Source organism: Jaculus jaculus, chromosome 6 (genome assembly GCF_020740685.1).
Source record: "Jaculus jaculus isolate mJacJac1 chromosome 6, mJacJac1.mat.Y.cur, whole genome shotgun sequence".
Taxonomy (NCBI): domain Eukaryota; kingdom Metazoa; phylum Chordata; class Mammalia; order Rodentia; family Dipodidae; genus Jaculus; species Jaculus jaculus.
The window spans coordinates 42,792,413-42,896,354 of NC_059107.1; the positions used below are offsets into that span (position 1 = coordinate 42,792,413).

Here is a 103,942-nt window from a genome sequence, read left to right on the forward strand (position 1 = left end):
GAGTTTGTTTATAGTTGCAAGAGTCCCTGGCATACCCATTCTCATTCTCTCTCTATCTGTGTCTCTCCTTTCTCTCTCTCTCTCTCTCTCTCTCTCTCTCTCTCTCTCTCTCTCTCGCCTATCTCTCCATCTCTTCTCTCTCTCCTTGCAAATAAACAAAAATTTCAAAAAATTATTGAGAATTAGATTCAGACTTGCTGTTCTAAAACATAGATTCTCCTTTAAACTCCCTAGCTATCCAATATGCATGACAAGAAAGGATATGAGAATTATTCTGTGATCAGTGAAGAAAATTTACAAAATAATTCCTGTTTATTTTCTCTGATGTTCTTAATAAAATTTCCCTTCAGATATGCTTTGACTGGGGCTGGAGAGGTGGCTTAGCAGTTAAGGTGCTTGCCTGCAAAGCCAAAGGACGCAGGATCAACTCCCCAGGACCCACATCAGCCAGATGCACAAGGGGGCACATGCATCTGGAATGCGTTTGCAGTGGCTGAAGGCCCTGGCGGGCCAATTCTATCTCTTTCTCTACCTGCCTATTTCTGTATCTCTCTCTCTCTCTAATAAATAAAAAATAAAATTTTAAAAAGAAATGCTTTGATTAATCAGATTATATATGTGTGTATACATGTATGTGTGTTGATATGTGTTACTACATATACATATGTGTATATGGACTTATTTCCATGCTTATAGGAATAACTATGACAAGATATTCATCAGGTTATAAAACCTAGTTATTGCTAATTTCAGATTCACTACCAAATGTAGATATTTTCTCATTTTCCTCTTGCCTCAACAGGGCTATTGAAATGATAGAGATTTTTCTGTCCTTGCAAAGTTTTTGTCTTGATTTATTTTATAAACTTTAACTCATCAGGTCCAGGAAAGTAATATTTCTAGTACTTGTTCTTAACTTTCTTATACTCCACCTGGATTCACTGATCAAGAAGCTCTTAGATAAGCTTCTTAGCCTATAAATGCAGAAACTCTGAAGATCAGTACTTGTACTTGGTAGTTAGTTCCCTCTGTTCTGCATCTGGAAGGATCCAAGCTACCTCTCTCACAGAGACTGACCAGCAGGCTATCTCCATGCCTTTGGTTCTCTAACCCTGTGTTGGGATGCAAGGTAATGTGCTACACAACCTCCCAACAGGTCCAGACTTTCATGGTGGCCTCATCTTGACTTTTGATGGCAGCATAGACTTAATTTATTTTCTTCCTAATATAGAGGACATTTTATATCAGTGGCTCACTCGATCGTCTTTCCACCTTTACCTTGGACTCTTTACACATTGCTTTACCCACTAGGCAATTTGTACATAGTTCTCTGTGGAGGCACGTATCTGCAAGTATCAGACAAAAGCTCTGCTCTCATCTTTCCTCCACTGTTCAGAGCTACAAAGTAAAACATCTTAGAATGAGGGTCCTTGCTTAGCTTCTTCAGATGTTAATGCTGTGGATCCCTATAAAGGACAGAGACATGGAAGTGAGTAAGCTCTTAAACCTTGCTGGGGACATTAGTGTTCTGTATACATAAGGCATTGCAGAATTTGTCCTATAGAATGGGCCTGGCGTATTGGATCTTTTAGACAAAGATTGCACAAGGAGAAAAGATCTAGGATCTGCTGAAGATTTTCACATACAAATTGTGAGATGATATAAGTAGACAAATTCTAGAAAGCCCTTATAACTTTCAAATCTTGGATCAGTTTTTAAAACTTTTTGTATTTTATTTATTTATTTATTTATTTGAGACAGAGGAAGAGGCAGATATAATGAGAATAGGCTGCCAGGGCCTTTAGCCACTGCAAACGAACTCCAGATACATGTGCCACCTTGTGCATCTGGCTTACATGGATACCGGGGAATAAAATCTGGGTCCTTGGGCTTCACAGGTTAGTGCCTTACCCTCCAAGCCATCTTTCCAGCCCTTGGATAATTTTTAAAATTGAATATTGTGGGTGTATCAATTAAAACCAATAAAAGCAACTTACATGAAATGTACAGAAATGAAATGGCTAGTAATGCTTCCACATGACATTGCAATTGACTCTCATTATTTTATGATCTTATGAACATAAACTCCATTATCTCTATCCCTTCTGGAGAGCCAGATTCTATCTCCAGCAGAGTCACTGCCTATATAAGGATGGAATCATCTATGTAAATTGGCTTGTACAAGGACAGTCTCCATGGCACATAATTTATAAACTTCCAAACAAGCAAATTTGTTTCCTGACAATTTCAGTGGAAATGGGTCAGGGACATATTTCACACTCAAAAAAAGCTGGCTGGAGGGTGAAAATATTGCCATTATTACTGTATGTTGGGTACACAAGCTCATCACCTCATATAACTATGAAAGGTCTTCCTGCTTTGAGTAGTCCAGCAGGCCAAGGAAGGGGTAGAAGACTATATGGCAAGAAAGCCTTCCATGATTGAGGTTTCTGAAGTTCTCCTACCTGAAGTGTTAGAGCAAATGGGAAATGAAAAAGAGCTGGGTGTGATGACATGTCTGTAAACCTAGCACTCAGGACAGAGGCAAGAGGATTGCAAGTTCAATGTCAGCCTGGGCAACATAGTGAGCTGTAAGGTCCAGGTCAGCCAAAGTTATATCTGAGGCCTCGTCTCAAAAATAAAAAGGAAAATGAGAAGAAAAGAAAGACAAAAGTGGTATGGCTATGAGATAGAAGAAGGGAAAAGTAACACATCTAAAATAAGGACTGACTTGGGGTGGACACTGATACAGACATCAGAATCAAAGCAGCAAAATAACAGCTGCACAGTCTTGCATTTCTCAGCGACGGAGGATGTTCCAAACACTCAAGGAAATAAAAGCCAAGATAATAAACCACTAGGGCTAGAATATGAGCCTATGTTTTAAAGATAAATAGCTAAAATCATAACTGCTCAGGGAGCAGCAGCCCCAGGAAGTTTTGTTTAGGCCTAGAGCACTATGGAGGAAGCTCCTTACTCTGCTGACAGTGATAACTTGCAGCACCATCGGCCTCCACACAATGGATGGTGAGGGTGAGCTCTTTCTCTGACCCACTGCCACCGAACCTGAAAGAAATCTCAGAGGCTAGAGTAGATGCATCATATACCAGGAGTTTGGGATGCTGTGCTGGTTTCTAATAATACCAGTGTTTAGAACTGGCAATGCCAAGAAATTTACTGACACTCTCGCTGGCCTTGCAGGAGATGCTGGCCTTCTCTCCTAGAGGCACAACCAAGGAAGAGGGAGACTGTGTCAACACAATGACCCCCGTGGAGCCTGGAATGATAAACATACATATTAGTGTCACAGATGTACTGCAACCAACCCAATGTAAGACCATTGCATGAGAAATTTGCAAAAACTGTCAAGGATGTCACTCTGAGAAACTACAAAATAAACAGCAGCTGGCAAGTTAAAACCAATTACACACATCTTACTTCCATTGACCAAGACCTCGGAGGCCTGGAAAATAGTTAGGACTATAATGAAGATCCCCAACACTTTTTTGTCCACTCTTACCTGGACCCCAGAGCAGCAGCACCCATAGCAGGAGAGCAGCTGACTCCATCTCTGAGAGCTGGACTAGAGGCCACTTCTTTTTTTTAATATTTTTTTGTTCATTTTTATTTATTTATTTGAGAGTGGCAGAGAGAGAGAGAGATAATGGGCACGCCAGAGCTTCTAGCCACTGTAAATGAACTCCAGACACGTGTGCCCCCTTGTGCATCTGGCTAACGTGTGTCCTGGGGAATCGAGCCTCAAACTGGGATCCTTAGGCTTCACAGGAAAGTGCTTAACCACTAAGCCATCTCTCCAGCCCTAGAGGCCACTTCTTAAGGCACTGACAAGCTGCCTTTAAAGATGCTTTGAGTAGCATAGACCACAAGCTCATGATTCATCATGCAAATAAGCTCAGAAAACTTGGTCAGTGACCAAAGGGACACCTGCTCTTATTTCACCCACTGGGAGTTGGGTTACCAAAGCATTTCCTACAGTAACAAGCATATCTCAAGAGATGTTGTGACATGCTCTATTGAATCTTCCCTTCATGGTCTTTTTGAGCTTCTATTTGAGGAGTGCACTGTGATTGCTATACTAAAAAAAAATGAATTATTCCTGGTACAACTGATTCCTTAACATCAAAACAACAATGAATTTTACATCGTAATTCTTGTCAAGAAGTGAACACAAACCAGTGTTGTAGAGGTGAAAGGAGGCCTAGTCTACATCAGTAGGAGTAGATGGCTTACAAAAGTGACCTTTAAGCCAAAAGCTACAATCTACCAGGAGCTATAAAGCTGAGAGACATACAAATGTAATGCTGATGAGGTCTGAGAGTGTAAACTAATGGTTGAACCTGTCTAACAATGAATAAGACAGAGAGAAATAAGCACAATGCCTCACGGCCTACTTGGGTTTTGATGGCTACCTGTTTCTCACTTTGGTATATTACTCCCACCCATATACCAAGTGACTTAGAAAACTACTCGTTTTCAGAGAAGCACATAAGAGACTAAGATTCTTCAAAGGTCTCAACAGATGTGCCGGCTGCTGTCTCATGGTCAATATGGTTCAGGAGGGCAGGAGAGATGCCTTAGTGGTTAAACACTTGCCTGTGAAGCCTAAGGACCCCAGTTCGAGGCTCGATTCCCCAGGACCCACATTAGCCAGATGCACAAGTGTCTGGAGTTCATTTGCAATGGCTTGAAGCCCTGGTGCACCCATTCTCTGTCTGTCTTTATCTGCTTCTTTCTCTCTGTGTCTGTCGCCCTCAAATAAATAAATAAAATTACCATATTCCCCATCATCCTGAAGAAGCTTCATTGCTACAGTGCTGGAATTGCCATTAAAGGAAACATTTATGCCAGGAAGCATTGTGGTGCATACCATTTATCACAGCATGCAGGGGGCAGAGGTAGGAGGATCACTGTGAGTTCAAGGTTAGCCTGGACTACATAATGAATTCCAGGTCAGCATGAGCTACAACAAAACCTTTGAAAGAAAGAAACAAACAAAAAAAGGAAGGAAGGAAGGAAGGAAGGAAGGAAGGAAGGAAGGAAGGAAGGAAGGAAGGAAGGAAGGAAGGGGGGAAAAGATTGATTTACAAGGGCATATCAATTTTCTGGAACCCCGTTGTCATCTCTTGGGCAAGAGCTCTGCATTCTTTCCTTAAATTCTAGGCACACCCCCATTGCTGAGAACCCCACTCATGCCATGAGCTATATTTCCCTTCTTTTAAGTTCTATCTATAATCTAATAAAACCTGTAAACTTTATGCTATGGACTGTGGATGTCAATTTTTTGAATTTATAATAAAATAATCCAGAGACCACTGACTGAATGGAAGTTTTATGTGACTATTTCATTTTTTGGCCCCCTAACTTCTGGGTTACAGACCAACTGAGAGCCAAGGAAGGCTCTGGCACACGGAAATACACCCCAAAATTCCCATATCGATGAAATCACAAGGAAACCCAGTTCTCATATCATATTGGTGCAGTGGGCAGTAAATCAGAGGGTAAGTATTCTTCTGCTCCCTGCCTTCCTCCAGGAAGGCATTATCTGTTCTGTTCCCTAGTTCTCCCTCCTCTGCAACTCTCTTCCACTTGGGAACTGGGCACATTTGCAGCTTGGTAGATGGTAGATTTGAAGATTTCTTGTTTCGTCTTTCTGATTACTTGTAGAGACACTAGTAAAATGTTAAGTGATATGTGAAGAACATTGAGTTTGTCAAGATATATTTTGTGTTTGCTCTGTAGAACACTGAGTTTTAAATTCTAATGACCAAAGCTAATCTGTAGGGGAAATGAAGATTCTGCCCTGGGATTGCTGTGCTGGGTTTGTGAGCAATGGAATGTTTGGGGACAAAGGTTCATGCCACATGCATGGGTGTCCTATGGGTCACCTGGACCTAAGGGCTGAAATCCACACTAGGTGGCATGTGGTTATAGAGGGACAAGGAACGACCCCACAGGCAAAAGTAGCACATGGTTCTGATCACTCAGTATCCAGACATAAGCAGCAGAAGCAAGTTCATAATTTGGTGGGAGGCTTAAGACTCTTGTTTGCCTAAAGTTTTCTGGTCTGCCATTTTAGATGTTTTTTCATCTGGGAGCTGAAAAAGCTTCTTCAATGTTTAAAGACTTTTACTAGTAAAGCCATCTGTCTGATGGTTTTCTGTTCTACCTTTTGGTTTTAAAGAGAATAGAATGTTGCACCTGTAGACACATTTGGGTTTCTATGTTGTATGTGGTAAACTACAGTATAGCTAGTTTATCCAAACAGCCAAGCATATTTGAGTGGGGAATTAATCCTGAGTACTGTTATGCTTAACATTCTATCTACACTAGAGATTTTTTTTCTTTTTGCCAATATTGCTTTATTGTGTGGCTAGACTACCAGGCAAAATGCAAGATCATAGGGTATTATTTAGAGTCGTATCAGTAAGAGACTAAATTCAAAGGCCATAGGCTTACTTAGGGTCACATCACTAAGGGACTAAATCCATAGACCCTAGGCCCATACAGAGTCCCTTCAGTAAAGAACTGAATGTATAGACTGTAGGCTTGTTTGAAATCTGAACAGTAAAAAACTAAACATGTAGAGTTGGTGCTTTCCCTAGAAGGTGCCTTATGTGCAAACTCTCCTTGCTCTAAGACGCTATGCCACCATGGCACTGTGGCTGCCATGGGACCACATATGCTGACCCCAGTCTGGCAGCATGATCCTGTGGTGCCCATGGACTAGATTTTCTAACTAGATAGAAGCACTACATATGAATATTGATAGTTTATATATTTTTTAATTTATAAACAGAGATAGAATGAGCACACCAGGGTCACTTGCTGATGCAAATGCACTTCAGATGCATGTGCCAGTTTGTGCATCTGGCTTTACATGGGTACTGGGAAAGTGAACCCAGACCAGCAAACTTTGCGAGCGCCTTAAACTGCTGAGCCATCTCTCCAATCCACATGTATTCTGGGTAATTCTGCTACTGTCTTCATTTTCATTAAAAGATCTCCAGAAACAGATTCAGGCCATGTCATTTAGTGAACAGCTTTTTAAATAGATTTCTGTATCTTTATGGTGAAAGAGAATTATGCATAATATTTCTGGTAATAGTAACTCTGCTAATTTTTGAACCTTGTGGGCTCAGCTATTTTTTTTTACTAATTAGAAATGTTGAGACTGGAACTACAGAGTAAGATCCAGGTCAGCCTGGATTACCTACCAAAAAAAGAAAAGGAAGATGTTTGATTTAAGCATTTGGGATTTGGGTATTTAGATTCACTTACTGAAAGAATGTTCTATTTCAATTTGTTTATAGTTACTTCATAGAAATGGTGCTTTTGCAATACCAACAAAATAAACAGGGTCTGCCTTATCAAGAGGCATGTCTCTAATCCATCTAATCCTTCCATGTCCTGGCTCCAGAGAACTTCTTCAAAATATTATTTTCAGGGCTGTAGAGATGGTTCAGCAGTTAAGTGCTTCTGTAACTTTGCTTAGTATGAATTTTTTCCATATCCATACATTTTCCTGAAATTTTTATTATTTCATTTTTCCTCAGCTACTGTTTGAACTTTATCTCCTCTCATTTACAATCAGACCACACTCAAATTGTCCTACTACAATATAATTCCATCCACCTGGGTTCCCTTGATTGCCTTCCAAGGCCTGAAAATCTACAAGAATGAGAACCTTAAAGAGCCCCAATTTACTCAGTGCTCACTTCTCCCAACTCTGCTTTTCTTCTTTCTTCCCATCACATTATCTAGGACTGTCTTCCCATATAATACCAATGCATTTTTGGGGTCCCTTAGATAGACCCAATGAAAACTAGATTGGTCATTACCTTTATTACCTTATGGTAACTAAAGTTACTTCTTCAAAGGAGAGAGATGAGGCATATAAAGGTAACAGAAGCTGAAATATAAAACAAGCAATGTCTTTGAGCTTGCCATTACAGTCTCCAGTTTATTAGATTTTGGAGAAGGATCTGGCTTCTTATCTTTTGCTGCCTACAGGAGTTCCTTGGGTATGTTTTTTGTTTGTTTGTTTGTTTCCTTAAACTCAACCTAAGTCCCTCCCTTGAAGGAAATTCCCTTTTCTTGGAGGATTAAGATTACTGGAAGGATTAAACCTGATCCCCATATAGAATCTGATATCAGGTCTGTTTAGTTCCATCCAGATTGAGAACCAAAATTTGGGTCTCTAGGTGAGCTTCCTCATTTTGTAGAAACACTCTTGCCATCTCTTGAGCAGGAACTCTACATTCCTTCCTTCTCTTAAGTTATATCTATACTCTAATAAGACCTGTAAACTTAGAAAAAGTAGAAAGAAAGAAAGAAAGAAAGAAAGAAAGAAAGAAAGAAAGAAAGAAAGAAAGAAAGAAAGGAAGGAAGGAAGGAAGGAAGGAAGGAAGGAAGGAAGGAAGGAAGGAAGGAAGGAAGGAAGAAAGAAAGAAAGAAAGAAAGAAAGAAAGAAAGAAAGAAAGAAAGAAAGAGAAGGAGGGAAGGAAAAAAAGACAGGCACAGTCACAGCATGAAGTAGTCACAGCCTAGAGGTCTGGGGCAAGTTTCTCCAGAAGCCTGTATATGCTCATAATCAAGGGGTAGACATTGAAATGATACAACTCACCATTACTTCAACTAATTCACTAGCCAATCTTTTGCTTCCTGTTCACACAACTTTCTGCTAAGCTAGCCTAGAAGTCTTGGTTCCAAAGCGGAAGTACTTCTATCAAGAGGCATAGAAAACATTCCATTGAGCTAGGAACTAAAACTATACCCTTTGGGCTCCTGATACCCTGGAGTAATCAGGCTAAGAAGAAAGATCCAGTGCTAGTAAATATGATTAATTCAGACTATCAGGCTGAAAGTGTACTAATCCTCCATAGTGAAGGTAAGGAAGAAGATGTGTAGAATCAGAAGATCCTTTCGGGAATCACTTAGTGTTACCATGACCCATGATCAAGGTCAATCAAAAACTACAACAACCTCTAAAATCTGTGGAATAGTATCCCAACTTTCCTCTCCCAGATCATTTTTCCACATCCAACTTTGTATCCTTCTATAAATATTCTACTCTGGAAATAATATAGAAGCCTCCACACATATTGAGATCCTACACTGAGGATATAACTTCTGAACTATATACTTAAGAATAAAACTAATAACTCAAACAGAAAATCCAAGCAATAACCAAGGATACAAAAATCCCAATGTGATAAAATACAAAACATCAAGACAATATAACTCCTCCAAAATTATGAATTACAATAATGACCTGCAGTGAAAGTAAATTTGGCAAAATGCCAGAGAATTTAAAAGAATAAATTTACATATGCTAGAAGAAAATAAACTCTTAAAGGAATCCCATGAGAACACAATCAGCTGAATTAAATAAGAAGGTGAATACAAAATATGAGTAAGGAGATAGACACACTGACCAAGAAATATCTGAAAACTGGAAATAAAAAATACCTTAAGTCAAATTTGAAAACCTTCACATACAGCCTCACCACTATAATATGTCAAGGAGAGAACAGAATATCTAAGCTTAAAGATAAGGAAAAAAAGTGGAACATGGTATCACAAGAAAAAATAAATCATGCTTGAATAATAGTAAATGTGAATGGAATAGAAAAACACCAAGCATAAGTCAGAAGAGATGAAGGTCACTTTATGTTGATTAAGGAAACAAGCCAATAAGAGGACATTATACTACCAAATATGTATGCACCCAGCACAAGTGCACCCAAATTCATTGAACAAACACTACTAGATGTAAAGCCACTGATTAACCCAGAACAACAATAGTAGGTGACTTAAATACCCCCCTCCAAAAAATTGACAGGTCATCCTGGAAAAAAAATAAAGAAAGAAAGAAGCATCTAAGCTCAATTATATCATAGAAAAATGGACCTAGCAGTTATCTATAAAATATTTCCTCCAAGTGTTGTAAAATACATATTCTTCTCAGTAGCACATGACACTTTTTCTAAACTAGATAATATATTAAGATGCAAAGCAACTTTTACAAATATTAGAAAATTGAAATAATTCTTTATAGTCTATCTGGCAACAACAGAAAAAAACTACTCAACATCAAAAGACAATATAGCATATATAAACTCATGGAAATTAAACCATACATTATGAAATGAAAAATGTATCATCGAAGAAACCAAGAAGGATTTTTTTAAAACTACTGTAATCAAATAATAATGAAAATACAGCATATCAAACCTATGGCATACAATGAAGGAAGTACTAAGAAAGAAGTTTATAGTCGCAAGTGCTTATATTAAGAAATCAGAGGGGAGGGGCTGGGGCTCATATACAGCCATATCTCATGATATCTTGTAGCTTCCATGTTTAGCATCAGGGCCTCTTTGGCCATGATATGCATGTTTTTACAAGTCCTTTGAAGACAGTTTTCCAAAACTGAGTCTTCAGAAATAAATCATCATGAAGCCAGGAAATTATCATTAGCTTCTCTCGTCCAGCTGTTTCTTCAGGTACTTATATTATTCATGAATAACTGAATGAGGTCATTAGACCTCTCCAAAACTGTGGCATTTCAGTTGCAAAGATTAATATGTCAAAGAAAAAATCATCAAGATACTGTGGAGAAGATTGTATGAAAGCATATTAATTCATAGGCAATATATTGCTCAGAGAATGCCAAGTGATACTTTGATGTGAATGTCATCATTGTTCATGTGATTTTTGCTATTCCCTATAATAAAATGAAATACATTGCCAACCTGGAATACCTTCAGAGCTTAGAAAATACTCAGACAGGAAAAGTAAATATGGTATTCTCAAACATAAGAGCCATTGGAACACCAAGGTCTTATGCAAGTAACAACAGCTGCTATCAGGTCTTGAATGAAATGGCCACTTCATTTATGAAAGACAGTATTCCATAGTACTTTTACCCATCCCCTGGCTCTTGCATTTTTTTCTGCCCTCTCTGTCATAATGTTCCCAGAGCCTTGGAGAAGGTGATACACATTTCACCATGCACTACACTCAAATCCAAATGGATCAAAGACCTCAACATAAGACCAGAAACTCGAAAACTACTGGAAGAAAATTTAGGAAGTAATTTCCATGATATAGGAATGGAAAAAGACTTACTGAACAAAACCCCAGTGGCTCAAGTTCTTAAACAATCACTCAACCATTGGGATTATATGAAGCTGAAGAGTTTCTTTACAGACAAGCATATAATAAGCAAAGCCAATAGAATACCCACAGAATGGGAGAAAATATTTGCAGGTTATCCAAAGATAGAGGTCTTATCTCTAGAATTTACAAAGAACTCAAAAGTCTAAACAATAAGAAGACAAATACCCCACTCACAAAATGGGGCACAGAGTTAAACAGGCAATTCACAGAGGAAGAGATACAAATGGCAAACACACACTTAAGAAAATGTTCATCATCCCTAATCATCAGAGAAATGCAAATTAAAACAACTATGAGATTCCACCTTACCCCAATAAGAATAGCCAACATCAAAAGGTCAAATGAAAATAAATGCTGGCGAGGATGTGGAGAAGCAGGGACACTCATTCATTGTTGGTGGGAATAAATGTGTAATTCAGCACTGAACACTACACAATCACATATTCTTAGCACTTTGATGAGTTTGGGGTCTCCCCAGTAGTCGCTGTCAACTCCAAAAAGAAGCTTATCTGACCAAAGGTGAAAGCAGCACTAATTTATGGGCATAAACGTAAATATGTAGATGAAAGTTTGATGTATGCTATATATACATTTAAGATGGGTATGGTGGCACACACCTTTAATCCCAGTTCTCAGAAGGCAAAGTAGGAGTATCACTGTAAGTTTCAAGACACACTGAGACTACAGAGTGAATTCCTGGTCAGCCTGGGCTAGAGTGAGACCTTACCTTGGAGAATAATTTTTTTAAAAAAAATTATATATACATATGTGTGTGTGTGTGTGTGTGTGTGTGTGTGTGTGATATGTGGTAGTTTGAATAGATTGCACCCAATATATTCAGTGTTTTATTAGTTTGTAGTTTGCATCTACAGCCACCTGGCTGGAGGAGGTGTGGTTCTTAAAGCATGGTGATGGGTTTCAGATTTCAATCTAAAGATATGCAAAGTGTGCCTAGCTAAAGTTCCTGAAGTGTGCTGTGTGTTTCTGGCTTTTGCCTTATGCTTCTCTCTCTCTGCTTGGTCCTGTGAAAACAGGTCCCCTTCTTCTACCATTATGGGGCTTCCCCTGGATCTGTATGCTTCAATAAATGTCCCTTCCTCCATAACTGTGCCTGGACTGGGAATTCATCTCAGCAAATCTGAAGCTGTCTGCTACTCTATACATACATATATATATATATATATATATATATATATATTTATTCTCCATTCAGCCAAACTACAGTAGTAGTTTCCCTTCCCTTCTAGGGTCTATTACTTTCCCAGACACAGTTGTTGTTTTCTTTTAAGTTTTTTTTCATCTTGTTGTTGTTTCTTTTTATTTATTTATTTGAGAGCAACAGAGAGAGAAAGAGCAAGAGAAAGAGAGAGAGGGAAAATGGGCGCGACAGGGCTTCCAGCCTCTGCAAATGAACTCCAGACGCGTGCGCCCCCTTGTGCATCTGGCTAACGTGGCTCCTAGGGAATCGAGCCTTGAATCAGGGTCCTTAGACTTCACAGGCAAGCGCTTAACTGCTAAGCCATCTCTTCAGCCCACAGTTTTTTTTTTTGGTTTTTTTTTTTTTTTTTTTTGGTTTTCTGAGGTAGGGTCTCACTCTAGCCCAGGCTGACCTGGAATTCACTATGGAGTCTCAGGGTGGCCTCAAACTCATGGCAATCCTCCTACCTCTGCCTCCCTAGTGCTGGGATTAAAGGCATGCGCCACCACACCTGGCCAGACACAGTTTTTGACTATATTTGCAGTATCAGGCATGAATTCCTTCCCATGAAATGGTACTCAAATTCAATCAGAGAGTAATTTGTTACCCCCATAACAATCATGCCACTGTTGCACCAGTAGGCATTCGTGCCTGGCTATTTATTTGTATAGATCACAGGGTTCACTGCTGGTGAAGATTTTTGGTGACTTTTCTCCCCCAGCAGACTACATAGCACCTCCCAACACTGGGACCAACTTACTGTTTGGAAAGAGATCTTCATTTCTGCTGGATGTTATAAGAGCCAGCCTGATGTTCTGTTTTGCTACTTGCCATTTGTTTTTTCCACTCTTCAGTGATACTACTCTAACCATTTCTGGTGGCCGTTGCTTAATACCTGCCTTACTGTTCAATTTGTTACTGCTGTTTGATTATTTCCTCTTTACTTTTGCTATAACTGTAAAAAAAAAAAAAAAAAAAAACACTAATTCATTCAACACCAAAACATTACATAAATCTCAAATAAATAGCTGAAGGATACACCTAAGGACCTTGAATAAAGAACAAAACAAACCAAAGATCATCAAACAGAAAAAAATAATCAGTATCAGGGCAGAAATTAAGGAAACAGACACAAAAAAAAAATCAATAAAACAATGAATTGATTCTTTTAAAAGACAAAGAAGATCAGTCAATCCTTAATGAAACTACCCAAACGAAATAGCAAAAAGACCTAAATTAGAGAAGGGGAGCCATTACAACAGATACCAAAAAAATTTAGGAAATCATAACAACATGGAAATATATATTTCACTAAACTAAAAAATCTAAAAGAAATTGATTTCTAGGTATAAATGACCTAAAAAAATTAAACAAAAGTAATTCAAACCATTTAAACAGACATAAAAATCTATGAAAATGAAGCAGTTACTTTTTTAAAAAATAGTCTCCTAACTAATTAAAATTTAGGCCTAGATATATATCCATCCACTGGTGAATTTTACAGCAGCTTTGAAGAACAACTAACACCAATGCTTCTTGAACTCTTCCATTAAATAGAAAAGGAAGGAACACGATCAAAATTCTTTTATGAAACCAGTGGCCAAGCAGTTAACTTGTCATTTTTAGAACAAATCACTGGATAAAAAGCAACTAATGGAAGCCAGGTGTGGTGGCACATACCTTTAATCCCAGAACTCAGAAGGCAGAGGTAGGAGGATTTCCATGAGTTTAGGCCACCCTGAGACTACGTAGTGAATTCCAGGTCAGCCTGGGCTACAGTGAGAGCCTACCTTGAAAAAAAAAATCAACTAATGGGAGTCCTAGAATTTCCAAAATATCAGGGTCTCTACTGCATGCAGCTCATGGTTCATCTTCATAGCTACACACAATGGCCTTATTGGCACTCCATACAGGGATTTCTGTATTACCCTGACTCACATTGCCACATTTCAGCACAAATACCAGATGAACAGTAGCCAAATTGGTAAATCCAGGGCAGAAAGCTTGACTTTGAGAAACAGGATTCTCCTTCAACCTTCCTCCTTCAAGCCATTGCCCCGCTTTCAAAATAATTTGCATTAGTATTAGCTTAAGCCTTCAATGGGTTAGGTTTCACCTTAAGGGCATCTTTTCCATTGTGCCAATGCAGAACTGTTGGCTCATTTCTAACGGTGGTAATCTTTTTAACTATAGAATAAGAGTCATTAAACTAGTCTCTGTGCCTGCCAATTCAGACTTGCCAAATTTTACATCGTTCATGACTTTTTGATGCGTATTTTCTTCCATAACACACAAGTCCATTACTTTTAAATTCAACCTTGCTTAAATTCCCAGGACACAGGCAAAATGCTGCCAGCTTTTCTGGTAGTAGTTCAATTCCATCAAAGGTCTTTCCTTTCCCTTTGAAATTTCATAAGCCAATCCTTCACAGTCAACAATTTTCTATGCATTTAACATTTTCAAACTCTCTGAAGAATATCCCATCAAGTTCTGCTTAGAGCACTGCAAGGATTGTCCAGTCCAAAGTATGAAATTCTTCAATATTCTTCTTGCAAACACATTCCAAATGACCAAAACCCTCACGATCAGATTCTTCACAGAAATGATCCCATTTCTTGGTACCAATTTTCTGCAGCAATTAGTTTCTCATTGCTGGGATATTTTGACTTACCGTTTCAAGAGGAAGCTTCATCATTATGGAGAAAAAATGGCAGACAACATTACATATTTGCAGCAGAGAAAGTTCAGCAAGCAAGACCTCACTCTGAACACAGTAGATTAGACTCCTCAGTGACAAGTTTGACCCCAACAATACACTGCCTACAGCAAGGGTCCACCTCCCAAACACTTCATCAATTGGGGACTAGATAGAAAGGTTAAGCAGGGGCTGGAGTGATGGCTTACTGGTTTAGGTGCATGCCTGAGAAGCCTAAGGACCCTGGTTCAATTCTCCAAGTCCCAGGTAAGCCAGATGCACATGGGGGAGCATGTGTCTGGAGTTTGTTTGCAGTGGCTAGCGGCCCTGGCATGCCAATTCTCTCTGTCTGTCTCTCTCTCTCTCATATGCAAATAAATAAAATAGTGTTTGATAAAATGAAGATCATATACCAAGTTGGTTTTATTGCAGGTATGTATGGATGAAAATATGCTTCAACCTATAGACCAATAAATACATTACAGTACATCAATACACCAACAAAGAAATCCCATGATCATCTCAGTACAGGCAAAAAAAAGCTTTGAAATTTTTCATTATCTCATCATTATAAAAGCTCAGGAGAAACTAGAACTAAAAGAAACATAACTCAACATAATAAAGGCTATAGATAAATGGTTATCCTATATTATATCAAATGGTAAAAACTTAAAAATATTTCTTCTATAATCAAGTAGACATGGGTTCCTACTATGACTGTTCTTCTTCAATACAGTGTTCAAAGTTTTAGCTAGAACAATAAGACAAGAAAAAGAAATAAAGGGGATACAAATAGAAAATGAAAGAATCAAGTTTTCTCTATGTGCCTGTGACATGATCCTATATTTACATGAGCAAAAACTTCACCAGAAAAAAATAAAAAATAAAATCATCACCAGGTGCTTCTTAAAATTGGTAAACCTCTTCAGCAAAGTACCAGGATACAAAGACAATATAAAAAGTAGCTTTTCTGTATATCAGCTATGAACTACATGATAATAAGAGGGAGATGGCTCAGTTAGCCCAGGTTCAATTCCCCAGCCACCCACTTAAAGCTGGACATGTATTGATTTGCAGCAGCAAAAGACCTGACATATGTGCACATGCATACACACATGTGCGCACATGCAAATAAATAAATGTTTTAAAGAAATTAATAAAAAATTCTAATCATAATATCTTCAAAAATAAAATACCTAGTAATTAATTTAGCAAAGAAAGTGAAAGAGCTGGCCAATGAAAATGTTAGGACACTAGAAAAAGGCATTGGAAGATGTAAATATTCCCCCGTGCAAACTAATGCTCACACTGGGGCTGGTCGTGCAGGTGACGGTGCATTTTTATAGCAGGAAGCAGCTGGGCCTGCTGAGCTGAAGGGGTTGTGTTCCAGTCTGTACACTATGGGTGGAGAATGCTCCCACTGTTGACAGTGATAACTCACAGCATCTCCAGGCCCCGTGTTGCTGATGAGAGGGAGGGAGATCCCAGACCCGCTGCCACTGAAGCGAGCTGCGACTCCAGAAGCCAGCTTTGATGCACCACAAACAGGAGCACAGGAGAGACTGCTGGCTTCTGTTGGTACCAGTGCGAGTAACTAGTACTCACGCTGGAGCTGGTCGTGCAGGTGGTGGTGACCCTGTCCTCTTGATAAGCAGCCATGTTTTCTGGAGACTGGGTGAGCACAATTTGTCATTAGATACTATAACCATGACAGATAAATTAAAAGAGACAAAAGGTTTTGGAAATAGACATCTAAGAATACCTTCATATCACAAACTATGCAGAAGGAGAAGAAAAAGAAGTGCCTTCTCTTAGACTCAAACTTCTATGGGGAAGAATCATTCTGAATTCTGATGTTTTGGGCTCTTCTTTCTAACCTGGGATACTGAGCAGAACGAAGTTGACAATTCGGGCCTTGAAATATGCCATTTTGTCTGATCTCTGCCTCGGGCTATACACTTATTTTCTCAAAATGGTTTTCATGTAAGAAATATGCAACACCCTACTTGGATTTATAAACCTAAGTGGTATTTTAACTTATTTGTAGAAATTTAGTTCATAAGGGAGAAAAGTTCTCTATGTTTGTTTCTCAGAGGTGATACCTTGCCCTACCCCAGAACACTACCCATGTTTTGTTTTGTTTTGTTTTGTTTTGTTTTGTTTTGTTTTGTTTTGTTTTGTGGGGGCAGGGCTGTATTTGATGTACTTGCTAAGATGTACTTGTTAAATTCTAACTCCTTTCAGGCTGGAGAGACTTCTCAGTGGTTAAATACACTTGCTTGCAAATCTTTCCAAGCTATGTTGGCCAATATTGTTTCCCCAGTACCCAAGTAAAGGCAGATGTATGAAGTATGATGTGCATCTGGAGTTTCTTTGCAGGGACCTACGACTTTGGTGTGCCCAAACACGCACACAGACACACACAGACACACACACACACACTGTCTCTCTCTTCTCAATCATTCTGTTCACAAATAAATAAATAAATAAATAAAAGTATATTTTTAAAAAGAAAATCCTTGCCCCCTCCCAGATCATTATTCTCATTTGTTGGTAACTGATTAAATGTGGCCTTGTTCATCCACTAAAGTTTTATTAAATCACAGCCCACAGAGCAGTGGGAAAACTAAAATCCCACAAAAGTCAGGCATGGTCACATTTATTTGCACAGTATCCAAGCACTGATTTCTCCCAAAAGTGAAATGGACAACTAAACCCTACATTATGAAACAAAGGACACATATCAATTGCTTTTGTCAAGTATCATTTTCAGTTTTTTCTCCCATGTTGATTTTAACTGGTCCCAGGGCCTTAAGGAACATAAAGAGACTCATATAAGCAACATTCACAGTACAAGAAAAGTTTCTTTTACTAAAGTGTTTAGCTTTAAGTCCTGTTAACATACAAGAATTTTAAATAATTATTCTTGAATAAGCTTATAGTGAAGATTAAGCTTGGTTATCAACTTCATAGGATCTGGAATCAGTGAGGAGCTATTTTCCTTTTTGTTGCTTTTTTCTGATATGAGATCACACTATATTACTCAAACTTGTCTGAAACTTACTAGATAGCCCAGTTTGGCCTTGAACTCGTGCCCCATCTGCCTCTTCATTCTGAGTGCTGGAATTACATATATGTGTCACCATGCCTAGCTTATTTTTTTAGTAGATATAACATTCATTGTACAGGACATTTTCTTTATTAAAATTTATGTAATTGTTGGCTGGAGAGATAGCTTAGCAGTTAAGGCCCTTGCCTGTGAAATGTAAGGACCCAGGTTCAATTCCCCAGTAGTACCCATGTAAGTCAGATGCACAAGGTGATGCATGCATCTGGAGTTCATTTGCAGTGGCTGGAGGCCCTGGTTTTCCCAATCTCTCTATCAGCCTCTTTCTCTCTTCTGCAAATAAATAAATAAAATATTTTCTAAAAAATTATTTAGGGGCTTATGAGATAGCTTAGCATTTAAGGTCTTTGCCTATTAAGCCTAACAACTTATGTTCAAATCTCCAGGTCCCATGCAGCCAGACACAGTGATATAAGCATGCAATATCACACATACACACAACAGGGTGCAAGTGTCTGGAATTCATTCACTGAAGGCTTATGGTCCTGGTGTCTATTCTCTCTCTCCCTCTCTCCTTCTCTCACACACACACACAATAAAAAATATTTTTTAATTGCATAGGGGGCAGGGTCTCTTGCCACTGCAAACAAATAACAATATTTGCTCAGCTTTTTGTGTTCAGCTTTTGTGGGTGGCCTGGGAACCGAACCCTGGTCAGAAGGTTTTGCAAGCCAGTGCCTTTAATTGCTGAGTCATCTTTCTAGTCCCATAGTTACCATAAAGACATTGGTATAAAGTTATATAATATAGTTGCTCATATTTATCTCCATGTTCCCCTCCTCTTCCCTTACCTTCCAGTTCCCCCTTCATTTCTCCACACAAATTCACTTCCACCTTCTTGTCCATGCATATATATATATGTATATATGTGATTTATGTATTTATATAAAATCATGATTTATGTATTTATATAAAATCATACATACATGATTTATGTACTTATATAAAATCTAGGATCTAAAAATGAAACAAAGCATACAATGTTTATCTGAGTCTGATTTAGTTCACTTAGTATGATAATCTTCAGTTATACCCATTTTCCCAAAGGCAAGATAAATTTATTCTTTACAGCTGAATAAAACTCCACTAAGTCTATATACCACATTTTCCTTATACATTCCTGTGTTGAGGAACACCTATACCAATTCCTTAAAGGAGCCATTGTGAATAATGCTTCAAATAAACATCAATATAGCATATTCAGTTAGTGTTTTTCTGATAAATACCCAAGAGTAGGAGAGCTTGGTCATATGGTAGATCTATTTGTCATTTTCCCAGTAACCTCCATACTGATTTCCATAGTGTCTGAACTAATTCACATCCCAACCATCAGTGCATAAGTGTGTTTATTGCCATCATTCATTATTAATTTGTTTTCTTGGTAATAGCCATTCTGACTGAGGTGACATGGAATCCAGTGTGGCTTCAATTCACATTTCTTTGATAACTATAAATACTGTGCATTTTTATGTGTTTATTGCTTATTTTACTTCATATTTTTAATCTTTATTTTTATTTGTAGCTGATGATTTCATACACATAAAATATTTTTATATAATATTCACCCTCCAACTATTACCTCTTCTATATTTGTGTCTTTTTTTAGTGAACTAATAAATTAGGTTGGCTTACATATATGTGGGTAGGAAATTATTTACTGAAGCACAGAGAACTTACCAGTGCCAACATCATTGAAGAAAATGTCTCCCTCTCCCCCAGCAATCATGAACTGCCATAGCTCCTTGTGGAGGATAGCGTGGTCAACATACCATGACCATCTTAATGGGTCCCATCTTGTACATGCCTCGTGTACCCATCCACAGCTGCTGTGAGTTCAGGAATACAACAGCCACGTCATGTCAAGACCAAAGCTCACACAACACTCCTCCCCTTCTTCCAGCTCTTACATTCTTTCTGCCCCTCTTCTGTGATGCTGCCTGAACCTTGGAGGGGAAATGATATAGATGTCCCCATTTTAGGGCTGAGCATTCAACAGTCACTTATTTTCAGCCCTTTGACCAGTATGCATCACAGCATTAACTGTCAGCTACCAAGAGAAACTTCTCTGACTAAAGCTGAAAGTAGCACCAATCTAGGAGAACAAACACAAATATTTAGAAGGTTGTGGACTCTATGAGCTACACAACAAGCCAGGCAAGCCAGATTTGCCTACTGGTGCAACAGTGGCATGATTGTTTATGGGGTAATCTACTGCACTCTGGTTGAATTTGAGACCTGCTCTACAGAAGGAAATCATGCTTGGTATGGAAAACCTAATCAAAAGGCCATGTCTGGGTGGCTGTGGGCCCAAGAGGGAAAGCTCCTACTATTGTTTGACTAAATGGATATGTTGTGCTCATAAAGTTGCCCTCTAAGTATCTATGCCCATAGATTAGTGCTGCTCTCACTTGTGGTTAGAGATTATATATTGCATATACTAGGGATGAGAGAGGAGACTTAAAACACATCAAAGTGCTGAGAAAAGGTGAATACTAAATGCTCATCCCTAAATATGTCATATTTATTATGCCCTCCAAGACTTGGGGAACATTTTAGAAGAGAGGGACAGAAAGATTTAAAAGTCAGAGGATGGAGAGGATTTTCAGACCTAAAATTTAAGCTTCTTGATAGTGTCACAGATAAGAGAGGAAGTTATACAATCAGGATTACATTCCCCATAGAAGTTTGACTATAACAAATTTTTAAAAATATTTTCTTTATTATTTATTTGCAAGGAAAGAGAATGAGAATAGGTGCACCAGGTGTCTTCCTTATGCAAACGGATCCAGACTCATGCATCACTTTGTGCATCTGGCCCCACTGGGGACTCAAACCCAGGCCATCAGGCTCTCAAACTTAAGTGCCCTTAGCCACTGAGCCATCTCTCCAGCCCAAGAAATATGTTTAATTTATTTTGCCTTTCATAGTAAACTGGCATCTTCATGGAATAAAGGCATTCTAGAATTGTACCTATTATACATAATCATTTATGTATTCTGAATAATCAGTTCAGGTGGTGAAGTTCCACAGTCTGCTGTCTACAAACTGGAGATGCAAGAAAGCCAGTCATATAACTTAGATTCAGTCCAAAGACTGTGACTCTGAGAACTCACGAGGTAAATCCAGTCTGAATACCAGAAAATGTGAGGTGAGATGTTCTAGATCATTTAGTGAGTTGAGTTGGAATAATAATAAATAAATCCCTCATTCCTTAAGCTTTTAAGTCTACTTAGGGGATTAAATGAGACCCAAGTATAATTGGAGACAATGAAGTACTTACACATGTTTATATGCCCATGTCACAGAACCTGCAAATAAAAAGCAAATATTAACAGACCTTAAGGGAAAGAGAAACAACAATACAGCAAGAGTAAGTCACTTTAATATCTCACTTTCAATGATCATTATAATATTCAGATAAGAGATTAATAAAAAATAGTGGACATGAAGAACACAGTTAAGACAATGGATTTAACTGACATGAATCTAGAACTTTTCACCCAGTAGCAGAAGAAATGTCATTCTTCTCAAGCACATGCAGAATATTCTTCAGGACAGATAATAACTGAGAAATTAGGAAATTTGGGGGCCAAAAAAGTCCTAATAAGCCTGAGAAGATTGAAACCAGATCAAGTAACTTTTCTGATGGCATCATTATGAAACTAGAAATCAATAAAACATGAAAATGTGAAAATTCAAAACTAAAAAAAGTTAACCCTGAAAAACAATGGATTAAGCAACACAAAAATCAAAAGACAAATTAAAAGTTCCTCAAGGAAATGAAAATGGAAATGCATCATACAAAAACTCATAGGACATAAGAAAAGCAGATCTAGGGAGAAATAGTGATATATACCCAAACTAAGAAAAATAGAGCTTACAAACAAAAAACTTAACTTTATGTCCCAAGTAATTAGAAAAACAAGAACAAACTAAATTCAAAAAGAGAAAGATGGGAAATTAGGATTGGAGTAGAAATAAAACAAATAAGTACCAGCACATGATGTGTCCATACAAAGTTTCTACTTAATAAAAAAGAAAAGAAATAAACAGAGAAAACAAGAATAATTTTTAAATCAACAAAAGTTAGAACTAAATGACTTTTGAAATGATTAACAAAGTCAACAAACTCTCAGGCAAACTAAGAAAAAAGAGAGAAGACAAATAAAATTAGAAATAAAATAGGAAACATAAACTGGGTGTGGTGGTGCACACCTTTAATCCCAGCACTCGGGAAGCAGAGGTATGAGGATCGCTGTGAGTTCAAGGCCACCCTGAGACTACATAGTGAATTCCAGGTCATCCTGGGATAGAGTAAAACCCTACCTCAAAAAAAAAAAAAAAAGAAAAGAAAAGAAAGAAATGAAATGAAATGAAAGAGAGAACTTTCAAATTTATTTCATGCGATCCATATCACCATTTCCTAAGCAAAGAAAGATACCAAGGAAAGAAAACTATATGCCAATATCTATGATAAACAAGATGTGAAAATCCTAACAAACTGAGTTCATTACATTCAGTCCATTAATAAGATTATACAACATGTACACAGTCCATTAATACGATTATATACCACGACCAAGTAAGAATTACTCCTGGGCTGTAAGGATGGCTCGCATATACAAATTAGTAAATGTGATGCACCACATTAACACAAGGAAAGCTCAGAAGCCACATGATTGTGTTGGCAGATGTAGAAAAGGCACTTGAAAAAATCCCACATCCATTAATAATTTTAAAATACAAATAGAAGGCACTTACCTAAAGACATCAAACATATATGAAACGCGTTTCCATATCTAAAGAGTCCACATCTAATATAATCAGTAAAGAAAAGCTCCCCTTAGACTGCATGAGAACTGTACTGTATGTTTCCAGAAGTGTAGTGTATAGGAGGGAGGGAGGCACTTTTTTAAGTTTTTGGGTTTTTTAGTTGTTGTTGTTGTTTCGTTTGGTTTTGTTTTTCAAGGTAGGGTCTCACTCTAGCCTAGTCACTATGTAGTCTCAGGGCGGCCTTGAACTCATGGTGATCCGCCTACCTCTGCCTCCCTAGTGCTGGGATCAAAGGCGTGTGCCACCACACCCAGCGAGGGATGCACTTTTAATTTTGATTTGAAGGACTAAAGCTTCACCCAGGTTGACTTGCTCTTCTGTGAGGTAAGAGTGGAATGAGGACCAGTAGGTAGATTCCTTGGAAAAAGGCAGCAAGTCCCAGCCCAGGGGAGGGAGGACATCTCCACACACTGGAGGATCTGAAGAAAGCAGAACCCAGACCAAAAAAAGATAGAGGCCCACCTGACCCATCATCAGTCGGCAGTCCACGGTAAACCCAGGACAGGGACAGTGCCCACAGCGTGCGCAGTAAGTGCCCTTCAGTTGGCTAACATTACCACCAGGGAGAGACTCAACTATGACAAGAAACATCCACGTAACATTACTTAAGAGTTACGAACAAAGATGTAGGATTTTTTTCCCCACGGTTTCACCTAATAAGATGAAGGTAAATTGAGAAAGATGAGTGAGCCTCTGTGTTTCCTGGATTGGCGCTTAGCACACGCTCACCAGGGCCAGGCAAAGACGGGAAGCTAACTGCGGAACAGCAGGGTCTGCCCTCCCCAGCCCTGCCTTGGGAGCTAGCGGCCTTGGGCCTTTTTCTCCAGGAACTGCGTGACATTTGAGTGGCAACCAAGGGCTATCTATGTCTTTAAAGAACTGTGAACTCTTGAGTGGCATGTCCCTGGGGACCAGACATCTGTTTGCCCTGGAGTGGGAGCGAGTGTGACCCTCTCACCGCAAGTCCTGGGGGCAGGGCACAGGGCAGGGGCAGGTGGCCCAAGGGTGGCAGCAGCCCGACAGGCAGCCCTCTGCCCCACCTGCCCAGGCCTCGCCCTCCCTGAGGATTGCCTTTAACATCCCGCGCCTGGCCCCGCCTTGTGATGGATGGAGGCTTATAAAAGGGCTTCTTACAGGGCCAGAGCATCCCGAGAGGCAAGAGAGGCCCAAGATGGTAGCAGCCGTGCTTCTGGGCCTCCTGCTGCTCGGAACTCGAGGTGAGGGACATCCCCAGGGGACAGTGCCCAGAGGAGGAGCGCGGAGGGGTGGAGGGAGGAGGGAAGGCGGGTCGCAGCGCAGGCTTGCGCGGACTGGACGCCGCAGTGTCCCTGTGTCCACCTTGTGTCTCCGGTCACAGGTCTCCGTGGGCAGATTGTGCTCACTCAGTCGGGTTCGCCCCTGCCGGCCTCCCCGGGGGAGACGGTGTCCATCACGCGCAGGGCCAGCCAGAGCCTCCTCTTCTCGGACGGGAAGCACTACTTGTCCTGGTACCAGCAAGGGCCCGGGCAGACCTTCCGCGCGCTCCTTTACCACGCTTCCACCCGCCGTGACGGGGTCCCCGCCCGCTTCAGTGGCAGCGGATCTGGGTCGGAATTCACCCTCACCATTGCTGACGTGGAGCCCCAGGACTTTCAGACTTACTACTGCCTTCAAACCCTGAAGAGCCCTCCCACAGTGGTTGGACCCTGAGCAATAACTCCTCGACCGGGCTCCGCTGCCGCACCCGCTCCCGACGCGGGGACGCTGCTGCTCTCAGCGGCCGAGGAAGTCAGCGTGTGGGCGGTGGGAAACAGCTCGGGGTCATTGAGCACGGGCTGCTGCATCTGTGGATTGAACCCACTTGATTGTGGTGCATGGTCTTCTTGATGTGTTCTTGAACCCAGTTTGCCAGTATTTTATTGAGAATTTTTGTGTCTATGGTCAACTGGGAGAATGGCCTAAATCATAACATCTGTAAAAAGAAATAGCATGACTTCTTCCTTTCCTATTTGTACCTCTTATTTCTTTGTCTTTTCTCATTGCTCTAGGGCTAAACCACCTGCATCATCTTGAATAGAGTGAAGAGAATGGATTTTACTGGAGATGGTTTAAGGTTTTCCCTATCAATATAATATTAGTTAGGGTTTTGGTTTTTGGTTTTGGGGGGGCTTGGGGTTTTTTGGTTTTTCAAGGTGGAGTTTCACTCTAGTTCAGGCTGACCTGTAATTCACTATGTAGTCTCAGGGTGGCCCCCAAACTCATGGTGAGCCTCCTACTGCCTGAATGCTGGGATTAAGGGCGTGCACTACCACACCCAGCCGTGGTTTTTATTATAAAGGAATGTTGGATTTAGGAGGGTCTAGAAAGAAGCAGAATAAGTATTTTCTCATTTATACTCCTTGTTTCTCCCATTTTTTTCTTTTACTATACTTTGGTAGTGTTTTTACTTTATTGTATATTTTAATGAGTTAAATTATTTAAATTTTTATTCACCGTTATATAATTTTATAAATACATTTTCGTCATTATTGGACTTTGTTTTTTGCCCTTTTTCTTCTGGTTTCATTTTGTCCTTCATATCCCCCTTTTCATACTATATTTCTAGTGCATTTTTAATGCATTTTTTCAATTTTTTTCTGACTTAAAAACAATTTGGGGGGCTTGAGAAGTGGATTAGCATTTAGACACTTACCTACAAAGCCTAAGGACCCAGGTTCAATTCTTCAGTACCCACATAAGCCAGATGCACAAGGTGGCTCATGTTGCTGGGGTTCGTTTGCACTGGGTGGAGGCCCTGGCATGCCCATATTCTCACCCTCTCCCTCTCTTTCTCCTCTCCCCCACCTTTCTCTCTCTCTCTCTCCCCCTCCCTCTCTCAAATAATCTGCTTCTCTTTTTCAGACATGCAGATCCTAAGGAGAAAACCACCCCATCGTACCTCAAAAGGGCCCCAACTGAAACTAAGAAGAACTGGGGAAACAAGCAAGGATGCTGTTTTCTTTGTGAACCTGGTGCCAGCACAAGGGTGAAGGAAATAGACACAGAGAACAATTAACTCCTACCGAACCAGATATCCAGAGACACAGAGGCGCCCAAGACCTCATCACTGAAGCAGACCTAAAACGAACCCAACATGGCTCAGGGAAATTTGCAGAAGAGGGGCAGAGAGAATGTCAGAGCCACACGTTTGGTTATACATACACAGAGACATTTCCTCCTGCCCATAACTGAGGGCTAACCCCACAATGCACGACCCATATACCCCAACAAGAAGGGTCCCTGTGGAGGAGGAGGCCAGGGAGGAAGTTAACAATGGTACCAACTTGACTGTATTCACTGAGTAAAAGACTAATAAAAATTTTTAAATCTGAAAAAAAAAATAAAAAAGGTTTGAAACAACTTTGCTTTTGTTCTTTGTTATTTCTTTTTTTCATTTTTAATAACTTTTTGCACCTTTCTTTCCTTCTCCTAACATTCTCCCTACTTTTTTCTTTAATCTATTTATTTTTTCATTTCCTTTTTCTTCCTGTTTCCTTTTTAGATTCTTTTTTCAAGCATTTTATTGATCACCTCCATGCATGTACACTTGATCATAATCCTCTCCTATTCCCTTACTTTGTCTCCTACATCCTCCTCTCCTAAATCCTTTTACTTTTTTTTAATATATTTCACTTATTTATTTATTTGAGACAGAGAAAGAGAAAGGGAGAGAGACAGAATGGGCACACGAAGGCCTCCAGCCACTGCAAACGAACTCCAGAAGCATGCGCCCCCTTGTGCATCTGGCTAACGTGGGTCCTAGAGAGTTGAGCCAGGATCCTTAGGCTTTGCAGGCAAATGCCTTAACTGCTAAGACATCTCTCCAGTGCCTAAATCCTTTTTCTTTCCAACTAGTACCTCTTCTATTTTGATGTCATCATTCTTTGCACTCATATTATGCAAATCTTGTATAAATAGTGTCAAGCACTGTAAGGTCATAACTGCAAATTTTGTATCTGGAATACATCATTCCACAGTACTCCACCCAATCCTTTGGCTCTTATATTCGTTCCAACACCTCTTCCTCAATGGTCTCTGAAACAGAGGGTGTTATAAAGCTGTCTTTCAGTGCTAAACACTCCATTGTCACTGCCTCTCAGCAGTATGATGAGTTTTGGGTATTCTCAGTAGTCACTGTGACCTTCTCTAACAAAAAGTCAGAGAGTAGAATTAATGTATGGGTGTAAACATAACTATTTAGAAGGTAATTTAAGGGGCATAATATACCTATTTAGCAAAACATTAGTAGCTTCCCCCTAGAGCTTATGACCTCCCCAGCCAGTGGATTTTTGACTAGGTTTTAAATTCAAAGCATGAATTCCCTCCTATGGAGTGTGTCTCAAATGCAATCAGAGAGTAGCTGGTTTCCCCCATATCAGATATGCCACTATTACAACATTTGGCACATTTGCCTGACTGGCCAGCTATAGTACCTTGAATGTTCTGTCCCCCAAAAGATTAGGGTGCTTTCTTAACATTTGAATATCAAGGCACCTGATTGGAAAAGTTGTCACTGGTGTTGGATGCTGGGGTCCAGCTCAAAGGTGTTACTGGAGGAAACTCTGTTTCTAGCCCAAAGGTATGCAGAGCTCTTGAGTTCTGTCTAAGTCTCTGCTGTTTACTGAGGTTGTGTGTTTGTTTGTGGTGCTGGCTGGCCTGTGGGGGGTGTCTTTCTCTGCTTGGACCTGTGAAAAGGATCCAGTTTCTTCTGCCATTATGGAAATTCCCCTGAATATGTAGTCCTGAAGTAAATCTCATTCCTCACATCAAATGTGTGTTTGGAAGTTCACTCCAGCAACATGAAGCTGAGTATAATGCCAGTTATGTAGCTTTCAAGGTCCACTACTGATTAAAACCAGTAATGACTTTTCTTCTGCAGCAGGCGCATAGTACTTACCCACAATGTTGAAAGATGCCAGTTTGTCAATAGGGAGGAGGATTCCAGCTCAGCTCCAGCTTGGTTTCTTAGTGTCCTGCAGCCAAAGTATGTACGATCATCAGCAATAGGGTTTTACCGTCCAGTTCTAACGGACAACTAAGAGCTTTCTTGCTTCCTTTCTTTATGTCACTTATTTGCTGCTTTCATGTTTACAATAATTAACTTCAAAGCACACTACATTGGCTTTGCAAAGGCCAACTACCTAAATTAAATCAAGATGAGATTAATTAAATAGACCTATAACCAGCATGGAGATCCGAACAGTTATCAATAATCTCCCCACTAAAAAAAGCCCAGGCCCAGATGGATTCACTGCTAAATTTTACCAAACCTTCAAGGAAGAGATAACACCATTGCTTCTTAAGCTTTTCCAGGAAATAGAAAAAGAAGGAATTCTAGAAAATTCCTTCTATGAAGCCAGCATCACCTTGATACCAAAACCAGGCAAAGATAGAACAAAAAAAGAAAATTACAGACCAATCTCCCTCATGAACATAGATGCAAAAATTCTCAACAAAATATTGGCAAACAGAATACAAGAATATATCAGAAAGATCAATCACCCTGACCAAGTAGGCTATATACCAGAGATGCAGGGATGGTTCAATATATGCAACTCTAAAAATATAATACATTATATAAATGGGTTGAAGGACAAAAAATCACATGATCATCTCATTAGATGCAGAGAAAGCATTTGACAAAATCCAACATCCCTTCATGATAAAAGTCTTACAGAGACTGGGATTAGAAGGAACGTACCTCAATATAATAAAAGCTATTTATGACATGCCTACAGCCAACATATTATTAAATGGGGGAAAACTGGAATCACTCCCATTCACAATTGCATCAGAAAAAAAAAGTACCTTGGAATAAACCTAACCAAGGAAGTTAAGAATCTCTACAATGAGAACTTTAAAACTCTCAAGTGAGAGGGCTGGAGAGATGGGTTAGTGGTTAAGCACTTGCCTGTGAAGCCTAAGGACCCCGGTTTGAGGCTCGGTTCCCCAGGTCCCATGTTAGCCAGATGCACAAGGGGGCGCACGTGTCTGGAGTTCGTTTGCAGTGGCTGGAAGCCCTGGCATGCCCATTCTCTCTCTCTCCATCTATCTGTCTTTCTCTCTGTGTCTGACGCTCTCAAATAAATAAATAAATAAAAATTAAAAAAAAAACTCTCAAGTGAGAAATTGCAGAAGACACTAGAAAGGGGAAAAACATCCCTTGTTCCTGGATTGGAAGAATCAATATTATGAAAATGGCAATCTTATCAAAAGCAATATACATATTTTATGCAATCCCTATCAAAATTCCAAAGACATTCTTCATGGAAATAGAAAAAACAATACAAAAATTCATTTGGAATCACAAAAAACCTCGAATATCTAAAATAATACTGAGCAACAAAAATGAGGCTGGTGGTATCACCATACCTGATTTTAACCTATACTACAGAGCCATAGTAACAAAAACAGCATGGTACTGGCACAAAAGCAGACATGTAGATCAATGGAACAGAATAGAGGACCCATATGTAAGTCCAGGTAGCTATAGCCACCTGATATTCGATAAAAATGCCAAAAATACTCATTGGAGAAAAGACAGCTGCTTCAGCAAATGGTGTTGGGAAAAATGGATATATATCTGCAGAAGGATGAAAATAGATTCTTCTCTCTCTCCATGCACAAGAATTAAGTCCAAATGCATTAAGGACTTTAACATCAGACCTGAAACTCTTTAAGTGCTAGAGGAAAAAGTAGGGGAAACCCTTCAACATATTTGTCTTGGCAAAGACTTTCTGAATACAACCCCAATTGCTCAGGCAATAAAACCACAGATTAATCACTGGGACCTCATGAAATTACAAAGATTTTGCACTGCAAAGGACACAGTGAAAAAAGCAAAGAGGCAACCTACAGAAAGGGGAAAAATCTTTGCCAGCTATACATCAGATAGAGAATTAATATCTAGGATATACAAAGAACTCAAAAAGTTAAATAATAAGGAATCAAACAAGCCAATCAAAAAATGGGCTTTGGAGCTAAATAGAGCATTCTCAAAGGAAGAAATATGAATGGCATATAAGCATCTAAAAAAAAGTTCTACATCACTAGTCATCAGGGAAATGCAGATTAAAACTACATTGAGATTCCATCTCACTCCTGTCAGATTGGCCACCATCATGAAAACAAATGATCATAAATGTTGGCGGGGATGTGGAAAAAGAGGAACCCTTCTACACTGCTGGTGGGAATGCAATCTGGTCCAGCCATTGTGGAAATCAGTGTGGAGGTTCCTAAAACAGCTAAAGATTGATCTACCATATGACCCAGCTATAGCACTGCTAGGCATATATCCAAAGGAATCATCTCATTTCCTTAGAAGTACATGCTCAACCATGTTTATTGCTGCTCAATTTATAATAGCTGGGAAGTGGAACCAGCCTAGATGTCCCTCAACTGGTGAGTGGATAATGAAGATGTGGCACATTTATACAATGGAGTTCTACTTAGTGGTAAAGAAAAATGAAGTTACAAAATTTGCAGAAAAATGTGTGGATATGGAAAGGATTATACTAAGTGAGGTAACCCAGGCCCAGAAAGCCAAGCGCCACATGTTCTTTCTCATATGTGGATCCTAGCTGCAGATGATTGGGCCTCTGCATGACAAGGAAAATACTCAGTAGCAGAGGCCAGTAAGTTAAAAAGGAGATATAAAGGGAAGAGAAAGGAAGGGAGGAGGGTTCTTAATAGGTTGGTATTGTATATATGTAAGTAGAATGACTGAGATGGGGAGGTAATATGATGGAGAATGGAATTTCGAAGGGGAAAGTGCAGTGGTGGAGGAGGGAGGGCATTACCATGGGATATTTTTTATAATCATGGAAAATGTTAATAAAAATTGTGAAAAGAAAAAACAAAGAAAATGAAAGCTGAGGTTCTGGAAATGTGGTTCAATGGTAGAGTGCTTGCCTAGCATGCATGAAACCCAGAGTTATACCCCCAGTATGAGATAGAGAGAAAGAAGGCTGAAATATGAGTATGATCGATTACTAAAAATGCATGCTATAACGTCCTTAAGCTTGCTAAAGGTGGACCACAAGTCTGTGCCTAGTCACCCAGTCAAGGAATCCCTCCAGGGGTGACACAGGGTGCCTTAGGGGCCAACTGCAGCCTATGGCTATGTTGTTTGGGTCTCAGCAGTCTGGTTGCTTTTTCAATTGGTTAGTTGCTTAAGTGATCTATTTTCTTTTTATTTATTTATTTTAAAAATATTTGTTTATTTATTTGAGAGAGAGAAAGAGGCAGAGATAGATGGAGAGGGAGAGAGAGGGAGAAAATGGATGCTCCAGGGCCTCCAGCCACTGCAAACAAACTCCAGATGCATGCACCCCCTTGTGCATCTGGCTTACTTGGGTCCTGGAGAATCGAACCAGGATCCTTTGGCTTTGCAGGCAAATGCCTTAATCGCTAAGCCATCTCTCCAGCCCCAAGTAATCTATTTTCTATTGTAAGAAAAGGAGGCAGAAACTTTAGGAAGAGGTTTATTTAGCTCGCAGGTTTGGAGACTAAGCATCCTTGGTCAGGCAGCAGCATTGTCAGCCTCTGCTGAGTCTCCTACACACGCGACTGTCACGGCACGGCAGAAAGACAGAAAGGGACAAGAAGGATCCACACTGCTGACGGCTTTGTAACAACTGACTCCAATTGACTCTGCAAGACCATAGTTGTCCCTTTTAAGACATGCTAAGTAGGGGTTAGGGAATGGCTTAGCGGTTAAGGCACTTGCCTGTGAAGCCTAAGAACCACGGTTCAATCCCCCAGGACCCATGTAAGCCAGATGCACAAGGTGGCACATGAATCTGGAGCTTGTTTGCAGTGGCTGGAGCCCTGGCTCGCCCATTCTCTCTCTGTCTGCCCCCCTCTATCTCTCTCGCAAATAAATAAATAACACATTTTAAAAGAAAAAATAAAATAAAATAAAATTTTAAAAAAGACAGGTTCCTGACAATGGCCATCATGAATTTGCCAACATCTGAGTGGCCTCTGTTGTAGTTACCTTCATGTATCTGGGGATAAAACACCTGACCAAAAGTAGCTGATAGGAGGGAAGGGTGTGTTTTGGCTTACAGTCTTGAGGGGAAGCTTCATTGTGAGAGGTAAAGGGTGCTAAAGCAGAGGCTAAACATCATATCTTGCCACAGCAGCTGGCAGAACACAGCAAGAATAAGCTGAGCTCTGACAAAAGGGAAGCTGGACTATAACACCCCTAAGCCCACCCCTAGCAGCACACCTCCTCCAGCAAAGCTCCACCTCTCATTCTACCAGCTGGGAGCCAAGTATTCAAAATACATGAGTCTAAACACACATACACACACATGGGTCTATTGGGGCCATCTCATTCAAATCACCATAGCCACCTTGAAATTCACCAGTGAAACTTTTTGAAGGCTCTAATTCTGAACGATTATATTGACTGAAACCTAAAGAGAACTCCCAGAAACAACTGTAATCCATTCCCAAATTTCTCCTCAAATGATAGATGTAAGAGAATAAGCTTTTAACGTTTTATGCTGCTAGATTTGGGGGCAATATTTATACATAAATATACAATGAATGCAGAAATTAATGTAAGAAATTAAGGAAAATATGAGCATAAGTACTTGATGTCAATTAGCTGTATAAAATAATATTTTACAAGGTCAAATATGCATTGGAGTAAAAGATATAATAACATCATATATATATATCAGGAAGAAGGACAGTGGAAATAAAGCATCAACTCATCCTTGAATTGTCAATGAAAGTTTAAAGAGGCTAGTTCAGGGGAGTTGGAAGAATTAAAAGAGTGATTCTTTTCAAGGTATTTTACTTGTTTGTTAATAAATGGTTTTTAAAAAGAAAATCAAGGGCAGGAGAGGTGGCTCAGCAGTTAAAAGCACTTGCTTACAAATTCTGATAGATTGAGTTTGATTCCCCAGTACCTACATAGAGCCAGATGCACAAAGTAGTACATGCATCTGGAAGTTTTGAGAAAATAATTTCATTGAGGGAAAACATAGAAGTAATTATACATTTTCCTGTTTCTGCTTTACCTATAGCAGTAACTGAAAGAGCTGTGTGCTCCAAACAGTGAAACCTCTGGTAGGCTGGTCCCCTGAGGAATTGCATGAAGCAGAGCACTTTCCGTTCCCTTTGGAGAATACCCTTGGGCATGATGCAACATAAGCAAGATTTGTTGGTATTATATCATCAGGTTGGGACATGGTATAATCCACCTCATCCTAATATAAATGAACAAAAGAAAACTTGAACAGAGTAATTAGAGATGTCTATGTCGGTTAAAATGTCAAATTAAACATGTGCTTACCGGGCGTGGTGGCGCACGCCTTTAATCCCAGCACTCGGGAGGCAGAGGTAGGAGGATCGCCAAGAGTTCGAGGCCACCCTGAGAATACATAGTGAATTCCAGGTCAGCCTGAGCTAGAGTGAGACCCTACCTTATAAAAAAAAAAAAAAAAAAAAACATGTGCTTGAAGAAAATACAATGTTTTCAGGGCTGATTGCTGTTGTCCAATTTATTTGCACACTCCCATTGCCCTCTTCTATGCAATAGGTAGGACACTACATAAGTTTTTTATATAAGTGGGAAACTGAAGGTGAAAGCCTCTATATCCACAGCACAGTATTCCTGTGGTGCTTACTGTAATGTCTACAGTCCAGATGGCTACTTCCCCATCTACATGACTTGAAGACTAAGTCAAAGTCCACCTTATATCTATCATACCTGTGATATGATGAAATAGAGACCAGAACACAAGTGTCTGACCCAGGTTAGTTACTTATTCTTTGGCTTAAGTGAAGCTAAAACCAAATCCCTTAACATGAATTTTGTGTCCTTTCCCCTATATGCTATCACTTTTCCAGACCTAAATTAGCACAGCGGGCTAGAAATGTGAAAATGTGCTATTATAGACATTCCTGACTTATTTCATTTGCTTCTCTAAGATGGGTCTTCTTACTGGCTCACAGAAGCTACAGCAGGAACTGAATATTTTCTTCTTTCCCACTGCTATTTGTGAGGTTTAAACTTAAACTTATGACTTGTTTCTCATAACAAATAATACAATTTATGCCTTTTAGTATGTGTATGTGTGTATATGTGTGTGTGTCAATTCTTTTAATATATGTATTTTTTATTGGCAACTTTTATACTTACAGACAACAAACCATGGCATTTTTCTCCCCTCCCCCACTTTCTCCTTCATAACTCTGCTCTCTGTCATATCCCCTCCCTCTCTCCATTAGTCTCTCATTTAATTCGATGTCATCATCTTTTTCTCCTATTATGAGGGTCTTTTGTGGATACTGCTAGGCAATGCAAAGTCTTGAATATTGAGGCCAAATTCTGTCCAGAGAGTTGTATGTAAGGAGTGGTACCCTTCCTTTGGTGCTTACATTCTTTCCTCCACCTCTTCCGCAAAGGACCCTGATCCTTGGAGGGTGTGAGATGTTTCAGTGCTGGACACTCCTTCGTCCCTACTTCTCAGCACTATGCTGTCTTTTGGGTCAACCCAGTGGTCATCACCATCTGAAAAGAGAAGCTTCTCTAACCAGAAGTGAGAGTAGCATTAATATATGAGTATGAATATTAAGTGTAGTGCTTTCAGGGCAATTTGGTGAAAGTAATAAATGCATTCATTCAGACAAGAGCAGGCTTTAAACCCCTAAGCCTCGTGACCTCCCCTTCCATAGGCTTTTGATTAGGTTTTCAGTACCAAGCATGTATTACCTCCCATAGCGTGGGCCTTCAATACAATTAGAGTACAATTGGTTTCCCCTAGAGCAGATATGCCACTATGACACTCGTTCCGTCATTTGGCCTGTCTGGCCAAACTTGAGGTTTCTAGTGTCCACTGTTTGACTGCTGATGACTTCTGTTTCTCATAAGACAACATATAGTGCAGCTTTTTCCAGATTTCAGTTGGCTGGGCTACAGGGAGAAGGTTTTCTGCTCAGCACCAACTTGATTCCTCAGTGACTTTGCTGCTCAGGCATGTGAAGTCTTCAGCAACAGGGTCTTACCATCTTGTTCTCATGGGGAACAAACCTTGGCAATAGCCTACAATGTTTTGGTGGCAAGAGAGACCTCACTGGCCAGCAACTCACTGGAAGGTATCCCATCCCAGGCACTGAAAATTTTCTAGTGACAATCTATGTCTTCTGGACATGCCATTATTTAAGAAAGTAGATTTTCATATGTCTTAGTCAGAATACCTTGAATTTTGATTGACGCTCCCCACTCCTTTCTTTTATACAAGCTCTTCCTCTGCCCTCACTTAAGCCTTTCCCCTCCCTGTAATCTGTTCTTCTACTTAAATATATACAATACCATCCTCTTAAGACCTTCCCTTCCCTCCTTCCCTTATAGTCTTTTTCTAGCTTATGGGCCTCTACTACTGATTTTTGACTCCAGATCACACACAAGTCTATACATTTGTAGCTAGGATCCACATATAAGAGAGAACATGTGACGTTTAGCTTTCTGGGCCTGGGTTACCTCACTTAGTATAATCCTTTCCAGATACATCCAATTCCCTGCAAATTTCATAATTTTATTTTTCTTTACCTCTGAATAGAACTCCATTGTGTAGATGTATGACATCTTTATAATCAATCCATTCCTCTATGGAGGGATGTCTAGGTAGCTAGGCATTTCCTAGCTATTGTGAATAGAGCAGCAATAAACATGGTTGTGCAAGAATCTCTACAGTAGTGAGAAGAGTCATCAGGATATATGCCTAGGAGTGCTATAGCTGGATCATATGGCAATTATATTTTTAGCTGTCTCAAGAAGCTCCACACTGATTTCCACAATGGCTGTACCAGATTACATTCCCACCCAACAGTGTAGAAGGGTTACCCTTTTACCACATCCTTGCCAAGATTTATTGTCATTTGTTTTCTTAATGATAGCCATTCTGACGGGAGAGAGACAGAATCTCAAGGTAGTTTTAATTTGTATTTCCCTGATTGCTAAGGATGTAGAACACTTTTTTAGATGTTTATATGTCATCTGTATTTCTTACAGTGAGAACTCTCTATTTGGTTCCAAATCCCACTTTTTGATTGGGTTGTTTTCTTATTGTTCTGTTTTTTGAGTTCTTTGTATATTCTGGATATTAATCCTCTGTCAGATGTGTAACTGACAAAGATTTTCTCCCATTCTGTAGGTTGTCTCTTTGTTCTATCCAGTGTCCCTAGCTGTACAAAAGCTTTGTAATTTCATGAGACCCCAGTAGCTGATTAGTGGTTTAATTTTTTGAGCAATTAGGGTTATATTCAGAAAGTCATTAGCTGTGCAAATATGTTGAAAGGCTTCCCCTACTTTTTCCTCTAGCAATTTCAGAGTTTTAGGTCTGATATTAAGGTCCCTGATCCACTTGGATTTGATTCTTGTGCATGGAGAAAGACAAGGATCTATTTTCATCTTTCTACATATAGATATCCAGTTTTTCCCAGCATCACTTGTTGAAGAGGCTATCTTTTCTCCAATGAATATTTTGGGCATTTTTGTCAAAAATCAGATGGCTGTAGCTGCATGAATTAATATCTGGGTCTTCTATCCTGTTCCATTGATCTACATGTCTGTCTTTGTGCCAATACCATGCTGTTTTGTTAGTATGGCTTTGTAATATAGCCTAAAATTGGGTATGGTGATACCACTGGCCTTATATTGTTGCTCAAAATAATTTTGGCTATTCAAGATTTTTTGTGCTTCCAAATGAAATTTAGGATTTTTTTTCTATTCCTGTGAAGAATGCCATTGGAATTTTAATGGGCATTGCATTAAATATGTAGATTGCTTTTGGTAAGATTGACATTTTCATAATATTAATTCTTCCAATCAATAACATGGGATATCTTTCCATTTCCTTGTGTCTTCTGCAATTTCTCACTTGAGTGTTTTAAAGTTCTCATTGTAGAGCTACTTCTTCCCTAGTTAAGTTTATTCCAAGGTGCCTTTTTTGTTTTTTTGAGGCAATTGTGAATGGGAGAGATTCCCTGATTTCATTCTCCACATGTTTGTTGTTAGTATATAGGAAAGCTGATGGTTTCTGTGTGTTTATTTTGTATCCTGCTACATTGCTAAAAGTGTTTATCAGCTCTAACAGTTTGCTGGTAGAGTTTTTAGGGGCTTTTATGAGTAGAATCATATCATCTGCAAATAGTGATAATCTGATCTCTTCCTTTCCAGTTTGTATCTCTTTTATGAGTGTCTATTGCCTTATTACAATAGCTAACTCTTCCAGGACTATATTAAATAAAAGTAGGGACAGTGGACACCTTGTTTTGTTCCTGAATTCAGTGGAAAAGCTTCAAGTTTTTCACCATTTAGTATTATGTTGGCTGCAGGTTTGTCATAAATAGCTTTTATTATATTGAGATATGTTCCTTCTAGTTCCAGTTTCTGTAATACTTTTACCATGAAAGAATATTGGATTTTGTCAAGTGCATTTTCTGCATCTATTGAGATGATCATGTGATTTTGGTCCTTAAGACCATTTATATGATATATTACATTTATTGATTTGTGTACGTTGAACCATCACTGAATCCCTAGGATAAAGCTAACTTGGTCAGGGTGAATGATCTTTCTGATATATTCTTGTATTCTGTTTGCCGATAATTTGTTGAGAATCTTTGCATCTATGTTCATGAGGGATATTGGTCTGTAATTTTCTTTCTTTTTTTTTGTTCTGCCTTTCCCTGGTTCTGGTATGACAATGATGCTCACTTCATAGGAGTACTGTAGAATTCCTTCCTTTTCTATTTTATGGAAAAGTTTGAGAAGCATTGGTGTTAGTTCTTCCAGGAAGGTCTGGTAAAATACACCAGTGAATCCATCTGGGCCTGGACTTCTCTGAGTTGGGAGACTTTTCATAACTGCTTGGATCTCTGTAGTTGTTATATGTCTATTTAAATAGTTAATCTCATGTTCATTTAATTTTGGTAGGTCATATGAATCAAGGAAATCACCCATTTCTTTCAGATTTTCAAACTAAGAGGCACATATATTCTTAACGTATGTCCTTATAATTGTCTGAAGTTCTTTGGTATGTGCTGTAATGGTGACTTTTGCATCTCTAATTTTATTAATTTTTGTCTCATCTCTCTTCTGGTCAAATGTGCTAGAGGTTTATCAATCTTGTTTATCCTTTCAAAGAACCAACTCTGTTTTGTTGATTCTTTGGATTGCTTTTGGGGGAGGGGGATTCTATTTCATTAACTTCTGCCCCAATATTTATGATTTCTTCTCATCTACTGATTTTTGGTTTGCCTTGTTCTTCTGTTTCCAAGGCCTTAAGGTGAAGCATTAAATTGTTTATTTGTAAGCTCTCTAATTTCTTAATATTGGCACTTAGAGCTATAAATTTTGCTCTTAGGACTACCTTTATTGTGTCCCAAATGTTTTGGTATGTTGTATTATCATCATCAGATGAGTCTATGAATTTATTGATTTCCTTTTTGATTTCTTCAATGACCATTGATCATTCAATAGTGTACTGTTTAGTCTCCATGAATTTCTATATGCTCTGTAGCTTTTCTTGCTGCTGATTTGCATTTTAATCCCATTGTGGTCAGATAGATTACCAGGGATTATTTCAATTTTCCTGTATTTGTTAAGATTTGCTTTGTTTCCTAATATATGGTCTATTTTAGGGAATGTTCCCAGTGCTGCTAAGAAAAATGTATATTCTGCAGCATTTGGATGGAATGTTTTGTAGATATCTGTTAGGTCCATTTGTTCCATGACATAAGTTAATTCAGATGTCTCTTTTTATTCTTTGCTGGGATGACCTATCACTTGATGAGAGTGGGGTTTTAAAGTCTCCCACTACAGTTGCCTTTGATGTTTTCTGTGACCTTGAGTCTAATAGTGTTTCTTTGATGAAACTGGGAGCCCCCATGTTATGTGCATATATGTTTAGGATTGCAATGTTCTCCTGCAGGAGTGTTCTGTTAATCAGTATAAAATGACCTTCTTTATCTTTCCTCACTAATGTCGGTTTGAAGTCTATCCTGTCAGACGTTAGGATAGCAACACTTGCTTGTTTTCTAGGCCTATTTGCTTGAAATACCATTTTCCACCCTTTCACCCTAAGGTGGAGTTTATCTTTTATTGAGAGATGAGTTTCCTGGAGGCAACAAATGACAGAATCCTGCCTTTTAATCCAGTCCGCAAGCCTGTGTCTTTTGGATGATGCATTGAGGCCATTGATATTAAGAGTTATTATTGAAAGGTATGCATTTATTCTAGCCAATTTTCTTATTTTTTAGTGTTTCCTGTTTTCCCTTTACTTGTTTTTTTGTTTGTTTGTTTGTTTTGTTTTTTTGTTTTTGGTTTTTCAAGGTAGGGTCTCACTTTGGCCCAGGCTGACCTGGAATTCACTATGTAGTCTCAGGGTGGCCTTGAACTCACAGCAGCCCTCCCACCTCTGCCTCCCGAGTGCTGGGATTAAAAGGCATGCGCCACCACGCCTGGCCTACTTGTTTGTTTTAACTGTTATTTGAGTGTGGTTTATTTTTTCCTATTTAATCCTCCTGTGTGTGTTTTCCTTTCTCTTTGGCATTAAGAATTCCTTCAAGTATTTTCTGAAGAGCTGGTTTAGTTGTCATAAATTCCTTTAACCTGTTTTTGTTATGGAATGTCCTTATTTCTCCATCAATTTGGATAGACAACTTTGCAGGAAAAAAGTAATCTTGGTTGATAGTTGTTATCTTTCAGAACTTGGAATACAACATTCCAAGCCCTTCTGTCTTTAAAGTTTGTTTGAGTAATCTGTTATTATCCTGATGGTCTTGCCTTTGTAGGTGACTTGCTTCTTCTCTCTAACTGCTTTCAATATATTTGGTTTGTGTGTCCAGTAGTTGAATTATAACATGGCAAGGACAGGTTCTTTCCAGATTTTGTCTGTTTGGTGTTCTAAAAGCTTCTTGTATCTGCATTGGCATTTCTTTCCCAATTTGAGGAAAATTTTCTTCTATCATTTCATTGAAAACACCTACTAAGCCTCTGGATTGAAATTCTTCTCCTTCTGTTATGCCCTGAATTCTTATATTTGATCTTTCCATAGTACCCTGGATATCTTGAAATTCCCATTCATACCTTGCTATTAGCTTGTCTTTCTCATTGTTGGACTGTATTAGATCTGCCACCTGGTCTTCTAGTTTAGATATTCTGTCCTCTCCTTCATCCATTCTACTGGAAAGAATTTTCACAGAGTTTTTTACTTCATTGACTGTATTCTTCAGAGCCAGGAATTCAACCTGGCTTTTCTTCAGTATTTCTTTTTCCTTACTCATGTCTTGTAATGACCTCTTTATTTCATTAAGCTGGTGTTGCAGTCCAGTTCGCATTGCTGTTAGAAATCACCCAACCAAGAGTAGCTTCTGGGAAAAAGAGGTTTATTTTAGCTTACAGGCTCGAGGGGAAGCTCCACGATGGCAGGGGAAAACGATGGCATGAGCAGAGGGTGGACATCACCCCCTGGCCAACATAAGATGGACCACAGCAACAGGAGGGTGTGCCAAACACTGGGATGGGGAAACTGGCTATAAAGCCCATAAGCCCACCCCCAACAATACACTCCCTCCAGGAGGCACTAATTCCCAAATCTCCATCAGCTGGGAACCTAGCATTCAGAACACCTAAGTTTATGGGGGACACCTGAATCAAACCACCACAGCTGGTTTCCTGTGTTCTCTTTCAGAAGTTTGTTTTCTTCTTTAATTCCTTTGTTTTCTTCTTTGATTCCCCTCATTTATTCTCTGATTTCTTTGAGCATAGATACCATCATTTTCTTGAAACCTTTGTTGGGCATTTCATCTAAAGCAGTCTCATTGGTGATCATTTCTGGTGGGATTATAGTTTTGGGTGGGACTGTATTGTCTTAATTCTTTGAGTTTCTTGTATTATATTGTAGTGACTTTGGCATCCTGAATTGATTTGATGCTTGGGTTTTCTATTTATATGCAGTGTTCCCAGATCTGGCAATCCACCTCTATATACCCTCTAGATATGAGTCAAGGGGCCAAGTGTAGGGCTTGTACCCCAATCAAGCCACAGAGGTAATCCTATGTGTTGGGTTTGCTTGATAAGCAAGTATTCTAGTGGACTGGGTGGAATAATGTATTGGAAAATTCTAAACTTCAACCGAGTAACATACACAATCAATAAAAACCAGCACAAAGTATGCAGTGTGGGGATTAAAACAAACAGATAGTCTTATAAAGCCAAAATCCCTAAGGGTGTATGTTGTTCTACACCCTTAATCTTGTCAGCTGGGAGGTGGAGATTTCTGTTCTGAATTGGGTTCCAGGTCAACCTGGATCTGGATCAGACCCTGCCCCCAATGACAGAAGCAAAAGCAAAGGCCCTATATAAATGAAAGCACCAAAGGCAACAAAATTCAACCCCTAAATACAGGTTATTTGAAAATGGTAAAGCCAACCAAGAATATATACCATATAACCTGCCCTGGCAAGGGAAGAGAAATTAGTTCTTGCAGTGCAGGCCTGTGTACCTGTTTTTTGTTTTTTGTGTTTTGTGAGGGGTTTTGGGGGGGGTCAGTCAGCCTTGTTGCCTTTTGGGGTGGCTTCCAATCTCACCAATGCTGAGTGCCCGCCTCGATCCCTCTGCGTTGTGCTGTGCTCCTGTACCTCTGATCCGCTCTGCTGGCTGTGCTGCCACTGGGGGTTGAATGCTGGAGGTTTGTGGTTCTGATGGTGGGGGATGGAGAGAGTTCAGACTTCTGGAGTTGCTCGCACTTTCAGTAGCTCTTTAGTTGATCTCAGCTGTCTTTCCTTCAGATCTATTAACTTTGCAAGGAGACTGATGGAGTTGAAACATCTGTTGCTTGGTCGCTGCTGCTGCTGCCGCTGCCTGGAGCACCTGGCAGGATTGCGCAGGGTGAGGGCATTGCCTCAGTGGGACTCTGGCCATTTTCCTCCTTTCTGGTGGGTCTTGGTCTTTCTGGCTTCTCCACTGTGTCTAAGAATAACCTATACTCCTTCACTTTTCAGTATTGTGTATTTTTCTGGGGTTTTGCTTAAATCCCTCCCTAGGCGGGTTTGGCCTGGCTCCTAAGCCACCATGCCACCATGTTACACATAAGTCTCTGTGTGTGTCAATTTTAACAATATTTTTTAATTTATTTTTATTTGAGAGTGACAGACACAGAGAGAAAGACAGATAGAGGGGGAGAGAGAGAATGGGCGCGCCAGGGCTTCCAGCCTCTGCAAACGAACTCCAGACACGTGCGCCCCCTTGTGCATCTGGCTAACGTGGGACCTGGGGAACCGAGCCTCGAACTGGGGTCCTTAGGCTTCACAGGCAAGCGCTTAACCGCTAAGCCATCTCTCCAGCCCAACAATCTTTTATTTTTGCTTGAAACATTCAGTGGAGGTTATGTGACTTTACCTTGTCCCTCTAATGCCATCTTGTGGTGTGATCTCTTTGCCTCCTTCTAATTTGAGAAAAACAAGGAAAACTGATGGTCATGGTAGCAACAAGAGCAAAGTGTGGGACAGCAGCAGCTCTCTGAGCAGGGCTTGCTGCAGGCTCCAGTCCATGAGCATGCGCGGCACATCCCCGGCCAGCGCAGGTGCACGGCAACAGACCCACTTCTCTCCAGAATGGCCCCAAGCCAGGTTGCCTAGCCTTCCTAGTGTCTCTGAATATTATAGCTTGGATCTGGGATGGTTCTCAAAAGGCACTGGTGTTTTCAAATCTTTTAGCTTCCAGTCTTTAACACCCTACTAGGTGGCCCCTTTCAGAGCCAGACCTGGTGAGAGATCTTTAGATGGCAGGCAGCAGGCCCTCAACAAGGCTTGTGAGATCAGACTTTTCCTGCCTTGTTTTTGCTTCCCGAACCTGAGGTGAGCAGCTGTGTTCCATCACATGCTGCTCGCACGACACTACAGACCCCAACACAATAGGACCAGTTGATGATGGGTTCGAACCCCCACAGCAGAGTCAAGATAAATCTTTTCTCTTTATGAATTGGCTTAGATACTCTACCACGATGACAGAAAGCTAAAAAGCACAGTACAATAACACAGTATAGCTACTATTCTTTCTCCAATACATTTCTTATAAATTTCCTCCTTACTTGAAACTATTAGAGCTGAGAGCTGGTTTCTGTGGCTTTGAAAGAACCTAGTCTAACACAAATGTACAAATGAAGGCAATTGACTTAGTGATGGGAATCTCCAGACCACAAATAAAGTTCCATAGAAATGGGAAAGACTCTCAAAAGTGTTTCTCACATCCGTTAATGGTATGCTTTGTGCTCTGTTATTACTCACCAAAATTTACTAGGTTTTATGCTTTGTAGGGACCTTTTGTACACAAACAAGAAATTACAACATAATATTGCACAGTAAATCCCCACATCCACTGAACCCTCATGACATCTGTGACCCTCAGTGGTGAAAGTGTGTTCCTTTGTCTGAAAATCCAGTCCTCCAGCACTTAGTCTACTGCCCCCAAAATGCAGAATAGGGAGAAAGAAAATGCAATTTCATCACAGGGACATTTGACACCTGTTAACTTGTTTGGAGGCTTTGAGACAGCTTGAAAAGTAGATGCAAAAATGCTCACTTTATGCCAGCAGGTGGTATGCAGGCTGGTGGTAGAGAAGTCATCAACAATACCACTCAACAGTCAAACCTACATTCTAAAATACTAACCCCACCGGGCAAGATGTGCCTCTACTGCAATAATGGCATAACTGTAATGGGGTCAAACAACACTCAATGATTGGATTTGAAGCCTGTGTCATGGGAGGGAATTTATTCATGGTACTGAAAAAAAGACGGCTGAGGGAAAGAAACCCTGGACAATGTGAGGAGCATATTAGAATTTTCAGATGTCTCTACACTTTCAACTGGTATTGTCCCTTAGATAGATGAGCATGTGAAATTCTGATATCCAGAGAAGCAGTCTAAGCAAGATTTGCAAAGTTAAGGGCTGGAGAGATGACTTAGCAGTTAAAGCACTTGCCTGCAAAGCCTAAGGACCCAGGTTCGATTCTACAGTATCCACATGAAACCAGATGCACAAGTTGGTGCATGCATCTGGAATTTGTTTGCAGTGGCTAGAGACCATGATGTGCCCACTCTCTCCATATCTGCTCTCTCTCTCATAAATTAATGAATAAAATATTTTTAAGAAGTGCATATTTTAGATATAGGTTAAGCTCACACGCAATGAGTGTAAGCAGATAAAGACATCCTAAGACACTCAATGAGTCAAGTTAAACAGTTGAGGACAAACTACTATGGAGACTAAAAAGGAGTGGCCATTTAAGTGGGAAATGATTCAACTAAGAACGATGTGCTGAGCATAGACAATGTTATAATAATGTCTTCACTTTACAACTACAAAATTTAAATTTTAATAAAAAGAAAATCATTTCTAAGAGTTGGTTACTATTAAGTGGTCATTTTCATTGTTGGGATCACAAATCTGGGCAAGTGGAAGATTTGGAAGGGGACCTTTTAAAGACGAATGGGAAGTTGCTGTCTTCTGCTGGTATATTTTATGCAGTGCAAATTTCGAAGGAGGCTTGCTCTTTAGCCTTCCTTTCCAAATACCTTGAAATACTTTGCCCGTCTCGCTGTGGTCCAATCATCTCAGTGACTGCAAAACTTCTTTCAGTGTCTTGGGTACTAAAGCCATGGAGAATCTGACACCTCATAAGTCCCGTTATTTTCATTTTACACATTGGAAACAGACTCACCCATTCATCAAACTTGATTCCAAGTGTTGCTCACGTCATTTAAACCCCTGAAAGCTCAATCCTGTCAGCATCAACTACAGAAGACAAGCCACTCTGAGCATTGTAGCCACTCAACTTCCAGGCGCTCTGTCTTCATGGCAAACTGACAGTGATGCTGGCTGTGCCTAGTGGCAGAAACACAACTCAAGAAAAGACACAGAACAAAAGTACCTTTTGTTTTTTTTAAATATTTATAATTGACTTACATACTTAATTATTTATTTGAGAGAGGAGGGACAGAGAGAGAGAATGGGTGCACCAGGGCCTCCAGCCACTGCAAGCAAACTCGGTTGCACAGCCCACCTTGCGCAGCTGTCTTACGTGGGCACTGGGGAATCGAATCTGGGTCCTTAGGCTTCACACTCAAGCATCTTAATCACTAAGTCATCTCTCCATCCCCAAAGTACCTTTTAACTACCATATAACCACAATATAAAAGTCTGTACAGACATTGCTCAATTTAAAAGTAGATCCTGTTTTTTGTTTAAACCCCGGATTTTTCCCTATGATGAGGTATTTTGAATTGGCTTTTATTGTTTAAATATTATTTTAAAAGATTATCCATCTGATACTGGGTTTTAGGGTACCTCTTTAAATTTGATACCCAAGGCAAATGCTTCACTCACCTCACCTGGTCTAACGCATGAGTCAGGGACTCGCAGAGCATGGCCAAACGTATGCCTTACCATGAAGATGAGAACGTTCCTGTGCACAGTGGGAGCCACACATGAAGAGGTCAGGCTTCCAGCGACAGTGTGTGCTGAAAGAATCTGTTCATGAAAGCCGCTGCCCCCCAAGCCCCAGATTTCCTGAAGGGAAAGAGCATCCCTGTCTCTGACCATTGCCAGGACTGGAACCCCGTGGAATGCGGAAGTGACAGGGAAGGAGGGGAAACACTGGCTCCATGGTGAGAACAGGGCCCTGGGGAGAAAGACCTCAGCACTCTCACAGATCTGAAAGGAGGCCCAAGGGGTAGGTGTAGGGAAGGAGAGAAAGCCTGGTAGGAAACACAGTTAGGCAGTGGCCCAGGGTTAGGACAGATCATATTATAGCAGAGTCCTCTGGAAAGCTCACAGAAATACCATTTCTGGAGCTGGTATTGTAGATTAATGGTAGAGGGCACACTTAGCAATGCCCTGGGTTCCATCACTCTGACCATAAAAAGTGTCCCATGAACGCCCTACCCTGAGCCCCAATCATTCCTTCCTGAGTCTCAGGGCACGGATGGAGGTAACAAGAGCTATCAAAGTTCTCCATGAAATTACAAACTCAACAACCAGAGATGGGGACCACCCAAGCCGGACTAGAGCAACGAGGTGAGTTCCCAAGGGCACTGAGAAATCTTTGCGGAGTTGAAGCACAGGAGGCAATTGATTCACTTGTTTGGGTTAAAAAATATATATATATACTCTGGCCCTGATTGAAAGAAAATAAAATCAAAACTCAGGCTGGAGAGATGGCTTAGCGGTTAAGTGCTTGCCTGTGAAGCCTAAGGACCCCGGTTCAAGGCTCGATTCTCCAGGACCCACGTTAGCCAGAAGCACAAGGGAGCGCACGCATCTGGAGTTCATTTGCAGAGGCTGGAGGCCCTAGCGTGCCCATATTCTTTCTTTCCCTCTCTCTCTCTGCCTCTTTCTCTGTCTGTCGCTCTCAAATAAATAAATAAATAAACAAAAAAAAATGTTTAAAGAAAATAATATCGAAACTGTACTGCTCTTCAGCCAGCCATGTATAAATTAGCTCTTTACAGTGATTTACTGATTTATTTTGTTATGTTTTGAGACAAGGTCTCATGTGGGCCATGCTGGCTTCACACTCACTATATAGCCAAGGATTACCTTGAACTTTTGGTCTTCCTGTTTCCACCTACCAAATGCTGGGATTAAAAGCATGAGCCAACATATTTGGCTTCACTACTTAATTTCACACTTCAAAAGTTATGAGCATACTCATAACTAAAGGCCTTTTTTTTATTTTTTATTTTTTTATTTTTTTAAAATTTTTTATTTATTAATTTGAGAGCGATAGACACAGAGAGAAAGACAGATAGAGGGAGAGAGAGAGAATGGGCGCGCCAGGGCTTCCAGCCTCTGCAAACGAACTCCAGACACGTGCGCCCCCTTGTGCATCTGGCTAACGTGGGACCTGGGGAACCGAGCCTCGAACCGGGGTCCTTAGGCTTCACAGGCAAGCGCTTAACTGCTAAGCCATCTCTCCAGCCCTAAAGGCCTTTTTGTCAAGATCAGAAAGAATAAGTAATTTATATGTAATGACATAAAGTATGATTTTATCATAGGTTTATCAAGTCACAAGGTCTACATTGTTTTCTATCAAATTTCAAAACCACTCCTTAAAGCTATTTTAGATAACCTGTCTTCAAATACAATGGTATTGGTGGAATAGACATTTTATCATCTGTGAAATGTTGACTATTGTTACACTTCAAAATTAATCCAAAATTAGCATATGCAATGCTTCTTATAACTACACAATTAAAGGTGGGAGAAATGAATTACAGAATACAAAAAAAAGGTAGTTGGACTGGAGAGATGGCTTTGCTACTAAGGTGCTTGCCTGTGAAGTTTAAGGACCCATGTTTGACTCTCCATGTCCCACATAAGCCAGATGCACAAGGTGATACATGCACAAGGTTGTATGTGCATAAGGTGGCACATGCAAATGGAGTTTAATTACAGTGGCTGGAGGCCCTGTAGCACCAATTCTCTCCCTCTCTCTTTCTCCCTCTTGCTCTTTCACTCTCACTCTCCCCCTCTCATAAAAAAAAAAAAAAAAAAGGCCACTCTGCTGGGCTTGCCACAAAAAAAGGAAGGAGTTTGCCACAAATTGTTTTTCTTTTTTTTTAATATTTTTTTTAATTTTTTGTTTTTTTATTTATTTATTTGAGAGCGACAGACAGAGAGAGAAAGAGGCCGATAGATAGATACAGAATGGGCATGCTAGGGCCTCCAGCCACTGCAAATGAACTCCAGATGCGTGCGCTCCCTTGTGCTTCTGGCTAACGTGGGTCCTGGAGAATCGAGCCTCGAACCGGGGTCCTTAGGCTTCACAGGCAAGCACTTAACCGCTAAGCCATCTCTCCAGCCCTTGCCACAAATTTTTAAAAATATTTTCATGTATTTATTTGCAAGCAGAGAAAGAGAGAAAGGGGAAGAGTACAGGCATGCCAGGATGTCTTGCTGCTGCAAATGAACTTTAGGTGAATGTGCCACTTTGTGCATCTTGTTTTTCATGGGCACTCTAGAATCAAACCCATGTTGGTAGGCTTTGCAAGTTAACGCCTTTGGCCACTAAGCCTTATAAAAATTTTAAGACAAATCTAAGGATCTCTTTCAAGTATTATAATCAATAAGATATTGATGTATCTGTCTATATATCACTGAATAAAAATCCAAATACATGAGAAAAAGATAGACAGGAAGATCTAGATAGCTGGAGAGATGGCTCAGCAATTAAAGGCACTTGTTTGAAAAGCCTGGCAGACCAGGTACAATTCTCAATACCCATGTTAAAGCCAGATGGCACAAACTGGCACATGTGTCTGGAGTTTGTTTGCAGAGGCAATTGGTCCTGGAGTGTCCATTCTCATTCTCTCTCTCTCCTCTCTCTCTTTGCAAATAAATAATATTTTTAAAAAAGAAAGATGAAGCTGGGTGTGGTGGCGCATGCCTTTAATCCCAGCACTCAGGAGACAGAGGTAGGAGGATTGCCATGAGTTCGAGGCCACCCTGAGACTCCATAGTGAATTCCAGGTCAGCCTGGGCTAGAGTGAGAACCTACCTTGAAAAAAAAATAAAAAAGAAAGATGATACCTACATACATTCATACATACAGACACACTACAGACATATATGCAGGTATGCAGGAAGGGGACAATCATCTAAAAGTAGCAAAATCTGACAAGATTGAGGAAGCAAGAAAAAAAAACAGATTTGCATCACTGCTTTTCTTTTAGTTTGCAAGATCATTGATCCATGAAAAGGGCTCTGTGGGCTCATGGTTTATACAACACTGCCACCTGCTGACAAGGATTCCTAACTTTGATCTTGATTCATAATGTGATAAGCTATTTGTTCAACAATATGAGATCATTTTCTTTTCATTGCTTCCTTATATATATATTTGAAAGAGAACGAGAGAGGGGGACATACCAGGGGCTCTTTCCACTGCAAATGAACTCTAGAGGTATGCACCACTTTGTGCATATGACCTTATGTGGGTACTGGAGAATTAAACCCAGAGTGTCAGTAATTGCAAACAAGTGACTTTAACTGATGAACAATCTCCCTAAGCCTTCCTTACTTTCATTTTTTAATCTATTTACTTTACAAATGTGATAGTCTCATATCATCTCTCTCTTCATCCCAATTTCCCTGAGTGTCCTCTGACAACCCTCCTCAGTGAGGTCATTGGTATTTTCTGTGTGGTCATTAAAGCCTCTATCAGTCTGTGTGCAGAGGGTCTGTGACTCAGGATATTTCTGCCCACTCCATGGCTCTTACAGTCTGTTCTCCCCACTTCCGCAATGATCCCTGAGCCTTAGTGAGCCTGTTAGCAGGCTGATTTAGTGTTGAGTTCTCTGTCGCCTCTGAATTTTTGCTTCGGTGGGTTCTGGCCAGCCACAGTGTCTGTTGCAGTTTCCCTGGAGCTGACTGTCAGGGCAGCCGTGATAACAGTACTTCAGTACTTGTGTTGCTCTGCAGTTTCTCCTGGGCCCTGGAAGACGTGGCAGAGGTGGCACATCTTGAAGAAGGCAGTTGTCTATCTTCTGTTGTTGCATTAATGGATCTTGAATCTCCCAGTATTCTGTGAAATAAAACAGATTCTCCAACCAACAGTGAGAGCAGCTTTGGTTAAGGAGGAATTGCATATGTATTTGAGAGACTTTTGATGTGGATGCACACTCTTGTTATCCAGAAAGCAGTGGCAGTCTCTCTCTGGAGTCTACCAGTTTCCTGGCCAGGGGATTTTGACTTTGTTCCCAGTACTAGGTATGAGTTCTCTCCCACTGAGTGGGCCTCATATCTAACCAGAGGGCAACTGGCTATCCTTAAAGACTGTGTGCTGCTATTACACAGGTGTGCTCATCTTGCCCGACTAGTTGATGATGTCGCTTGCAGGACCCCCTGCTTATTTACACTGTTGGTGACCATCATCCTGCAGCAGCTCCCATAGAACTTTCTAGCACCATGAGGACTTGCCAGCAGTGAATTGGCTTCCCTCTCAGTTCCAGCATGGCCTCTCAATGTCCTGTGACAGGAACCTGTGTTGTATTCAGCAATAGGGTCTTACTTTTTAGATCTGGTGGGTAACCAAGTGCTCTGGAAATGGCCTGCATTGTTTTGGGGACTTCATGGGTCTCCCTGGCCAACAGCTCTCTGTGGAGTGGGGTGGGGTGGGGAGAGGTGGCCCAATTCTGGTCCTGGGATTCACCAGCCAGAAACCATGATTTTAGGATTGCACTGCTTTCATTTTAACATTTACAGAAATGATCAACTACATGCAGATATAAACACATGGTATACACAAATTAACATTTTCCAACCTTTTATTGTTACCAATCAGCTAACAAAAGTCCCTTTGCTCTACTTAGATAGGAACTGTGGGTACTCAGAGTAAAGTTCCTCTCCTGCTGATGGTCCAGAACACTTGAATAATCAAGGCCTAGTAAGGAAACTGGAAGACAGAAACATGTCTTCAAACTCAAGAGTGAGGGATCTATAGTTCCAGGTTTAAAAGTCAATGCCATTGCAGTTTGATGGTAAATGGCCCTCTGGAGGAGTATGCCACTCAGGGGAGATCTTGAGTCCAGCCTTAACATGTGTTCTGTGCCAGCTTGAACCCAAGCTGTTTGCTTTGCTTCTCTGCTGTGGATATATGATGAAGTGAGCCAGTTTCTTCCACCATGATGAAGCTTTCTCTGGGATCTCTAACCCTGAAACAAACCCTTTCCTCCCATATACTGTTTCTGGCTGGGTGTTTGTTCCTGCAACAAGAAGGTAAGTGCAACAATGGCTGTTAGCTCTAAGTATTCAGACTGGTGGCTTTTTGCACTGGGCTTCACCACTTGCAGCCACAGTACTTGGGAGCTTTTTAAATCCTTAGCTTCCAACAGACAGCAACAGGAAGATCAGGTAGTGCCTTCTTATGTTACAGATGTGCGGGCCTCCTCAGCCATTGATGGTGATTTTACAGCCTAGCTCTGGAGCCTCTGGTGTTTGAGACCACTGGCCCTTTGGCAGCTCCAATAACCAGGACCTTCCAGTTCTTGTTCTTAGCTCTTCACAGCCAACATCGCCTCCCTTGTCTCTGATCCCTATCACTTCTACCCTAGCCACTCTCTGGAATTATTTACCTGTCCTCTTATTGCTGTGCTGCTATTGCCACCACCACTGCATTTGCCATTGTCCTCGCTGCTCCTGCCTCCCTCTTTCTTCATGGTAGCAACAAAGTTTGCTGTACTAATGAGGAAAATCAAAACAAGGTAAGACTATTCACAATAAGCCTTTTATTGGACCTAATGTTACACCAGGAGAAGGTCTCCAGTCTGTCCCACAAAGGGAGATAAAAAGTCTGCTTATATAGTCAGAAAGGGGTGTGTAACCAGTGTCTGCACCAATTATAACAGCAATTTATGCCAATAAAGGACTGTATGTGCGCTAAGACAATGTTTTCATGCAAATGAGGAACTTCACCAATCACATTAGTCCCATGTGAAATGAAGGGTTATGTTTGTACAAGTCACATTATCTTCTACTGGGCCTCTTGGGAGAGCGCTACCCTGCTGGTAGACATGATGACAGGATCATCTAGAATTCACCAACAACTTTGATGGCAAGTCAGGGACAAGCTGGCTGAAACACTGACGACTTGAGACAGCACCTTCAAACGCCAGAGCTGTGCTTTGACAACAGCCAGCCATGATTGCTGCGCAACTTCCTCAAGGCATCTGTAGAGTGTTCAGCATAGTCACAGCTGACACAGCTGACAGACTTGTCTGCCTTTATGGCTGATACTCTTTCACTCAGGCTCAGGGAAGTAGGTAATAGTCAAACATCCGCCTATTGCACAGGGAAATCACACCAGCCCCCAAAATCTTAACTTACTTAAAGTAAAAATAAACATTAAAAGGGGTGCTTATAATAAAAGGTTATCTTTAGCAGTAATTTAACAGTATCCAACAGAGCTCTAACTACACTTAACACCTATCTCAGTGCCCCCAAAGTATAGTTGGACCCTCTAATTTGTATCAGTTTCACCCATCTTTTTCCATCCAACTACCCTCTGTAACCCAACACAAACATGCATGAACACTTAAGTCAGTTATTACTACATCTCTAAGTGATAACATTTTTAAATAACCACTATGAACTGAAGTTCTATAACTCAAACACCCCTCCCCCAAAAAATGGCTATACCTATATAAAGGTTTTATAAGGTTGGCTGATTAGAAGCTGTGTGGCTGTGGAGAGTTAGAATGCTGCAGGTACAGAGCTATCTTTGGCCTTTCTTTTTTTTTTTCTTTTTTTTGGTTTTTCAAGATAGGCCCAGGCTGACCTGAATTCACTATGTAGTCTCAGAGTGGCCTCAAACTAATGGCGATCCTCCTACCTCTGCTTCCCATGTGCTGGGATTAAAGGTGTGTGCCACCACGCCTGGCTTCTTTAGCCCTTTTAATAGCCATTCATCACCCCCTTTGTGTTTGACCTAACATCCATCTTTGTGACAACTAGGAAAATCTTTTTGGATTATACAGGTAGACACTTAGCTTCCAACAAACTAAAGATTAAGAATATCATCAAACAAACATATTAGGTATATAACAGAGATTTCCAGCTTGTTATAACCAGCCTACCTAATGTTCCCAACAACATATATTAAAAATACCATAAGGTAGAACTTTCTTCTGTTACAGTAGAAAGTTCTTGAAACTATTAATATGGTGGAACATGGTATTTTGGGTAATCTAAATCCACATTCCCAAGTCATGGTAAATCATATTTGGATCTAGAATAAATAATCACTTATTCCTTTTGAAGTGAGAACTGTGTTTTGTGTCAACACCACAATACCACTGTAATCTCTACAAGAATAAAACATAGTTTCCTAATATCCAATACCTATTTTCTATACCAACTCCATTGATCATGTAAAAAAGGTATTTTTATAATTACATCTTATACCTCAAGTCCAAGTTTAAATAAATATGTGGTTAGCTTATACAAAAACCTATAAAAATATAAAGTGCATTTTTTCCCAGGAAACAGAGTGACCTAACTTTATTTAGAAGTAAAAATAGTAACAAAGGACAATTGTGATCTTGGAGACAGAAATGAAAACTGGAAATGAAAAGTGACCCTTCTCCCACCCACGCCCCTGCTGCCAGTCGCACTGCTCACGGCTGCTGTGCCATGTGAGGTGTGGGCTACACACAGACAGCCTCCGCCTGTGCCCCTTGCCCTCCTCGCCAGCTGCCTTCTACTGCCACCCTGCATGTGCGTCTGTGCGCAGCCACTTTCACCCTGCACCTCTCCCCCTCTAATGCCACCAGCTGCCATTCACCACCTCAGTCTCGAAGTCCAGGTGGAGCCACTCTCTCTCCACGCACCTTTCCCTCTACCCCACCCACCACGTGCTGCTGCTGCTACCCCACATGTGAGGGTAGACCCAGCCCATCTCTCTACAAACCCGTATTTTCTGCAAACTGCTCCTGAGCCACATGCTGGCCTCCCACATACAGATCTAGGTGCAACTGCTCTGCCCATGCTCACCTCGCCACTACCCTGCATTTTCCCCCAGCACAATGCACACGCCCTGGTTTGCAAGATCAGGCTGCACATGCCCTGCCAGCAAAGCTGAGATCACCTCACCTATCCTGTCCATGAATCAATACCAAGTGTTTCTATGACAGAACTTCAAATCACAACAAGCTGAACAAAGACAAGTCCAAAAACAAACAGGAGCTAGAGAAATGGCTCATCAGTTAAAGGGCTGGCCTGGGTTCAATTCCCCAGCCACATAGCATTCATTTACAGTAACAAGAGACCCTGAAAATCCCCTCTCACATACACAGTTCAAATAAATAAGCAAAAAGTTAACTAAAACACCGAGCACCAATCCAAGCATTCAATTAACACAGATGTATCAGAAAGACTTGACCAACAAGTTGTCTCAAGATAGGTAAGTCTCACAAAATTAGTAACACAAAAAAACCAAGGTGATACATCTTGAGAATCACAAATTTAATAATTGATCTAGAGAAAATTCCAAAAAAAAATTTTAAGGATTATCAAAATATATAAAGAATTCTAAGGAAACACTAATAAGTACCTGCATGAAATTCAAGAGAACAGAAACAAGTAAATGAATTTAAAGAAGACAGGAATAAATGTCTGAATGAAATACAAGAAAATACAAACAGCTACATGAAATGAGGAAATCAAACCAGGAGCGGCAGATAGAATTCAGTAGAGACAGAAATGCTAAGGAAAGAGTGAACTGTTACGATGCTCCATGTCCAGCATCTAGGTCTTGTGAAGAAACCCTCTGGGCTCCAGTTCCAGCTGTGCTGCTTGCTTTTAGAGCAGATGCACCTGAGTCGGAGCACACAGCTTGGCTCAGTGGCTGGCACATAGTCCTGGCATCTCCAAAGGCTGGGGAGCTCCACTGCATCCCAGAGTTCATCATTAATCTTCACAGCTCCATGCCATGGCCTCACAGGGCCTCCTTGAAGGGACCTCAACCCTGTCTCACCTTGCAACAGATTATTGGTTAGACTCCAACAACTCTATATTTCCTGCACTTGTTATAACCACAAAACCAGTACCAGGGGAGTTGCCACTTTGTAAATTTAGAGGGGAAATATAAAGGGCCAGTAAACATTTTTAAAAATTTTTCAACACTGCTAGCCATCAGGGAAATACAAATTAAAATGACTTTGAAATTCTACCTCACCCAGTCAGAACGGCTATCGCCTAAACATCAAATAACAACACATGCTGACAAGGGTGTGGAGAAAGAGTCACTCTTATTCACTGTTGGTATGAATTGTAAACTGGTACAGGCACTATGGACAGCATGGAGGTTTCTCAAAAACCTCCAAATAGATCCACCATATGACCCAGCTATATCCCACTCCTGGGCATGCACCCTAAGGACTCCGCACTGCACTGCAGAGGCACTTGCTCAGCCATATTTGTTGCTGCTCTGTTCATAATAGCTAGGAAATGGAAATCAGCCTAGATGCCCATAAACTGAAGAATGGATAATGAGGATGTGGCACATACACAGTGAAGTTTTTATTCACATGTAAAGAAAAATTAACTTATTAAATTCTTAGGAAAAAGAGGTAGATCTGGACAAAATTATAGTGAGGTAACTCAGGCTCAAAAAAAAACAGCTGCCACATTTCCTGTCTCATATGTGGATCCTACTCTTGAATTTTTAGATCTGTATGTATGATGGAGTAAGAGTTAACAGCGGAGACCAGGAAGCTAGAAAGAGGCCAGGAGTGAGGAGAAGTGGGAGTGAGTATGAGAGTAGACAGTGAATGGGTAAGTAGAGGGACCCAACTCAGAGAATGCCAAGGTCTAAGTGGGGCCACAAGAAAGAGAGGGACGAGAAGGTGAAGTTGGGGGAGGGATACACAAAGCTAAATACATTATGAATAAGTCATAAAGAAGCTTGTTTCTTTGTTAGTTAATTAAAAATCTAACTTTTAAGAAGAGTTTGGCCAAAAGTAGCCTGTTTGGATGAAAATTATTGCAGACAGAAACCATAGGTTGTTTCAGGTAAACCCAGGTATCAGTGTTGGAACATCCCCCCACACACAGTAAGTGGTAAGATATTGTCAGTGCTTTTGATTGCCCATCAGAACCAGATGGTATGACCCTCTATCACTTAAAACATCACATGCTTTGTTCCTGGGTTTCAGCACCAAAAATATCACACGCTTCAGTCACCAGACCCTGAAAAATTAACCTGTAAGCTTCCTCCCTGCTCACTAAAATGTAATGATGCACCATTTCATAAAGCATTATTCAGACTGCTGGGGAAAGAAAATCCTCAACAGTCTTAACAAGCAATGGATCTCACAACCTGCATAATTGGATAGCCATAATGACCACCAGTGCATTGGTGGCAGGTCAATTATGGGGGCTAACCAATTTTTCCCTAATTGAGTTTGAACCCTGCATCATGAAGGGGAATCTATGCCTGGCACTGACAATGGAGTCAAAAGCCTGTGGCTTGAAAGGTCATAGGCACAGGGACAAAACTACCACTGTTTTTGGCTAAAGGGAAATGCTGTACATCAAATTGCCCTCTTTTTATGTCAATAGATTAGAGTGGTTCTTGTTTTTGGTGAGGCAAGTTTTGTGTGTCCATTTGTTTGTGTTTGTTTGCAGATTGGAGTGAATATCAGGGAGGTCCAAGACTCACCAAGGTGATAAGAATAAGGGACAGTCCAGTGCTCGGCACTGTATGAGTCATCTCCATCACCCCCACCAGAGCTCAGGGGACACTGCAGAGGAGACAACAGAATATCAGTTTTGCCCTCACTGCCAGCCAGAGAAGCTTGTGCATGCTAGACAAGCACTCTACCAACTGATCCACATGCCCAGCCCTGTAATTATTTCCTAAAAAGCCATTCCACTGTTCTATCAAGTTGCCTTCTTCAGAATGGTGGGAAACATGGTAAGACCAGTGAATTCCATGAGCATGAGCTCACTTTCACAATTCTGTTCTAAAAATTATTTCATTTATTTGAGAAACAGAGAAAGAGAAAATGGGTGTGCCAAGACCTCTAGCCACTGCAAACGAACTCCAGATACATGTACCATCTTGTGCATCTGGCTTATGTGGGTCCTGGGGAATCCAACCTTGGCCCTGGGCTTCAGAAGCAAGCACTTTAACCACTGAGCTATCTCTCCAGCCCCACAATTCTTTGACTATGAAGTGAGTTCCTTGATCAGAAGCAATACTGTATGGAGTACCATGGCGGTAGATAATACATTTGTAAGTCCATAGACAGTAGTTTGAGCAGAAGCACTTTGTTTAGGACAAGAAAGCCCATACCCAGAACAAGTGTCTGTTCCAGTAAGGACAAAACACGGCCCTTTCCTCAGTGGAAATGGTCCAGTGTAGTCAACCTACCACCAGGTTGCTGGCAGGTCACCCTGAGGAATGGTGCCATATTGGGGGATTCAGTGTTAGTCTCTGCTTCAGCAGATTTGGCACTCAGCAACAGCTGTGTCTAGGTATTGGTGAGTGGGAGTCCATGTTGTTGGCCCATACATTACCTCTATACCTGCTACCAGGGCCACTTGGTTCATGGGCCCATTGGTCAATGACAGGGATGGCCAGAAAGAGAAGTTGACACCTATCAGTAGAATGAGTCAGGCTTGTCTACATGATATGAAAGTCTCCCTCTGCTGAGGTCACCATTTGATGAGAATTTACACAGGACATAAGTATATTTACATCATGTGCCCATTCAAAGAGAATTGCTCACATACTCCTGCCCAAATATCTTTCTCTCCCATTTTCTAATCATGTTCCTTCCAAGTCCCTGAATATTCAAACACACCATTAACTACAGACCATGAATCAGTGTATAACCATATATATGGCCATTTTTCCTTCCAATAAAGATGCACAACAATGTGTACCACTCAAAGTTCTGCCTATTGTGAAGATTTCCCATCAGTCACTGTCCTTTAAGGTTGTCCCAGAAAGAGGCTCTAATGCCGCAGCTATTCACCTCCGAGATATGCCCACGTACTGTGCCCAACCATCCGTAAAACAGGCTATAGTCTTGCTCTCCTCAATCTGTCAATCAAAGGGCACACCCAATGATGTCATAGGAGCATTCTTGGGGACAAAAGGTAATGTAAAAGGAGTAGGAGCCATAAGCATTTGTGTAAATCCTTCATGTAACTTACTTATGCCTTCAGGACTCGCTCAGGCCCAATAAAATGTATATTACTTCCATTTGATAATGGACTGTTGTTGGGCCTTGAGAGGCCCAGACACAAGGCCTACTGGAACTTCCTGAGCCTAGCTAAAGTTTGGCGACCTGTCTCCGGCCAGCTATGACTCAGCAGGGCGCCAAATTGCCTCTGGCCTACTACTTCCGTGTAAGAAGTTAGAGTTCCCGCTTGTGTGCGTGCTTAGAACCAATCATCTCAAAAGTCACAGTATGCTATTGGCCCTTATACCTCACCCCATCCTAAAATCCCCACCTTCATTCTCAATGCTATATAAGCACCTGCCTGTTACAATGAAGTGAGATCCTGCTTTGACGAGACTCCCGGCTCGGTGTGTTCCTGGCCGTCAACACCCACCCTGCTCCTCAACCCCTTGGGAGGAACCAGCGGGCCTGGTCCTTCCTCAGCACTACCTGCCGGGAGAGCCCGACAGACTGTTGCTATGCACACCCAACTTTACAGCTGTGTGGGTCAAATAACACCTATCTCATGATGGGAAGCTCAGGGAACATGGTAACTTGATGGGCCCATGATCAACTGTTAAGTTTCCACTAAGACCCAATAGCAAGCCAAGAGCTGTTTCTCAAAAGGATAATAATTGTCTGCAGACTACAGTAGGGCCTTGCTCCAAAATCCCAAGGGCCTCCACTGTGTTCACCTATGGAAAGCTGCTAAAGGTTCCAAATAGCATCCCTGTCTGCCTCTAACTAACACCTCAAGTACCATCAGGTCTGCTGGATCATATGGCTCAAGTGGTAGAGGAGCCTGTTTAAGAGGCTTCTCTGGTTCTGAGCCCTACTCAAAACTAGCAGCTTTCAAAGTCACTTGTTATATGGGCCAGAGTAACACACCCAAGTGAGGAATGTGCTTCCTCCAAAATCTAAGTAGACCTTGTAGGCATAGTGATTCCTTCTTAGTGGTCAGAGGAAACTGGTGCAATAAGTTATGTTTTATCTTCAAAAGAATATCTCTGTATAAATCACACCACTGAATTCTTAGAACTTTTACTGAGGTAGAGGTCCTTGAATACTGGTTTGATTTACTTCCCATCCTCTGATGCACATATACTGCACAAATAAGTCCAGTGTGGTTGCCACCTCATACTGACTTGGTCCAATAAGTATAATATAATCAATATAATAGATACCTACATGATCCCTACAAACTAAATTATGTTACAAGGCTGGAGAGTTAATATAACCTTGAGGTAAAAAGTGAGATATCTTCTTGCCAGCTGAAAGCAAATTGTTTCTTGCAGTCCCTGTAGACAGGTATGAAGAAGAAAACATTTTCAAGATCAGTGGGTAATATCGGATACCAGGAGATGTGTTTATTTGTTCTAGGAAAGAAACCACATTTGATTCAGCATCTGAAGTTAGAGTCACTCTTTACTTAAGTTTCCAATAATCAACTGTTATTCTCTGTAGTCTATATTGAACTGGCCAAATAAGAGAGCTAAAGAGTGATGGAGTGAGAGGGCTGGAGAGATGGCTTAGCAGTTAAGTGTTTGCCTGTAAAGCCTAAGGACCCCGGTTTGAGGCTCAAGTCCCCAGTACCTGCGTTAGCCAGATGCACAAGGGGTCGCATGTGTCTGGAGTTCGTCTGCTATGGCTGGAGGCCCTGGCACGCCCATTCTTTCTATCTGCCTCTTTCTCTCTGTCTGTGATTCTCAAATAAATAAAAAATAAACAAAGAATCTCATTTGGTCAGTGGCTAGGCATCATGTGCAGAGAAACTATAGTCAAAAACCTGAGCCACTTCAGGACCCTGAGATCAAGGAACAACCACACGCCAAGTGGTTTGGCCTGCCACAGCCCCAGGGTGTGGGAAGGACCAGAGAGGCAAATGTGGCGAGCAGGAGAGCCAAAGACAAGGCACATGGCTCAGGCTGGAAATGCCTAGAGAAGGATAGCCTCATACTTGCTGGAAAGGAGCAGATCTTACCAATGGAATAAATGGGCACTTGATAGCTTAAAGTCTGAGGCAAGGAAGTTGATCAAGTGTCAGAGCCACCTATCTGTCATTCGCTGCTCTAGAGCTCCCAAACTTGGAAGGTCCAGGGCCAAACTTGACACTCAGCTGCAGCACTCAAGCAAGGTGATTAATACTCAGGAGGTCCTGAAAGTACATGCCCTCTGCCTGGAGCAGTCTCAGTGCTGTGAATGATCCCCACACTCCCAGTGCTTTGGGAATATATTCCCCAGCTAAAGCCTAAGTCATCCCAAGGGCTTTGATCTGAGAAATCTCCAGGGTGAGAGAATCTTCCCAGCCCACAGAATGCAAAGCTAAGTGTGGCCAGCAAAGATCCCCGATACACAAAAAAGAAAACTGGCCCTGAGAAGACAGATCTGGTGGACATTGTGCACTTTTCCAATACAAACAGAAAAGCACAAACCAAAGGAAAGACATAAGTCCTCAGGTTCAGCTAGCCATCTCCAATTTTTTAAGTATTTTATTTACTTATGAGAGAGAGAAAGAGGCAGATAGAGAGAATAGGTGTGCTAGAGCCTCTAGCCACTGCAAACAAACTCCAGATGCATGCACCACCTTGTTCATCTGGCTTACATGGGTACCGGAGAATCAAATATGGATCCTTAGGCTCAGTAGGCAAGCATCTTAACTACTAAGCCATCTCTCCAGCCCTAGTAATCTCCAATTTTTGAGGGCCCAAAAAGATGCTACTCCAACTCACCTTTCTTTTACCTGCTTTTGTAACTGCATGTGATTCCTTTTTATTTCTTCTACACATTTAGAAGGATGTTTGCTACCCCAAGAGGCAAAGGTTTGCTTAATACAGAGTAATAGAAAAGGACAGATAGAATATTTTTAATCAATGTAGCCATGTTGAGAGAACACACAGAGGAGTCAGATGGCCCCAGGTCCATCTTTGGGGTATGAACATGAGTGTGAAGTTTAAATTTTAAAAAGTCAAAATAGAAGACAAGAGGTATACATAATCACACAGTCTTGGTCAAAATATTATCTAGCTGGTCATTGTCTCAGTTCTGATTCGACAAGATGGTCAAAAGGGGTCCTTATTCTCTGAGGCATGGCCCCTCCTGCTACCACATAGGGACTGACTGGGGCCTCCATGACCCCATGTGAGTACCGTAACCCCACTGAGGAGAGCCCCTACGGTCACAGGAACTAGAATGAGGGGATAAAAGAATATAACCTATTATAACATATAAAATGAAATAAAAATTTAAAAGGGGTCCTTGATACCTGGGAAGATGTACAGGCTTTCAGAAGATTGCTCTGGCTCCAGGGTACAGACTTTCCTCTGTGGGTAATTACCTTCCTCTGGGGAAGTGGGATTGTTAAACTCTGGTATTCTTGGAATCCAGGAATTGAGACAGTGGCTAGTCTCTGTGCTGCCAGCTTTCCTTGAGTAAGTTATATGCTTACTTCTAAGGTAAGCAGCTAACTCAATAGGAAGGAGACAAAAGGATCTAGACATTCTAAATTAACTTTAAATTTCAATCTGAGATTTTTTTTTTTTTTTTTTTTTTTTTTTTTTTTTTTTTGGTTTTTCGAGGTAGGGTCTCACTCTAGCCCAGGCTGACCTTGACTTCACTATGGAATCTCACAGTGGCCTCGAACTCACAGCAATCCTCCTTCCTCTGCCTCCCAAGTGCTGGGATCAAAGGCGTGTGCCACCACGCCTGGCTGCATCTGAGATTTTAACAGAAATTTTTGGGAAGAAAAAAGACAATTCAAAAAGTCCAAGGAGAATTATTACAGATTCATGAACAAGCCCAATATGGGTTCAGGGAGCTGGCTCAGTGGGAAAGATCATTTGCCTCTCAAGTATGAAGCCTATGTTTGATCCCCAGCACACATGTGAAATGCCAGGTGTGGCCCCACATTTCTATAGCCCCAGCATTGATGGAGACAGAGACAGGATAATTGCTGATCAAAAAATGGCATGTTAGGCTAGAGGAATGGCTTAGCCATTAACGTGCTTGCCTGCAAAGCCAAAGGACCCAGATTTGAGTCCTCAGGAACCATGTAAGCCAGATGCACAAGGTGATGCATGCATCTGGAGTTTGTTTGCAGTGGCTGGAGGCCCTTGTATTCCCATTCTCTCTCTTTCTCTACCTCTCTCTATATATTCTCTTTCTCTCTCAAATAAATAAAAATTAAAAATATTTTTAAAAATGACATCTCCAGGTTCAGTACGTTATTCTGTCTCATGGAAATGATGAGGAAGAGTAATAGAGGATAGCACCCAACATTCTACTCTGGCTTCCCCATGCATGTACATGGGACATGTGCATCTTCACACCCACATGCATACACTATACACACACACACACACACACACACACACAAGACCAACTGATATCCTTATCCCAGAGAAATTAAGTGTTTTCCAAGTCAGACAATAAGTGCCTGCTACCTTGAAGAAACCATAGACTGAAGAGAGGTTATGCAGATGCTATGCTTGCTATATTAAACTACATAAAACCAGGGCATTTAACAGAACTTCCATCAGCAAGATTATAAGAAAGACAGTTTTGTCTCCTCTGCAAAGAGGGAAAAACCTGATAAAGAATGATGTCCTACTCTGCAAGGGGAAGATGGCCTTCAGCTCCAATGATGGCTGGCATTGAAGACCAATGCTGCCCAAGGTTTCTTGGTAAAAATTCCCATTCAAACAACTACACATGACCAGTGAAGTGCCCTGGGAAACTTATAATTACAGAAAAAGGTTTTAGCTTTCTTTTCAATATGTGGGGCCTTGTTCTCTGCATTAATAATAACCTGAATGCCCTTACTAAATAAGCCTATATGATAACTCACCACATCAGTTATTTTCTCCATGCTGGGGACAAATACCTGACCACAGACATGGAAGGCTTATGGAAGGAGAGTGTTTAATTTGTCTTACAGTTTCGCGGGGCAGTCCATGGTGGAAGGGAAAGCACAAGCCAGAGCAGGAGACCATCCCCACGTCATTACGTCAATAGAGAGGAAACCAAGAGAGAGGATGGACTGGGCTCTGGCACCTCAAGATCCATGCCCAGTGACACATTTCCTCCAGCAAGCCTCCCCATCTCAGAGATCCTAAAATTTGTCAAACAATGCCACTAGCTATGGATTAAGTATTTCAACATATGAGTCTATGGCAAACATTTTATTCAAACCACCCCACTTTGCTCCAGACTTCCATAGGCTCATGGACATTTCATGATATAAAATGTATTCAGTCAGTGGTGGTTTGAATCACATGTCCCCCCAAACTCATGTGCAATGAATGATTAGACCCCAGTTGATGGCAATTTGGGAGGGTATATCCTTGCTGGAGGAGGTGTGTTGTTGGGGGCAGGTTTGAGGTGTTCTAGCCAGCTCCCCTTTTTAGTGTTTGGCTCACTCTGTGACTGATGTTTTCCACCTGCTTGGCACAGGTGATGTCAGCTTGTGTTCATGCCATGCTTTCCTCTGCCATCATGGAGCTTCCCCTCAAGAGTGTAAGCCAAAATGAAAACTTTCCTTCCATCAGCTGTTTTTAGTTAGGAGCTTTATCCCAGCAACAAGAAGGTAACCCCAGCACCATCCACACAGGACTATATGTAACAAGACACAGCACTGTAAAAAAAAAGCCGCGTGATCTCGGGAGGTAGGTGCTATGTAAGGTGATCGGTAAAGGGCCAGGATGCCCAGGACCAAGGCATTTGAGCACCTCTCCTTTCCCAGATCTCTATCCCACTAATTCTTTTAGGAGTGTCTTTCTTTTTCTTAATAAACTATCACTATCCATGTGTACCTGGTCCAGTTCATTGTTGCAGGCACAAAAACCTGGAAATCTCAACATACATATGCACACTGTGTCTGCGCACGCACACACACACACACACACACACCATACTGATGGCTATATGTTAAGAATGGAGAGCCGGGCGTGGTGGCGCATGCCTTTAATCCCAGCACTCGGGAGGCAGAGGTAGGAGGATCGCTGAGAGTTCGAGCCCACCCTGAGACTACAGAGTGAATTTCAGGTCAGCCTGAGCCAGAGTGAGACCCTACCTTGAAAAACCAAAAAAAAAAAAAAAAAGAATGGAGGCCACCAGGTCAATGGCTGAATAAATGAAGGGCTTGCTGCACAAGTTTGAGGACCAGTGTTCAGGTCCTCAGCATCCATGTAAATGCCAAGCGGTCATGGTGGCCTGTCTGTAATCCCAGCACACTGTGTGTTCCGTCTCAACAGATTCCTGCACTCGCAACATTTTTCCACATCTATAACAGCTTTGCATTAAATTACAACAATTCTACATAACAAAGGAGACAAGTGACAAGAGGGTCTACAGACTGGAATACTGTTCACCCAAACCCAAAGCAGCGTCCACTTGCACAAGGCAGAAATTACCTTCCCCACCTATGAAACACATACATTATCCTCCTTACATAAAATATCAGTAACCGGGCTGGAGAGATGGCTTAGCAGTTAAGGCACTTGCCTGCAAAGCCTAAGGACTCAAGCTTGACTCTCTAGGTCCCACGTAAGCCAGATGCACAGTGACACACTGTGCAAGGTCGCACATGCGCACAAGGGAGTGCACACGTCTGGAGTTTGATTGCAGTGGCTGAGGTGAGGTCCTGGTGTGCCAATCCTCTTTCACACTCTTTCACTCTTTCTCACTCCCTCTTGTTCTCCTGCATTTAAAAAAGGCAGTCTGTTAGATTTGCCTCCAAAGAAGGGTGGTAATTCCAACCTTTCCTTCATAGCAACACTCACATCCATCAGAAACCTCATTGAATTTTAGGTTTTGAGGTTTGCCTGAATCTTGGCATGGTTGAAATCTGAGTGTTTTGAGTATTCCACTGAGACTCTGGATGTATTTAAAGTTATGTTAGCAGAATTCCTCTTACACCCCTCTGGCAGAAGTTAAGTACCACTTTATTACCACCAAACAGGTATACAAGGTTTCTGGGCCACAGTTCTCAGTAGGAGCCGTTGTTGCTCTCTGTTCTTTGCTCTTGGATGCAAATCCAAGGGCTCAGCCTGTCCGCTGACCGGTCTCCTCCTTACTGCCGCAAGTCAGTAGAATTTCAGCTCCTCCTCAGGTCGCTTCTGGCCCCTCCCAGGCTGGCCACCAGAGGGCAGAGTAGAGAAGCAGGGCCCCGCGCGGGCCACGTCTCGGGACAGGATTCCGCTGTGGGAACTGTACGTGGCGCGGGGCGACCCTGGACTACCATTTCTTTGTGAGTCATCTGTTTCTCAATAAATATTCTCGACCGCTTATTGTTGTTGGACACCTCATAAATAAAAGGGCATCTGTGGCTTGAATTTCCCAGGTTTCACACTGACAGCTTGAAGCTCGGACCAGTGAAAAGTGAGGAAGCTACAGAGCAGTCTGTCCCACCATTCTAGACTGTGGCGGGATGGACGGCCGGACGGAGGAGACAGAGAGGGAGAGCGATCAACACGTGAAGGAAACCAGTTGGCCGAGGAGGGCCGTTGACCTGCCCACCAGGACCACAAGTAACGAAACAGAGCAGGAGCCACAGCCAGCCTGCAAGATGCTGGGCCCGCGGGCTGCTATGTAGACGGCTTATAAAGGTTTCCACAGGAGGGGCTGAGGGCCTCTGACCCATCCCAACTCTCTGGCTTGCTTCTAGTTTCCCTAGCAAACTGTCTCAGTTTCTATCACTATCCATATATCCCTGACTCAGTTCCCCGTTCTTGGACACAAGAACCTCAAATCTCATTTGGGTGCTCTCTGGACTGAGCCATGCCTATAAGAATTGGCAAACAGCCAGCCAGGAGTGAGTGTGCAGTGCTTTCCAACACCCCCTGCCCCTTTCACTTTCCAGAGAGCATGTGGAAATGGTTCACAGGCACCCGGGAGGTTTGGCGATACCCTGGGAGGATCTCTCCCTTTTTCGTTCTTTCTCTTCCAGGACTTATGGTTCCCCAAAGCCAGGGATCAAAGGTGTGCCCAGGCCCTCTCCCCTGCCGGACAGGAATGTCAATGGAGCGTGTGGCAGGGCAAAGCAGCATGTGCACTGGCTGGTGGCTGTCAAGCGCACACCTATGGTTGGAAGGCAGCTGTCTAGAGGGTCCTCATTTAAAATGCAGGGCCCATGTGGCTCTATAAAGACTCTGACCAAGCCTAGGATATGCTCAAAGCCACCAGCTCCTCCTCCACCCACTCATGCTCCAACAATAATTGAGCACACACACATGGAGCTGTCTGCCAACCACAGGCAGAGAGCAATCAAATATGGTGATGCTCACATGGGTAACCAAGATAGCAGCATCCATACAGGAGAGGCCATGATTGCACTAATGAAAACTATGACTCTCCATCCTAGTCCAGAGATTCTTCCACATCCATGTGTATTGCCGCTCTTTTCACAAGAGCAAGGAAATCGAATCAGCCTAGATGCCCATCAACATGAATAACGAAAATGTAGTATGTATACAAATAGAATTTTATTCAGCTGCAAAGAAAACATGAGATTATGAAGGTTTTAGGAAAAATGGATGGAGCTAGGAATATATACAGAGAGAGATAAAAGAGAGAGGAGAGAGAGAGAGAGAGAGAGAGAGAGAGAGGTGATCCAGGCCCAGAAAGACAAATAGCATATATTCTCTTTCATGTGGTTCTTAGCTCTAAATGTTAAATATGTGTATCTTTTAAAAATATTTTTATTTTTACTTATTTATTTATCTATTTGAGAGAGTGAGAGAAAGAAGAAGCAGATATATAGAGAGAATAGGGCCACTAGCTACTGCAAACAAACTCCAGATGCATGTGCCACCTTGTGCATCTGGCTTTACGTGGGTACTGAGGAATCATATGTGGGTCCTTATGTTTTACAGGTAAACATTCTGACTGCTGAGCTATTTCTCTAGCCCTAAATATGTGTTTCTAAGTGGAAATAAATGTGGGAAATCCCAGGAAGCTAAAATGAGGCCCATGAAACTGGAGAAAAGAAGCTTCAAGGGAGGTGTTATAGTCACCTCGTTGCTGGCACAAAGCACCCCACCAGAAGCCACTGATGGAAAGAAAGTTGTTTATTTGGTTTACAATCTCAAGGGGAGGTTCCATGATGGTAGAGCAGATGCTGGACATCACCTCTGCCATAGCAGGTGAAAAACAATGACAGGACAATAAGCCCAGCTCTGGAAAGGGGGAGCTAGCTATAACACCCCTAAGCACATCCCCAGCAACAAACTTCTCCAGTAGGGATTCACCTCCAAAATTACCATTAGCTGGGAATAAAGCATTCAGACACATGAGTTTATGGGGGACAGCCAACTCAAATCCCCATACTCTATCCCTGGCCCCCATAGATTGATAACCATTCATAATGCAAAATGCAATGCATTTAGTCCAACTTTAAAAGTCCCCATAGTTTTTACCAATGCCAACACTGTACTAACATCCCCATCATCCAAGGTCTCTTAACTGTGAGCTGTAAAACTAAAAGAACATAAAGGTACAGAATAAATACTGCAAAATATAGTATTGCAAGGAAAGATTGAACCAATTCAAGATCCAAAACAAACAGGGCAAACATTGAATGCTATAGCTCCAAGTCTGACATCTCTAACCAGAGATGAAGTCCCTGAAGTTATAATTTCACCCCTCCTGCTGAGCTGCTGAAAACCTAGTGAAAATTCCAGGCAGTGCTGGCAGCTCTCTTTGGGAATCATCCCATAACCTGGATAGGGTCTCCATTGCCACCCATAGTTCATCCTCATGACTCCATCAGGCTTCCATGAAAGGACTTCCAACAACTCTGGCTCTCATTGGAAATAGTCATTTCCAAAAAATAAAGCCATGTTGTATATCCAATGACCCCTTTTCTCTTGCATTTGTTATAATACCATAGTACCAGATGGAGTACCAATTTTGTTAATCCTGGGTGACAATGTAGCCAACTTCAAAGAGTGGGACACTCCTTCAGCCCTTAGGCCCACTACTTTCAAAAGAATCTGCATTCTTTCTGTTGTCCCAATGCAGACCAGCCACCCCAATCTAAATGCTCATAATCTCTCAAACAATTGCAGCTAATTGGCAGTGGTTTCAGTTAAAAGTTTTCATTTCTTTCTATACCATATCCTTCTGCTCACACAATCTATTTTTATGCAAGGCAACCCTGCACAAGTTCTCAGAACATGGGAATCATGCAGTAAATCTCTCATAAACTGCTTCTATCCCAGTCCAGACAAGCTCTTTCTTCCCTTCATAAGCTACACATGCTCAGTCCATAGTTCTTTATATACTAAGGTCTTTCAGCTCTGATCAGAATTTTCCATCAAGCTCCACTTAGAGCACTGCAAGATGTCTTTTAAGTCAAGGTTTCAAATCCTTCCACATTCTTCCTGCAAATCAGTTCCAAAAGCCAAAAGCCATAGTTGGGTTTCTATCAACAATAACCTCACTTATCAGTACCAATTTTCTGTTGTATTTACCTTCTCATTGATGGCACAAAGCACCCCACCAAAAGCTGCTGATAAGAGAAAAGTTGTTTATTGTGGCTTACAGTCTCAAGGGGAAGCTCAATGATGACAGGAGAAAATGCAAAAGCAGAGGTTAGACATCACTTCTGCCACAGCAGGTGGAAAACAGTGGCAGGAAAGTAGCCCTTGCTCTGGCAAGAAGGCACTGGCTATAGCAGTCCTAATCCCACCCCCAGTAACAATCCTCCTCCAGCTAGGAATCGCCTCCCAAATTGCCATCACCTAGGAATCAAGCATTCAGGCACAGGAGTTTATTCCACCACAGGAGGGAAAGCAGAAGATATTAAAGTGGAATGGGCACTGCTGTAGGTGAAAGGGTACAGCTGAGAAAGGGGCCGGAAGGTGGGGGACTGGGGACAAATCAACCAAAACTCTGCATGAATGAAAATGACATAAGGAAGCCAGCTATCCCATAAGCTATTTTTAAAAATAGGGCTGGAGAGATTGCTTAGCGGTTAAGGCCTTTACCTGCAAAGCCAAAGTACCTCTGTTCAATTCCCCAGGACCCACATAAGCCGTAATCCAGCTGCACAAGGGGGCGCATGTGTCTGGAGTTTGTTTGTAGTGGTTGGAGGCCCTGGCATGCCTATTCTCTCTCTCCCTCTCTCTCTGCCTCTTTCTCTCTCTGTCTGTCTTTCCCTCTCTCTCTCTCTCTCTCTCTCTCAAATAAACAAATATAAATAAAGTTTATAAAAATAAAAATAATAATACACATGCTCATGCAAAAATAAAAGACATTCATGTGGCTACTTGGGTAAATAATGCAAATGAATTCCCTGATCGTGACTGAACCCGCAGGCTTCCTCATACTACCAGCATTCACTCAACCATCCATATGCTTCCTTTCCTCATTTCTTTTTCTCCCTCTTACCTTCCTAGAGGTCCACCAGTATGAATGGGAAAAGCAGCCTCAGTTGGGGCTCCAAAGCAAGAACTGTGGTAGCTCTCTCCCATGTCCTCAACCTGAGATGATTCCCCAGATACGCGAACCCGCCCCAGGGCTGGAGCCAGTGGAACATGCGGATGCAGGCTCCGTTGCCAGTCAGCATCACAATACATGTTGGTTTCACATACATACCTTGCCAAGTGCCTTAAATTCTAGGTGTTTATTTACCATAGACAGTACTATCCCTGAGAATATAGATTTAGTCCCCCAAGATAATAAGCCATTCCCTTAAGTATTAGGTCCAATGGGAGAGAAAAAAAAAAAAAAAACACCCATTTTCACTTTTTATCTGAATGATCATCTGTTGAAGTTATCTTTGTATGTTGCTGGACAAACACCCAACTAGAAGCAGCTTGTAGGAGGGAAGGGTGTTTTTTAGAGTTTATTACAGATCCAGGAAGTTCCATCATAGCAGAAGCAGCTGGCATCAATATTAACATATGAAAGAAGCCAACTGACAGGAAGCATGGCAACTCCTCCACACTAGGACTACATGTAACAAAACAAACCATAAGCCAGGAAAAGCCCATGTGGTCTCTCAGAAGAGGTGGGTGTTAGGCCCATGGGTCGGATACCTGGGCAGTCTCACGGCTGGGGACAGGAGCTTCTGTCTTCCCTAGTTTGGCTGGCTTCTACACTGGGGAGTGTTTGCTTTCTTAATGAACTGCCTCTATTTCTAGGTCTATCCATGTATCTCAGGTTCAGTTCTTTGTGCTTAGATATAAGAACCTTGAAATCTCAGGTAGTGCCCTCTGAACTCAGATCCATGCTTATAATAGTATGATTTGAAACAATAGGAGCACTTTTATGTGTATTTTCATTCTATGCTATCCAGGGTCTACTGCTAGTCCCCTAGAGATTGTCTTCCATATTTAACCTCCAAGGATAGCCTTTTGCCAAGTGAGCTTGAGCAGGGATAGCTTGACTTGTTTATGGACTTTCATTCAGCACCCACTGCCCTCCTCTCCAATAATCTATCCAAAGAAGGTCATACAAATGGAAGTCATGCATGCAGTCACATTAATCCAAGGAAAAATATAGGCTGACAAATCATACACAGTATGTCAGTGACAAGCCGATCAGGAGGGCAGGGAGGAGCTCAAGGGCAGAGCTTGAGGGACTCAGCTTATCACTTCTTTCAAATGTGCTGAAAACCACAACAACCAGTATGTAAATCACAGTGGCCAAGCCCCTCTGAGGTTAGCAAACTCTGACCCAGTTGTTGTTTGCTCTTTCACTCAAAGTAAATCATCTATAGCCCAGTGAACAACAAGAGGAGCATCTGCATTTTCCAGATTGGGACGGGCTGGTGCCATGTAGATGGCGCACGCATGTGCACAAGGCTGGGAAGGGACTTTGCTTCTTCCAGCATGCCTTTCTTCAAAGACGAGTGGAAACAGACAAGAAAAGGCAACGAAGCAGCTCATCCTCAAGGGACTTCCTCTTATCCCCCTCGCTCTTGACCAGTGGGACCAGACACCCTGAGGAAAGAGGGCAGATACCCACTCATGACGCTCTAGCAGGAAGAATGACAGCAGAGCCAGTTGTAAGCTGCCTTGGATGTGGACCTCCTCTCTTGGTGGGGAATCAGCTGAAACACAAAGTTACTATCCCAGAAGTCAACATGAAGCAGTAGGAGTCGCCTATTGGACTCTACCATGACTGGAGAGCTGGAAAGAAAATACTGAGCCATGGACTTCGTAATCGCTATCATACAAAAATACTCCAATGCCAGGTAGGGAAATCAACGTACCCCAAACCTTGCAGAGAACATAATTGTGTGTTTTTGACATGCTGAATGATTTTCTGTGTGTCACTAATATGAAAGGAACTTCCCCAAATACAGTGATGGTAAATAGAAAGGAAAAAATGGCATTTGTGGAATTGTTATTCTTGAGGAATATTGCTAAGTTATATGGTGACTAGGGTTCAAGATGATTCATAAATGTGCATTTCAGCTTGCTGGCTCCCTTCCCCTCCCTTCCACAGTGGGTTAGAATTTCATCTTAGACTCTGTCTTTGTTGGGCGTCAAATGGGAAGCAATGTCATGAGATATTAAGACACCCTTGATACTTCCCAAGAAATTCTATTTCCAATGCTCATGCATTAACTCCAAGCACTGCCCAAGCTGTCTTATCAACACTCAGCTGGTTCTCAATAAGTCAGTTTTATCAATGCCCAATATAGACACTATAAATAGTAGGTTATGGCAGAGCCTCATAGATGCTCCTGAGGCATCCTTTGCCTCCAAATATTGGACTCCTTATTAAACATTTCAACCACTTCTCCATGTGCCATTTTATATTAGAAACAACATCACAGTCACCATCCCTATTTGATCACCATTGCACGTGACCAAATACTATTTCATATTAGTCCCTGGGTGTTGTGGTCATGTGCTGTTTATATTAAATCTCCAATTCATTCAGGAACACGTGTCTCCCAGGCAGCCAAATCTTCTTTCCTATTCCCGTGTTCCAGCCCCACCTCTCTACTTAGCAAAGATTACCTCCTATGCAGAGCCGGAGAAGCACTGGGCCTTTTTATACTTTCAGTTTAAAGATTAATTTTTTAAATGTTTACTTGACAAAAATAAAAAGCTAACACATGGCGCTAGAGATATTGCTTAATGGTTAAGATGCTTTCCTGCAAAATCTAAGAACCCAGGTTTAATTCCCAAGAACCCACCTAAGCTAGATGCACATTGTGGTACATGCGTCTGAAGTTTGTTTGCAGTGCCTAGAGGCCCTGGTGTGTCCATTCTCCCCCCCCCCTCTCTCTCTCATAAATAAATAAAATATTTTAAATTAAAAAGCTAACACGTGTTTGCCTGTCTTTTAAAATGAGATTTATGTGCTGATGTGAGTGGTGAAGATGGTATCAGGCAAGGCTGGAGTTCACTTTTGCCAGTGGTGTAGCTTTATTGTTTCAAATGACTGTGAATAAATGTAGCTGCATGACTTTTAAAATAAAATTGTATACAATATAATGGCTTACTACAGAAAACTAGAAAATGTCATTATTTCTCCTCTGCAGCCCTGCACAGAAGAAACAGCCTATATTTGGGTGTTTTTGTTTTGATGTGTGTGTGTTTTCGATGTAGGGTCTCACTCTAGCTCAGGCTGACCTGGAATTCACTATGTAGTCCCATGGTGATCTTGAACTCACTGCAATCCTCCCACCTCAGCCTCCAAAGAGCTGGGAGGAAAGGCGTGTGCCACCACGCCTGGCTCAGCCCGTCTTTGTATATGTACACAACCCATGTACATGGGACCATAATATCAGACCATATAAAGTATTATGATCTGCATTTTTGCAAAAACTGTCTATGCTACTATATAGAAACCCATTTTTCTCCTTTTATTGGCTGTTTTGTGTTCCATTGTGAAGCTCTATCAAAATTAGTTTAAACAAACTCCTATTGAGGAAGATTTCCACTATTCCCATTTGTTCTCCTTTTAAATAGCTTTCCAATACAGTCAAATGTGCATCGGGGCGCCTTTATGCACTCCTTTCCACCTTAGAATGGCTTGAGAAGCTCTCCTTGCCCCCACTCCAGCAGTCGGCCGTGCACATGCTGCTTCCTCTGGGTGACTTTATTCCTGGGATCAAGTCTGCAGTCTATGCAACTGAACACATGAGCTGCAGGCTCAGAGCCCAGCTGTACCCTTTATTGCCACAAGCCAGGCAGTGTTGATGTCTAGTTCAGAGAGTCTTCAGGACACATGTGCATTCAATCCATGTGTGCTATCTGGCATTTGGGGGACAGATGTACCAGTCTGAGTATGATGACTGCAATTTGGTGATAAATGTGCCAATTCATGTACAATGTCTGGCATTTTGTTAGTGGTCAACAGATACCAACCTGTATGATTGATACTGCTTTTATCACTACAGAGAAAATCACTCTGTGTTCTCTTCTGGGATCCGTATTGGCTATATTCCTCCGCTATTTTACATACTTAGCTTCTACTGGCTAGTTTCTCTTTTCCCTCTACCTCCAACAGCTCCTTCCTAACCTTCTGGTGAAATTCATTGCTGGTTCTGCTGTTCCAGTCAACTAGTTAAATTCCCAGTGACAGAATCAAGTATATCCACCTCTACTCTTTGAGATTACAGTTTTTCTAGTGAAGCTTTCTATTGTAGTGAGCAGTAGTAATCACTTGCCTATCATGATTTATTATCTCTGGTCTATTATTATTTCCAATTACTCATTTATTCTGCCTGATGAGCATTTGCAGTTAAAGCAATTAAACATATACTAGACCTCCCAAGTACATGGCTAATGAAATAGCAGACCGTGTGCAACCCACTGAGGAAGAGATAATCTGACAGCAGATAAGAGCAACAGGGTCTCCAGGCCCAGTGACCTTGCCTCTGCTTGGAGATAACGTGAGAGAATCTCCTGAGCTCAGTCTTGAAACACAGCTGTTCACCAGCTACCTCAGGGGGGCAAAGGTGTTCTGAAGCAGAGCAGATGCTTTGTAAATCTAGAAACCACAGTGGAACTATGAGGTGATTAATTAAGGTGGTCAGACCAGTGTGTGAAAGAGGAGTGGAAATGGAAAGTTAAGAGAGAGATGAAACTGTAATAAATAAAGCTGGACTCAAAGTCTTCTGAACCATCAGTTGGTCTCTGTGGAGCCACCACAGCACGTCATGATCCCATAGCCGCTCAGAAGTCAGCACTCGCCTGTTGGGCAGTGACACCTGAGCAATACCTGCTCATTGTTTTTTTACTCTACTGATCTCATTTTTGTCTCGCATGTCATCCATAGCTGAATTCCAAAATTTATTTTACAGCTTAGAGATGGCCTAAGGGTAAAAGGCACTTGCTTGCAAAGCCTGACTGTCCAGGTTCAATTCCCTAGGACCCTCATAAAGCCAGACACACAGGGAGTGCATGCATCTGGAGTTTGATTGCAGTGGAAGGAGCCCCTGGTGTGCCCATAATCAACCACTCTATGTACCTATCTACGTATCTATCTATCTATCTATTATATATATGTATATATATTAAAACATTTAAAATGTATTTTAATGATATGAACCTTAAATTGATATATTTAATCTACTTTGTATAAACAACATCATAATAAAGAAGTTTACATAGAAAGACAGTCTCATTCTTACCTGAGAGAAGCTGAGTTCAGTTACACCAGATGAAGTTATCACTTGCTAAAGTTCCCCACCTCCACCCATGCCAAAGAAATCATAAAGAAATGGCTATTTTTAAAAAACTTGTTTTTCTTTATTTTTAAATGAATAAATAGTAAGCAGTCTTGATGTGGCCATTTGCTAAAAGAAAGGGACTCTTTGGCCATAGACATTAAATATATTGTCTCCTAAGAATTAAGTTCTCACCAAAGAAAGCAACTGTTCTACCAGAGAAGCCCAAGGGCTCCCACACCTGCTTGGCAAGGGGGTTAAGCCTTCGCAGCTGAGCCAGGTCTCTGTTCCCCTTCAGTGAGGAGGGTTTTTGTGCGACAAGACAACGGAGCACTATCACTGTGGTGGACGTTTGGCCCAGGCACCAAGCTGGAACTCAAACGTAAGTAGAATTCAAGCTCTTCTTTCTGAGTTGTCTATGTCTCACTGTCTCTGTAAACTGACTCTGAAACCAGAGTCCGGCATTCTCCAGGGCAAGGCAAAGATGAACCTGATTGCACATGTTCTATGAAGAGCAAAAGTCACTCGTTGAATGAGAATAGCTGGTCTAAGTGACAGGTTCAGAATTTACAGGGGAGCATAATAGCATGTTCCATGCCAAGCCTTGCTCGGGTGGCAGAAGGGGCGTTCAGTTTTGGTATAGGAGGGAAGTTAAGAGAAGCCACTGTGTGTATACTTTCGGAGAAGGGACCAAACTAGAGATCAAAAGTAAGTATTTGTTCAACTGATTCTTTGCTATATACCTAATTGCTTTGCTTTTTGTTCCTTCTTGTATGTTTTTATTCGTTGGGCATCAGGATTGTTAACAAATTTCAGTCCCAGATTAGATACAAGGGGGAAAACTGCTCCACAGAAGACTGTCTGGCAGTTTTTAAGCTTCCTAAATCAAAATAACTAAAAGGAGGAAGAGGCTAATTGCCCTTCTAGGGAGGTTTCCATACAGGGGACAAAAGCGAATCACTGTGATTCACTTTGGGGAAGGGACCAGCCTGGAAATCAAACGTAAGTGCATTTTTGTCCAATTATTTGTGGTTTGGGTCTTGTAGTGTCATTTGTGTACATTTGTGAGATTTTGGTAAAATGAACCATCCCTGGTAAGCCAAAAGTAAATAGAACACAAGAAAATAAAGGCAGAGCAAAAAGACTTCTAGATTTATGAGGCAGAGAGGATTTTTGAGGGGAATGGGACAGGAATAGCTGGGGGTTTTCTCTGAATCTGGCCTGCCAAGTAGGATGGGCTTCAAAGAGAGGTTTTTGTTGAGGGAGGATTGTTAGAACCCTCACTGTGGGTCACGTTTGGTGGTGGGACCACGCTGACAATCAAACGTAAGTGCATTTTTGTCCAATTATTTGTGGTTTGGATCTTGTAGTGTCATTTGTGTACGTTTGTGAGATTTTGGTAAAATGAACCATCCCTGGTAAGCCAAAAGTAAACAGAACACCAGAAAATAAAGGCAGAGCAAAAAGACTTCTAGATTTATGAGGCAGAGAGGATTTTTGAGGGGAATGGGACAGAAATAGCTGGGGGTTTTCTCTGAATCTGGCCTACCAAGTTGGATGGGCTTCAAAGAGAGGTTTTTGTTGAGGGGGGATTGTTTGAACCCTCACTGTGGATCACGTTTGGTGGTGGGACCACGCTGACAATCAAACGTAAGTGCATTTTTGTCCAATTATTTGTGGTTTGGGTCTTGTAGTGTCATTTGTGTACATTTGTGAGATTTTGGTAAAATGAACCATCCCTGGTAAGCCAACAGTAAATAGAACACCAGAAAATAAAGGCAGAGCAAAACAACTTCTAGATTTATGAGGCAGAGAGGATTTTTGAGGGGAATGGGACAGGAACAGCTGGGGGTTTTCTCTGAATCTGGCCTACCAAGTTGGATGGACTTCAAAGAGAGGATTTTGTTGAGGGGGGATTGCTTGAACCCTCACAGTGGTTCACGTTTGGTAGTGGGACCAAGCTGACGATCAAACGTAAGTGCATTTTTCCTAGTCTTTTTCTATGTAGAGTTGTAAATTAATGGGGTTTTCATGTTTGTAGTATGAGTTGAAGTCATTTTTAAGGAGAATAGATGTGTTCCAAGATTCAGTTGAGTGGCAGGTGAAAATCTGCTCACCTCAGGGAAGAGCAAAGAGCATACGTGGCATCTCAGGTGCCAGTTTTGTCTACCAGGCAATCTAGTGAGATCCGCAGGGGAAAAAAAAAGGTTTTGATGAAGGAAAGGTCATTAATACTGCGATCACAGTCAGCCAACAGACAAGACTGGAGATTAAGTATAAGAAATAATTCTTTATTTCCTTCTGAAATTTGGGCCTATTTTCCAGTAGTATTGACCTTTAGAAGCTCAAGGATATTTATGGAGATGGGAAAAATGAAAGTATTTCAGGACTGACAGCAGTTACAAAAGTTAAACCTAGCTTCCAAAATGGGTTTGGAAGCAAAAATTTGAATTTGGATAAACTGGATGACTAAGAAGAGGAGAAAGTAGTATAGATAAAAAGGAATTCTTGGAGGTCTAAGGAGCAAAAGTAAATTCTTTTTTAATTGAGTTTTGCCAAAGATTATGTTGGGTTTTGTTCATTAAGTATGATGTGAGGAAGTTGAAAAGGGTATTTGTTAGTCTGTTTTCTCTCTTTTATCTCATAAATTACTGCATAAGATAAATTTCTGCATTAAAAAATCAGTAAAATGTTCAAAATTATGCATGCTACACAGACGATGTGGCTTACAGGAGAATCAGAAGAAATGTCATTTTTAGAGTCTACAATGTATAATGAATTGTCAAAATGAGATGTTCTATAGGTACAAGATATTGAAAGATAATTTCTTTTTTAACCTAATTTCTACATAAGCATTCATTTGAAATGATATCTTATCATTATTGTAGAAATAGAGCTTTTTTCAAAAGCTCAGTTTCAAAGAAATGTGTTGGAATACAGGAAAGTAAATAATGAATTCCCGCAGGTTTGTAGGAGAATTGGAAATATTTTAAAGAAGATATTCTTTTATTTCCCCCAGCTATTGCTTGTCCACAGTTTTGTGCCACTGAGAAGACCATGACATGGCTAGCATGGTCTGCAGCCCTCACAGAGGTCTGTTCCATAACTGAGTGACTGACTCGGTGGCCACGCCACCTTGCTCTAGTGGCAGTTCTCCTGACTGCTAAGGGCCACAGTAACACTGCGGTAACTTTCCTGGCACAGAATGTACGAACATTGCTACCGGTAGAGAGAAAAATAGAGATGTAGCAGATACTATGCTAACATGCAGACACAGGGGAAAAGTAACTTACTAAGGTTTAAAGAGAAGGAAATATTAAACATAAAAATTTGGTATCATATACTAAACTATTTGGTTATATTGATGTTAGCTTTATTTTTTCAAAGAAATCTGCTCATAATTCTGTTGAGGTTTTTTTTTTTTCTCAGCAAAAGATACTTTTTTTTTTTCATTTTAACTGTTGCTGACCCATATGAAGGCCTACCTACATCCCCATAGAAGGGGATTTCCAAGAGGCCATCTGGCAGATGTTCAAGGTCAGAAGGGAAGTTAGCCAGTTTCTCCCAGGCAGGTGGCCAAGGTTACAGTTGACCACCTCTGGTCTGGCTAAAAATTGCCACATGTGGTAAAAGAGCATCAGCCATGAGCCTAGGTCACACTTGGAGACCTAATGAGAGCTGGGGACATTGCAGGCAGAATAGCAGTGGCTTAAGGGCCTGATACCCACCCAGATGTAAGACATAGGCTTGGGAGCCCCCTGGGCAGAGGGGATTTGCCTGACCATACCAAAGTAAACGTGATGTCCCAGCATGGTCATGGGAGAAGGATGGAGAATGAAAGCCAGTCTTTTATACTTATCGTCTTGCATATAGAGAACTTCTAAACTCTGAGAGGAGCTAGGGGCAGATGAAGAGATTTGTTTTCCTTGCTTAGGGTATGGAGCCATTGTAGCTGTCAGGGAACACAGTTACAGGAAAGAAAGGCAGGTTAGAAAAACACACAAGGGGGCTGAAGAGATTGCTTAGTGGTTAAGGCATTTGCCTGCAATGCCAAAGGACCCAGGTTCAATTCTCCAGGATCCATATAAACCAGATGCACAAGGTGTCATATACATCTAGGGTTTGTTTGCAGTGGCTAGAGGGCCTGGTATGCCCATCCTCTCCCTCTCCATCTCCCTCCCTCCCTCCCTCTCTCCTCTCTCTCTTTCTCCCTCCCAATTTCTCTCTAATAAATAAAAAGAAAAAAAAGAGAAACACACAAGGCAGTGGAATGGCTTCAAGGAGTTCAAACACTATGTAAAACTTTCCAAAGAGGTAGCGAAAAGCCAGGGAGTCATTTGAAATCAATGAGATTATTTGTGCATGCTTTCTGTCTGCTTGTCCCAATGCTATTCTGTGTGTCTGTCTCCAGTGTAACTGTCCACACACAGTGTGCCCTAGAGGAGACTTCTCTGTGACCTGACACCATCCTCTGTTTCCTTCCTTAGGATCTGATGCTGCCCCAACAGTTTCCATTTTCCCACCATCTTCGGAACAGATACAGACTGGAAGCGCCTCGCTTGTGTGCTTCCTGAATAACTTCTACCCCAAAGACGTCAACGTCAAGTGGAAGGTGGACGGCAGTGAGAAGACGAGTGGCGTCCTGAACAGTTTAACAGAGCAGGACAGCAAGGACAACACGTACAGCCTCAGCAGCGTCCTGACGCTGAGCAGCTCAGAGTACAACAGCCATAATCTCTTTACCTGCGAGGTGAACCACAAGGCCTTGACTTCAGCCATTGTGAAGACAGTCAATAAGAACGATTGTTAGAGCCAGAGAGGCTCTTGGGCACCACCACCTGCTCCTCGGGCCCCAGCCTGAACCCTCCCCCATCCAGGCCTCGGGCCTTTCCCACAGTGACCCCGGTTGCAGTCCTCCATCCGCTCTCCCCACCTCATCCTCTCACCCTCCTGGGTTTTAGCCATGCTAATGTTTGGGGGAAGACAATGAATAAAGTGAATCTTTGCACTTGAGATCTCTCTCTTCTTCCTCATTTAATGGTCATTACACACTGGTTTTCTAATCACCCAGTTTCTCCTCTAAGGAAGCAAATATTTCGTTGCCCAGTTTTGCTCCACATTCATAAAAGTCACCCACCACTTACCCTACCCTGGTGTCCACTACTGTACAGTCCTCCCTGAGGCCTACAGACACATACTCATATCTCCGCCCTTCCCACAGGCCATGGCGAGAGAAGTTCGCTTCCTTGTTTTCTCCAGGCACATGTTCCATAATCTACTTCAACATACCCCCAGAACTTGATAGAGCAAAGTTGTCAAAACAAGCAAATAACTCTGAAGTCAACATGACATGAAGTCATAAGAAGTGGGAGCAATCTAAGTGAGCAAGCAGTAGGGACTATCGAAATTCATCATGGTACCTGAACTTCATGTACTCTTATGCCTCCATTGTACTTTCAGACAAGGATTGAGGGATGACCCCTATCTGCTGAGCAAGACCCGCAGTTTACTCCAAATCTCACTATAAGGTTCTATACATTCATCAAAATTTTGGAAAGACTCTGTTAAACTAAGAAATGTTCATTGTCTATAACCAACAATCCCTCTCTTTAAGTGGCTCTATTTGCTAAAAACCTTAAGCAATAATGTCTAGAGCCACCTCATTCATGAAATCTCTAAACTGGAAGTAATAGAAATGTCCAGCAGTGGACTAGGTCATTTAATTTTGGTATGTGTACAGTTGAATTATTAATGAAGAGAGCTGATAAAGCACAACCATACTGATAATATAAATTACTCTGTTAAGCAAAATAAACCAGATCCAAAAGAGACATTCTTGGTGTTCTCATAATCCAAAACTAAATGAAAACAAAATTAGAAAATGGAAACGGTATTCCTCTTGGCTGGAGTAGGATGGCTGGGACTAGAACACTGCTGAGGAGGTGGCAAAGGGGGAGTGTTCTGCTCCTCAGTGGAACGGGCCACTTTGTGGAAATATGCTGAGTTGTATTAATGAGGTCTGTGTTCTTTCTCTGTGTGTCTTTTACTACAAATAAGTTCACAGAAAGAAATGTCTAAAGCCAGGCGTGATGATGCATGCCTTTAATCCCAGTACTTGGGAAGTAGAGGCAGGAGGATCACTGTGAGTTCAAGGACATCCTGAGACTACATAGTGAATTCCAAGTCAGCCTGACCTAGAGTGAGACCCTACCTCACAAAAATAAATAAAGAGGGGAGGGAGAGAAAGGTCTAATACCCAGTTTATAGATAAGAGAGGCTAGACTGTATAAGTCATACGTCAAGATCAGTCAGCTGGTAAATGGAGAGCACAGGATCAAATTTTCCTAACTCTGCTTTTTTGAGTTCTCTATTATTCTGCCTTGCAGAGCTCTAGGTACAGAATGGGGGTCAGACAACATTCTACATTCCTAGGCTCCCCTCCCAATCCATCTAACTAGAAGCACCCACATATACAAGTGGAATGGATCAGGCTTTTCAGAGTAACCTTGTCCAGATATGGATAGACTATATGAAAGGCCCCATTTGCAAAGTGAGAAGGAGACTTTTGTGGGTCCTCTAAGCCTGAGCCTTCATCTTTCATCCTCCCAACCCCCATGCACTAAGCACCCTTCTCATTCTTCCCTCTGAAGGAGGTGCAAAAATAAGGAAGACAGTGTCTCTTCTGTCAATGAATTCATAATCCAGTTTTCCTACTCTTCCTTTTTTTGTCAGCAGTGGGACGGTGGAAAAGGACAGTCACTAAAAGCCTTGCCTTTCTGCCTCTGGAAAGTATCATTAGTATCTACACCTTGAAACTTTAGAGAACTGAGCTCAGAAATGTCTTTTCAGAAAACATGAACTTGTTTATCAATCTCTGGGGGTCAAATTTAACAAGAAATTCTCCAACCTGACCATGAAACCTCTAGTGCAAGTCTGAAGCCAGATCCACTATAACCCAAGCAAGGGAGGAGAAAACAAAACAAAAAGAATAGATATCTGATCAAGGAAAACAAGGAGGACCCTGTTGTGACATCCTCCACCTAGGAGAGAGTCTGGGTCAGACACAGACTGAGCACACTGACAGGTTTGCCAAATGTGAAGCAGCACTCATCAGAAGAGGCAGGCCAGACCTACGTGCACTGTTGGCATCAACAACTGAACAGTGAATATGCCCACACGCTTTAAAAGAGCATGTGGATTACATTTACAACAAAACACAGTGGGCAAAAGTAAATTTCGTGATAGTTGGCAGTGGAGCTAGAACAATGTCCCTAACTGGGACAGTCCCACTGTAACCCCCCACCTTCTTCTGACACTCCTGTCTGTCACCCTCATCACCCCAAGGACCCTTGGGAGCGTGACCCACGGCACCTATCATCAATAAGACAGAGGGCTGCATCGGTGACCTCAAAGTTCTCCAGCTCTAACGTCTGTACCTCAGAGTAGGATCCTCTGTGCCTTCAAATGGGCAATAGTTTTCCACTTTTAATTCTTTTTTCTATTAAAAAATGGAGACATTTCTTCAGAATCAGTGGTTTCCTGAAATTGACACTGATACCTTTCCTCTGAGTCCTTGAGGAAATCAACAAGTTAAGTAAGTTATTCTGGAGAGCAGGTCAAGAGAGAGGTGAGAACAATGGAAGATAGAGATAAGGAAACTGCCAGGAAGAAAGAGGAAATAGGAGCTGACAATGGCTGATACAAAATGAAACAGGAAGGGGAAATAGAAAGTCCTGACGGATGTTTGTCTGTTTGTCACATTGTGCCATGGTCCAGCTACTGAAAATTCCAAGGCCTAATTCTTCCTCATGTCAACCTAACAACTCTTTGTTCTTTCTGGAAACTGGGCCCATAGTAAGCTCATGTGCACATCAAGCCTTTTCATCTTCCCACAGAAGAAACCACTTGGACTGGGTACCTGTGCTAAGAAAAGAGAAGGGTTTCCATAAACAATAACAAGGTGGGATCCAACATTTTACAAAGCTAATTCATGGAGCAGAACCAGCAATGGGAGGCTGAAACAGTGGCTGGGACGCAGACCATGAAGAAGCTCTGTAGTCCCCACAGGGGAAAAACCACCAGGAGTCAAGTGAGCTATTGTCACAGGCCAGGAAAAATGTAGAGGATAAATGATGGGACTGCCTGCCTTTCCCATATACTGTTTGACTATAACTGCCTGGAAAGTGATACTCACATGTCTTACTAGCAAGTTACTTGATTTTCGTGCCTTCATTTTCTCATCTAAAAGGGAGAAGGGACTTGGGTCATTAAGAGTCTTGTGAGATCAAAGGGGAAAGTGTGGGGAGGAGAGGGAGGGAATTACCATGGGCTATTGTTTTATAATCATGGAAAATGCTAATAAAAAATTTTTTAAAATAAGAGTCTTGTGAGAATTGAAGGGCAGAATCTGAGTAAGGTACTAAGCACCTAGGCATACATAAGGACTCTGGACATGTCACACATCCTTAGGAGTAAGTGCATAGCTTTATTGGCCTATCATTCAACCTTTTTCTCCAACTTATTCTTTGATCATAACTCTTTCAAGCCAAAATGTCTAAACCTTGCATTAACTCATACATCTGATATGGTGATCCACACAACTAGAGAGCCCTGGATATGAGGTGAGCCTATGTGTAGATATGCTCCAGCTGCTTGCCTGCAAAACCAAAGGACCCAGGTTTGATTCCCCAGGACCCACAGAGCCAAAAGCACAAGGTGGTACATGCATTTGGAGTTTATTTGCAGGAGCTGAAGGCCCTGGTGCCTCTCTCTCTTTCTCTCAAATTAAATAAATATACAAATTAAAAAATGCTTTTTTTAAAAAAATGGCTCTAGCCAAGCCTAAGTCAACTATGAGGACTATTAGCCTAGTTTGGAAAAATATCATTAGCCAATATCTTGCACCATCTCATTATTGTTCTCAAGATCCAAACATGTCCCTTCCCCCAGCCCAGATTAGTTATTAGCAAGTTTCATAGTGACTGGCTTGAGTAGATTATAAAAAGTAATGCCACCTTATGAGGGAGTGTCCCAAGGACCAAGATAGCAACTGTCATAGCAACTGTTACACTGCTTTGGTCAAGAAGACCCTTTGGGGAACTGAAAACAGAACCCTGAGCACATCTGTTGCTTTCGTTCCAGTCCCCCTCCAACAGACTGGGTGGTACACTCCACACCCTTTCAAATTCCCAAAGCCCCATGCACCTGGCATCTCCACAGCACCTGGCATCTCCACAGCACCTGGTCAAGGCTGTGTCCAGCACTGGATGGAAATCACTCCAACCCCCAATTTGTTTGATATCACTCCATCTCAAATCCTCACCCCATCTCCAATACTAGTATTCTCTCATTGGAAATCCTCATCTTGAAATAGTCAATGCTTTTGACAAGGTCTTATATGGTCACTGGGCCCCTACACAATGTGAGACATGGATGTCATAAGGCCCAGACTAGTCCTGGAAGTATCTGAGAGTGTCAAGAAACAGTCAGCCATGTCAAAGCTGAGAGGCTGGCAAAGATAGCAATATGGTGTGTCAACATTTAAGAATAAATATCAGCAAGTGTCCCAGAGCCTAACAGAACCACTCTCTTCCATGATACCTCTTTTCTATCTATGTATATAACCATCCACGTAGCCATTCCACCCACTGGTTGTTTGTCCTTAACCAAGTCATGGAGTAAATCATCTGTCCCTCTTTACCAAACAATCCTAATATTTGGAAGAAAAAAACTTATTTGTAAGCATGCATGTATGGGTGGCCATCTTCACTCATTCTATGGACATTTTCTTTGTGACAGGATCTCACTACATAGCACAATTTGCTCTCAGACTGATAATCCCCTTGCCTCAGTGTCCTGTGTACTGAGATTACAGGCACACACCACCATGCCTGGCTTCACTCCCTTAATTAGGGTTTACATGTGCCTAGCCCTGTATTTTGTTCTGAAGATAATACAGTGGACAAGACAGAGGAGCTCCAAGCCAAATATGGAAAAGGTGACCAGAAATTGTGACCTGGTGCAGTAGAGAGCACTGAAGAAGCAGACACAAAGAAGAGGCACCTAACAAATTCTGGCAATCAGAGAAGGGGCATACCTCCATCGGCCTTTGTGCCCAACATTACTCAACCTAGGAACTGCTTGACACCAAGGTATCCAGTGTTTCATCTCTCCAATTATGAAGTCATGAGTCACTTAGCCGTCACAAAGGAATCTATCATATACACTTTACTCTTTCTTGGTCTTGATTCTGTCTATATCAAAACACTGAGAATGAAATCTCTAATCTTGACACCATTGTAGACAAAAAATGAAATGTTATACATAATACTCTTAATACAGGACAGGGAACAGAGCACTGCTCGATCCAAGACCTTTTCATACTCCTAGTTTTTCATACTCCTAGTTTTTCATGCTCCTGGTTTTTGCTTTGTCTGGGTTGTTTGGATGGTTGGCTGCTTGGTTGATAGAAGTAATGATGATGGTTATGGTGGTGGTGGTGGTTGTTTGGCTATTTAAGATAGGGTCTCCCTGTAACCCAGCCTGGTCTGGAACTCACAGTGTAGACCAACCTTGCTTCACGTTTCCAGGGATATTCCTGCCTCTGCCTCCCAGATGGTGGGGTTATAAGCATGTGCTACCATGCCTGGCTCATATTCTTAATTACTCCCAAGTTCTTGGGTTCCATCGATGAGCCCAGTGGATATTCTCCCTACAGTAATTCAGAAGGAATCCTCTTTTTAAGTTTAGATTGAAACCCTTCTTTCTTCTAGTATGCAGTAATGCATCACAGCCCATGTGTTTGTCCTCACCTTCTTAACAGGAAACAGTGAGAAGAATCTCATAGTGGAAAGATGGAGAAAACACACAATGTTTATTGACTCAGTATCTTACTCCAGGCTTAAGGAGTCAGGTCAACTCTATGCTTTTCCCCATCCATTCTTTACAAGGATCTTAGAAAATATTTCAGGATTAAGGCATGAGATTTATTTTTCCAAAAGGTAAACATTTCATACTAAAACTTATGTGCTTTCTAGTCAGGAGCATAGGATTTCAAGTGGTCCAAGGATCCAGCTGCCTTCCCTGTCAGAAGGACGGTTAAGGGTGAGTTCTTTACCCTCGTGGAAAAGGAGGCTGTGGACACTAAGACATTACAAACACTCCTTGGCCTACAAGCCGGTTTACATGCACTTTCCTACCCACTCAGCTGCAATCACAGGTGAGTGAGAGTGTGCTTACTGAAGGTTTTCATGCCTGGAATTTATTTTTTTCCTTTCATTATTCAAAGACATAACAAGGTTAAAAAACTAACATTAGGGGCTGGATAGATGGTTTAGCAAATAAGGTACTTCCCTGCAAAGCCTAAGGACCTAGGTTTGATTCCCAAGAACCCAGAAAGCTCATGGTGGCACATGCATCTGGAGTTTGTTTGCAGTGGCAAAAGAACTAACATCAGGAATAGAGGAGAATGAGAAAATAAACACTTGGGGAATGAGAATGTATTTGACCTACCTAGTAGTCTCTTACAACTTCTGATTCCACAAGCATCCCTGAATTGTTTCATCCTGTAGATGTTTACCAGTTCATGTGCTAGAGTCAGAGGCCGATAGGGAAAGATGCTCAAAGAACAGAAGCATGTGGCAGTGCTGTCCTTCAAGAGCCTCATGCACCAAACAAAAGCTCAGATGTGTTTCCTCTACATGGACAAACTATGAAGGACTTCCTACCTACTTCCATTGAATTTGTGTCCTCTTTCTCCCTCTCTCTCTGTCTCTCTCTGTCTCTCTGTCTCTCTCTCTCTCTCTCTCTCTGTCTCTCTGTCTCTCTGTCTCTCTCTCTCTCTCTCTCTGTCTCTCTCTCTCTCTCTCTATCTGTGTGTGTGTGTGTGTCCAAGACTCAAGGATTTATATATGAGCTTCCAATACACATTTTCTTTTGTCATCCACAAAAGACAACAATCTAGGCATGAGGATATTCTGATTTGAGGATCACCCATCCAAACAACATAATTTTCTACCATTCTCTAGATATTTTATTCCCCGCCCCCTCTCTCTCTCTTCTTCTTTTCCTGCAGCCATCTTCTCTGTTTTTATTTTGTTTTGTTGAGACTGACCTTCACTAAGTAGCCCAGGCTGGCCTCAAACTTACTATATAGCTCAGGTTAGCCTCAAACCCAGATTCTTTCTGCCTCAGCCTTCAGTGTTGAGATTATAGATGTGTACCGCCATGCCCAACCTTCTCTTTTATGAAAAAAATATAGAATTCTCTGGTGTGAATAAAAGTATATGGAACATTTCATTTATCAAGTCAATGTTTATATTTTAATTCTATACTATGCATAAGAAAAATGTTTAGAGGGCTGAAGAGATGGCTTAGCAATTAAAGTGCTTGCTTGTGAAGCCTAAGGACCCAGTTTTGATTCCTCAGTAATCACTAAGCCAGATGCACAAGGTGGTGCATGCATCTGGAGTTCGTTTGCAGTGGCAAGAGGCCCTGATGTACCCTTTCTTTCTCCCTATCCATCTACATCTACCTATCTATCATCTATCTATCTCTATCTCTTCTTTCTCCCTCCTTCTTTCAAATAACTAAAATATTTAAAAAAAAGAAAGATGTTTAGATGATTAAAGGGAGACAGATGCTAAAGTAGACTAGGGTAAAGACAGTAGAGATGAAAATAATGAGGAAAAAGGAGAAAAGACAGAAAAATAGAGAGACTGGACAGGTTCTAAAGACACTTCTAAACATGTGTCATTCCCTGAGACAGCTGGGCTGTGGGCGTCTGAGAATTCCTATGCATTAGGTGTTCATCACCTACCCCGTCTCTCAGTGTGCTGGGATCCATTGCTAGATAGTGCTGGCGTATCCACTGATATTAACCAAAGCAGCCCACCCAGAGATGGAAGGATCTACTTGGGTCACAGCAATAGTGACAAGACCCACTACAGCCAATGGGCTAGAGAAATCCTGTTTCATGCTCTTTGGCTTATCTTTGACTTCTTTTTTTTTTTTTTATTCCTTCCTTCCTTTTTTTCCCTCCTTCCTTCTGTGCCCATCTTTTTTTTTTTTCCCAAGGCAGGGTTTCACTCTAGTCCAAGCTGACCTCGAATTCACTAGGTAATCTCAGGGTGGCCTCGAACTCATGGTGACCCTCCTACCTCTGCCTCCCAAGTGCTGGGATTAAAGGTGTGCACCACCACACCCAGCTTCTGCCCATCCATTTAAGATTGGAAATGCTTAAGGACACAGATGGGAATCTCCTAAAAATAACTATTAAAACACCAAAGTCCTAAAATAGGAGAAACAAAATGAGCATATGTGACAAATGACGGAGCCCAAGCCTCGCTGTGCCTCCCCAAAGCAAACAGCTTCTCACTCCGGCACCTTGCTCTCTCTACTCTGACCTCAACTCAGCTTTCTAATGCTCATTGCTGATGAGAGCCCCAATAACCACGTAAGAAAACGGAATTAGCAACTTTTTAAAATGCATGTCCGAATTTACTCAAAATAATCTATAAGCATTTCAGGATTTATTTAAAATTTTAATAGCTTTTGACTTAAGTTATAACTGTTTCATACACATGAGAAAGAGTCTAAAGACAGAAGCTAGTATAGAGGCGCATGCCCAAGATCTCATGCACTGCAGGGGCTGAGGCAGGAGGACCCTGAGTTTTACATCAACCTGGGTTACATAGTGAGTTTGAGGTAACTTTAGGATAAGTAACAAGACAAGAAGAAAGGAAGGAAACATTAAAAGTGTGTCTTTTGTTGTTGTTTCGAGGCAGTGTCTCCCTCTAGCCCAGGCTGACCTGGAATTCACTATGTAGTCTCAGGGTGGCCTTGAACTCATGGCAATCCTCCTACCTCTGCCTCCCAAGTACTGGGATTAAAGGTGTGCACCACCAAACCTGGCTCAAAAAGTGTGTCATTTTGACAAGACCCCCTACACACCCAAGAGTTCCAAGCACAGTGAGAAAATCCAAGTGGATGAATGTCCTAACACCTGCCTTCAAGGAATTTCTATGGGGAAAAAGTCTTACCAAATAAAATATGTATTTAATGGCAGAAACTGGGGAAACCCAATATGAATTGGCACAGATATTTTGAGAAGAGCCAAGTAAAAGTAATAGAGTAATTGAGGGTAGATTATAACTAGTCTAAAAACTTAAAAAAAGAACTAAATCTAAACTCATAGATTATGACCACTGAAGAGAAGTAGCCAGAAAAATCAGATAAGTTCTTTAGCTTAATACAGGAGACTGGCCCTTAGAGCAACTGCCCAAGTCCAACCTCACAGCCCTCTTATCATTATCCTTCTCTATATTCTTTTGTGTTGTGTTTTATTTTATTTATGAGAGAGAGACAGAGAGAAAACTGGCACGCCAGGGCCTTAGCCGCTGAAAGCAAACTCTAGGTGCATGTGCCACGCCTTGTGTGCATGTGCCATCTGTGTGAATGAGTCACCTTGTGCATCTGGCTTACATGGGTTCTGGAGAGTCAAACCTGGGTCCTTAGGCTTCTCAAGAAAGTGCCTTAACCATTGAGCCATCTCTCCAGCACCCTTCTCTATGTTCTTAACCTAATTTAAGCCAAGGAGGCTTAAGAAGCTTAACACATGGCATTAAAAATGTCTCTGAGCTTCCCTGGGGTGGCAGGTCAGAAAGACCAGAGCATGTCAGACATCCTGTTTAGGGGCCTTCTTTCTAATCCAGGCAGGAATAATTCAGGGATTAGATTCACTGGTACAAACACGCTAGTATCAAGGGATGACTAGGTTGGACAAGTTTTACTGGATTGGCTTGCGTGGAACTGATGAGACCTGAATCAAACTGACAGCTTTTAGACCAAGTGTCACAGTCACATCTCCTTATCAAGAGGCCAGGTACTGGAGCTGCGGAAGGGGCAGCCCTGCGTGCGTACACCCAGCTGCAGGGCAAAGCACCGCACTGACTCAACACACACCCGAAGAGCAAATGTTTTTAGAGAAATTCCCAGGGAGCTCTCTTGAGACTAAAGCTTCCATGGGCCAAAGTCAGGTGGAAATCCTCTCCTCTATTGTCCACTTGATAAGTTGACAGTTACTATATTGCCTTATTCTTTTTTTTTTTTTTTCAGGGATTTGTGTTTCACTTGGAGCTGACTGGTTCATGGGAGAACTGGGCACTTTTCAAAGGAAGTAACTGGACAAGTCCCTGAGGCCTAACATCAGAGCTCCCAGCATCTCTCTCTTCCTTTGGATACAATACCAGGTTGGAAACATCTGGGAAGACAGAGTCACAGAAAGACAACAGAGAAGGGTTCCACCACCTCCTGGGTTGATGGTATGTCTTCCCTTTAAAGCCATTAGCCATTTAAGGCAGAGATCACAAGGACACCAGAGAGCATGTCCTGCCCCAGAGAAGGAATGAACTTTAGCCAGGGACTGGCACACTATTCACCCCAGTCATTACTTACTGGAAGAATATTATGACCAGTTATTAAAATGAAAGCTTCTTAAATACATCCAGAAACCTGTAACATTAATGCTTATTATTCTGAGTCCCCATACCATAACATCAATAACATCACCACCATCTTATTTGACTTCTTTCTCATGCACTTCTTCCATGGCACTTCTTTTTCCCCTTGAATGCTGCACATTATTTTCATCTAACAGTTCACAATTTTCTTGGCCTCTTTGCTGTTGGATCTCATACCTTGTAGTCTTGACTTAGGATGGTCAGTGATGTGGGCACTCTATTGTCTCCTATCATTTTGAGAATTCACCTGCACTGCTTGGGGGATATTGTATCCAAACCATCAACTGGTCATTTCCTAGCTTTCTGCTTTATAATTGTTTCTTCTGTATTCCTTTTGTCTCATTAAACATTGCTAGCTTCTTTGATGAAGGGTTAGGGGTGAAGCTTAGTAGAGACCGTGTTCAGCGTATTCCCTAACACCACAAAAATAAAGAAATAATACTGACAGCTTACTTGAGATCAGTAAAATTAGCTGATTTTCTAGCATTGAACCTCGTTGGTAGCTAGTGCTCATGAGCAGAGAAAATGGAGCTTACTATTTGACCCAAAGTGCACATTTTCTCAGTGTTCACCACATGTCGGGTACTTGAGAAACAGCCCAGTGCACCTCCTCTCATTTAATTCCCACAGCAATCCGTGATGAAGCATTATTAGCAGATCCTGAGCCCCACTCTCTTTCGTCATAAATTTGTAATAATACCTTTTTCTTGTTGTAGAAATGGGTAGGTTTTAATAAATACCAACCTCTTAAAGTTGAGAAGAGTTAGGGTTGTTTCTATAACAACTAACTCTACTTTGTTAGTTTTGCTTAATCCCTCCAAAATATTAAACTTAATCATTTTTGTGACTATAAGAATACACATGAGGACTTAATCAGCCTAGGAGTGGGCAAAGCATCTACTTTAGGGAAGGTGCTGGGACAGGGCAAATGTGATGTCACAAAGTGGGACGATGAACATCAGCAATTACCCAGTGACGTCTGTGAGAATAGCGCTTTTGGGAAATAAAAACACAGAGGGGGTTAATTCCAAAATCAGGGCCCTAACCAGAAATGTAGGCACAGGATATCAAAGCTAGTAGGCACCCTTAAGAGTACAAAGAACAAGTCTGTGTTTTACAAAGGGAGAAACTGGAGAAGCCCATTGAGAAATGAAAAGTCTCAAAGAGTCAGGAAGCTGCCACAGTGAAGGGACAGATCATCATTTCATTAATCCGAACGTGAGGAGAGGACAGAAGGGGGTTTCCACAGCGCCACCTCACATGGAACAGAGACTTCTATTTTAAGAGCCAAGCCCTGCACCTGCTTTACAGATGGACTACGCAAAAGAAGAAATGAAAACAAGCTTTTCTCACTACAAAGTTGGCATGAGGGTACAGGACGCAGGTTGCTTGAGTGACAAGGGAGGAGGCAAATGGGGGTGGGGAGACTTTTGTCCTTAGATTCCCAATTGAGTTATTCCACAGCTTGTCCTTACATCACCAATGCGGACAGCAAGGAAAGGCAGAGGAGGAGGCTGTTCATAGCCTGGCTTATGCGCAGTCCCACCATGCGCAGACTGAGCAGGAGGAACAGGAGTGAAAGAAGGTTCCTTGAGACCAGCCATCAGCTAGAAGGAAGGGGCTGTGCTTCCTACTCAGCAAGCCAACGTAGGAAAATGATTAGGCCTTGGAATTATTTGTCAAGAAAATCAGGGAAAAATATTAACATCATTTCTTCAAAATAATCATGAAACTGAAGTGGAAATACTACAAATAGTATATCCAGGCAAGCCGGACATTGAACTTGGCTCTGTCATAACTTGATTGACTAGCCCTGAACAAATCGCTAACCTTGCCTAAAACTCAGTTTCCTTGTTTGTAATTTTTAATGCTTAATATTTCATGTCACCCACAGTGTTAGTAGTTTATTTATTTTCAAGCAGAGAGAGAACAGGGGGCGGGGAATGAGCACACCAGGGTCTCTTGCCACTTTGAACGAACTCCAGATGAATCTGCCACTTTGTACATATAGCTTTATGTGGGTACAGGGGAATCAAACCTAGGCAGTCAAGCTTTGCAAGCAAGCACTTTTAACCACTCAGCAACCCCTCTGGACCTAGTTTGTAATTTTTTTAAGACAGTATCAAAGCACATTTCTAAGGTGGATTATAAGGGTAGTGACAGGCCAGAACCCAGGGCAGAACCTAGTCAACCTGCATGTGAACACTGCTTGGCAAATCTCAAAGCGCAGACAAAATACCTTCAGTGCTCTGTTTCTTCACATTGGAATGAAAACAAGAAATCCTGTCGGCAGGCTTGTGAACACTGACACAAAACCTCCCCCTTCCAGGAACCTGCCACTCAAACTCAAAAGTTTTCAAATTTTTGCTTAAATCATGTCATTAGATCTCCTTCTTCTATCAAAACCTGATTATTTAAAACCTGCTGTGTGTAATTTCAAAAAAAAATCCTATTTCTTTAGGAAAAGATAAAATGTTTAAAATTCAGTGCATGAGTAAGAAATAGCCAAACCATGTTAAGTAACCTCAGAAAAGTCCGTATTAGCTATTTATTTAAGAAGTGAGTTGTTCTAGTTAAAATAAATTGAGCAGATTTTAAAAGATCATGACTGACATGAAATAAAACCAGTATATCTAGTTTCCTTTAGCTATTTTCATTTTTGGATAATTTAGAAATTACAACAAAATATACTACAAAGGAATAAAAATGATGTGGTATTAAGACTCTCAAAAAAATGTCAAAGGGCTGGGTGTGGTGGCTCACACCTTTAATCCCAGCACTTGGGAGGTACAGGTAGGTGGATTGCCATGGGTTCAAGGCCACCCTGAGACTCCATAGTGAATTCCAGGTCAGCCTGGGCTAGAGTGAGACCCTACCTCGAAAAACCAAAAAAAAAAAAAGTCAAATATGCCTTCTTTTACATATCCATGTCTCTGTGTGTTTAACAGTTTATAAGTTATAAAGGGGTCCATGATTGTAAGGAGATACTGTAGTTATGATTATCATTTGTCTCTTATGTTTGAATCAGGATATGTTTTCATTGCTAAAATAAGAGCTAAAGTTGGATACTTACAAAGCATCCACAAACAGTGGACTGGAAGGGGTTCAGTGGAGAAGGGGTGGGGAAGGGGCAAAAGAAGGTAGGGGGATTATGATCAGAATATGGTGTATATATGGAGGTTGTCAATAAAAAATTTTTAAATTAATCCCAGCACTTGGGAGGGAGAGCACTGTGAGTTTAAATCCAGCTTGGGACTGGAGTGAGTTCCAGATTAGCCTGAGCTAAAGTGAGACCCTACCTAAAAAAAAAAAAAAAAAAAAAACTAAGTCCCAGTTCCCTTTCCCTCTAGGAGAGGACTGATTAATTGGTCTCACACCTAAATTTACATCTGTCAAATAATATATCTGCCTTGGTCTCATAATTTTTATAAATTATATGATGGCCTACAGGCCCAGTGGGTTAAAATTAGTCCTCCCTATCTTGGCCAAACTGAATATAAATCCATTTCCCCTAAAAATAAAAACAATGGCTAGGACTTTAATCCCAGCACTCGGGAGGCAGAGGTAGGAGGATTGCCATGAGTTTGAGGCCACCCTGAGACTCCATAGTGAATTCCAGATCAGCCTGGGCTAGAGAGCAAGACCCTACCTTGAAAAAAAATTAAATTAAATAATAACAATAATAAATAAATAAAAAGAATGGACTAGAGTCCCTTGTCAGCTACCACCATGAAAACACTCTTGGGCAACTCACAGAGCCTCAGTTTCCCTCTCTGTAACCTGACTGTGAAGGGAGGTTGTGAAGATCTCTTCACATGTAACATGCTGTGATCTCCACATGGCAATATAAAGAATATTTCTGATTGTTCTTTGAGCACCTATAGTGTGGAAACAATGACTAATAAGAAAGGAAGTTTTGTGGTTTTCTTTTTGGAACTGATTTTTCTATTTTTTTTATTTTTGACCAAATGAAAAAGCATTTAAAGAAGCACAGCCCTAAGCAAGAGAACAGGCCAAAGAGAAACTAAAGTGACAAATAGCCAGGGACCATTGTGCACCTTGACCTATTACCCCTCAGTGTGCATGGCCTCCACAGACTGTTAGAAACTTGTGAACTAAAAACATACCTAGACACGTAGGGAACCCAGAGATCAGGACATGGTCCTGATTAGTTAAATGATGTAGTTGTCAGGAAGCACAGCCAATCTAGCGATGCCTAAGCACCCTGGTATAAGTGCCAGCCTTGCTATGAGATTTCCAAGGCAACTGGTCCAGTTTCCCTGTGTCTGTGCTGTGGGTACTGACTGAGATTCCCATCATATAGCATGCTTTAAGAGTTTTAAAATGATAGAAATAAAATGTCAAAAAAAAAATATACTGGGGGGAGGGCTGGAGAGATGGCTTAGTGGTTAAGACATTTCCCTGAAAAGTCAAAGGACCCAGGTTCAAGTTCTCAGGACCCACGTTAGTCAGATGCACAAGGGGGTGAATGTAACTGGAGTTCCTTTGCAGTGGCTGGAGGCCCTAGAGCACCCATTCTCTCTCTCTCTCTCTCTCTCTCTCTCTCTCTTTCTCTCTCTCTCCCTCTTTCTCTCTCTAAAATAAATAAATAAAATATATTTTAAAAAAAATCCTGGGGACTGGAGAGACGGCTTCAGAGCTAAGGCACTTGCCTGCGAAGCCAAAGGACCCAGGTTTGATGCTCCAGGACCCATAAAAGCCAGATGCACAAGGTGGTACATGTGTCAGGAGTTTGCAGTAGCTGAAGGCCCTGGCGCACCCATTCTCAATCTCTCTCTCTCTCTTTTTCTTTCTCTCAAATAAAATAAAATTAAAAAGATTCTGGATTTGAAGACACTTGTGCCTGGTTCTGTGTCTGCTCCCATATGACGCTGACTCAGGCACAGATCCCACCTGAAAGAGTCTCATAAGCCTTGGGGTGAAAACCTCTGCCTATGTCTTAGACAACATCTAGTGAAGGCCACACTGTGCTCAGGAAAACTTTGCAATCTGATTGTATGTGACCTCCTGATGAAGCTCAGGGCTGGTGAGGCTGCATCTCCTGAAAGGCAACATGCTGGGCTTCCAGGCCCTAGCCAGCAATGTGACCAGAAACACACCTCCATGTCCACCATGTGTCTTCTTAGCCCTGTAGCTAGGCCAGCAGGAATAATTTCCTTCAACTGCATCTTTCCAGATAGACACCTGCTAGCACAGAAACAGAAAACCAGTTTCAACTTGACTGGTAGAGAAAAAAAAAAAAAAAAACTTATAGAATCAGGCTTTCAAATAGGAACTAGCTTGGGTCCTGGAACTAAATTAGTTATTTTTGTGTTTCTCGGAGAAAGAAAATGTGTAGAATTCAGTACCTGAAGCTTAAACATCCACAGTAAACATCAACACACATGCAAATACATCTATGTCCTGCTTCACCCCCCAGGCACTTGTTTTTCTCTTTACAGATGTGTAAAAATAAACTGCAAAATAATTCTCTTAGGGTTGGAAAACAACACTTATAAAACTGTAATTAATGTGATAAGTGGATATAATTTTTGAAAAGGAATTGAGTTAATACATATCAACATCTACTAAAATTCCATTCCCTTTAGCTCAACAATTTAAGGAAGCCTAAAAATCAAACACTGGAAAGCAGGAAATGTGGCTTAGTGGTAGAACTCTCGCCTGGCATGCTCCAGGGCCTGGGTACAATCCTTAATACTGCAAAAATAAATAGATAGAAATAAAGAGAGAGAAAGAAAGAAAAAACAAACATTAAGAAAATCCTGCTGGGCATGGTGGCACACGCCTTTAATCCCAGCACTCAGGAGGCAGAGGTAGTAGGATCACCGTGAGTTCGAGGCCACCCTGAGACTACATAGTGAATTCCAGGTCAGCCTGGGCTAGAGTGAGACCCTACCTCAAAAAAAGAACAAGAGAAAGAAAGAAGGAAAGAAAGAAAGAAAGAAAGAAAGAAAGAAAGAAAGAAAGAAAGAAAGAAAGAAAGAAAGAGAGAAAGAAAGAAAAGAAAGAAGATCCTAAGTGTTAGGAGAAAGGCTGAGGAAGTAATGGAGTCATTTTAATGCAGTAACACACGTGTAAAGAAGCTTGCAAAGCCTCTGTGACAATAAGGAGCGCCACAGCTTCAGGGGCGCTTGTAAAACAGCGCACTCTGTATGCTTACAGTTAGCCCCATGGAACAATACATGTGTTTATAAATAAGGACTGGGACAGAACACAGATAAAATGCTAGGCATATTGCAGTATCTAAGTGCAAGGTACTGAATTTTCTTCCTTCAAAACGCTTTTTTTTTTTAATTGCAACCCTAGTCCCAACAGCCAAGTTACCGATTAGCTTAGACATCTATCAACAGATGAATAGATAAATAAAATACACATATTCCCATGGAGTTTTTTTTTTATTTAGTTATTTGGGAATGACAGAGAGAGAGAAAGAGGCAAATAGAGAGAAAGAATGGGAGCGACAGGTCCTCCAGCCACTGCAATGGAACTCTAGACGCGTGTGCCACTTTGTGCATCTGACTAATGTAGGCCCTGGGGAATCAAGCCTCGAACCAGGGTCCTTAGGCTTCACAGGCAAGCACTTGACCACTAAGCCATTTCTCCAACCCTAATATTTTATTTTTCTTTATGTGAGAGAGGGAGACAGAAATAGGCAGGTAGAGGGAAGGAGAGAGAAAGGGCACCAGGGCCTCCAGCCACTACAAACAAACTCCAGATACAACCACACCCTTGTGGATCTGGCTTACATGGGTCCTGGGGAATCGACAGCTAAGCCATCTCTCTAGCCCCCGACCCATGGAGTTCTGGTCAGCCAAAAGAACTAAATTATGTCATTTGCAGGAAAACGAATGGAATTGGAGATCATCATGTTAAGCAAAATAAATCTAATCCAGCAAATAAAACATTTTCTCTCACATGTAAAATCTGGATTAAAAAAACATGAAGGTAGAAGAAGAACTATTTGGAGGATAAAAGATGGAAGGGGGACAAGAAGGAGTAATGGTGTGACCATGATCAAAGTATGTTACATACATGTAGGAAATGAAAATGGCACCATTATTTCATACAACTAGTCTATGGTAGTACTTGTTAATGTTAGACTATCATTTTTCAATAAGGAATATTAAGGAACTAGTAGAGGAGAAACAATTTGCCCCCGTTCACCTTTGCCTTATTTACAGAAAGCGACAGAGCCAGCCCCTCGGATGCAGGGCCGGGAGGACCGGCTCCCAGTGTGCAGAGCGGCCCGCGCCCCGAGGTGGAACACTGCTGCCCAACCAGACAAACAAGAGAGGCTTCCTAAGGGTTTTACTCACGTGATCTGAAAGGTAAATTTTCACTACTCACAGCAAAACCTTCCCAAAAATCACACATTATTTTTTATTGTGACGCAATATGTAAATAATAAAAAAATAAGCCTAGTTATACTAGATTGAGAAATAAAAATCCATTATAATCACACAACTGCCTTAAATACATGAACATAGGTAGGTTGGGGGACATGTATGTTTCAATTTCATTGCCTCTTTTAATTCCCATAAACATTGTCTAGGTACACTCTTCAGTATTTTCTTGATCCTTGGAGTATTTCAAGTATGGGTCCTACTTAGTAGTTGGGAGTTTGTTGTTGTTTCGAAGTGGGGGTCTTACTCTAGGCCAGGATCATTTGGAATTCACTATTTAGTCTCAGGCTGGCCTCGAACTCATTGCAACCCTCCCACCTCTGCCTCCTGAGTGCTAAAATGAGATTAAAGATATGCACCACCATGCCCAGCTCTTGGGTATTTTCAAAATGGCAAAACTATGTTTTAAAAAAAAAAAAACTAAAAGTATCAAGCATTTCTACTGACTTGCCTGCTCAGAATGTCTTTGTTTTATTTTTTTGGAAAACAACTACATTTGGCAATGCACCTTATTAGTACGAGAGTGACCATGAAGAGTAATTCTCTCCACCAAACCAGACTAAGAAATTTTTAATTATTTATTTATCTCAAAAGCAGGATTTTTTTATTTAGTTACTATTTTTTTTATTACTTAGTTTTGTATTCAGCAAATACAGTCAGTTTGGTACCATTATTAGGCTCATCCATGACCTACCCCCTCCCCATTGGCCTCTCCTTGTTGAGGTACATGGGTGGTGCATTGTGGAGTTAGCCCACAGTTATGGGTAAGATAAATGTCTCTCAAAAGCAGGATTTTTAAGTAAATTTAAATCAAAACAGGTATGATAGAAAATCAAGACAAAAATTAAGTTTTAGAAATACAAGTTGTATAAACTGTCCTTGTGGAGCAAAGTAGTTATTAAACTATCACTTTCAAAGCTTTCTGAATTTATTTATGATTAGCCTTCCTTATGAAATTATACCTATAAAATTAATAATTTTTTTAACTATAGAAAAATAATCAAAAATAAAAACTTTAAAATAAATAAAAAATAAAATGAAAAAACAAAGAGGGGCTGAGATGGCTTAGCAGTTAAGGTGCATGCCTGCAAAGCCAAAGGACCCAGGTTTGGTTCCACAGGATGCACATAAACCAGATGCACAGGGTGGCGCATGTGTCTGGAGTTCATTCTGGAGGAGGCCTGGTGCACCCATTCTCTCTCACTCGTTCACGCTCAATCTCTCTCAAGTAAATAAATATAAACAAAAAATATTTTAAAAACTTATTTCTTAACAAATGAAAGGAAGTTATTCAGAAGGATGAGTTCTAAAATACAACCTTGTATTTGAATAAATGTTTTAGATCACTTGTACAAACTGTATTAGCAGTGATCTGGTGGCATTCCTATAAAAAGAGGATAGAAAATAAGTCTTATCCATGAACATTGACTGTTGCATCCACATGCAATTAAAAACAAAATCAAATATGATGGAGAATGGAATTTCAAATGTGAAAGTGTGGGGGTGGGAAGGGAGGGAATTACCATGGGATATATTTTGTAATCATGGAAAATGTTAATAAAAATTTAAAAAAAAAAACAAAATCAAGTCAGCCATGGTAGTGAAAGCCTTTGAGCCCAGCACTCAGAAGGCTGAGGTAGAAGGATCACCTTGAGTTCCAGGCCAGCCTGAGATACAGAGAGCACTCCAGTTCAACCTTAGGGTAGTGTGAGATACCATCTAATAATGAAAAAAATAAAAATTAAGGTTAGAGAAAGGATTCCTCTTTTCTCTTCAAAACTTTTAAACATAAATATAAGATTTCATATGCATACATATTTCATTTTAGGTTAATAAGAATTCATCCTGGTGAAATTTATTATATATAAATTACATCCCAATAAAAATAAAAATGAAAAGAAAATCTTTCTTGAGAGCTGATCCTTGGGCATCAGCCCAAAGAAAAAGCCCCAGCTCTGCAGAGAACCTCAACAATTCCCAGTGCCAACATCTGCCATGAGTATCATCAGGACAGGATGCTGAGGGTGCTTATTCAGAGACAACATCTACACCTGAAATACTGTGATGAATTTGGGCTTATTATCACAAGTGGAAATAGAACAGGAACCTTTTTATTTTTCCTGTGGTTGGAACTCAGGGCCTTGCACATACAGGCAGACAACATTCTAGCACTCAGCTCTGCTCCAAGCCTGACTTTACCTTCAACAAGAGTATTTGATAATGCGGAAGAGGTGGTGGAAAGAATGTAAGAGCCAAAGGAAGGGTAGGACTCTGTACAACGTGCTCCCTCCAGACATAAAATGGCCTGGATATCCATGACCTCACAGTGCCTGACACTACCTACACAAGACCATCATTAAGAGGAGGAAAAGACCATAACATCAAAAGAAAAGAGAGACTGAAGCTGGGCGTGGTGGCGCACACCTTTAATCCCAGCACTCGGGAGGCAGAGGTAGGAGGATCGCCATTAGTTCGAAGCCACCCTGAGACTCCATAGTGAATTCCAGGTCAGCCTGGGCTAGAGTGAGACCCTACCTCGAAAAACCAAAATAAATATAAAAAAATTTTTAAAAAAAGAAAAGAGACTGATTGAGAGGGGGAGGGGATATGATGGAGAATGGAATTTCAAAGGTGAAAGTGGGGGGAGGAGGGAGGGTATTACCATGGGATATTTTCTATAATCACTGAAAATGTTAATAAAAATTGAGAAAAAAAATAAAATATTTCCTTCCAGTTCAAAAAAAAAAAAAAAAAAGAGTATTTGAGCTAGGTGTAGAGTCACATGCCTTTAATCCCAGCTCTCAGGAGCCAACATAGGAGGATCACTGGGAGTTTAAGGCCAGCCTTGGACTACATAGTGAATTCTAAGTCAGCCTGGGCTAGAGGGAGACCTTAGCTTGAAAAATAAAAATAAAAATAGAAAAGAATTATGTTTGGATGTACCAACTGAATGGCATGAAAAGGCATGTTTTTGCTTATACATTCTCTTTACATCTCACCAAAGCAGGCTTTTCCTGCACATGACTCTCACTCCTTCTGCAGAACAGGAATGTGCACGGTGGCACAGCACTATACAGTAGCAAAAGGGACACGGCACACAATTTAACACAGGCCCTCCGTTGAGGAATACGGGCAGAGAGCAGGGAAGGTGTGCTGGAAAAGCTATGGGGAGTTTCAAGATTGTTCTTCTGTCTCCTCCCTCGCATTTGCCAGCCATCTCCAACAGCCCCTGAGACACACACACACACACACACACACACACACACACACACACACACTTCACATAGAGAAAACTAAGGAGTGCACAGGCCTGGGTGGACATCTATGCCAAAGCTCTCACCCAGCTTCTACATGGGCAGCAGGTTGGCAAGTGCTCACTGTGGGAAGCCCAGGAACGCCCCATGGGATTGCAGCTGTCCTCAAGATCTGACCCCCAGGGCATTTTGAAATGTCTGGTATTTGGAGTTTGACCCATTCTCCTTGAGGGAAGTTTGCATGCTTCCTAGTTCTACTTCTTCTAACCCCTAAAGACCTGTGAGATGTACAGGGACATCCAGCTACCTAGGGAGCTTCAGCTGACAGAGTTGCCAGGGGGCAGCCTCATCAACATCCTAGAAGGATAAAGCTACAGACCAGCCAGGTAGAAGTCACAGAAAACTTCAAAACCTCCGTTAAGGAAACTTCTGACTGCTTCATAACGCAGCTAACCACACATGGGCGTTGCTACATAACCCCCAAGCTGGTCGTGAATTGGTCATTCTGGCTGAGATGCAGAAACAGCAAAAGTTAACTATGAGTCCTTGGCCAGCAATGACTGTTTCCTGGGGGAGTAGGCCACAGTTGGATTTATAGGGTATGTCATCCTGACCACTGGCAACTCAATACAAGTTTCTTCAGGCCATGCAGGATCAGGACAACAGGGCCAACTTGTCAATAGACACACCAATATGCATACACCCAACACTGCAAAGAGATGAGGAGGGACCCAGGAGTTCAGGTGGTATTCAGCTTGGCTTTTCATCAACTATGGCAACAGCTTTCCTAAAATGGAGGATCAACTCTGAGATAAAAATGAAGAGACAAATCTCTAGTGAATAAGAGCTGGCCAACAAGACCACTTCATGATCTCACTCTGCAAGGGCCCCAGAAACCTCATCCCCACCCCCAGAGGCTTTACATGCTAGGTTTGAGTGCCCCCTGCTGGCCCCTTCCAGGTAGGACACTAAGCTCTCTGAGGCTTGGATCTTTATCACATCCATTTTTACAGATGCATTAACTTCTTCAGATATTATTTGGGCTGGGCGTGCTGGCGCTTGCCTTTAATCCCAGCACTTGGGAGGCAGAGATAGGAGGATCGCTGTGAGTTCAAGGCCAGCCTAGGCTAGAGAAAGACCCTACCTCAAAAAAACAAAATATTATTTGGCATCACACAAATACACACACAAATAATTGACATTTTTAGTTTTAATAGTATTATTCAGTCTCTTTAGGGAAATCAAGAAACCATATAAAAATAAGGGTCAGTTATCAACCCATCAGTAAGAATAAGCCTTTTCAAAGTATTTTGTTGACAACCCCCATATGTATAGACAATATACCATGATCATAATGCCTTCTTTCCATCCTCCCTTTCCCCCCTTCTGAATCCTCCCTGTACTGAATCCGTTCTTCCTGATAACCAGCCATTCTTCTGTTTTGACATCATTTTTCCCTCCTATTACTCAGGTCTTGTGTAGGTAGCATTAGCCACTGGGGTCATGAATACCATGGCCACATTGTGTCTGGAAGACAGTATTGTACACACTCTTCCCCTTCCTTTGGCTCTTACATTCGTTCTCTGACCTCTTCTGAAATGGTCCCTGATCCTTGGAGGGTGTGACAGAGATGACTCAGTGCTAAGGCACTTTGGTGAGCTTTGAGTCTCCTCAGTGATCACCAACATATGAAAAGAGAGGCTTCTCTAACCAAAAGTGAGAGTCGTGTTAATTTGTGGGCATAAACATAAGTGTTTAAAGAGTAGGGTTTTTTTCGAACATAATATATCCATTTAGCCAGATGACAGTAGTAGTTCCCCTCCCCTTAAGGTTTACAGTCTCTTCAATCATATGCTTTTCATTAGGCTTTCAGTACAGGCATAAATTCCCTCCCATGGAGTGGGCCTCAAAGCCAATCAGAAAGAAGTTGGTTTCCCCCACAACAGACATGCCACCATTACACCAGTTGGTACATTTGGCCTTGCTGGCCAGCCATAAAGCTTAAGGGTTCCCTGCTGGTTAAGACTGTTGAAGAGCTAGAGAAATTGCTCAGTGCTTAAAGTGCTTATCTGCAAAGCCTAACAGCCCAGGTTCAATTCCCCAATACCCATGTAAAGCCAGATGCATAGCAGCACATATGTCTGGAATTTGCAGTGTGGCTGGAGGCCCTGGTGTGAATATGATTCATACATGTATGAATACATGTATGAAACTGCCAAGAACAAAATAAAATTATTTCATATAGGTTGTCCTATCTCCGTAGTTTTTTATAATTTTTTTTAAAGACAGGGGTCCTGCAAGTCAGGGCACCCTCAAACTTGCTATTAGTTGAGAATGATTTGGAACTTCTGATTCTCACCTCCCAAGTGCTGGGTTTACAGGTGTGCCATCCAGTTTATGTGGCACTGAGGACGCTTACTCACACCATAACAGGAATGTTCTGCTGGAAGCTGCCAGCTTTCCTCTGACACTGGACAGTGTCACTCCCATTTACGTATGGGTCAAAGGGCCTCGTGCATGCCAGGCAACAACTCTACAAACTGAACTACATGTCCAGCTTACAAGCTCTTCGTGTATGTATGTATGGGCACACACATGCCACAGCACATGTGCAGAGGTCGGTGGACAGCCTGAGGTGTTGATCCCTGGCTCCCACCTTGTTTGAGACAGAGTCTCTCTCTGTGTCTTGTTCCTGTTGTGAATGCCAGACAAGCTGGCCTGCAAGCTACAGGGCTCTGACCCTGGTCCCACTGTCATAGGAGGAGTGGGATTACAGAAGAGCTGACTACTTCAGTCTGGCATTACATGGGTTCTGGGATTCCAAACTACTGTGATCAGGCACTGAGTCATTTCCCCCAATAAATTCCTTGTTAATGGCTGCATAGCATCTGGTAACATCTCTGATTCATATCACTCTAAGTTCCTATTTTTGCTAAAATATAACATTCATATGAACATCTTTGAACACAAATTGTTATCCACCCTTCAACATATTTGCACAGACTGGCTTCCTGGAAGAGACAAAAAAATGGGGGTGGGGGAATGATATGTTCTATGATTCTCGGTACAGGTTGACAAAAATCTCTTAGACCAGTTTACAATCCCACCAGCACAGCAGCCTAAAAATGCTAATCCTACAAAGCCTTCTGAAGTTCTGATCACATTGTTTATATTCAACCAGAAGAAAAGCATCCTGTTGTTGCTGTCTAATTTGAGTATGTTATGTCTTCATTGTCAGTGAGCTGGAACATTTGCAGGTGATTATCTATATATATTTCCTCTTTGGTGAAC

General features: G+C 41.4%; 1 protein-coding gene across 1 annotated transcript; it reads left to right on the forward strand.

Annotated features, from left to right (window-relative positions):
• Nucleotides 1–24,226: 24,226 nt before the first annotated feature.
• Nucleotides 24,227–79,468, forward strand: LOC123461406 (immunoglobulin kappa light chain-like). The gene is made up of 5 exons (XM_045151455.1): nucleotides 24,227–24,272; nucleotides 24,413–24,729; nucleotides 24,939–24,945; nucleotides 75,140–75,163; nucleotides 78,943–79,468. The coding sequence occupies exons 1-5, from the start codon at nucleotides 24,227–24,229 to the stop codon at nucleotides 79,263–79,265; spliced, it is 717 nt and encodes a 238-aa protein (XP_045007390.1). The 3' UTR covers nucleotides 79,266–79,468.
• Nucleotides 79,469–103,942: the final 24,474 nt, after the last annotated feature.

Excerpts from the sequence above, each read along its gene's own strand:
- LOC123461406 (XM_045151455.1), top strand. The coding sequence starts at position 24,227 with ATGGTAGCAGCCGTGCTTCTGGGCCTCCTGCTGCTCGGAACTCGAG. Across the intron at positions 24,273-24,412 it reads CCTGCTGCTCGGAACTCGAG|GTCTCCGTGGGCAGATTGTG; the intron begins GTGAGGGACATC and ends CTCCGGTCACAG. Across the intron at positions 75,164-78,942 it reads GACCAAACTAGAGATCAAAA|GATCTGATGCTGCCCCAACA; the intron begins GTAAGTATTTGT and ends TTCCTTCCTTAG.